The following is a 144,179-nucleotide window of genomic DNA, read 5'->3' as shown; positions in this document are numbered from 1 at the left end:
GGCAATTCCATAGTGACACGAAAATGCTCTTATCAACAGGCTAAAATCTAGACATCCACCTGTTAGAACAGCCAGAAACCTAGCAGACGCTAACATTAATCTGCTTCAGGCCTGGAAACAAGTATGAATATCCAGTGCTCCATCAGAATATCACAATCTACCATGGTTGAGAAACAAACCAGAGGGTTTTGATCTTCCACAAAAGACCTGGACATCCATCAACAGGATTCGCACTGGTCATGGCAGATATGACGACTCCCTCCACAAATGGGGAATACTTAATTCGGCAGCGTGCAGTTGTGGCGCTGTGAAGCAAACAGTTCGGCACATTGTGGAGTAGTGTTCTCTCACTGCCTACCAGGGAAACCCTAGAAACTTTTTTCTGCTCTCACTTTTGTGTGTTGACTATGTACATAATTAGAACCTGTAAACACTTCGAACTGTAAATATTATGTATTACTACTGTATTTGTATGTAATGTGATGTGTTAGCCATACGATAAATAAATAAATAAATAAATAAATAAATAAATAAATAAATAAATAAATAAATAAATAAATAAATAAATAAATAAATAAATAAATGCGGGTTGTCAAGCTGTTAGCTAGCATTTCGGATATTGTGGGTCGAACCCCAATCTCGGCAGCCCTGAATGTGGTTTTCCGTAAATCTACAATTTTCACATAAGGCAATAATAATAATAATAATAATAATAATAATAATAATAATAATAATAATAATAATAATAATAATAATAATAATTGTACCGAGAGGTACACTTCAACGCCGCGCATTTAATAAGCGCCTTAATGAATTCCTCTACCGATCAAAAAGTGAAACTAATATCACAACAAGTTGGGACTTTAATCAGAAGATGACTCCACTGAAATACCAATTAATTTTGTTATTGTGCAGTTTCCTAAACTGACTGAATTTCTCCTTGTTTTGTTTGCTATACATCAAGTTTGGTCATTTTTCTACAGATGACACTACCAAAAAACTATGAATATGCACTCTAGTGCAAGGTGAAAGAACTTATAACTTAAAGAAGTTTTGTATTACTAGGTTTTCCATAACTGAATCTATGTTCATTTATTTTTGGGTTGGCAATACTTCTTTTTTCTTTCCGCCAGTTTAGAATCTGGCCAATTAAAAATTTCCGTAATTAATTTTCTAAATATCACAGGCTTCTTGTTCGATTTTGAGTGTAACTTTTGAACTTAACCAATAAAATTAAAAGGGTGTGTCCTGATTAGTCTTGAATGATCTCGAACCTTCCCTGAGGGTACATAAACTGCGGCTTTTCATGTTTCCCTGCCAACTGATCGTCGTCTTTCTGAGTGTGTGTGTTTATGCAGGAGGCTGGCGGCCTCTTTCGTCGGCAGCGAGAACATCTACAAGGTAATGGCCACATAATTCCATCTTTCTTGCTGTATCCGCAAATTATTCCGAAGGGAAGGTTCGAATCTTTAACTATGTAACCTACTTTTCTAAAATGTAACTTTTCTTTCGGCTAATGTGAAAACATCCGAAAATCTTTAATTGTAAATTGGGGATAGAGAGTGATTTACCCTCTCGAGCTTCCCTTCATCTTGGTTTCAGGTGTCTGCGATTTTGCAACCTTTTGTAATGGATTACAGTAAATTCTATGCGAGCCACCTCAGTAGTTTGGGAATAGCCCCTGTTTCATCCGCCTAGAGCCCTGTAGGTTTATAGGTTTTCATTATCTTGGAGCGCAGTGTATGCCTCCATTCACTTTGTGTTTGGGCCAGTTATCTAACCTGTTCTTTTTCCCATGAAGGCCCAGTAGGTTGGGTATTAAATACCCCTGTAAAAGTAAGTTCAATTTGTAAATGGTGGCTTGAGAGACCAGAGATTATAAATTTGGATGTAATGTTGCCTTGAGTAGGCAGTAAGAAACCGAGAGCATGTTTGCTCGTTTTCAAAGTTTTTGTAAGTTTAATGAGTGCCTCTAGAAGGCTTGGGAATAAGTGCTCTTGAATGAGGAGATTTCTGTCCTTAACAAATTATTCCTTGTTTTTAATTTAAGTTTTTGTAAACTGGATCTAGTATCTCGAGAATTGTAAAACTAGGGGCTTGAAGCCCATAATCTGTAAAATTCACTATCTTGGATCTTCTTTGTCTGGTTTCAAGATTGCTTTTGTACCTGACATGTTATCTGTTGTTTTCTTTTTGAAGAAATAAAACCTTCAGTTCAACTTTTAGGCTAGAGGCTGGAGGTAGGGCTGGCAGAAATTGATACAGAGTGGTTAGCCTGGCCTCCTTCGTCTCCAGGAATTAAAACAGGAAGTTACTTCTGTTCTAGGCTGAGCGAATCCCAGAACCACATTCCTCTCTAGAAATGGCAGGCTCGTTTCCAAATTTCTTCATATACTTACAGGGAAACGGCAACATGCTCTCCCCAGGTGAACAAAGCGCACTTCTAACGCCTGTAGTAGATGTACGTCTCACGAGATCTATAGATATTTGATTATTTGGTACGATATACATCCGAACTTGAAACAAAAATGTCTAATTTTCTGAGCAAATTTTGTCATGACACAATATTAGCTTCTTATTATTATTATTATTATTATTATTATTATTATTATTATTATTATTATTATTATTATTGCCGGAGGTGACTTTAGAAAAGGGGGAGCCGTTATCATCCATTAATCATGCGAACTTAAATGAAGCTGAAATTAATAATAGCCCCTTGGCGCTTTACTATCTTGAATGTACAGTTTTACATACAGTTTGAAACACACGGACTTGGTTTCCCGTTTTAAAAACACAGTGACAGTTAAGACTTAAACCTCAGACATCTAGACAAGAAGTAAGCGATGACATCAGACATCCCTCTCGGATAAAAAAAAAAAACTATATTTCAGAATTAAAAGAATTTAATTTAAAATTTCATTACTGTTCAAAACGTAAGAGGGAGGGATTTACCTGTAGGTACGTCTCTACTGCCGGAATACAACAAGCAAAAATCAACGGAGAAGCAATACATCAGCAACATGCATAGACTTGTAATAGTTCATTCCTTGCCAAATCTTCCCTGAGATATGTATTTCTGTAACAGTGAAGAAAAGCTATTTTGTACGATGACTTAAACCGAGATGTTTACAAGCAGTTTTTTGTGGCAAGCTACCACGAGTAAATTTAATTCCTGGCTCGTGCCACTAAACAGAGGCGCCATCCTCGTCTAATAGATAGTGGTGCTGGCATTTTAAGTATCGCTGCCAAGGAAGTTGACAAACACTGCAATGAGAACGCTACTTTGTAGCATTGCATGAGGTCATAGAAAGCATTTACTCACTCAAGTCCGGCACCAAAGCCTCACAGTTAACGCAACAACTTCCGCAAGATTGATCTGGTGATGTTTTCCGGCACTTACTCTAATTTCGTTGTGGTGTAAAGGGCTAGAACTGGGTGTAATCAGGCCAAACATTTAACAAGGGAAGTGGGATGAAGTGTAGAGACCAAGCTCAATAGCTGCAGTCGCTTAAGTGCGGCCAGTATCCGGTATTGGGGAAATAGTGGGTTCGAACCCCACTGTCGGCAACCCTGAAGATGGTATTCCGTGGTTTCCCGTTTTCACAGAAAGCAAATGCTGGGGTTGTACTTGAATTAAAGGCACGGCCGCTACCTTTCCAATCCTAGCCCTCTCCATCCTTGCGTCACCGACGTTAAAAAAAGTAAGGATTCCCATTCTCCCCCGGCAATGAGATTCTGCGTATGTAAGTAGAGTCCTCAACCTGAAGACTGTTTGGGTCCTCAACAGAACTCCATCACACGTTAGAGGCAGCCCAACCATCAATGAAGAGGTGTACTTGAAAAGTGAAAAGTTAGGTAGCGTCCCGTTGCTTGCCTCAACGAGCCAGAAGATGCTGTTACATATCAGTCCATCACCCCACCCCAAGATAATTATACACCGACTGACCCAGCAAGTGAATCATAACAGAATCTGGCTGCGTAAAATACGGTGCCACTAGAAATGTTCATACCTTAGCCACTTTCAAATCGTTAAAGTAAAAGGTAAGACTATGAAATACTGATGACAGTAACAAAACTTATTCTAGTCCATACCAAAATGTATAGTGCTCTGCATCTCGACAGAAAGAGACTTGGACAGAACACACTATTACAAAATATAATAATAATAATAATAATAATAATAATAATAATAATAATAATAATAATAATAATAATAATAATAATAATAATAACAATAATAATAATAATAATAATAATAATAATAATAATAATAATAATAATAATGCCCTTTGCTGGCAAGATGTAGTGTTTACAGTGCACTTTGTCTTCTGGTATGGGCTAGAATAAATTTGTTACTTTCATTGACCTGTCTCAGTCTTATCCTTGGCTTTGACAATATGAAAGTGGCTGAGGTATGAGCGATGCTAGTAATGCCATTCCTTATGCAGCCAGTCCCTGCTATGAAAGGTGTGAAAATGTTGCTCATAGGGCCGGTTAGTACACGCATTTCAGTGGGCTTGGCACACTGATATGTAATAGCAACTTCTGACTCAGTGAGGAAGGCAACCGGAAACTACCTCACTCCTCATTTCCCTAGTACACCTCTTCAGTGACACCTAGGCCATCTATAACAGGTAATGGTGGACCTGATGAGGATTCAACCAGCCTTCGGGCTGAATACCCAACATACATACCATAATAATAATAATAATAATAATAATAATAATAATAATAATAATAATAATAATAATAGTGAAAATCGACAGCCTGTTTCCAGTCATTCGACCGGGTCAGGAATGGAATGAATGAAGCCCCATCTAACGGCGAGGGCAAGAATTGTGCCGGCTGCCGAAGCCTGTCGCACTCCTCCGAGGCAATGATTAATGAATGACAGTTGAAATGAAATGATATTGGAGTGTGTTGCTGGAATGAAATATGATAGGGAAAACCCGGAGAAAAACCTGTCCTGCCTCCGCTTTGTCCAGCACAAATCTCACATGAAGTGCCCAGGATTTGAACCATGGAACCCAGCGGTGAGAGGCCGACGCGCTGCCGCCTGAGCCAGGAGGCGCTAATAATAATAATAATAATAATAATAATAATAATAAAATCCAAAAAGAGTCTTGGGAAGATTTTGGTAATAACCTGGAAAGGCTAGGTCAAGCAGCAGGGAAACCTTTGTGGACAGTAATAAAGAATCTTAGAAAGGGAGGGAAATAGGAAATGAACAGTTTTTTGGGTAACTCAGGTGAACTCATAATAGATCCCAGGGAATGACTTGAGAGGTGGAGGGAATATTTTGAACATCTTCTCAACCTAAAAGGAAATCCTCCTGGTGGTGTTGTGAACAGCCAAGCTCATGGGGAGGAGGAAAATGATGTTGGTGAAATTACGCTTGAGGAAGTGGAAAGGATGGTAAACAAACTCCAATGTCATAAAGCAGCAGGAATAGATGAAATTAGACCTGAAATGGTGAAGTATAGTTGGAAGGCAGGGATAAAATGGCTTCATAGAGTAGTAAGATTAGCATGGAGTGTTGGTAAGGTACCTTCAGATTGTACAAAAGCAGTATTTACACACAGGAAGGATTGCAACAACTATCGATGTATCTCACGCAAAGTATTCACTGGCATCTTGGAAGGGAGGGTGCGATCAGTTGGATGAAAACAAGTGTGGTTTCAGACCACAGAGAGGCTGTCAGGAATAGATTTTCAGTATGTGCCAGGTAATTGAAAAATGTTACGAGAGGAATAGACAGTTGTGTTTATATTTCGTAGATCCAGAGAAATCATATGACAGGGTACCGAGGGAAAGGATGTTCACTATACTGGGGGACTATGGAATTAAGGGTAGATTATTAACATCAATCAAAAGCATTTATTTTGACAATTGGGCTGCAGTGAGAATTGATGGTAGAATGAGTTCATGGTTCAGTGTACTTACAGGGGTTAGACAAGGCTATAATCTTTCACCTTTGCTGTCCGTAGTTTACATGGATCATCTACTGAAAGGTATTAAGTGGCAGGGAGGGATTCTGTTAGGTGGAAATGTAGAAGCCGTCTAGCCTATGCTGACGACTTGGTCTTAGTGGCAGATTGCGCCGAAATCCTGCAGTGTAATATCTTGGAACTTGAAAATAGGTGCAATGAGTATGGTATGAAAATTAGCCTTTCGAAGACTAGATTGATGTCAGTAGTTAAATTCAACAGAATTGAATGTCAGATTGGTGATACAAAGCTGCATCTGGTAGATATTTTAAGTATTTAGGTTGTGTGTTCTCCCAGGATGGTAATATAGTTAGTGTGATTGAATCAAGGTGTAGTAAAGCTAATGCAGTGAGCTCGCAGTTGCGATTAACAGTGTTCTCTAAGAAGGATGTCAGCTCTCGGACGAAACGATCTTTACATCGGTCTGTTTTCAGACCAACTTTGCTCTACGGGAGCGAAAGCTGGATGGACTCAGGATATGCTATTCATAAGTTACAAGTAACGGACATGAAAGTAGCGAGAATGGTTCCTGGTACAAACAGGTGGGAACAATGACAGGAGAGTACTCGGAATGAGGAGGTAAAGGCTAAGTTAAGAATGATCTCGATGGATGAAGCTGTACGCATAAACCGGCTTCGGTGGTGGGGTCATGTGAGGCGTACGGAGGAGGATAAGTTATTTGGAAGAATAGTGGACTATGTTATGGAGGGTAAGAGAAGTAGAGGGAGGCCAAGACGACGATGGTTAGACTCAGTTTCTAACGATTTAAAGATCAGAGGTATAGAACTAAATGAGTCCAAAGCACTAGTTGTAAATGGAGGATTATGGCAACGTTTAGTAATTTTACAGAGGCTTCCAGACTGAACACTGAAAGGCATAACGGTGTATCATGATGATGTATGTAATAATAATAATAATAATAATAATAATAATAATAATAATAATAATAATAATAATAATAATCAACATCATCATGAAGGCTTTACGCCCCACTAACTCTTTTTTCAGTTTACATAGACACCAAATTGCCAGAACATTGACGCGCAGAAGTCCTTTTACTTACCAATACATCTACAGATACCAGGCTGCTGTATTTGAGACCCTTCAGATACCACCGGATTAAGGCTGGATCGAACCCACCAACTTGGACTCAGAAGGAAGCGTTTCTATCGTTTGAGCCACTTAATCCGGCAATAAGGAATAAAATGCATAAAAACCAAGCTTAAATTGCAGCAAGTGATAGCTGTTTGTATATTTTAACAAGGTGTCACATAAGGGGAGATAGTCAATAGAAGAATATTTTGAGTAAAATAGACGAGATTTCTACTAAAGTATTTTTAAATACAATTTCACTAGAATCTCAGAATACTCTATCTCAATCCAAGCCCTAAATCATTACTAAAGTTCCATGTACAACAATATTACAATATCCTAAGTTGTAAGGCAATCTGACGAGGACTAGGTTTGCTGTTTTCTTTCGTTATTTTACCCTGTCTTCGGACGATTATAAACATTAATTATTATTTTGCACTAGACTATATTTAATTTGATGTAAAAGGAAATAAATCACGTTTTAACTACGACGGGTTATTCTTTTCGCAATCTGAGATCTGCAACGTTCTTACTTTAAATCTGGAGAAGGAGGTACCACATTTTGCACTCAAAAGATTTGAGAAGTCCCGAAAGAACAGATGAAGAAATAAAGAAGGAAACTTACTCCCAGTGAGGATATTTGCACCTCCGTTGCATTTCGTATCCAGCTGCAATTCAGACGCGAAGTTTGTTAAACTTAGGGATTCAACAATTCTTTAACTCAAGTTTGATCCTCAAAGTTTTGGTAAGACTTTTTTTTTTTTTTTCCCTAACACCAGAAGTCTCTTTAAGGAATGATGACACGTCCAAGAACAAGTCTTCAACACTTCCTCCTTTGACACTTTCACATGGCAGGGTCGCGGGGGCACTCTTCTGTATGTCTCATAGCCTATATGGACTTCGCGGCCCTTCCAGAAGCCAAATGCGGAAGGGTGTGCTGTATTGAACTATCACGTTCGCAGTGTTGTGTGTAAATAATGTGGTATGCGTTAATACAAACACAAACTTCCTGTCCCTGAGCCAGAGGAATTAATCACCCCCGTCCAATTTAATGGGTTCGATCTCAGTTCAGTCTGGTAGTATTTGAAGGTGCTGAAATATGCCAGTCTAATTTCGGTATATTTACAGCCACGTAACAGAATGTCCGTGAGGCAAGATTTCAGCAACTCGACGTCTTCAAAAATCATACAAAGAAGTAGTGGAAGAATTAACCAGATGAGGATAACATCCCCAGCCCGACATACAAGACAAGAGTCTTCAACACTCTTTAAAGTAACATTTTGAGATGAAGATAGAACCCGAACTGCACGTAATTTTGTGAAGGCCTCATTGTTACATCATCACATATCAACTTCATATTTATCTGTGTTCTAGTTTTTGTCACGTCACTTCTTAATACAAAACGTAAGCACGTTCGGACTTATTCATAATAAATGAACTCTTACACATGATAGTGTTTGCATTTAAATCGCGTGAGACAAAACATAAAACTGCTGGAAATCTTGACGTTTCCCTTCTTTTACTGATTTAATAATGCCCAATCGTTGAATTCATTGTTAATAATAATAATAATAATAATAATAATAATAATAATAATAATAATAATAATAATAATAATAATAATAATCGTATGGCCTCAGCTACCGTGTGCAGACATTTCAATTTGACGCCATCTGGCTGTCTGCTCGTCAATTTCGACGTTCCGTTTTACTCTAGGCCACCACTAGATGGCAGACCGAGTAAACCGAAACTCTCTTGGGCGTCTATGGCTGAGATTTTTAATGAATTTTGTCGGGTAAACACCAAATGTGTCACCAGAGATCTTTTACATGCCGACATCGTACGACATGGAGTGTCGAATGGACTTTTTTCCGCCCTTCAAAAATCCGACTACCTCTGCCGGGTTTGAACCCGCTATCTTGGGATCCGGAGGCCGACACTCTGAAGAGAAAGTACCCAATACGTCACCAGATGACTATCACCATGTATATTTTTGGAGCAGCAGTTCATTTTGCTACTTTTGCACGGACGTCTTATGTTTCTTCGGCCTCTCACCGATGGGTTCCGTGGTTCAATTCCCAGTCACACCATGTGAGATTTGTACTGAAAAAAGCGGAGGCGGGACAGGCTTTTTCTCCGGATACTCCGGGTTTTTCCATCATCATTAATTCCACTAACACTCTCCAATATAATTTCATTTCATCTGTCAGTCATTAGTCATTGCCGCAGAGGAGTGAGACATGCTTCGACAGCCGGCACAATTCCTATCCTCGCCGCTAGATGGGGCTTCATTCATTCCATCCCTGACCCAGTCAAGTGACTGGAAACAGGCTGTGGATTTTCATTTTCTTTAACGGCAGTCCTTTTATTTACCGATAGAAGCAAAGCTATCCCCGTACAGGCAATGAACTCCTTTAGAGGAATGGAAAGTAATGGCTTCTACTATTTGTAATCTCGGCACAGAGTTGTTAGCTCTATGCGCGGCCGCCTTTCAATCATCAATCACCACTAATCTGTATTTAGGCAGTCGCCCAGGTGGCAGATTCCCTATCTGTTTTTTTCCTAGCCTTTTCTTAAATTATTGCAAAGAAATTGAAAATGTATTGGAACATCTCCGTTGATAAATTATTCCAATCACTAACTCCCCTTCCTATAAACGAATATTTACCCCAGTTTTTCCTCTTGAATTCCAACTTTATCTTCATAATGTGATATTTCCTACTTTTAAAACCACCACACAAACTTACTCATCTACTAATATCATTCTATGCCATTTCTCCACTCACAGCTCGGAACATACCTCTTAGTCGAGCAGCTCGTCTCCTTTCTCCCAAGTCTTCCTAGCCCAAACTTTGCAACATTTTTTAACGCTACTCCCATTTCCCTAGTGCCTAGGAATTAACCTGGTACTCACTTTTTTTTGTAGCCTGAGTGTACTTCAGGGCCTTGTGCCTCCCTAGAAAAGGAAGTCTCGTTTCGATATTTTTTCTACTGCCTAACAGGAAAACGAACCCATGTCCTTCATCTTTATCGCCTCGGCTATGAAGTTACCATATTCTTCCCCATCGTAGTTATAATGAACATTTTAAATAATACAGAATATTTTACTACTAACAGCCTAGAACATAACAATTATCAATCATGGTCCCAGCAGCGTAGTATTTGGATAAAGGCAATGTCAAAATACCAACTAGAAGGGTTCCGTTCAGAGTTTGCGACACTTACTGATTAATGAAGAGCACACCGTTAGTAATTAACGGGCGGGTTAAGCTCGAGACGAGGGTTTGCGCTATTAGGCTGGGCATCCTCAATTATGCAGGCCACCCCATCTCTCTTGAGATATAAGCTGTCTTGTAATGCTGCCGTTACCAGCCGCCATTGCTGAAGGCTACATCTTAAAGACGACATCAGAGCAAAAAGACCAGTGCCTCTCCAACATTTCAATCTAAAATACAGTAAGTGATGTTGTCGCCAGTGGCATGTTGAGACGGTTGGTTAGCGAGTAACGACGGTTGGTTTTGCATAATAACGGCACAAGGGACTTTGGGATTACAACGTTTGTGAGAAACTCTTAGATTGGTAAATACGACAAAAGTGCTTCTGTATTCCATATCAGTCCTAACCAAGATCAAAAAATATTCAAATTTAAGTGGAATGGAATCTTGGTATGATCGCTGTACTGTACAAGAACAGACTTACCTTATCACATGGCAAACGTAAATCCCACCTGAAAGAGTCACGTTTCAAGAAGTGTGCCTGCGACGACCAAGTATTTTTATTTTGTGTAATTAGAAGAAAGGGGAATTTTTCGTAGTGCATTTACAATTTATATAACTTTAAGAGGTTGTAATTAAAAAATTACTGACGAGTATTTCTCCGAAACGTAGAAAAAGTATTCTTATACGTATAACTAACAATATAAATAGCAATATAAAGAATACCATATTTAGAATTATTCCACTGTAGTTTCTTTAGGCGGAGCATCCTCAATTTTGCAGGCCACCCCATGTCTCTCGAGATATAAGCTGTCTATACATGAGAGGGTAGGGACTCCAGATCCGTAACAGACTATCGGTGGTCTCTAACCCGTTAGAGGAGACATTCTTCCTAGGACTATGAGTAGGTCAAGTAGGTTAGCATCCTGTTTTACAGAATTCGCAGTGCTCACAACATTTTAAGCAAGCCTGGTTTCAAACCTATGGGAGTAACGGAGCCCCATTTCCCTTTTGCAAGCGAGGGACTCCTCGTAAAGAAGAACGGAATGGAATTGGATAGGGAGTTATCAATGTTACTGGGGCTTATGGAAGAAAAAAAGGTAAAACCGGCTGAGTTAGCAAAGAGGATGCGTCTGGATGTGTTCGGAGTTAATGGTATTCGGGTAAGGGTAGATAACGAAGAAGAGATTATACGGTCTTCTTAAGAGGTATTAAAAAGTGTGTTCATCACGATTAATACTGCATGCAACATAGTTTCTCTTGGGTACGTAAATAAGCGTATGATATGGGAAGATTTAAAAGTTGGAGGACTCAGGAGACGAAAATTGTCTCAGTGTATTCACCATGTAAAGAGGCAGATGAGGATAAAGTTAATAATACAAAATTTTATTAAACACTGAGTGACATCGTAGTCAGGGTCCAAGGGACATCTGTGTCCCATTTTTTATTTATTCCACAGTTCACATATTTTAGGTGCATGAACCTACACCGCGCGTAAGTTAACAGCTTGTATTGTCCGTATCAATTGTTAACACTGTTATAAAAATGACTGAATATTTGCATGTTATTGGACTATGTGCAAGTGCTGAATTCTTGAGCAATTTTTCCATGTTGGAGTAAGTATTATATGCTAAAATAAGTAATTTTACAACTAATAGAGTTTTTAGTGCGTATTACAGTTATTTAAGAATAACCAACACGATTATTGACCCGGATCTTTACCTACTTGGAAGATAAGAAGACCCAGCCAACTTGGTTCAAGGAGGACGTGTAAAGGGAACTACAGGAGATGGAGATCACTTAGGAAGATAATACAAGAATGCAACCCACTCAGAAGGAAACTAAAAGACTACCAGGTTTTTCAAGAAAGGCCAAATTTGAAGACGGGAAAGACGTGGACAGAGGAAAGAAAAGAGAAACGCCGGCAATGAATGAAGGAGCACTGGGCAAAGATCAGAGCCCAGAGAAGACGGTTAAAATAACGTGGTTCTTAGTAGGCCACTAAGAAAATAAGAAGAAGAAGAAGAAGAAGAAGAAAGTATTCTTCCCCTATTTAGATGTTGCCATAGAGACAAAAAATACTGTACAATTTTACATATTGAGTACATTAATATTTGCATTCTGAAATCATTAAATTATTCTATACAATATGCCATAAAATGCCAAAAAATACTATTTAAAACCTGGGGAAAGTTCATACAGAGCAGCAGAAGAAGAAAAATAAGAAAATAAGAAGAATAGGAGGAATAAAAAGTACGTATTTAATTAAATTAAAAAGAATAAATTGTTATTAAATTTGTATTTATTCCTTTATAGAGCAACAATAATAAATCATTGAATTTTAGAGGCATGTCTCCGGGCCTACCTGATCCGCTAATAACTCCGGCAATGTTGCAGCTCCGAATAAATTTAAGTTCATCTTAATACTTTCCCCTCATTGAATTTAATTTCTTCACTTCTAGATTTGTATTGTTGCATATGAAGAACATTACATGTGGTTCTAAGCGAACATTGAATGAAAAGGGATATTTTTTTAAAACGTGCACGTACGCTCTTTCTCCAACAAGAATATTATAACAGTAAGTTAATTGAATAGAATGTACAAAGACATTTCACTAATGAACGAACGGTCGTGTCTCGCTCTCCTGCTGACCTCTTGTTCTATTAAAGCTTTGCTGGCCATTTCATACGGTTAATACACCCATAAGAAGTAAAGTGCCCGCTCTAATTACAGTGTTCTCGTCTGTTGCTACAGAAAGAGAAATTTGAAAAAAAAAAAAAAAAAAAGTAGAACGAAATGAAAAAGAGGCGAAATACATTTGAGGGACATTCCGTACAGAGTCTAGATGATGCTCGTTGAACCCAATTTATTATCAAAACTTCCTTCAGTCCTATGTGATCATCGCTTCATTTATGTTAAACGAACCAGTGAAATAGTTTGTCCAGACGGGGGGACACGCAACACCAGTACTTGCACGTGCATTAGCACTGATATTAAATTGTTGACATGAAAACAATTTGCTTTACGTCGCACTGAAACAGATAGGTCTTATGGCGACGATGAGATAGGAAAGGCCTGGGAGTTAGAAGGAAGCGGTCGTGGCCTTAAGTAAGATACAGCCCCAGCATTTGCCTCGTGTGAAAACCGAAAACCACGGAAAACCATCTTCAGAGCTGCCGACAGTGGGGCTAGAACCCACGATCTCCCGCATGCAAGTTGACAGCTGCGCGGCCCTAACCGCACGGCCAACTCGTCCGGTATATTAAATTGTTACTGCAATACAGCAATGAAGGAACTTTTTAACGAGGTGGCACCCAGTGACACGAAATTGCCACATAAATAATCTAAAACGCCACCACCGACCTCCGGCGGGGTCGAACCCACTATCTTCTAAACAAAAGCATGACTAATAACTAACTGCACCTCTGATTTCAACAATTGTTATTTTTCTCATGCGCTAAAGAGGAACAGTGCACGCAATTGAGATCTATAAAATGTAACGACTCTGATAAGACTACACTAAACTTTAAAATATCGCAAAACTTTAAGGTGCATGCACCCTATTGTATAAATACTTACTGTAATTACAGTTATTGGAATTCAAAAGACATAGTCATTTTCCGTCACTCATTTTTATCAATTCAGGGTTAGGTTTTTAAATTACTTACTTTGATCAGCTCAGCGTGGTTCAGGGTAGTTGTCTTACGACGTTTTCTCTATATTGTACATATACATTCAGATTTAATGACGCTTAAGGGCTCGAAATTAAAGTAATATGTTTGTAAGAAATAGACCTATATGAATCCACGTGAATGTTTGTTATCACATAAATGCTATTTAGTATGTGCAGTGCAACTTCGGGTTTTATTCATTCGTACTCCAGACCACCATTAACTTAAAAAAATGTATATACGGATATTAGCATTCAGGCTAAAACTGAAACTATTTACGCCTGCAAATATGTATGGTACAATATTACATTTCTTACATCTACTGAGAACAATGATCCTTCTGCACTAACTCCACCAAAAGCTATTCCTTCATAAGAAAAACGGAAAGTTCTTCTTGTACAGATAGTAAACAAGTAAACCTACATGACATTCAATAATAATAATAATAATAATAATAAGCATCATTAACATGAAGTAGAAGTTACAGAAATGTGTTGCTCACCACAGCTGCCGAATGAATTACTTCGCATAGGAAGATGTGGGCACTTACCTGAAAACAAAACAGAAATAAAATATAGACACAATAATTTAGAATAGCAATAAGACAGACATATTAAAGATACCTACTAAACTGTTAAACAGAGCCTGGTAGAGAAAACATGTTTCGTATTCACCAAAAAACAAACAAACATATACGAGTACGGCTCTTTGAAGAACTGAGTTTAAAACATTCTTCTTCTTCTTCTCAGGCCTTATCCGGTCTGGATGTTGGCGATCATCAAGCCTATTGTAGACTGTTCACAGAGATTAGGAACAGTTCGGCAGATGACAATTCAAACCAATGACGGAGGTTTTTCAATCAGGAGATCCGACGGCGTCGAGGACCTCTTTTCGCGAATATCTTGCCTTGCATGGAGAGTTGGAGAATTATTCTCGTTATTTGCATAACATGTCCGAAATGTTCTAGTTTCCACTTCACCACGATTTTCATTAGCTCTTTATCGTGACCGATCCTCTGCAGGACTACGATATTCTGAGCAACTTTCTACACATCCATATAGTGTAACGAATGCGTCTATTCTCCTCTCATCTGCATGCGCTTGTGCCTACACCTCGACTCTGAACAACAGAACAGGGCAGATTTAAAAATATATATATTTTTTTGCAAGTTGCTTTACGTCCCACCGACACAGATAGGAGTTATGGCGCCGGTGGAACAGGGAAGGGCTAGGAGTGGAAAGAAAGCGGCCATGGTCTTAATTAAGGTACAGCCCCAGCATTCTCCTGGTGTGAAAATGGAAAACCACAGAAAACCATCTTCAGGACTGCCGACAGTGGGGTTCGAACCGAATATCTCCCGAATACTGGATACTGGCCGCACTTAAGCGACTGCAGCTATCGAGCTTGGTAGAACAGGGTAGATGTAAGAATTGACGATGCTTTCATAAGGCGAGTATAAAATGTGGTAATGGTAAAAAAGTCCATTTTTAGGTTTTTACGGAAAAATATTGTTTAGAGTTTCCTGTTAAATTTTATGTATGTTTCATTGATTTTGTATGACTGCAAATATTATCAATTTATGTTATTGTAAAAACATTTGTCCAGATTTCGCGAACACTTGTTCAGGAAGGACAAGATATCTCGGAAACTATCTGTTCTCGAAGACGGCAATTTATGCTGATTTATAGTAAACATCCTACGGCATAAGTTGGATACATTGGTTGCTCATATCTGATGTTTATGTGGTAAGAAGCATGGTAGCACTTTGTAAGTGGCACGGCAATTTCAAGTGTTATTTCTGAGAAACTACCTTTTTCTTTTTCGAATGTTTCCCATTTTCTCAGAAACTACTAAAGGTAGAGCTCTGAAATCTTTACCTCCCATTAACATTATTATTGTTTTTATATGGATCTACAGTGGTAGAGATACCACGCATAGTTTGATCATAAATAATTTTAAAAATTAAATACATTTAAAAATTTAAGAATGTGATTAAAAAATTCATATCTTGATGTCTAATGAAGGCAGAACTAAGAGAGCAGATCAGTAAATGTATTAGATATGAGTCTATATCGTATCAACATTTCGTTTCATTACCCTGGACAGTTCCAAAGGAACCAGGATGTAAATATGTTAAATTTAACATTATAAAGATAGACAATTGATACTCCCCTTAAGAAACATGACATTTTACATCACAGTGTATGGATTTTCAATACATTGAAAGTTACAAAACTACAATATCATTTTACAACATTAAATTCAGATTTTTTATGTAATTATTTGCCTGCAGTGTTAACAAAATAGTATTTGGGGTCTCCTTCATATACACGGCTTGACGTTTCTTTGAACAATGGGCTAAATAGTTCGTCATCAGATTCACACTGCGGAAAAGGAATACTATTCCACTATCGGAAAAGAATCTTGCAACCTTCATGATTTGACTAAGAAGTTTCAACGAATATCAGAGGGATTTCCCCTACTGCTGGGTATCTCGTGGAGGTAGATGTCAATTTGAAACTCATCATACACTTCTTACACATTGCACCAGGGATCAAGAAATATGTAGATTTAACCACACTAGTCTCTGCCTCTCATTTATCACTATAATGTTTTCTTTAATTTCTGCGTCTTTTATGCTTTTTCGTCACATAATAGTTTGAAAATTCCGTCTCCTGAAATGAATGAGTATAAAATAGAGAATAAATTGCCACTCTCGGTGCTTGGAAACTACTATTTTACCACGAGACAGTTACAGTCAGATTTCAAAGTAAAATACCGTGCCTCTCATTGTGCTAGTTCAGGAAGAGCTTCCTGACACTCCCTCGATATAATTTTCGAGACGCACTCAACTGACAAGACGACGCGAGGAAGGCTTAGAAAGTCTGTCTTCCCAAGGGACTCATTATTACCGCTCAACTCGGAGGCGCGGAACTAGTGACCGGAAATGATCGCACGTGATCTTCATGCACCTATACTTAGCATCTCATCTCATGTCTCATCGGTGGCACAATGGTACCGCTATTTTCGTAATCACGCTGCTTGTCGTGAACTTCAGAATTAATGCAGGCTCAGTATCATCTCTACAAGGTATCTTAGAGAACAATTGTGTACTGACAAAATGTATGAGATCCACTGTCTACACTCACTTTGCTTTTTCTTTATTGGGAAACTAGCTGATGTACCCGTGCTTCGCTACGGAATTCTACGTTGTATACGGAATTCTAGGCTAGGTAGTGTACACGTTGTGAGCAAGATTGTATTAAATTACATAGCTCTTAACGTAATCCTAGAAACGCGACGGAGAATTTCTCATATGAATACTGTGTTAGGGAATTTTCATTGTAATGATAGGCCCGCTTGCCCACCATCAGTCACCACCAGGTTGGGGAGTTTTCATTATAATGGCAGACACTCACTCTCCACCAGCCATTTTACATCCTCAGGAAGACTGTCTTAGCGGTTTTTGCAACTGAAAAGAACATAGGTCATTGCAATGACGTCAGTACGAATGGCGCGATTAAAAACAATACTTTCATATGAAATACTCCATCAAATGAAAGACCACACATTTTCTCACTTTTAACGAACAGAACTATGCAGGAATTCCAGAACTGGAATGACCAAGTCGCAGACAGTTCTGATCCGTGAACACTCTTCGTCTTTTTTCTGCGGTGCGGGGAGGAGTGGTGGGGGGAGGCGAATAGTGGAGAGTCCCAGGGCAAAAACTATGCCTTTTTACTAATATGTTTCCGAGAAGTACCCGATGAGTCGGAAAATCTCAATTAACTACAATGGCAACGGAAAAACCTATCTGATTTGGAGGCAATTTTTTCCTCCAAGCCAGAGGAGAAAACCCCCTCTTCACTGCTAATTTGGAATTAAATGAATGAAGAATTAATAAAAGTGAAGAGGAAGAAGCTTTTCTTAAGAAACGGCTCTTTTCAGGGTTGACTTTTGAGTTATTTAATGAATTGTGGTGCTATAATTTGAAATAGGCTTAAATAGTAATTCTAGACCAGGTCATACTACTGCTATAATTTGAAATAGGCTTAAATAGTAATTCTAGACCAGGTCATAGTACTAGTACTACTACTAAGTGAGCCTCTGCCGTAAGTGTGCATACAGCTCATTCAAAACAGCGCGTCAGAGTAGGGATCGAATAACTGGAATACTACGATGAACCAGTGTGTTACGTACCTGCAATATCAGAAAATGTATGAACCAGAGGAAAATGAAAACCTATAACCTGTTTTCCAGTCATTGACCGGGTCAGGGATGTAATAAATAAAGCATATATATATATATATAGGCTGTTAGTACGATGGGGTCGCGACTCCCAGTGATACTTTAATGACTGATAGATGCTATGAAATGAGAATGGAGAGTGTTGCTGGAATGAAAGATGACAGGGAAAACCGGAGTACCCGGAGGAAAACATATCCCGCCTCCGCTTTGTCCAGCACAAACCTCACATGGAGTGACCGGGATTTGAACCACGGTTACCAGCGGTGAGAGGCCGACGCGCTGCCGTCTGAGCCACGGAGGCTACATGAACTAGAGGAATGGCATGCTAAAGAAGAAAGTTTTCCAACTCCCCAGCTATTTCCCGCCAATGTTCAGTCGGGCTGTTATACTCGGTACGCAGTAGTAATTCCATCTATCGGAGTTGAGCGGGACCATAAGAAACGAAGAATACAACAAACAATGGTCAATGTGAAGTTATTGTTGATCAGTAACAAACAAAGGTCAATGTAAAGTTATTGTTGATCAGTGTTATGCACTTTCGATATTGTAGGTCTTCTGAAATACCACTCTTATCATAGTCGGTACAGTAAAACTGAATGAAACATAAATGATCGGAAATTGTATTGTCTATAACTTTTGTTATGTACTGTAGTACTTTTCGATATTACCAATAACACAGGTACCGGTATTTAAAAATTAAATTTTAGGCACCTTCCCCTAAACTACCATTTTATCTCGGGCGAATAAAATTATTTACAGCCTAGACTGTAGTTTCTTATTCCCCGACTCTATATAGCGGTTTCATTAAATTCTGTTAACCCATTTTCTCGTGGCTAGGCGTTGATATGGACTTAGCAACAAAACTACAAATTCATTAATATCTGTGTTATCAGAGCCGGTAACATTAGTTATATAGTATTTATCGATAGGACCGCTAATAATATAAATATTCGAGAATTAAATTTAAGGCCTTCCCCTAAACTACCATTTCACTCGGCGTGAATAAAATTATTTATAGCCTAGATTGTAGCGGCTCATCTCCCGACTTTACATACCGATTTTCGTTAAATTCTCTTCAGCCGTTTTCTCGTGATGCGTGTACATACATACATACATACAGACAGACAGACAGACAGACAGACAGACAGACAGACAGACAGACAGACAGACAGACAGACAGACAGACAGACAGACAGACAGACAGACAGACAGAAATTACGGAAAAGTAAAACGTACATTTTCTTTTTACTATGGGCATGACCGATACAAAAATACCATTCTCTTCAAATTCTGAGTAATGTACAGACAAAACTCTTATTTTATATATAGACGTATCCACTTCAGATCAATTCAAGACTATACAAGGGATTTGTTTGTGCCAACATCACGGTGAAAAAGCTGAATATATTTCAACCGAACTTCGTAATTACAGTAGAGTTTACTCGTCCAGAGTAATATTTTAAGACAAACACGATTTCAAAATCACTGGAGGGACTGGGTTTTTTTACTGAAAAACTAAGCCACTTATTCTAATTTTTTCACATGCCATTTATCTTCTGTAAAATCTATAGGCTCTCTGCGAAACTCCCGTCTGTATTAAACAATATTATTTTTTCCAATATACTATTTTTACGCTTAATGGAGCAAAATAATGCTTTCTGTGACGGTGTTCTGCCGCGAATGACTGGCATTCTCGCAACTCTGCGATCTGTTACTCGGTTGTCATAGCAATTTCTCACATAGTGCCAAGATAGATACGTCATCATTCGCATAAACTCGTAGTTTTTCGTTGGGTAGTGGATGAGAGAGGAATGAGCCCGCCATTCTGCGGAAAGCTTTGTTTATATATGCGCCAGAAAAAATAACAAGAAATGTTTATCAAGAGATTCATCGATAAACCCGTTCTCTCCCTCGCTTCAGCACCTATGTAAATCAGCGGTAAAGTGTCGGCCTCCAGATCCCAAAATCGTGGATTCGAACTTCGCATAGATAGTCGGATTTTTGAAGGTCAAAAAAGAAGCTGATTTGTCGCTCCATGTCGTATGATGCCTGCATGTAAATAATCTGTGTGTACTAGACAAAATTAATTCAAAAATCAACCTTAGATTGTCCAAAAGAGTCCTGCTTTCTCTGTGATACGGAAGAGTAAAACGTAATGCCGAAATTGGTAATCAAAATGGTGTCAAATAAGAGTGTCTACAATGGGTAGCTAAAGCCATACGGTTACTGTTGTTTCAATATCTACATATCAGAATTGGCCGAACTCAGGGACGCATCCAGTTAGTCGCTGTCTTTCTCTTTCTAGGATAATTGGTTCGACCCTGGCTGAGGCTGGTGACATTTGAGTATGTTCCAATGTGTTTACTCCGTGTCGGTAAAGAACTTCAGACGGGAAAATATTCCTACACCATGGCGTCTCTAGATACAAAATACAGTAATCGAAGGGATGTTAAACTAATAACATTTTTAGGAATATAATCGGATTAGAAGAGAGGCTATGGTGATGAGATGCAAGGGTTGAGGTCACTGAGGTACTTAACCCGCTCTGGAGAAATGAAAACGAACAAAGTTTAAAGTTAAATATTAATTCAAAAATCTAACTTCGTCCTGCAATTCAAAGGCATGAGTTAAGTCCGAAATGAAACAAAAGACGTGGCTATATCATCACTTTTCTCTTCACTGAATGAATCACCACTAAATTTAATGAGGCTGCTTCTGTTTATTTCCACTTGGAGAAATTCCAATATGGTAGCACAGAGCCAACTCCCAGCAGCATACTGAAAGAAACAGCTGATTTACATTGTTCTGTAATTACGTAAGCAGCTAAATCCCTATACCTAGCTCGTAGTCTAAAACAAATCATAACATAGACCTCTCTAATGACACAATGGAACTAATTCAAATTCACGCACAGTCGAGTGTGGAAGACTGCCAGGATTTCGAGACTAAGCAGCTAGTTCTCATTCAACTTTGTTGACAACTACTGGAATAATCGTACTAATAATAATAATAATAATAATAATAATAATAATAATAATAATAATAATAATAATAATAATAATAATAACTGATGAAGCCACACCTAGCATTATTGTAGGAGTGTATGGACTGAAGAGGCTGTCGTATATCTACGGGATGATAGCATTTGAATGAACAATAAACACGTAAGCAATGGTTTTATACGTCCCTAACTATTTTTATGAACAGGGCGAGCTGGTCGTTCGGTTAGAGGCGAGCGGCTGTGAGCTTGCATCCGGGAGATAGTGGGTTCGAATCCCACTGTCGGCAGCCCTGAAGATGGTTTTCGGTGGTTTCCCCCATTTTCACACCAGGCAAATGCTGAGACTGTACCTTAATTAAGGTCACGGCCGCTTCCTTCCCACTCCTAGCCCTTTCCTATCCCATCGTCACCATAAGACCTATCTGTGTCGGTGCGACGTAAAACCACTAGCAATTTTTTATGAGGTACTTGACTCGGTGCTTGGTTCATCCGGAAGGACGTGGGTTCGAAAAATTTAAGAAACGAGATTTCCACTTTTGGAGTGGCACATGGGCCCTGGGTTTACTCACAAATGAGTACCAGGTTAATTCATCGAGACACAGGTGGTCGGGCATAGAGCTAACCATTCGATCCCAATTAATACCGAGGTTACGGACAATGGCAGCCTTCGCCTTTCACTTCTCCAAGGTACTTCATGGCCTGTACGGAGATGGCTTTGTTGTTTTTTTAAACTAATTTCGCTATTTTTGGAGACACCGGGATCATAATTTTCAAGAGACAGGAGCATTTGAGTACTTTCAAATACCACCAGATTGAGCCAAGTTCGATCGCGCCAACTTTAGCCAAGAAGCTAGTGCTCTACAGTCTGAGTTACTCAGTCTGTCGTACGTAAGTGTGTGTGTGTGTGTGTATGTGTGTGTGTGTGTGTGTGTGTATGTATGTATTGAACCCATCATTTAAACCATCCAGGTAACATTTTTCTTCCTACGACTTCGGATCTATGAGATCATCAGTCCAGGACAGACTCTCGTGAAGGAATTACTTGCTGCAGTGCTATAAGTAGTAGCCTACAGGGGATAAGCTCTCCTTTCATTCCTGTAAGGCTTCGGCAACCTAATACGTGTTCATGTAACTGACCCTCCACGGCGTCACTCACTTTTTAACCCACCAGCTGATCAACTGCGCACCTTCTTCTTACAACTCCTTTCGAAAAAAAGAAAAAAATAATAACACTCTATGAATCATTTTTCTTGATTTTAGAGTATATAATTTTTTTTAAATATAAGGAATTATTTATTGAGATAAATAGTTCGATTTTGTGCTAAAACGGTCTGCTCAGTATCCAGTATTCGGGAGATAGTGGATTCGAACCCCACGGTCGGCAGCCCTGGAGATGGTTTTCCGTGGTTTACCATTTTCACACCAGACAAATGCTGGTGCTGTACCTTAATTAAGGCCACGGACGCTTCCATCGTCCATCTCCCGAATACTGGATACTGGCCGCAATTAAGAGACTGCAGCTTTCGAGCTCGGTAAATAAATAAATAAATAAATAAATAAATAAATAAATAAATAAAAGTTAAATACAGTACATAAAAACGAATTCAGACTTGATACTGGTTAAACACTGCCATTTCTTGGAATGAGAGTTGAATTCCAACCTCAGACTGACAGCAAAAGTCACTCCAGTATAGGGTTGTGTAGCAATGTCACTGCTTTCTCACCACTGCATGTTGGATTTTAAGAATGAAGGGTCACGTTATTGTCATTCGAATTTCACGTACATCTGGAGATCCCGAAACTATGATCACGATATCAAGACACATAAAATTACAACCTTCCAACGTTTCACTCCTACCGAAGTCCGACTCGTTGGCTGAATGGTCAGCGTACAGGCCTTCGGCTCAGAGGGTCCCGGGTTCGATTCCCGGCCGGGTCGGGGATTTTAACCTTCATTGGTTAATTCCAATGGCCCGGGGGCTGGGTGTTTGTGCTGTCCCCAACACCCCTGCAACTCACACACCACACATAACACTATCCTCCACCACAATAACACGCAGTTACCTACACATGGCAGATGCCGCCCACCCTCATCGGAGGGTCTGCCTTGCAAGGGCTGCACTCGGCTAGAAATAGCCACACGAAATTATTTATTTACTCCTACCGAACGAGTTGGCCGTGCGGTTAGGGTCGCGCAGCTGTGAGCTTGCATTCGGAAGATGGTGGGTTCAAATCCCACCGTCACCAGCCCTGAAGATGGCTTTCTGTGGTTTCCCATGTTCACACTAAGCAAATGCTGGGACTGGAACTTAATTAAGGCCACGGCAGCTACTTTCCCAATCCTCCCGTCACTGAAAACCATTGATGTGTTAGTGCGACGTTTAACCACCAGCAAAGAAACACTCCAGGATGGAACTGAACCACTCGAATTTGGTTCTCTTTCCATACCATGGTACGAGTCAGTCTCACACTCGGCGAAAGATGAAATAAAGGCACAGAATAAGAAAGACAATTCTCATTGTTATTTGCTGTACGTCCCACTAACTACTTTTACTGTTTGCCAGTAAATCTACCGACACAAGGCTGGCGTATTTGAGCACCTTCAAAGACCACCGGTCTGAGCCAGGATCGAACCTGCCAAGTTGGGGTCAGAAGCCAGCGCCTCAATCGCCTGAGCCACTCAACCCGACAAGACAATTCTCAAAAAATTTCGAACGGTAGGCCATAAAGAAAACTATATCGAGAAAGAAAACAACGTTAATCAACTGTTATTTTTTTAAATTTCCAATTGACATCCGCATACAAGCATTCCTCATCAAAATTTTGAGACACTATTTTTAGAATTTTCGAACTGATTTAAATTACTTTGGTTTCGATTATCTAAGATAATTGTAGCAAGAAAAGCTGGAATAAATGGGGACATTTGAAAGTATCACATATTGATTCATTCTCATTTAATTTGCCATAGGTGTAAATGAAAGCTGATGTGTGAAGTTTTGAGGAATTTCTTGTTGGACTGATCTTCAGGGGTCTTATTACGACTTTTGGCCGCAAGTTCGACATCGATAGTCACTTTCTTGATTACCTATATCACAGCTGTATTGGTTCATGTTGCTTCACTCATATCAGATCAGATCAGCTCAGCTCACGCCATGTGTTAAACGTGTGGGGGGCCGTGAACCGCCGGGGGGCCTTGCTAATGAACCATCACGCAGACGTGACACCTGTTTTCACAATGGACCGCTCGTCACGTGCAACATAACGGCCCAGCTGGTGCGTTAATATGCTAGTGGCTATTGAAGATGGGGCACAGCACCTGCTGGCGATGACGGGGTCAACGTGACATCCCAATCCGCATCAACATCAAGGAAAGGCGGAGGAGACGAGAATTTTACAAAGTACGATTCCTTTCTTTAATACTGAAAACATTTCTGAGCAGACAAAGTAGGGGGTCCCATACCACGAAAAACGTAAAAATTAAGAAGTGTTCTCAATAGTGCCGGAAGTTGAAGGGCTAAAGGGCCCGGAAAGGTTTCAAATTGTTAGTCTTGGATAGTTCTATCAAACTAAAAAGACAAATTTAAAAAAAATCGCTTCCATCCTAAATGCAGTTTTTGAAAAACAGCCAAAATCGCTTGCTGTTTTTATTCCGATTCTTTTCTGTTCAAATCCTAGCCAAATTAACTTATTTACATAATTCTTTCTGCAATGTGTTCCTTGGTTCAATACCCTCGGGCGTATTTTGGTTTATTGAAAAATGTTCACACCTAATGTAGTTATAAGGGCTTAAGTGAAACTCTGCATTGACTCACAACAGCGCTCATAATGGTGGAAAAAGGCAAATTGTTATTCTAATCGACCGGATAACGATGATTAAGAAAAGGATTGTAATTTTCAGGAATAAATAAAGAATACATTCTGATACTTCATTTTATTTACCTAAAATTCGTAGCTCATATCCATAGGATGTTTTCTCTCTCTCTCTCTCTCTCTCTCTCTGCTATTGGCTTTACGTCGCCCCGACACAGATAGGTCTTATGGCGACGATGGGACAAGAAAGGGATAGGACTGGGAAGGAAGCGGCCGTGGCCTTAATTAAGGTACAGCCCCAGCATTTGCCTGGTGTGAAAATGGGAAAACACGGAAAACCATCTTCAGGGCTGCCGACAGTGGGGTTCAAACCCACTATCTCCCGAATACTGGATACTGGCCGCACTTAAGCGACTGCAGCTATCGAGCTCGGTAGGATGTTTTCAACATTGAGTTAGATGGGCTAGAACTGTGATTTGTTCCCCAGCAGATGATCGTCGGACGTTCTTTTTTACAAGTTGCTTTACGTTGCACCGACTCAGATAGGTCTTATGGCGACGATGGGACAGGAAAGGGCTAGGAGTGGAAAGGAAGCGGCCGCGGCCATAATTAAGGTACAGCTCCAGCATTTGCCTGGTGTGAAAATGGGAAACCACGTAAAACCATCTTCAGGGCTGTCAAAAGTGGGCTTCGAACCCGCTATCTCTCGAATGCTGGATACTGGCCGCACTTAAGCGACTGCAGCTATCGAGCTCGGTCGTCGGACGTTTAATAACAGTTCTACAACCATTTAGTTGTAATGAAACATTGATGTTTCTTCAAGAAATTATTGAATTACTTGTCCTCATTTATTGTAGCTTTTCTTCTTTTCAAGGAAGATTCAAATTTTGTAAAAGTACTGCACTTTCAATCAACTGAACTACCACCGCCGAAGTGTACGATTGAATATTTGCAAAATTCATTTAATGAGTTAATGTAATAACGGATTGTTTTTCTAATTGATTGAGGGCAATTTATGCCACTAATTCTTGTTTGGTTATGTTTATGAATTTAATTTTTAATTACCTAAAACGTAAATACCCATGTTTGGGAAAGATCCAACACTTCACAAAGAACATAAATTGTTGTATTAGCCACTCAAATAAAATCTAGATCTACATATGAGATGAGGTCCGAGAAACGGTTGCTAATTATTACCTAATATTCGTATGGCATCTGTTCCAACAATTCCCTCACAGGCTCTCTGCTTGAAAGCGCGAGGTGGCGATCATAGGCCCCCTAGCCGAGTCTTATATTGTTTCCGTTCTAGTAGTCTCATAATTTTCAACTGAACTCTCAATACAATGACAGTGATGGTATGTTCTTTGTGAGGTCTTTAATAAATTTAAGTTATTCATAACTAAGCTAGAACCTCCATTTTTCGCTATTCTTATTCGTATTCTTCTTTCTTATATAGACAGATCATAAATAAAAGCCTTTCTTATCCCGGCCGTAAAATTATGAATGAATGTGCGTCCCCTTGAAACTAAGAACAGCACAATCCTCTGGCCCATGGCTAGAGGGCACTAGAAGTGATGGAGATAATAAGTGTTGTATGAGTTAGGTTTTGTGTGAAGCTGAAGCACGCGTATCTAGTAATATACAAGGACGGCGAGAAGGTTTCTGGCCATTAATTCACCTTAGATTAGCTTCCCTATAATGAGTTTTCATTCCTCACTTATTGTGCAAAATGCCTTATTCTACATACACATCTTTAACTCCTATCCGTCTGTAAAAATCCATTTTCTACATAGAACACGGTATATAAACGTGAAAAGTGAGGCGTACATACAAAATATTCTCGTGCTAGGTTTTTGTATGATGAAAATTACTCAAAATAGATCGATATACAACAATTAGTGTCCAGTGGAAAACTGCCCTTGATTCTTTTTTCTTTACGCCGCACCGACACACATACGTCTTATGACCACGATGGGATAGGAAAGGGCTAGGATTAGGAAGGAAGCGATCGTGGCCTAAATTAAGGTACAGCCCCAGCATTTGTCTGGAGTGAAAATGGGAAACCACGGAAAACCATATACAGGGCTTCCGACTATCTCGCACTATCTCACGAATGCAAGCCCACAGCTGTGCGATCCTAACCGCACGGCCACTTGCTCGGTAGAGCAAAATATAGCTTCCAACGAAGTCCCATTCTCAGTGATGACTGTGACAATATGGAAGCTGCTGAGATATGGGTGGTGCTAGTAAAGACATTTGGAGCACGACTTGTGCTCCTGAGTGTTGTAGAAGATGTTACTCATAGGATCGGTCTTACTGCAATAGCATTTTCTGGTCCAGCGAGGGAAACAAATGGCAAACTACTTCACTCTTCATCTTGCCAAGGACGCTTCATTTTTAGCGCCGCCATCGGATTTTGATGTTCCCTTATACGCACACAACCTCTGATGGTACTGTTTGAAGTTCATACCAACCACTGGGCTGAAGAACCTAGCAGGCAGACTTTTATAGAAAACAGAAGTAGATGGGCGTTAAGCAGTTTGTGATTTTTTTTTTATTTCTAACCTTACCCAAGAGTATTCTTCCCCTTGTAGTTAGTATTCATGCTTGAGGGCTCCACTCTCGAGGAAAAGAGGGTCCTCTAAAAACAGCACGCCACAGTTGTGGTATAGCAAATGAACCTTGAACGTTTGTCAATGCAATTTGTTTTGCGGTACTTTTGGAACTTCGTTTCCCTTTTTTGTTTCTGATCCAACATTTCCTAACTCAATACTAGTTAGTACTCAAAGCGTTCCCACCCAAACTGAACAAACTACCTTAATCTCGTTTCTTCCGTAACAAGACGCCTCGGAAGAGTAGGTGTCTCCCAGCCAACCGCCTTCAAAAACCCCTCCCCTTCCCATTCCTTTTTTTAAAACAGATTCGAGTAATGGCAACCGAATAGCCATGAGGGGACACGCCAGTTGCGTAGAAACTCATTAATTTTCAGAGACGAAGGACATCACAAACTACAGGTCACAGGAAGCTTGGAACTCTGTAAAGCAACGTAATACCCACCTCAGATAGCGTCGGGTCCTGTTTCACATTTTCTCTCTCTCTCTCACTCATATGTAAAGAAAAAACTATGCGGATGTAACGAACCTATTTCTCATATCTCTGGAATTTGAAGGCCGTTAGTAGAAATCTCCACCTACTCAAATATTTGAGTAAAGAATTTGCACACTGTTCGAACATTGTGGACACGGCTTTCGGGTACCTCATGAATGCAGTGCAACATTTGAGGTACAAATGTTAGACACAAAATTATTTTTACTAAATGTTAGTAGCAAAATGTAAACTAATTAAATTGTATTTATTTATTTATTTATTTATTTATTTATTTATTTGCTTACTTTTTGTCAGGAAAAATTTGCAAGTGACACACGATAATTTACTCCTATGCGGATCAGTGCTAAAATGTCGCCTTCCAGACCTCAAGATGGCAGATCCGAATTTTTGAAGGGCGGAAAATAGTCCACTCCACGTCTTATGATTTTGGCATGTAAAAAATTATCTGACCGCACACATTTGGTGTTTACATCTGAACAAAATTTATTACAAACTTCTTGAAAGTAGTTTGGCTTTTCTAAACTGTCTAATTTCACTGGGTCAATTCCAGGTAACAGCAGGAATTTTCAAGCGAAACAAGGTAACCGAGACAAATACAGAGAGAAGGAAAGACTGACGCTACAATAGGAATCGTTCCTACAGGAATTTTCAGACAAACTTGTGAATAACATCTACTAGCACATGCAATAGTACATTCAATTTTTCATACACAAGATACTTTTTCTGCGATGATAACAGTTACTGACCTGAAATTTGGTATGCTCTTGGCTTCCTCAACTTGTTGCCGTTTCGGAAAAAGCGACGCGTTACCTACATCATCCTAATCCTCTCTCCTTTTTGCATGCGTACCTAGCAGCTAGTGCTGTAAATTCCCACTCAGGTTTGACTCCTCACCCTGCCACGAACTTAACCTTAGGATTACTGAGGTATGATCTATTTTGTGGTTATCTAAGGGAGAGGGAGAGACAAATATTGCCCTTGTTTAGTTTCGAAAATATCGAATGCATCTTTTGTTAACCCATTTATGCCCAAGAATTTTTTTTTCGAATTTTATGGTTATGACTTCTGGAATGAGTTTATTTATGTCCAAAAATGCCCTGAAAATTGTTTTAAAAATATTTGTTGTTGTTGTTTAAATATTATAGCATGGGTCGTAAACGACCCACTGGGCATGGACCCCAGGGGCATATCTCCAACATGGGCTTTGACTATTTTCATGTTTGGGTTCATCATGGTAAATTTTTAATGATAAAAGCAGAACAACTGGTGTATTTTATGACTCATTATTAGTGAAAAATGAAAATGGCATATCTACTACACAGGTAAGTATTATAAAGCACATAGAAAATGCTAATAAGTAGTCGCTCTTCACTAAATGCCGTAAGAAGGAATCCCTCCTACAAATGTAAAGAGTATCAAAATATAACATTAACATTAATAATATAAAATAGACTATCAGTCGAGTTTCCTAGTCAGTCTTACACATTCCTTTGAATACTCAGTACTGAAATGGCACAACAGGCTTTGGGATCATTATTATAAAACATTTTGTCTTGCATAAAAAAACCTGAATCAGTCAAAATTTTAAGCTACGAAGCTAAAAACACGTTCTCATATACACAGTGCACTTTACTTCTTGTGGAATTCTCCAAAACAATAATGGTGTAAGGCAACAGCACATCTTTGGTATGGTCGGACAGTTTTACTCTTGCAGACGCGACAAATTCGCCTGGGCTGATTGTCCACCAGAAGATGATTACCGTGGCTTTCCTGCATGGCTTCAGTCACTGGTGCACTCGTGTTAACATTGCGAGGAGGGGTTCCATACTTCTCTAACAAGCTGGTCACAATGAATCGTCGGAACGCCAAGGCGTCAAGCTTCATGCCGTAAGATTTCGACAAAATCCAAGCATTGCTCATCACAATGTCTAGAAGCCAGAGCACAGAATTGGCATATACCATATTTTTCCTCTTATGCTGATGCGGAAAGTAGATACATTGTCTGTTTATTCTACTCCTCCCATGTTCTTGTTGTACTTAGAAACAAAATGTGGCTGAGGTATCTTCACAGGTTTTTTTTCTGTGCAAATGAGTACCGCCCAGCTTCTTCAACAGGTTCTACGCCATGCTCGTTTGACAGGATGTTCACAACGTTGTTGTCTTTCCATGTCACAGCCACTATTTTGTCTTCGTTGTCAACTGCACTTTCAAAGTATCCCCTTTTTCATCGTTTTCTTGTCTGGCAATGGGCAGCCTCCATCCGGTTAGCCCGAACTGTGCCAGTGCATCGCATTCCTCTTTTTTAACTCCGACAACAACTTTGGGCAAGTAAAAAAATTTATCGCAGTAAAAAAGAGAAGCATACACTGGGGTAAAACTTAAATAAAACATTGCAGAATTTCAAAACAACGCTTTCCCCTAAGTCAACATCTTTAGAGCATTTTTCGTCAGCTTTTGCACCTTGATAAATAGTCTTGTGCTTCAGTCCCTAGTTGTGACCCACTCATTTTGTCTGGATTGTAGCAATCATCTTCGTCGCCCGAATAGGCTTATCATCCAGTGGAGTGATAAAAACATCCACTAATGTTCCAGGAATATCGCTGGCAGTCAATATCTCAAGCTCTGACAGAATTTCAGCAGTAGTTTAATTTTTTCACCTGAAAAAGACAAAATAAATATTTAAAAACTAATTTGCTAATTAGTTAATGAATGGACGACTTAAATGTGTTCCAAATAGTTGACATTGTTTCAAAAACACTAATTTAGAACATTTTCCGCCAATCCCTTGTGTTGTAACCATCTAAATGCAAAATGCGCTAAAGTACTATTGTTCTGTGGTTTGTGCCCAGCGGGTCGTTTGCGACCCACACTATGTTATTCGTGGTGTATTGTTAGAACGAATTGACATATTGAAATAGTAAAGGCATCTAAAGATGCGTCAGATATCCCCGAACAACATCAACACACTGAACACTACATTTTAAAGTTTTTAACCACTCTACTTACCAATAACGGCGAGAGCGCGATGCAGGTTCCACCATGACTGAACTAGCTGCCGCGCAGCATCTGCGTTGTGGCGGGAAAGCTGCTCCAACCAAGACACGGCAGTGCGGGCAATCTTACTACACACACTGAATGCGCTATCAACGCGAAACAACAAAAAATACGCTCGGCAGAATTTTTTCTTTCGGGTGGGTCGCAAACGACCCGCTGGGCATAAATGGGTTAAACTAACAAATGCATCACTAGTTATCATAACGTGATATTACATTATTGCTACCTAAAAATAACCATAGAGAAGAACTGATAAGTGAATTATAAGAAGAACATGCCAACGAATATAAAACGCTGACACTAGATAGCCTTGCAGTTTAGAAATCCCACACCAAGCGGTGTAACTTAACAGCAGGTGAAAACCGAGATGGTCGCTTCCTGCGAGTCTGATGATGATGATGATGATGATGCTTGTTGTTTAAAGGGGCCTAACATCGAGGTCATCGGCCCCTAATGGTACGAAATGAGACGAAATGGAATGATAAATTAAAAGTCCAAAACCCTCCACTGACCAAAATTCAAAACGTGAGGACGAAGAATGAATGGATGGATATGAATTTAAAACAATCAGTGGATGCCACCCGCAATGCCTTACATTCACAGGATCTAACGTAAAACAATTGTATTACTGACCAAGGGACTGCTGCTATAGCATTACGCTGAATCGATGATACTTGCAGTCTAAAGGGGGTCTAAAATTCAAGTTATCGGCCCCTCATAACGGTACTTATCGCTAGAAAAGTAGAACCATGGTATCTGTCATGTTGCGGTACTAATCAAAAGTAGCAGAGACTCGCGGTATTCCACGCATTATGGTACTACTCACAGGTTATGAAATTCGACATATAATGCAGACCTATGGTGTTTCTCACATTGCGGCGCCATTTACAGACAACGCAAACCTATGGTGTTCGTCACATAAGAGTACTAACCACAGGGACCTGCACTATCCCGTGGTGTTCCTCATATAGTGGGTACTAATCATAGGCAAGGCAGAACCATGGTAGCTATCATCCCATGGTCCTGCTCATATGGTGGTACTAATCACAGGTACTGCAAAAGCCGACCGCACGGTGCTCCTGTGTACTACTAATCACAAACACAAACCTCTTTGGTACCTAATATAGTGGTACTACACGCAAGTAAAAGCGACCCATGGTTTCCCCGCGTGGTGGTACTAATCACAAGTAGTTTAATGGTTCTAAGACAATCATCCCCTAGTCACCCCTTTTAGTCGCCTCTTACGACAGGCAGGGGATACCGTGGGTGTATTTTTCGTCTGTGTCGCCCACCCACAGGGGGTTGTGTGTTCGGTCCGCGAGAGGTATTTTATTTCCCTCAAGTCCACTGGAAAGCCGGTTAGGAACCCCCCCCCCCCATCCGCCACCTGGGACGCGCCACGTGGGAGTATCACCTCTCCCCCTGCTACGCCAGCGTAGTAGGTTCGTGGTCCTGCGAGTCTAGCTCTGCACAGAACAGAGCTTACAGGTGGTGGTGGTGGTGGTGTTGGTGATTATTTTAAGAGGAAGTACAACTGGGCAACCATCCTCTATTAAATTAATCAGGCGGAAAAATTCGAAGGGATCCGACACTTCGAAAAATGGAAGTATAGGCCAAAGAAAGACAAGGACCACAAAGGGCGTGAAAATGAAAGAATCACTATATATCCACACCTAATACCGGTATGGGTCGGAAAACAACAAGAATTGACCAAGGGATGTCGGATAGGATAGATGAAAGTGAGGAGCCTGGCACAAGTAAGTGAAAGCAATGTCAGGAATCAGCTAAGGGCCCCGTGCTCGCCAACCCATGCTCGCAAGTCGAGAGCATCTGGTGCTCCTTTTAGTCGCCTCTTACGAGAGTGTTATTCTACCGCCCCCGCCCACATGGGGAACAGTACTGACACATCATATGGTGCAAGTGAGCTATGTCAATGAATTGTAAAGTTCAAACCAGCATATTGTAATAACCACATTAACCCGATGGCTGTTTGGTTTGACACTGACCTAAAGCCAAATAAATTAATAAAAAAACTGGATCCATGACTCGCATTTCCCAATATTTAAGAATAAAACGTAGGCTCTTCACGTGTCTGATGTTTATGATATGTGTGTCAGAAAGCGAGCACACTTGGTATCATCATTCTTAAATGTATTTAGAAATGTAGGAAATTGCACATGAGCTGGAACCCCAGGGGAGGGGGGGATATTTCACTCCTCAACTCACAGCGAACATCCTACTCTTATGTATTGTCTAGAAAAGCAGCCGCAATTCCATTTTCTGCAGTTGCCCAGGGAGCCAACAACCGCAGCGACGTCTTAGAAGACCCTCTTCTCCCGCCTTCACGACGACAATACTGTACGTCGCACACCAATTAGAGGCAAAGCGAAGGGAGACAGACGTTTTGCTTGTCTCACCAAAATCAAAAGCCGGGCGGTTTGCTTGTTAGCTATTCATGATAGCTCGGTGTCGGAAAACGACCATGAAACTGGCATGAATGCATGCGGTAGTTCACAAGAACGAAGCACTTGTGGAGTGATATTAAATACAGAAAACCAACCATGTAATTAACATTCCGTATCGTAACTCTACCGGCGTGACAACCAAGAGCTCCCTTTCCAAACTACAACGCCCATGAACGCAAATTGTTCTTGTGTACAGCGTCTTCCCATCTTGTCTGCTTTCTTGATTGCAACATTATCGTGAAGCGGAAGAATATGACAGTATATTCTAAATACATCTCGTAGTTAATTGTGAACAGGAAGCCTGAACCATACCCGAACGTCTTCTTCGTAAACCCTACGGTCTCATAAAATATGAGCACGTAAAACTTCAAAAATCTTAATACAAAATCAGTGGCACCGACTTTGTGGTGGGGGAAGGCGTATTCTTCCCCCCCAAGTGATCTTAGAGGGCAGAGTGCCATTTTGCCATACTCCCCCCCCCCCCCACACCCACCTCAAAAAAATATCCTCCTAGATGTTAAGTCTCCTTCAAACGTGAAGTTTCGTAATCTTCGGAGGCTGTGTAAAAACTGGAGAAGGTGGTAGATTGTTGTATATCAAGAAATGAGATTAGAAAGTGAACATTCCTCCACAGAACTACATTCCCCAATGGAGACTGTTCAGGCGAACATCTGGTGTTGTAGATTTCCACATTTCGTATCATGAAATGCATAGTATACATTAATAGGACATTTATTAAGAAAATGATTTATGAAGCGAGTTCTAATTACTTGTGATTATTTTTGATAGCTTCGTATTTAAAATATTCCTTCAAAATATTTATTAATAAATCAAGTTTTTTTTCGTTTACTTGTGAATATTATTGAAAACTCCGTAGACTCGTTCAAAGATGTATTTGAGAAACAAGCTCTATTGTTGTTCTGTTTTTTCCCTGTTTGTTTGGGAATATTATTACTGTAACGGTTCAAATCCCGTTACAAGATGATATCTGTATTTTTATTATTGTATGATTTTATCTGTATTTTATTATTATTATTATTATTATTATTATTAATATTATTATTATTATGTCAGTATTATTATTATTTTATCTGTGATATTGTTACTATTATTGTAATTATCCGTTTTATTCAATTTTGCAATTGCCTGTTGCTTGCAAGATTGCACTTAGATGTTTGCATATATACGTATGTGTAGTATAACACTCAATACCTGTACAGTGAGAATTGTGGTATATATCAGAGATGGGATGTGACGTTGGTACCTTGTGCAAGATATGGCGATTCTGCCAAGTCATCACCGCGCCATGGCAACGTCATTGTATTTATTTAGAATATGCGCTCAGAGAGTCAGCCTCCAGGCTATTTCACCACTGGATGTAATATCTGTCGCGTAGGTGGGAGTATGTCATTGTTATTTCTGGAGATTACGTAGTTGTGTCAACCAACGTCTATATAAGGTAGCTCCATATTGTAGCGTCAGTCATTACTTATACGGTTGCAGTACAGTGAAGTAGTCTACTAGATCAAGAGGCCTTAGTTGGACAGTCAACCAGTGTGAACGAGAGATGGTGAAGACTCAGTGAGCCATTATTGGTCATTGAGAGAGTGAGACCAAATGGTTGGTCCGTCACTTAGTGGAAGACGCGGACGCAAGGCTTACCAAGGAGTCAGAGAGGGCAACCCTGGACCTGCCAAGAGGTCATACCATATTGACTTACAAAGAAGTCAGATGATATGGAGAAGAAGCAGTCTCAAGGATGTATCACCACGTTAGGCGTGACACATCTACAGTAAACACCAGAGCAATGGATTACGTCGTAATTACACTCAAAGTGTTAAAGGTACAGTCAAGTGAATCAGTGAGGGAAATATTTCGTATAAATTGTTAAATGTCCGGTCAAGAAGAATTCAAATTCATGCCTAGTTTCTTTCAGTTGCAATGTCATAATTTCATATTATCATCTGTTTTATCGCAACAAGACTCACTATTTTTTGATATATTTTTTAAAGAATATATATTGTTCTATCAAACGAATTCATAGTTTCATTTCATTGACAGTAAAATATCTTAACCTCAAAATAAATGGGGAAACCGAACGCCAATCTCCTTTTCCCAGAACTTATATGGTATGTTGTCAAAAGTAAGCTTATTACCCCACACCCTAGAGATAGTCAAGAGTCTCATTCTATTATTGCTGTACTGAGTGACAGCTGGCGCCCTTCAAATAACGTATGTGTAAGTAAGCAGGTAACAAGTAAGTGCGAGTACAAGGTTCGACGAGTGTGTATTTTATTTAATGAATGTTAATTTTCATAATTTCCATTTTAAATGCAGATATTCAGATTTTCAAGTTAAATGCAGTTTTATATATGTTTCAAAAGTTAGTCAGCGAGTTAGGAAAATGCCACATTACATAGGAATGTTTTCATTAACTTAATAGCTATCCGTCATTTCACATGCCTGTGTTCATGTTAATCATGCCCCTCACGAATAATTACCCGAAGTGTACAAAATGATTATTACTACAACGGAACATATAAATCAAATCATAGACAAAACTCGCTTATGGTTGCCATCTGCCCTCCAAAGATTCACGTCTTTTGAGATTGTGCGGTGATCTCTAAGCGTAACCACTTTTAGCTCCAAGAAATTAACTTGAAACACACCTTTTCTAAGAAAGGAAAAGAAAAGAAAAGAAAAGAAAAGAAAAGAAAAGAAAAGAAAAGAAAAGAACACTCCTATCCCTGCTTTTTGATACATGCATGATTGTCTTTATTAAAATGAGTTTACCTTTTACTATATTAAACATTACTATTAATCCTAAAAACTATTTACACCCAATTACTAATTTTTTTCTAATTATTTTACCTCGCACCTACCCAGACATGACTAATGGTCACGACGCGATGGGAAAGGACTACGACTGGGAAGAAAGCGACCGTGGTCTGTGGTTCAAAACATTTAACAGGTCACTTCATTATTTTTTTCCTACCGCTTTTCCCACACCTGTGGGGTCGCGGGTGCGAACTGTGTCGAACATGTAGATTTGGTCCTGTTTTACGGCCGAATGCCCTTCCTGACGCCAACCCTATATGGAAAGATGTAATCACTATTGCGTGTTTCTGTGGTAGTTGGTAGTATAGTGTGTTGTCTGAATACGAAGATGAAAGTGTTAGGACAAACCCAAATACCCAGTCCCCAGGTTAGAAGAATGAATCAGAGATGATTCAAATCCCCAACCCGGCAGGGAATCGAACCCGGGACCCTCTGAACCGAAGGCCTCAACGCTGACCATTCAGCCAATGAGTTGGACTAAGAAGTCATTCCATTATTGCTCCCAAATATTCCAAAATTTGAATTCTGTATAAAACATGATATTGTTTTAAAATGAACAGAGTTGAGGACTAAACAGTTCTTCCAAACAGCTACTTTTAACGATCGGAAATCTAACAACCTGATCTCGGAGCTGAACAATACTTTTCAAGCCGACAACAACATTGAGAACGACTGCACGGTGAGTTTATGGGGAAGGTGGGGAAAAGGGAAGAGTATTTTATGACTTCATCGTAAAATATATTTGGACGTGTCGGAATATTCTGATATTCGGAGAATGAAAATAAAAAGGCAACGAGTGACGTCCTGTCATTAAAAGTTTATTTTCAATTCGCAAAACAACATTCCGACACGTTGCCACACTTACACTCAACAAAAGAAATATTCTATGGGTGTGGTGTTCACACATCAGTAAAACATAACACGTCGAGTCAATACTACGTGCGAATGGGATCTGACACGCTCATGTCGGATAAGCTTTGATACGGAACGACCGTGCATATCCTGTGCCATTAAATCATCGTTAAAAGAGGGTCACTGTTCTATCAATTAGTTTGCTCTACGTCACTAGTTTCATGCATGCCACACAATGTTACACAAGAATTTTAAAAGAAAACTCGGTACAGGTCCAGAAGGATTTCTATTTCTTTTTTCTACTTCTTTAAAGACGCATTAACACGTTACAGTTTTCCGGCGACGGAAGGGTGCGAAAGGTAGCGGCCGTTGCCTTAATTAAGGCAATTGCCGGGTGTGAAAATGCAAAACCACGGAAAACCATCTTCACGGCCGTCAACGGTGGGATTCAAATACACTATCTCTCGAATGCAAGCTTACACCTTTGCGACCCTAACCGCATGACCAAATTGTTCGGTCAGAATCGCCGGTAATTTTACAACTAAAAAGGCCTAAAGAACTTCAGTACTGTTATAATATTCACAATCGGTGAGAAATCTATTTCTTTCGTGAATATGTTTCTATATAGTTTTGAGGGTCACAGAAAAAAAAGAAGAAGGAGAAGAACACGTTTACAATAATATATCACTAACAATAAATTATGAGGTTTTAAAAATACATTTTTGGGAGGTCAAACAGAATATATTATGGCTGACAATAGGGATACAATACTTACGTTGTCCAAATTCACACTATACAAGATAAACTATTTTTTCGACATAAAGGCCAAATGGAGTACACAAATCACATCCTCTATGTAGCCCTACACATATTTTAGTATTTTTGAAAGTTGTGATGTACCAGTAAAATTTGCGTTATTACTGAAATGGGAAAAATACAATGTATTATTCAATGACTTCATAAGTTCCATTCATAATGAAATCGTGCAGTACTAGTTTAGCGATCAAGACTGAACATGTATATCGAAAGTAATGTGATAATACCGTTCATATGAAGCATCGCCGCGTTTTGACCTGAGATACCTACGCACTACGTAAATTACGACAATTAAAAGCATAGAGAAGAGAAGAAGATGAATTGAAGAACGGGGAAACAAAGAATCTGAACCTCCATAACAGAACTGTTATGGACTTGTAGGCCGCCCCCTAGTGGACTTGATTGAACTCAAAATCGAAAATAAGCGATCTTTGGCGAGGGAGAAAGGCGGCAGGAAAAGCATAGATGGAGTAAGCTGCTTTTTGTTTATTTGTGTGTAACGATAATTCTGGTGCAAGTTTAAAGTGTAGTTAAGGTGGATTCAGTGTGCTGTGTACTTCACTATGTAGTAATTTGTGTACTTCACTACAAACTTTAAGAAATGACAGAGACAGCATTTCCTAAAGAGTTCATAACTGTTCCACTTTGAGAAAGCCAGGCCACTAGAGAGGACAACCACCTACTGCACACCATTAGAACTTCATTGACGGTTTCCACTAGATTACTACAATTTACTATGCATCTGTCTTCTACCTAACACAGCTTCTCATATTTTTATATGCGGCCCTTCCGACCCCTCTATAATAAGGCAAAACACCAGCCAACATTATGAAACAATAATGAAGAAAGGGACCGCTAGATTGAGAAGATATTGAGAATGCTGCTATTTCTAAAGCCTTAAATTTCACGGTGTTTTTTTCTCCTTGTCACAGGCTTTTCGCCTGCAGGTTAATTCAGGCTTGGTTTCTCTCAAAAATGTTTGCTCCCGTTCTCCTCCTGACCAATTTGATGTGATGGGTTTCCACTAGGATGATTTGACAGCAATTTCAAACTGTTTTGTCATTTTTATAAACCAATAACTTGTAAAGTATGAGGTCCACAACCTCACCATGCGCTACTATTATTCATTTCCATCTGCATCATTTGTTTTCTCATTCCCTCGTTTCTTAGGTTAACGCAGTTTTTAGTATCAATTATTATTTCAAATTAACACCTGTTTCACTGAATTTTGTTGCAATAAGTTGTTTTTTGCTCTGCATATTGATGTAAATATTGTATATTTGTGCTAATTTTGTTTCCGTCTAGGCTCTCTTTTGTTTGTTTTTTCATTTGCTCTTTCATTATGTTTTTTAGCATTTTTTCAACTTATATTATGTAAATTATTCCAACCCCCCTAATTTTTTTCACTGAAGATGGCTCAAGCGAGCCGAAACATGTCTGAATTTGTTTGCTCCGTCTAATGACGGAATATATGATGTATTGAATAGGAGGATACTCTCATTTTTCGCCATTGTAAAGTGTTCCATCTGAGCATACAAACACTCTACCAACCAATCGTAGTGGGAATCGATCTCGCAACCCCGAGTATAGAAGATGAGCACCTAAACAACTGCAATAAGCAATCAGCTTTTTAACAACGGCGATGGTCCTACAAGAAATAATGACTATGAAAGCTGGCAGCACCAAATTCTGTGCAGGGTTCCTTTCTCTCTCTCTCTCTAAACGAGAAAGAAACATTTCAAAAGTTTGAGCTCAAGGAAGATAAAATGAGGGGAACAATAGAGGGACGTATTTAACCCCACTATGCGTCGGCCTCAAGCAACCCGGCTATGTAATGAGCAAAATCGATATGTACAGGATTAAATTAAAACTCTTTTGACGCCACAGGCAGAATTCCCAGCTTCTAATTCGCGGCTCCTGCAATTTGAGAATCAGCAAGAGTTCATTCAAGTGAAAAGCAAAAGACATGTTAAGGACTGGCCGAGCTCCAAAGAGAAAGGAGGCTCCTATTACAGAGTACATGAGCTGCTGTAGCACAGAGAAGCTCCTTTCCCATGGATAATGATTAAAAAAGTGACCCCGCCTCTCTGGACTCTCATAACCATAACCTTACGTTACTTACATTATATTCTGAGTCAATTTCCACACAGAGAGACCCCGTTCAAATTGTATTTGTTATTGGACCTTTTATCTATTTTGTTAACAATGAAGCCATTCTTTTCAGTCTGTCAAACATGAATATAACGCTTAAAACATTATAAAATACCAGTAAAATGAACTATTCCGCTTATTTTTTTATTATTTTTTTTACAGCTTATAAATAACATTTCACCTCTATCACGTTTTGAGACAATCATGGAAAATATATGTCTACATTTTCTACTTGCGCCACTTTTTTTCCATACCCTAGAGGGGTCGCGGCTACGAACTGTATCGCACATGTGAATTGCCACTGCATTATGCCGAATGTCCTTCCAGAGGGAAGTGAATTTTCGTACTCTCTGTCTATCTCTCTCTCTCTGTGTGTGTGTTTGCGTGTGTTTGTTGAAATAACCACTACCATAAGCTAAAGCCCCCAACCTGACAGGAAATCGAATCCAGGACCCTCTGAACTGAAGGCCGTGACGCTGACCATTCAGCCACAAAGAGATGGACTAGAAACACACGGGTGATAAATTGGAATTAGAAGTCGGACCCCACTTAATAAAACAAAATGGAACAATTGTTCAGGGATACGTTCTAAATTGTATTTTTTTTAAATGGCGAACGCCTCTGTAGTGTAGGCCTACACAGTTCGACGTCGATTAGGGTCCTATAGTCTTTGAAAGATTAATCTAATGGGTGCATTAGAGATTCTCTTTTCACGCCAATCTCTGGCATTCCAACTTTTCTTGAAATAAACAGAACCGGGCGAGTTGGCCTTGCGGTTAGGGGCGTACGGATGTGAGCTGGCATCCGGGAGATAGTGGGTTCGAATCCTACTGTTGGGAACCCTGAACATGGCTTTCCGTGGTTTACCATTTTCACACCAGGCAAATACTGGGGCTGTACCTTAATTAAGGCCATGGCCGCTTCCTTCCAACTTCTAGGCCTTTCCTATCCCATCATCGCCATAAGACCTAGCTGGGTCGGGGGGAGGTAAAGCCACTAGCAATAAATAAATAAATAAATAAATAAATAAATAAATAAATAAATAAATAAATAAATAAATAAATAAATAAATAAATAAATAAATAAATAAATAAATAAATAGCAATTGACAGTACATAAAACAGCCTATACGGTATTATCGTCACCATCATCATAATATACAAATAGCTTGCTTATTCATTATGAGACAATATTCATTCCACCATAATACATGGAGGTAGACAACCAAACTGCACCAGTGTTGCGAGTTCTCATGGACATGAGACAGTGACATTTTTCAATCCTTTACTGGATTTCTGTGGTGTCACACTTCAACCACAGGAATTGGTAGAATGGTAAAGTTCTCGTTCTACGACTAATTTATTTGCAAAATTAGTCCCAATCATCAGCATCAGCTGTAAGCCCACGGGCTGTTGACTTATGATGTTCTGAGACCACATATTTAAAAAAGCACCCAAGAGAAAAGTTTGTAATGCAAAAGATGTCTGTTAAATTTCAGATAAGCTCATTTAATTCTTATGACGATAGTTCTTTAGATCTTTCAAATCTTAGGTGCTTAGTCTATTCTGACTTTCACTCCACCGCAATTTATTAGTATTACGTCCTTGTGATAAAATATAGAAAATTTGAAATAATAGATACCGATACACTACAGAGAGATACGAAGTAAGTAGTGGGAATACATACGATGAAATATCGCAGACTCTGTAACTTAGTTGAGGTCTAGGAAATACCTTATTGAGCCTTGGAATATACTTTGTATTTTAATTTAACACGTAACGAATTTCGTTTGTCAGTAAAGGAAGATCGTTAGATTTTAATATATATATAAGCTAGTAGAAAGTAAATAGTACAAAGTAAATTAAGATCTTTCAAATTCTTCAGTGAGCCAAAAATAATTCGCGTAATATGAAACTCTTCAACTTATGTTGTAACTTAATATTTGGTGACTTAGCTGAAGTACTATATTTAAGAGATGTAAGCTACAAATTTAAGAGATGTTAGCTACAAATAGGTGCATTTGCAGTGACGCTGAATTTACAACGAATTAATAAAATGAAATACTGAAAGGAAAATATAAGGACACGCAGTTTTCCATACACGTAGATGCCATCCACCACTTTTTAAGGGATAACCTGAATTCAATAATTATTTCAGTAATATATTATAAATGCTGTATATTCAATGTACTGTATACATTTTAGTAATATGCATAAATAATTATTACCTTTAAAGAAAACCGACTACAGTAATACACTGGATCTCATTATTTCGCCATGGAAATAGATTGTGATAGTTGATAGCTTACTATGAGCCAACACCACAGCAATGAACACTGTACGATTCATTACACTGATCAGACGAAAACACTGATAATGTATCCGCTTTATCATGTTTCCTCTCTAAGCGCCGTCCAGTTTCCGGTCTAGGTACAGTACAAATTGTACAAATCAACAACAGGCACCACAGTGCAGCAGTCGAATGACATGCTATTTGCGATTAAGGTAAAAAAGCAGTCCATTAAATTAGTAGCTTTAGAACTTATAATCTCGAATGCCACTGTTTCATCTCTCAAAAACTACTCTCTAGTGTGTCGCCAGACGTGGGAGTTAGTTTTGGGATATCTAAAGGAACATTTCCAACACAGACCTAATCTAAATCGTCGTTATGTTACGCATCTCAGTTGAAACTGGATTAAAATTCCGAATTAGGAGGTTGGTATCTGTCTTGATCACCTTTATCACGCCATGTGATATAGGACGGCATTTTTCGTACACCACCGAGCAAGTTGGTCATGTGGTTTGGGTCATTTAGCTGGGGGGCTTGCATTCGGAAGGTGGTGGTTTCGAAACCCCTGAAGCCGGTTTTCCGTTATTTACCATTTCCACACCAGGGAAACGCTGGAGTTGTACCATAAAGACCATGGCTGATTGCAATCCCAGTCCTTTCCTATCCCATCAAGGCCATAAGAAGATACCACCTCATCATTTCCCTGAAGTTGAAACGAGAAGACAAATAAAACTATTTCAAGGAGAATTGACGGTGGAACTGGAACCATCTGCCTCCAAGGTACACTTATCAGGACTTAAACTGTCAGGTTCATAGGCGCACTACTCTACTCCCAAACTTAAAGTCACGTGTTCGAATTGCGAATGTCAAGAGGCCAGTGCTAAATAGCAAGAAAAGTACCAGATATTAAACACCTTTCAAGACCCGTATTGTTTGGGAGCTCACCACGTATAAACGAAGGAAGATTGTAGTGAAGAAAGACATACACTGACGACATGACGGCGAATGTCACACGGATTGATAACCTTGAACGGCACAAAACATACAGAGAGGAAACGGCTTTTGCAACAGCCGAAGTCACATAACGTTTGAAGTTACACAAACAACTCCATGAATCGTCCAGTTACAGGCAGAATCGGACGGCGTACGCATGCCCAATAGAAGCTTTTACTCAATGTCATTAACAGGGCCCGGATTTCGATGACCTAATAAATGCCAAAAAGATGACCTAAAAATCCTTTTTAAAAGACTTAAACGAGAAAATGACCCAAAATATAAAGAAAAATGCATATTTACCCAAAATAGTAAATATAATTTAATACGTCATCAAATAATAATAATAATAATAATAATAATAATAATAATAATAATAATAGTAATAATAATAATAATAATAATAATAATAATAATAATAATAATAATAATAATAATAAATACAGAAACAACTTAGAGAATAATATTTAAGCTCTTTTATCAAGTGCAGTTCTTATTAGGATATTACGTAATTCCTGCCATCCGCTGATATTCTGGTTACCAAGTGTATGTCGCGACCCACATGTTGCTGAATGATAAAATCTTTTATTTGCTGCCCATTTCACTTGGTATATTTCACAGAAAAGTATCTGACCATCTGTATATAAAATAAAATTAAAACAATATCCTTTTGCTTCCTACGGATGTGGATTTCCAAAGACTACGGATAAGGGTTGTAGAAGCTTATTTCATTTCACAGTTTTTGAACTGCGTTCCGAACCTTTATTTGTTTTAGCATTCTCGTTTATTGAAAGCTCCGACGATGTTCAGAAACGTATGTTGATTACACAACAGAATGCGTAGAAATGACTAAATATTGATGCAGAACGAACAAAAACGACTTAAAACAAGAAATTAACGTACCGAATTGCCGAAAAAGACAAAGTAATGAGGCAAAAATGAAAGAAAAGTGACGAAAGATGACGACAAAATTACTTAATAGGTACGAATTAGGGGGGACATGATCAGTATTTATACACAGGTTAGCAACTGGTCATTAACATTTTTGACACGAATGTTTCATTGTTGACGCATCGGTCATCGTGGTCAAGAGTCACAAATCATATGTTAACAGGTGTTCTTTCGTATACATATAAGATTACATTAAATATACAGGGCCGGTGACCTAGATGTTAGGCCCCTTAAAACAACAAGCATCATCATCACTAAATGAAAAGAAAGAACTTAAAATTATATTAACTGCAATGGGAGTCATTGTAAAAATAGTCATATATGAATTCAGTAGCATAATATAAACAATCGAAAACAATATTTCAAGGTATTTACTACCAATTTTAAACCTGTATTATTACTATAACCCTATGTTGCCTGACGGTACTTTAAAGTACCATCTCATATTTCATGGTTTTGGAATTATTCAGTAAATCCTACCCTTGCATTTTCCTCATGGTACTTTCCAGTAACTAATTCTTGAAACAGAGATATTTCATTTTTGTGGTTGGTATTGATGACAAACGCTGGAGATCGTTTTATTCTTAGGAGTGAACTCATCGTGTTACCACTGTAAACAAATGACATTTTGATTGATTATTTCTTAGCTCATATTGTTACATTCGACCTGCAAGTGATATTAGTACATGTAAGTATGCTTCTGTAATGCAATAAAATACTCAAATTCATGAAATTTGCAATTGGTGTGGATATATAGCTAGTAAATGGCGAGGTACGTAGAAGTACCGTCAGGCCATATGGAGGGTCTCATGTTAGTCATATTCAAAACCGAAAGTAATGCTTTCCTTCGATGGACATCAGTGTTTTCTATGGAAAGACAGTAAAGGTGTGTGCTTAGCATCTAATTTCCATAGAACAGAAGCCACAACTGTTTCTAGGAATCCGAAGGATGGAAGTAATGTTACTGTTGATTGCCCGGTTGTTGTGCAAGACTACAATGCACACACGGGCGGAGTGGACCATGCTGACAGACTTCGAGGCGTATGTGGTTTAGACCGTCGATCCAAAAATGGTGGCATAGATTATTTTGGGGAATGATTGAGATAGCATTTTTTCAATGCCTACATCATATACTGTAATCTGCATGAAAAAGTCCCTCTAATAGCATTCCGGCGTAATGTGGCCCTTGGATGATGAACCAGAAAGAAATTCCAATTCCAGGAAAACTTTCACGTGATATGAGATCACCAAAGTCACCAGAGCAAACTTGTCTACCAAAAAGGAAGAAAACAGAATATTCTGTGCCCAGTGATGTCAGACTAAGTAATCGTGGAAATCATTTTGTTGTTTTTGTAAAAAACCGTGGTCGATGTGAGGTGTGTTCTAGAAAGAAGGTGCAGTCAAGACCGCATTCACAGTTTACTACATGTAGTGTTTTGCTTTGCTGGAATGAAAAAAAAAATGCTTTGCAGAGTATCATTATGTGTCAGCTGTATGTATGCATGTTTAGTCCTCAGCCCGAAAGCTGGTTGGATCCTCAACAGCTCCGCCATCAGCTGTCTTAGATGGCTAAGGCATCACTGAAGAGGCGTACTAGGGAAATGAGGAGTGAGGTAGTTTCCCGTTGTGTCAGCTGTATAGGATGTATAAAAGATGTTCTACATATGAACAATAATATTAGGAAACACTCTTATTACACATATTTGCTTTAAATTTTGCTTTTACATTTTTTAAATAGTTTTAGGTATGAAAAACATGTTCTACTAATATTTTGAGACAATTAATGTGATATAATTCCAAAATGTGAACATTCTTATCTACCCAAATATGAAGCCTCCTATATGCCTGACGGTACTTAAAAGTAACAGGCCCCCAAAAAATACCAAAAATTAAAATTATGATTTGAAAGTATTAGCATTTACTATTTGAACATATTCCATTAGAATAAGGTGAAAAAATCAAGTATACTTATTATTTTTCACTATTCAGGCAACAAAGGGATAATATTATAAATGATATGGTAGTGATATTATCGAAGCTGATAATGATGAGATAGATGGTATCAAAAGAAACGAAGAAGAGAACAAAAGCTATGGGAATAACAATAAGTCAACAAAGTGGGATTTTAATTTACAACAGAGGACATTTAAATGATTTGTTTACATTGTATTACTTTGGAAGAATATGTAGCTGCAAATGTAGACTGCACTTATTGCTCGCAGTGCTTTGTTCTGCCGGTGCGCAGTACCGGCACCTCTTCTCAAGTTAAAAAGTATACGATTTACTGACAGGAAAATTTATTCTAAATATTCGAGCAGATGGTACTATGTTCACGAATTTAATTTTCAGTTTTGATTCTCGCTAGTTGATACCATGCCCCCATGTTTCATAGACTTCACAGAGTGGTAACTCAGCCGGAAACAGTAAGTTTTGCTCACTTGCGAGTGTTTCCAGTGTCATAGTTCTGTTACAAACGAAACTTTTCAGGCCGAGCTGAGTGGTTCAGACGGTTGAGGCGCTGGTCTTCTGACCCCAACCTGGCAGGTTCGATCCTGGCTCAGTACGCTGGTATTTCAAGGTGCTCTCGTGTCGGTAGATTTACTGCCACGTAAAAGAACTCCTGTCGGACATAATTCCGGCACCTCGGCATCTCCGAAAATCGTAAAAGTAGTTAGTGCGACGTAAAGCAAATAACGTTATAATTAATCTTTGTCAGAACAAGCATCGTGACTTTTGGAACTTTCGGAGAAGAGAAATGATAAATGGTGCAAAGCGAGCTAATGAAAACCTAGTGGACCTAACTATAATTGAAGCAACACCAGAATGTATCATGAAACTTATCTTAGTCCCTAGTTGGCCAATTAGTGAATAATAAATAAATATGTGATAATATAAATGAACTCATTGATTTTCAACGAGTATTATGTTAGAATAGGGGCTGCCTGGCCGAGGCGGTAAAGGCGTGCTCGGTTCGCCCGGAAGGACCTGGGTTTGTATCCCCGCCAGGAAGTCGTAAAATTTAAGAAACGAGATTTCCTCTTCCGGAGGTGTACATGGCCCTGAGGTTCACTCAGCCTACACCAAAAATGAGTACCAAGTTAATTCCTGGGCGCAAAGGCTGCCGGGCGTAGAGCTAACCGCTCTACCCCATCAAGTGCCGAGGTTAAGGATAGTAGAAGCCTTTACCTTCCACCGCTCCAAGGGCCTCCATGGCCTGTACGGAGATGACTTTGCTTTACTTTGTTTTATTATGTTAGAATCGTAGACCCTTGTTTAAAAACATTGACCTCCACCGTTTTACTACTGGTAGCGCTCAGGAGTCTAAAAATTATGAAGTAAATTCTATATTATCAATATCTGGACCTTTCTCACACGCCACAGTTCATAATCAGAGAGAGGGAGAGAGGGGGGGGGGGGCTGAGGCTGACAGTTACGGAGATCGTCATTGTCATTGTTCACTGAAGGTCCATCACTTAAGGGAAAGCCCAGCATTCATTATACGCTTGTTTGAAACTCCGTGATCATCTTTTAAGTCTGTTTTTTTTTTTTAACTGACTGACAGTTTCAAGGTTTTTGTTCTATTTTGAAACTGCGAGATAGTCTGTAAGTTTGTGAAAGAATAATGCATGCATACTCCATCAAGTGTCGATAGGACGTCCCTGTTTTGGTTTTTAGTGACAGTGAAACTGAAGGGCATATATAAGGTGCAGAGAGGGCTGACATCTCATTAATATTCAGAATATCAAAAGTTTACACAGAAGAGGGGAGTCCATGAAAATTCATGTGTCACTAGGGAAACCCGAAATGAATTAAAATCCACAAATCACCCGTCAAAACAAGAGTTCATTAAAGGCATCAGTGTAAATGTTGCTAAGAAGGTATGTTTTCCAAATGGTCAGTACTTTGATTCTATACTATGGTTATCATTTTATTCGTTTTAAAATTACTCCAATACGAAATAATACCGTACTTACATTACACAGATTGCTTCCCATTCTAGCTACTGATCTGATCACGCCTGTCTCAAGCTGTATTACATGAAACCGCCCAACTCCCAGCCCTGCGCGCGCGCGCGCGCGCGCGCGCGCGTGTGTGTGTGTGTGTGTGTGTGTGTGTGTGTGTGTGTGTGTGTGTGTGTGTGTGTGTGAAAGTCACCCAGCTGAACCAACATCCGCTTTTAAACCGGGCGAAATAGCGTTCGTCCATCGGAAAAGCGGACCATACATCTACGAGAAAACACGGAAAAAGAAATAGCAGATTGGTGATTATGTAAAATAATAATAATAATAATAATAATAATAATAATAATAATAATAATAATAATAATAATAATAATAATAATAATAATAATAATAATAATAATAGTGTCGCGGGAGAGCTCATTTACGTGCCGGTAAATCTAGCGCCAGGAGGTTGGCGCAACTGAGCACCCTTAAATACCACCGGACTGAACCATTATCGAACCCGCCAACTTGGACTTAGAACGCCAGCGTTCTGCCGTCAGCCCTGTAACGTAAATTAGCGTATATTATTATTATTATTATTATTATTATTATTATTATTATTATTATTATTCATAACTCTCCTCACTTTTGGGTTAAAAAGCAAAGTCACCTCCGGACAGGCCATGAAGGCCCTTGGAGGAGTGGATGGTAAAGGCTTTCACCATTGTTAACCTCGGCACGTGATGGGGTAGAGTGGTTGGCTCTACCCCCGGCCGACTTTTCTCCCAGGAATTAACCTAGTACTCATTTTTGGGGTAGGCTGAGTGAACCTCAGGGCCATATGCACCTCACTTTTGGGTTATCTTCCTGGAAAGTACCAAACTAGAAATTCTATAATACTACCCTAATTTTTTCTAGCGGTTTAACGTGATAGTAACACTCATACTGTAGCTCTTATGCCTTAACAACGGTACAGACTGGTGTGATTTCCCATTTTCGCACCAGGCAAATGCTGAGGCTGTACCTTAATTAAGGCCACGGCCCCTTGCTATCAATTTCTAGCCCTTTCCTATCCCATTGTCGCCATAAGAGCTGTGTGTGTCGGTGCGACCAAAAGCAAACTGCACAAGAAAATAAAGTCTGATGTGAACACTGGGAACCAAGGAGAGTTCTCTTCAAAGCTGCCGACCGTGGACTTCCAAAATAATGCAAGCTTTCAATTACACGACCCGTAACGTGCATCCCACTACTTCATTATTAACCTATCTAATGAATAAATTATACATTGGATATAACTTATTCAATATATTATTTACCTGTAGAGACAGAAACACAAATAACACGAGAGACACCAGGATGGAATAGAACAGAGCTGAAGAATGGAAATAAAGAGTGTAGAGTAAACCAGAAAATGATAATGATGTGTGACGGTGTAGAGGGAGGGGGGCATAACCGGTGCACACACGATATGAAAGTACGACACTTAACACATAGCTTGGAATGAAGCATCCGGTAATGACGAACGTGCGAATATGGAAAACACCGAAACGAAACAACACTACAGAAAGAACGGGGAAGAGAACCACCTACGTAAATCCTTAATGACTGGCAATCACGTATTACTTAACTGATAGCCAGTGTAAGTAGTCCCATTCAATTCAATAATTCAATTGTATTATTAAAAGATAATAATAATTAAAAAATGAAATGGCGTATGGATTTTAGTGCCGGGATTGTCCGAGGACACGTTCGGCTCGCCAGCTGCAGGCGACCTGCACGTCGTGATAAAGATGAAATGACGATGAAGACGACATATACATACAGCCCCCGCGCCAGCGAAATTATCCAATGATGGTTAAAATGCCTGACCCTGCCAGGAATCGAACCCGGGACCCCTGTGGTCAAAGGCCAACACACTAACCATTTAGCCATGGAGCCGGACATAATAATAATAATAATAATAATAATAATAATAATAATAATAATATACGGAATTGAACCGCATAGTATTTAACGAGTTCCTTCAATGCATGGATCAAGTGCTTCCCTCTAATAGAACATTCATGTTCAGGTGGTTTCAGAGATTAAAACAACTGTAGAATTCCAAATCCGACTGCTGGCCGCTTTTCAGTATCGCCAGGTCTGTGGGTCACGGAAGAACCCAGTCTACACTACGCTTTACTCAGTGAAATGATTTATTTTAAAAAATTGGCATCCATTTTATGGAATCTATGGATTTTACGTCATGAACTCACGTCAGCACGCACACACTGGAACTGAATGGTTCATGAGAGTGTCAATCTAATAACAATTTGGAACGTCCGCAACTCTGAATGTTAATGTCCTGTCGACATAGAAGCCAACAAGCTTTACGTGCTAAGCTAGAGCCACTAAAATACAGCTACTGGCTAAAAGGACTATTCATTCAGTAACAAAAATATAAACACAAAGTCACCTTTAAACACAATCAATGTGTTTTTTCCTTTGCTTCGGTGAAATACAATAGTCTAAGAGAATGTATAGCAAGCAAGTAAATTCTCTTTTGTGCATGTGTAATAAGGATTAAACGTTATTGAATTATGGCTGCACTCATCAGTACAGAGACCATAACGACACAGGATATAGACAAGACTCCATATAGAATAGGCATACACGGCGTGGCCGATTAGGATGTCATGAAGCTTACATGAAGCAAGAACAACAGGAAAACTCGTTTTTAATGAGTAGGCCAATAGAAAGTATATACAGGAGGTACCTGTGACTATGTTACAGACTTTCAGGGCTGATAAAATGAATCAATTTATGAACTACTGAGCAAGTAGCTGCGCGGTTCGGTTCATGTAGCTATCAGCTTGCATTCGAGAAACAGTGGGTTCGAACCCCACTGTTGTCAGACCGAAAGTTGGCTTCCCATTTTCACACTAGGCCGTAAGTTAATTACTCTAAGGCCCACTCCTAGCCCCTGCCTATCTAATCTTCGCCATAAGTCCTTTCTGTGTCGGTGCGACGTAAAGCAAATTGTAAAAGGAGTTATAAACTATTTTATTAGTGGAACCCACATCCAGAAACGCTTTGTTTGGCGAATAAGAACATTTTTACATTACAGCATTCAAATATCAGGACTTAGATTGAACTATGTCTTCCGATGCGGGTTAGAACAAGGTTGTTTCTTCCATTGGCCTATCTTAGTCTTACCTATATCTTTGATTTTGACTACGGTATATGAAAGTGATTGAGATATAAGCGAAGACTGTAACGCCATAACCTTACGCCGCCGGTCCCTGTGATTCATACGAATATTTGGCTTGTACGATTACTTGGTGCGTACGCCTCCATGGACTTGGCTAATTGACTTATATCACTTTCTGGCTCTAAGAAAAAACATTGGGAGCTACTTCGCTCCTCATTTCCCTAATCTACCTCTTATGTGATATTCAGGCTTTCTGTAACAGCTGGGGATCCAATGAGCCTTCGAGGACTAAGTACACATTATTATTATTATTATTATTATTATTATTATTATTATTATTATTATTATTATTATTATTATTATTATTATTATTATTATTATTATTTACACAGAGTCACCGATACTCGAAGCCAGCCAGCACTTATATAATATTGATGTCTACAGATCTCAGTTACGGACGCGAAATCCACTTTTTAATTTCACAGCAAAATTTCAAGGCCATAAGCTAACTAGCGTAATATTACGTAAGTCATGATGACACATATCAAATTCTTGGTAAATGAACATGCAGGCGTAAATTATTATGCAAATTACTACTAAAATTAACGATGATATTGGACGTTATAGTATCTGCCCCACGCATGTCCACTGTATCGTTACTAAAACAATTCAAATATTCCAACAGCCCTCGGTCCACGCCGGGGCACAGTGAAGAGTGACAGAGGGAGTCGGGGGGATGATGAGCTATCCATATTCATGCCCCAACTAGCATCTATAACGAAGGTCGAAACGCCATAGAATCGATAGTCATAATTTAACATTCGACAGTTAAGTGCACTACAGAGGTGGATGACAACTGGTATGCAAACGTAACGAGGAAAGGTGTGGCCCGCCTACAGGTCAATTCCTATCGTCTGTTATCAATTGCTGTGACAAGCAATCAGCGCATTTCAATGTTATCATTTGGTGTGCCACAAGGATTGCCATTCAGTTCCCTCAAAATTAAAGGCTATTTTAATTTTATCTCCTACGGACGTATTTTCTCTTCCAAAATACCTTATATATCTTTTTCCTTCAAGAGAGGCTTGTTAAACGCGTCCTTGTGTTTCTCTAATACAACTAATGAATTCAAGATATTCACTAGTTCAATCTATGTTATTTTACTAGCTGAGGAATGTAGTGCCAATAACATCAAACCTCGGTATTCTAACGTGACGCTACAATATTATGTTAATGAAAAAACAGGAGTACCTTCATGACGGTATTAAAATGTTGCTTTCTCTAGACTACCCGAACATATTTATTATTATTATTATTATTATTATTATTATTATTATTATTATTATTATTATTATTTACCAAAACTTGTAGATACAATCCAGAGATGGTGAATGGAGGAACGGTATACCCCCACATACACGAAAGTGCCTCCATCCCCACTAATACTGCAGAAATTATTTTGCAGAAATACACTTGTGAGTACAGGCCTAAAAATATTTTTCGTCTTCTTCTTCTCCTCTCCTCCTCCACGGCCTATTCCTAATTATCTGCCTAGATTTAAGGCAGCATGTCCTTCCTGACGCCAACCCTATGTAAAGAAATGTATCCACAATTGCGTCTCTCTGTGGTGTTTCGTAGTATGGTGAGTTGTGAGAGGTATATATTAAGAAAAACACAAAAACGCAGTTCCCGAGACAGCGAAATGGAAGAATTAACCAGACGCGCCCAGGGCCCTCTGAATCGAAAGCCGTTGCGCTGATCATTCAGGCCAAGAACTGGACAACTGAATATCGTCGTTGCCGGGACAAAACCCCCTATGTGATCATATTTTTCGAGATATGCATTATGAAGAGCGAGAATGCCCTGACAATATTCACACAATATTGCACTTTAGATGACAGAACCTTACCGGCCAAAGTTCTAAGCTAAAATATTTCACATACGAGGTTTTACCCTAGGCAGCGACGATATACTGTATGTGTGTGTAACGTGTGGATACAAATGAGAATGATTTCTTTGGTTTGCAATGTTTTGTGACAGCCTGAAAACCACAGCGCATCTACTATATGCCATTTTATATTAGTGGGGTGGTGGTGGTGGTGTGTGTGTGTGTGTGTGTGTGTGTGTGTGTGTGTGTGTGTGTGTGTGTGTAAAGGGACACAGAGAGAAAGAGAGAGGGAGAACATTGTTTTGTATTTATTATAAACAACAATTTTCCGCTCAAGATAACGCGTCTACACTGAATACAGTAAAAATATACATACATTATCATTATAGACTGTTATGCCTTTCAGCGTTCAGTCTGCAAGCCTCTGTGAATTTACTAAACGTCGCCACAATCCTCGATTTGCAATTAGTGTTGTGTGTGGCCTCATTTAGTTCTATACCTCTTATCTTTAAATCGTTAGAAACCGAATCTAACCATCGTCGTCTTGGTCTACCTCTACTTCTCTTACCCTCCAGTAAAATTATTTTAAAACAAATTAAAAGAGGAACTAAAACTGAAGTATACGCTATACTGACATAATACACGAACATATTATGTTTAATTAAACATTAGAAATCTAAATACAAGCATAAAATGAATATGATGGTTGTAAACGAAACAGCGGCAACATTGTTATCTAGAGTTCATAGTGGCCATAGCAAAATTCCATTACACACCTTCAAATAATTACCAGCAAAGTTCTGGATCTCCTGCAAATGTGTGGAAAGCGTAGGGAGATGGTCTCGGTTGATTACAGCGATACAGCGCCCTACTGCTCGGCGCACTGATGAAATATCAGGAACCCTTATGCACAGAGGGGTTCTTTTCAACTGAGGGAACATATCAATGTAACAAGGGCACATGAAAGGAAAATATGGACGCTGTTCCAAAACTTCCCAACGCCACCTCCGCCATGTCATGTGCGATGCAGCATGACTAATGATGACACCTTCGATGTCGTATGCTCCTATCGACGGTACACTCACCCTAATGGGTTCCTTGTCGAATTTTTATTTCGACACGGCGATCCTGGGTAGTGCCATGCATTCGAGTGCCGCATTAGTTCCAGCTCTAACACCCGAGCCCATGCTTCGTCAACTGCCACAATACGCCTCGGAAATGTGTGTCATTAATTGCGGTACCAGTCGAGATGGACACCTGTTACAACATACCGGTGCCATTTTTATACACCTGTAAGGTGATGGGAAAGATACAGTTTTCCTCGAGGTGAGCATGTTCTTTAGTACGCGCCACACCGACTGATGACTAATCCGAACTTCTACGGATAATTCTCGGACAGTCCATCGGTGGTCTACAGAAATGAGGCCTCGCACTACCTTTAATTATTGGTCTTCGGCAATGGACGCCTTTTTGACACAGGCCTCCTGTACTTTGATCCACGATCTCTGCTCCACCAACACGTTCCCCACTTCAGCGACTCAAATAGACACTCCAAACGCTGCATCGACTGCTTCAGGTGTTCTGCGCAACGACTTAAGCTCTAACTGATGCCCTGTATTGCCTGCTACCAAATAAGCGGTGTTGTGACATCTTCCCGACAGTGCTACTACCGTTCGTATATTCTGAACTAATCAAAGGTACATAAAATACATATAAAATAATTTACAGATGATTCATCTGAACTATTACACTGATTACGGAGACAGAAACAGATCAACTTGTATGCAACAAAGTTAGTTAGGCCTATATGTGGGTGATGGACGAGGTGGTATTAGTCTGATTACCTCAACTAATCAAGGAAAAGATTAATAATAATTTAGTTGTCAATAACTACTTCTAAATATCTAACTGCTGCCAGTAAGTCTACCGATACTCGGCTGACGTATCTGAGCACCTTTAAATACCACCGGGATCAAACTCACTAACTTAGGGTCAGAAGGTCGATGCTCTTCTATCTGAGTCACTCAGTCCGTCTAAAAGAATATAAACTTTCAAAATTTTATTTGTCGAATTAGAGACAACTCGATGTTGTAGCGACCGTAAAAATAAAATAGCGTATGGCTTTTAGTGCCGGGAGTGTCCGAGGACATGTTCGGCTCGCCTGGTGCAGGTCCTTTGACTTGATTCCCGTAGGCGACCTGCACGTCATGATGATGATGAAATGATGATGAAGACGACACATACATCCAGCCAACGTGCCAGCCAGCCGACCCTGCCGGGAATCGAACCCGGGACCCCTGTGAGGAGCCGGACATAGCGATCGTAGAATACACAAACAATTCTTCAAATTTATTGAAAAGCAAGTAGAATACTCAGACAGGAGAGAGAGAGAATGAATGTATCGCAGGTAAATATTTATCATTTATTGGGACTAAATCCAGGAGGGTACTTGTCTTTCTTTCTTAATCCGTTTACCCACCAAGGTTGGTTTTCCCTCCGACTCAGCGAAGGATCCCATCTCTATCGCCTTAAGGACAGTGTCCTGGAGCGTTAGACTTTAGGTATGGGGATACAACCGTGGCGGAGGACCAATACCTCACCCAGGCGACCTCACCTGCTATGCTGAACAGGGGCCTTGTGGGGGGACGGGAAGATCGGAAGGGATAGACAGGAAAGAGAGAAGGAATCGGGCGTGGCCTTAAGTTGGGTGTCATCCCGCCATTTGCTTGGAGGAGAAGTGGGAGACCACGAACCACTTCGAGGATGGCCAAGGAGGGAACTGAAGCCGCCTCTACTCAACTGACCTCCCGAGGCTGAGTAGACCCCATTCTAGCCCTAGTGCCACTTTTTAAATGTTGTGCCAGAGCTGGGAATCGAACCCTGGCCTCCGGGGATGGCAGCTAATCACACATCACTACACCACAGATGCGGCACCTGGGAAGGTACTACATGACTTAATTATATGTACTGGAATGGAAACACATTGCGACAGGAAGAGAAATTGCAATCGTGGGAGTAGTAGGAACTGGAAGAAATGGACTGCACAACGTGGACTTCATAGTTCTGCCATGGTTTGTGCAGGAATACCGCACAGCTTTGAGGGCAGGTGAACTTTCGAAGTTTGTACAAGCCTGGACGCTTGTTAAGACCGCCACGTGACCGAACGTTGATGACGCGAACTGCAGCTACCCCTCGCAAATGTTAGGTCGTGGTCACTGGCCGTGGCGTGGGGTGCTACAGTCAGCTGCAAGTCCATGATATTAGAAACAAATATTTGGAAACAGAACTGTCTCAGAATGGGCGTGGACAGAGGCTGTGGAGTTAAACTGACCTATCTAGTAGCCAATTACACAGGAACAGTTTGCGCGATCCGATCTATTTTATCTCTTAGAATTGCCTTGAAGAGAGAGGTTTTATTTCCTTGAATATGCCTGTAAATATATCCACAGAAGTCTCTTGTATTTCTATCACTCGTTAATTCTGCGCTGGGACAACATCGTATCCTTGCGGACAGCACGTCAGTAGACAACCAAATGAGTTAATCTGCTAAATTCAGGACTTTTTCATCATTTCCCAGGCCTAAGTGATCTTGATACGTATATATTTCCTTTAGCCATTAATCAGAATTTTGCTGAAGACAACCGTAAACAATAACTACTTCTAAACAAGGACTTATCGCCAGTAAGTCTACCGACACGAGGCTGGCGTATTCGAGCATCTTGACGTAAAATAAAACTATAGTTTTGGAACCATATTTCGGCCGGTGAACGTTATAAATGTACTGATGTTTTCAAATCGAAATAATTTCTAGACAAAACGTGCGACGACGATGTTCTATATCTCATAGGGACCTATGAATCTACCAACAAAAGCCTGACGTCGGGCTATGCAATAGCGCCACCATTTTAGGCCACTAAATCCGCCATGCCGCGCGGCTAACAATCAGTGTAGTTTTTGGATTCCGGCGTGGTAGCATGTCATGTGAAGAGTCGTTTGATTCGTCTCAATGAGTTATATAATTAAATGACGGAATAAAATCAAACAGTGGTCGAAAAATGTTGCGTCATATGTACAATGAAGGTTGCCAAAATTATCCTAAACGCATCCAGCAAGATAGAAAATTCCAAAATCACCAATTTCAGGAACGTCTCAAAGTTAAGGTGGCCGAGTGTCGTTAGGCGAGTTCCAAGCTACTGGAGCCCCAGGCAAGCATACTGTATCTATTGTCCCAGTGTTGGAAAATGATTTGGAACTCATCATCTTGAAGATGAGTTTGTTTACAATTAGGAAATGAAATATCAACAAAAACTCTTCACATCCATACTGACCAGATACTTCAATTCGACAATACCTATCGCGCGGTATATTATAGGCCTATACTGCATTAACATCAGCGCCCTCGTCTTCGCATCACAGCCCCGTTCTAATGCGTATTTTAACCACGGTGATTTCTTTAATGCTCAGAATTACTATGTTCCGTTCAAATTGTAATATGGGAATGAGGGAACCGCCGAAGCGAGAACAAATTGTAATATGTGACTGAGGGGAAATTAGAATGAAGGAGGAGTTTAAACTGTGAAGAAAAGGATATGTGAACTTTGTCCCACAATTAGAGGTAAGAAAGTAAATCGACAATATTAAACCTGTAGAATGTCAGCTTGCGCTGAACATTCTAAAACAGTGACCGGCAGAAGCTGCAGTTTTGATGTAATAGCAGCGTAGAGCGGGCTGTGGAGTCGAGTAACGATACAGTGGAGGTCAGTGTGGTATATTATTACAAGGTGTTAGGGACCTATGCCTACCCGGTATAGGTATAACCAGTGATCACATAATAAACACTCACAACTGCTATAAAATAAACACTATATTACGAAAATACAATTTCACACATTACAGTCCGTCCGCCATACTTGTTTTTGTTTCCAAAAATCACCATGACAACAGCCAAACACTCATAGTGTAAACATGACACAAGGGGACTGAATAAGTTGTGATGTGACGGTTTATTGAAGCGTGTTTAATGAAATGAAATGACGTTTGGCTTTTAGTGCCGGGAGTGTCCGAGGACAAGTTCGGCTCGCCAGATGCAGGTCTTTTTACTTGACCCCGTAGGCGACCTGCGCTTCGTGATGAGGATGAAATGATGATGAAGACGACACATACACCCAGCCCCCACGACAGCGAAGTTAACCAATGATGGTTAAAATTCCCGACCCTGCCGGGAATCGAACCCGGGGCCCCTGTAACCAAAGGCCAGCACGCTAACCATTTAGCCATGAAGCCGGACAGTGTGTTTAATAATAATGAAGGACAAAGCGGCGTATAGTAGTGGAAGACCACTAACGCCCACGGCGTTTATATCTGTGTGGAAACATTATGGAATACAATTTCTAACCATACTACCGGGGAAGAATCAAGTGCACCAAAAGTGGTGTACAGGTGCCGTGTCACCACTGTTCATCTGAAGGTTACCAGTCCTTCACTGCCTATATAGTGCTCAGTACCCGTAAGTGCTGTGCTCGTCTGAGAAATACGTCATAGAGCAAGGAACACGTCGGTATTTGCAAGTTTGGTCAACCCCTGTCTGAGACAAGGTCAGCAAGGGTAGATTCCTTCCTGGAAGTTGTCTTGCTAATGGAAGGTTGAAGGGGGAAGAGGAAAACAGTCTTACTACTCACATTCCTTGCAAACTTATACGGTGACAAATAGTGTATTGTGAAGTTGTTATTTCAGCCAAGAGGGTGTTTACCTTTTACAACTACTGATGAAATAGCTATGCAGGTGAGTTTTAACAAAGTTTCATTCATAAATGTTAAATACTTTGCATATTCTTTAGTTTTTGATTAATCTATCTATGTCGTGTAATTTGGACTACTGAGACAATTGTAATAATAGCGATTCTTCGCTGTATCCCTGGTGATTCTAAAGTAACTTCTTCTATGATATGAGGCCGGCCCTGCGGGCTAGGGGTAGCATGTCTGCCTCTTAACCGCAGGGCCCGGGTTCGATTCCCGGCCAGGTCACGGACTTTTACCTGGATCTGAAGGCTAGGTCAAGGTCTACTCAGCCTACGTAATTACAATTGAGGAGCTATCTGATGGCATTGAATGAGACAAGCATTAGGATCCAATAATTGCAAAGAGTGGGCTCATGAAAACTGCGCCAAAATCCAGGATGAAATGTTTTATCACTGTCCTACCTGCCAAAAGTAATGACCACAATATGCATAGTGTCGTATTTTATTGCTTAGTATTTCATAATGAATAACATTAAATAACTTACATTACTTACTAATATTTTACAGTGCAAATTACACGATCATCTGGTCCAAGTTACACGCTAACAAATCTTTAATAAATATTACAGTACTTTTAAACAAGTCCTAAATATTAACATTTATATTTACCAGATCATTTGATACATTGTACTTATTATAGTGTATAACATATGAGGAATTTTCATAATGGTCAATAGAGTAATGGACGATTAAAGTTAGGTGGTCCGAATTACATGGACTTCCCCTACGGTGGTGTAAAATGCCCCATATTTGCAGTATGTAATTTCAAAGCAGATATCCTGCGCGGGTTAGTCTTATCACCTCGTTTCGACAATTCTCCTGCGACGTACATAGTCCCGAAATAGTTCCTGACTCATCTTCACCAGCACGCTATTGGATCCCTCATTACCAACAACGATCCTCGCAGTCACGTTTATTTTCAACCCTTGCAATAATTGGAAGCAGCCATTGTTTTTGCCCACCATGCCATCTGTCCTCTCTCGTCATAATTACTGGACATAATAAACGATTAGGTCCTGGGGGCTTGCTTCTGTTGATTGACTCGTGCCCGCCTTGGCCGCACCAGCTCTATTGTTCCTGCCAGCCACCGACGCCTGATCGCGCCTCAATACCGACCCGACAAAACACCACTGCTCAGTTTTTAAGCATTTCCGTGTTAAAAATAGATTTTATAGCACATCCTGCAATTCGGCAACATTCAGGACAGACAATTGAAAATAAAGTGCATTTTTAATATTTCAATTGTTGGGTTGGTTAACTTTGAATTGTACACGGTGACCCAAAAGTTCGTTGACATTTGACGAGGCAATACTTCACGGAATACTGGAGGTAGAGAGGTAATAGCTGACACACATTATTGACATGACATGGGCAGTGGCGGCTGGTGCAGAAAATCAGTTGTGTGCTGTAACCCATCCCCACTCCAAAAAATAAAAATATTTAGAAACATACCGGTATGTGGTTTTCAAGAGGCTCTCCACTGAGTTTTCCACACTGAACAAACACGCAAAAAAACAACAACACATATACATATTCCTCATAAAAGAAACTATAAAAATATATAATTAAACGCACAATAACACCTGCAATGGCAAAGTATTCACGAACTCAAAGACTTGGTGTGAGCACACAAAATCAGAACTTCCCAATGTTACGAACATCATTGAAATAAACCAGCAACGGCGTAATGCAAAATTACATGTTATGTTTTTATAGTGACATTTATAAACTACACATTTTTAATTAAAGAAAATCACAATACCATGTCCTTATTTTGACAACATAAAAAGTACAATGTTTATAGTTCATCGATTTACAAATGTGGCTATGGAATAGGCAAGTTGGTAGTATTCTATCCTCTTTGGTATTAAAAGACTTGGCGGGAACAGCTCTACAGTATTTTGTTTTCCCGTTTGCTTTGAGCGATCCCCTCTTAAATACTACCGCTGAGTCAAGAGGGTGCCTCCTGCCACCTTCTCATATCAGTCGTAATGCAACTGTGACTAGTGCTGGTGCTGCCCCTCTGTGGTCGAATGAAGAATCGCTGTGAAGTGATGCCTTGGCTGTTGTTTCCACAGCCTATCGGAGCACATTCTCTCTGTATCGGAAACGTTGAGCACGCATGCGCAAAAGGCAGAGTTGCTGGTTTCCGGCTAAAAGCTTAGAAATTCTCGCTGAGCTGTGGTCACACCGCACCCGGCGTGGAGCGCACCACTAGTTAACTGGTTGTAAGGGGAGTTGAATAATTTCCTATTCTTTGGCTGACGTATTTTTCAATGAACCGCATTTGATTGTAGATAATATTTTTAAACTAATTTATTTTTCCAATAGCCAGTGTGCTGCAGCACTTCAGCACAATAAGGTACGGCCGCCCCTGAACATGGGGTTCTATTGACACCAATGTAAGGTACACAAAATTACCAACGATACACAAGCAATAATTAGCATAACAATCGACGTTTAGCAAAGATGATGTTCTTTATATTACGTGCTCAGTATGTCGCCCGCCATTCATCAACAATACCTGTAGTCGAGGCACAATGTTGTGAACAGCACTGTACAGCATATCAGTAGGTATGGTGAGAAATTATCTACTTTCACAAAAATGTTTTAATTCCGTCCCTGAAGGGGACGGCCGGCCTCCTAGACGGCAATGCCGTCGTTCAGATCAGCGAGATTTGATACGGTGAAGGAGATGTTAGGAGAAGGTGAGAGGGTTGGCGGCCGTGACCTACACTAGGAACTGTCCTGGCATTCGTCTTAGTCTAGGAGAATGGAAAACCATTCTGGTCTGCTCGTTTGGCCGGTCGGAGGGCAGAGCTGTTGGACCACGAACCAGCCGTGGCTGCTTGTGGGCCGAGACCCATTCTGCATCCGTCGGCCGCCGTCAGATGTCGTCTTTTAGCATCCCAAATGAGGTCGGAGGATCGTGGTAGACTTGCGACTTCAGGTAATTTCACAACCAATAATCACACGGATTGAGGTCGGGGGATCGGAGACATGCCGCGATTGCAGGCGCATCTAACGCCCTCTCAAGGACGAAGTGGAAAGTTTTCATTCCCATCCCCGAAGGGGAGGGGCGGGCCACCTAGAATGTAACGCCTTCTCTCTGGCCAGGGGATTTGGCGGGTTTGGAGGATTTGTAGAAGTTGGACGAGGGGAAAACGGTGATGTATTTTGGGGTTTGTGGTGAAGGTTTTTATTGAGAATTTTTACCTGAGTTACATATTGAGTTTCATTGAGTTACATATAGGGTTTACAATACAGTTGACAAATACATATAGTGATGGTACAGTGTGCCGGTTAGACGTGATAGTTTAGTAATGGGGTACTGGGGTAGAGTTGGGATGTAAGGAAGGGGAGGGTTGTTGTAATGTTGGTGATGGATGTGGCTAGAAGACGGAGAAGGTCTAGTATTGGGAGGGGTGGTAGGAGGAGGCTGGTTTGGGGAATGGGTAGGTGTATGGCTTGCGGAGGTGTGGTGGGTGGTCCATCTGTTAGCCTGTTTGTGCACTAGTTGATAAAACCCCACGACATGTCAAGCATGCGTGGGCATCTGTACCTGACGTGTTGCTGATCAGTGCCATCTGTGGGTCATTTTGTGTACTTTAGGCTGGTGTTAATAAATACTAATTAGCAATAATTAGCATAACAATCGAGGTTTAGCAAAGACGTCCTCAGTATGTCAGCAACAATTCTGTAGTCGAGGGACAATGTTGTGAACAGCACCGTACAGCACTGCGATGCTGACAAATGGAATTGATATTACTGCCCATGAATGTAATGTCGTGCCAATCATGTGTGTCAATTATTACCTCACTACCTCCAATATTCCGCGGTGAAATATTGCCTCGTCGAATGTTAAACTTTCGGATCACCCTGTATGTCCATCCCTTCACTCAGTAAAATCCGAGCAACGTGATGCTGACAAATGGAATTAATATTACTGCCGATGAATGCACTATGCACGCAACAAATTATCCGATTAAAAAAAACCGTGGAATAGGATGTCCACGAACTCAAGGTCTACTGTTCGACGATTGGTTTCCGTGCGGCAGAACTTGGTGATTCAAAATGTGCCTTTGAATTGTATGTTCCATAATTAACACTGTGAAATAAAGTAAGCCCCGTGGAACAGGAGTAACGCCTCTGCCTCTCATCCGGAGCCCTCAAGACGATTCTCGACTCGTCGGAGTATTGTTATCGTAGCCAGGTTGTTGGAACAGGATTCAGTCAGCCTTGTGAAGTCAAATTAAAGGCGACAGTTCTGATCAAGGAAGCCTAGTACGTGTGAGTGTGTCATCATGCTGACCCCGAGCGACTTACCATCTGCAGGCAATCAGTAGTTTCGACAGACCAAGGCCATAATTACACCGTGTGCACCGAGTTTGGTTTCATAATATTAAATTATGAAAGTAACTTCAATAAAGACAAAAAGACAATTTTTATGTATTATAAATGATAAGCCTCCGTGGCTCAGGCGACAGTGCGCCGGCCTCTCACCGCTGGGTTCCGTGGTTCAAAGCCCAGTCAATCCATATGAGATTTGTGCTGGACATAGCGGAGGCGGGACAGGATTTTCTCAGGGTACTCTGGTTTTCCCTGTCATCTTTCACTCCAGCAACACTCTCTAGTATCATTTCATTCCATCTGCCGTTCATTAATCATTGCCCTAGAGGAGCGCGACAGGCTTCGGGAACAGGCACAATTCCTATCCTCGCCGCTAGATGGGGGTTTCATTCATCCCGCTATTGACCCGGTCCAATGACTGTAAACAGGCTGCGGATTTTCATTTTTCATTATAAATGATGATTGAACAGTGTCGTATTTACGCTTCGTTTTTTCTCTTTCTAAGAAAAACTTACGGGACTTTTCCCTTCTGTGCACTGTATGTGCGCTGTATATGTACAGTAGACTAAGAAAATGTTATTGATTCATTTTCTCTACAGGAAGTGCGAAGAAAACCTCTCCAGCAATGCATACTGATTTTCATGCATTGCCTTCATTTCGATTATTTACACGTATACCGGTAATTTTGATGGGGAAGGGGTGGGATTTTGTTAAATGCCCGGGACGGCAAAAATGTTAAATATGGTCCTGCCATTCAAAATTCGACAATAAAGAAATAAAAATAAATTAAAATAACTAAATACAAAATATATAAAGTTAAGAGAAAAATCGACTCAACTTGTGCCAACAAGTATAGTTTAGTTAAGCACTAATCCAACTGCTGATAATTCTACCTCACAGATGAACAATTCAAAGTAACATCACATAATGCGGTGGGCAAGGCGCCGGGCTTCCCTCGTGCACACAGGGAGAGGGAGATTCAATTCGGGGATGGACTAGCATGTTGAGACGCTTTTCATGTTTAGTTCAGGACATACAAATAAAAAGACGACAATATTGACCAACAAAGATTTTTTTGTTTACAAGTTACTTTATGTCGCACCGACACAGATAGGTCTTATGGTGACGATAGGACCGGAAATGGCTAGGGGTGGGAAGGAAGCGGCCGTGGTCTTAATTGAGGTACAGCCCAAGCATTTGCCTGGTGTGAAAATGGGAAACCGCCGACATCGGAGTTCGAACCCTCTGTCTCCCGAATACTGGATGCTGGCCGCAGCTATCGAGCTCGGTAAACAAAGAGTTAAGTCACGCGACATCGTAAAGCAAACGTCGTTGAATGTTTATAAAGTTTATTTGGTCAAGCGAGTTTTGATATCCCCGGCACCGTAATGCAATGACGACTCAAGTAGTTATATAACAACCATTGTATCAGGGAAGTAATTACACAAAACCCTGCATTATTTTCAGTCCCACATGTATGCATACCGTTGGTGAGGTGAAGAAATAATAATAATAATTATTATCGACCGAACACTCCCCATGTAGGGGTACATATACCGGGATTTGTACACAGGATCATAAAATCACTTGATTAGGAAAATTGGTGCATTCGTCTCAATAATGCTCCCGTAAAGTGAATATTAGAATATGAAAGCCATGTAACGGGTCACAGGTGTAAAAAAAACACACTTCACAAATAACTGAGGAAAATACAAACTGTTCCGTGGTACTTGCAGATCAAAAGAGAACATTCGTACTCCACCAACGGTGCTACACAAGAAGTTTCTTTTAACTGTCAAATTGAGTAGCCAAATGATGAGTTATTATCCTGGAATATTATCTTCAAACTTTTTTATTATAATATATCATACACTCATACAGCTTAACATAGTTGCGCAGTCGGCTAGTCTTCACCCCACCACGTCCAAGAAAGGGGGTACGATCTCGACTGAGGCTGGTGCAATGAGGATGTTTCAAATTACATTTTTGTGTCATTGGCTTCTAGAACGTTAAAAAACTATTAAGGAACAGAATTCTAATATCCACGGCGCCTCTTAAAATATCTACAGTAATTGAAGAGACATTCAAAATAACGTTATTATTATTATTATTATTATTATTATTATTATTATTATTATTATTATTATTATTATTATTATTATTGCATATGTGTATAAGGTACAGGTCATGACAGACAAATGACTCTGTCACTGGCTTCTCACCAAGGCGGTCGGGCTTCGATTTTTATCTATATTAGTGAATGCATTATTTTGATTTATACTAGCCGAACTATCCGTCCTTCCCACAGGGAACTTATTGTTAGCAAAATTTTGACTTCTTTTACAGATCAGGCAAAGTGAAATAGTAAAACTTCCTTTGTTCTTAGAATGTACAGAGAATACGAGGAAGAAAGGCAACTATCATCTCCCCTGCTAGCCAGCACATAATGTTGAACCACAACCCCGATAATACAGTATATACACATTCCACAGGCATAGTTAAAATGTATTACCGTGATTTTTGCGATATCAACCACATATAATCTTATCCTTTCAGCAAACATAACAGAACAAGAAAAAAAATTGCCAAGTACTCTGTTATAGTATGCGTATCACAACAGAGAAAGCCGCGGCAAGAGAAATGAATGCTACCAAGAGGCACTGAAGATAAGTACAACCCGCAACCTACCAACACCACAAAGTAGCATAAACATTTACTATCACAGCATCCGACGACCTTTTACACCGAGGAATTGGCAATTTTTCGTGTTTTAAAACCATGCACCTCATTTTCACCCCTTCTTCTTGCTTCCGAATTTGGTCAACTGTGGGTCACGTGAAAATGCTTTCTGGCCAGTCTTCTTCTTTTCTCTTCCCAGAACTTCTTCATTCGTTCACTCCCTATTTTTCCCGGCTCCTCAAACGTTACAAATTTGATCCTGTTCTTCCGCTGCTCTTAATGGAATTTGTGGTCATCTACTCGAGTTCTGAACTTCTTTCTGTGGAGGATCAATTCTGGTGTTATTTTAATTTCTTCTGCGTCCTTCTCAACCTCCTCCACCCATTTTGTTGTCCTCCAATTATATATTTAAATATCCTTTTAGTCAGGCGATTGTCATTCATTCTAACGAAGATGTCCGAAAAATTTCAGTCTTCGTTTTCGCATTGTGTCCGTGATCTTTTCGGAATACTTGTAGATATCCTCATTTCTCCTTTTCCTTCATGTACCATCCGTCGTTTTCTGAGGTCCAAGAATTTTCATCAGAATTTTCCTTTCCTTTTTCTCTATTTCTTTTAGTTCCCCTTTTTTAAATTTAAGATAAGGCATTCTGAACCGTAGAACCCCTCTGGTTTTACAACAACGTTGTAGTGTTTAATTTTGGCTTACTGGTTGAATTTTTCAAGTGTTCTTAGCTGTCATTCTTCACCTAAGAGGAACGTCAATGCCAAGTTTCATCTTCATCGGTTTGGCAGTTTCTGAGATATCATGATGTGTGAGCAAATCATATTTCGCACAGATATCTACATTATTTCGATGTGTGGGAAAATACTTTCACAAGAAATTTCAAAATGTTTTCACTGACTGTTTGGCTGTTAAATCGTTGTCTCGTCTAAAAATAACTCTTCGTGCTCAATATGTTGCGTATTCAGTTCTGAAATGAGATCTGACCTCTTGTAGTTGTCCAATTGTGAATCATGTGATACAATTATCATGTGCTTGATTGTTGTTCGCTATGTGCATGTTCTCCGGAAACGTTGTTAACATGCGCTTCGAATAAACAAAGACCACCACATAAATGGAATATGGCTGATCGTTATTTAGCTATTTTCCGATTCTGTTTTCCTGATTGGACTGTTCTGTTTAAATTCATTAATGCTGTGCGGCGATTGAAATGGAATTACTTACAATCAGATATTATTAATGTACCATACTTCCAGGATTTCGCGATTTAAAATGAAATCTGGTCGCTGCTGCTCCCGTTGACTCATTTCATATTATGAAAAATTCAACTTTATACTTTAATTATATATGAAAATTGATTTAAATTATAAAAGAATTAATTTGGAGACTAATCTCAGTTCGACAGTGGAGTAATATAAACTGTGTTGAATAGAATTGGTGTTTTTATATACTGTATTTATTAAAAACAAAACGTATTTTGATAATTCATTGCTCTGTAATTTTTTGAGCATTTTGTGTATTTTTTTCGAGGAATGGGAGCGATAGTAATTCTTTTTTTATTTTTATAACATGTTGTTTTGATACAACTGGTTATTAGCAGATAATTGAACGTAGATGAAGATTATATACAGCTTCACTGAGTTCAGTGCAGGAAATACATTTCTAAACCATTGTGTATGTAATTATGAACTTCGAGTGTCCTATACAGCACTCTATCTATATTTTACACATAAAAGTTACAATTTACCCATTGAATTTATATAATGACAGTAGATTATTATATTTAGTTTTGACAAAAATATTGTCCTAATTAGGCCTTAGGTGTAATTAACCCATTTAAACATTAAGATAAAAAGAATTCTGTGCCCATTAATTTGAAAAGTTGCGTAAAATTATGCACGCATGATTCACTGGAAACGAACGAACTTCAGTTCATGTCCCCAGAGAGCATCACGATCGTATTTAGAACGCAATAAATTTCTAATGACAATTTGCCTCACTGAATTTGTTCTCCTTTTCTTTTTGTTGCTAATTGTTGAGAACTTTGCACAGTTTATTACCTACTACTACTACTACTACTACTACTACTACTACTACTACTACTACTACTACTACTACGGCATTCATTAGAACGCAGTTATAAGAAGATCTGTCTTCGAAGTACTAAATACAATTGAGGACCCGGAACACAAAACATACATGATTATTGAAAGATTTGATTTATCTATTGGACAACAATATGAACTTACTTAATAGTCAGAAGATTACTTTTTTTTCTTTTTATGAATCGCACAAGTTAAATCTACTCAATACGCAGCTCGGAGCAACTGACTCTAATACAGAAAGTTCACGTGAAAAATATTCATTATTAAGAAGTCATTCAACGTGAAAAATTGATGTTTTGATATAACAATGTATCCGAAATCTGAATCCTAATTACTGTAAGCTATATTCATCAAGTATTATAAAAGTTCATTAGTTAATTGTAATACACATTTGTTCCACCAAAAGCATGTTTTATATAGATTCACAGGCGTATGTTAAACCCGAAAGCACACACAACCTTAATACCAATTTACGAAGTTCAGGATATTTATTTACAGATACGTATTTAAACTAAAAATTGTTCACAGACAATGGCTGAAAATATTCTGCCGAAAGTCTCTTTCAAAGCCAGATATTCTAGAAATTGAATCATCTCTAGCTGTAGGGGATCATTCGTACTTATGCTTCACTGGTCCATTCGTTGTTGTGTTCCAAAGAGGTAATATTTATTAAAAATGACTTTCGAAAAATCATTGAATATATTCTGGATTCAGCTGTAACACTCTAATTCAGTCGAGTTTTCTATCGAATTAAATTAAATTCGTTCATTTACTAAAACTTGAGTTTTGCTATGGAGAAGCTAAAAATTCGCTGAAGACGCCTCTACTCAGGTATAAAACAGGGCGAGGGTAAATATATTAACTTCTTTAACCCTGTTATAAAAAGAAAGTAAGTAAAATTTCTCACTTAATACCTTCTTTTGGCAATATCATGTGATAACAATTATGATATCACAATACTACAGTATGCAGAACTAAATGTATTCGTGTGCGTGGAAGTGCTTACGCATCTCATTTCACGGCAAGATCAAGCAAGCAGCAAATCGTAATCTATTAGCGGGAGATTAATAAGCTAACTGATTAGGGTTGAATCAATAACATTCAGTGAGTAAACAACTAACGTACCTACGAAGATTCCAACGGTCTGGGAAAGACTGACGATGGAAACAGTATGCGTCTGTTAACAAAATAAAACTGTTCAATCGACTATAATATTAACATACTTTCGCAAAATCCGATTTCTAAGACTTGCCATTATTATTATTATTATTATTATTATTATTATTATTATTATTGTTATTATTGTTACGGAGTTATCCGTGGAATGCAGAGGTGAAAGAAGGTGCGGGCTGGAATGGGTGTAACTACAAGACCGAAAAATGAATTAAAATTTCAATAAAGGTTATATTTTCAATAGACAACAAGATTTAACAAATTTTCACAAGGTGAAATAACCATAAAAAACACAGGTACAATGATAATTTTATAAGCGAAAACACAAGTTTTAGGGGATCATTACAGGATCTGGGCTACGAGCCCCAAGATCAATAATTACTGAGCTCTCCGCTCACAACCACAATTTACCAAAGGGCAAAAAACCCCAAATTACATGGAGCACTTGCTCCCACCTAGTAATGTCAAGCCTCCTAGAGGCACCTTTCAAAATACCAGAAAGAGCTGACCCGCTCTAAATCTTTAAAGCCTATTAAAGGCAATACCAGAATTTAGAGTAACTTGCCATCGAGGCACAACTTACAAGAATTAAACAGGGGTATCTCGTACCCAGCCGACAGGGCCTTAAAAGAAAATTAATAGGTTAATGAAATGGCCCAAAAATACCAAGAAGAATGGAGGCGTTGCTTGCACTCTTACATAAAACTTTATACATCCTAAGGGGCACTAGGCCGATGACACAGGGGCTATTCCCAAACTAGCGAGGTGACTCGTATGAGAACACTTTAATACATTAAGAGTAGAAAATCGGTTATGAAAACGTAGTTACCTCAACTCAAAATGAAAGGGAGCTCGAGAGGGTAAAGCACTCTCTATCCCCGATTTACAGTAGAAGTAATAAGAAACTTTTACATAAGCCGGCACTAAGTTACATTTTTCGAAAGGTATTTTACAATGAAAAAGTTTCGGACCTTCCCCGAGGGCTAGGTTGCTGAGCTAGCAAGAAATAAAGATGTTGAAAGGCCATTACCTTGTAGAAGAGCTACTGGCGGATGAAAGAGGCACTTCCCGCCTCCTGCTATACTTCCATACACTAAGCTAGATGTTGTACGAGTGGCCGAGGGACAAGAAATTCAGCAGTTTTTATACTCTCGGGGAAGATTCGAGACCTTTCATGAATAATTAAGACACACCCACATGCGTTTATTGGCTAACTAAAATTTACACATCAAAAATTGGGGAAGAAGGACACCATTGGCTGAAAATTAATGACAGAAATATTTGATTTGCTAACTTCAAAACTGGTGGAAAGAAAAGATTTATATTGCCAACCCACAAATGAAAGAACGAAATTTAGTTATAGGAAAACTTATGAGTATAAAATATCTTCAAGAAAAGTTCCGTCACTTCACACCAGGGTGCATGATCATAGTTTTTGGTAGAGACCTCTGTGAGGGAATGTCCACACTTCTTGATAATAGTAAACAAAAACAATTCGAAATTAACACAGTGACATCTTCTGATAAACGGTTGAATTAATTCAGAGTTTCAGCTGTAGAGGAGTGATTTAAGGCGGAAAATTCAAATGTGCAGCGTATAGGTGTACCAACCGGTACAATTATTATTATGCCGAGCTTAGTGGCTCAGACGGTTGACGCGCTGGCCTTCTGAGCCCAATTTGGCAGGTTCAATCCTGGCTCAGTCCGGTGGTATTTGAAGGTGCTCAGATACGTCAGCCTCGTATCGGTAGATTGACTGGCACGTAAAAGAACTCCTGCGGGACAAAATTCAGGTACCTCGGCGTCTCCGAAAACCGTAAAAAGTAGTTAATGGGACGTAAAGCAAATAACATTATTATTATTATTATTATTATTGTTGTTGTTTGAGTCATCAGTCCATAGACTGGTTTGATGCAGCTCTCCATGCCACCCTATCCTGTGCTAACCTTTTCATTTCTACGTAACTATTGCATCCTACATCTGCTCTAATCTGTTTGTCATATTCATACCTTGGTCTACCCCTACCGTTCTTGCCACCTACACTTCCTTCAAAAACCAACTGAACAAGCCCTGGGTGTCTTAAGATGTGTCCTATCATTCTATCTCTTCTTCTCGTCAAATTTAGCCAAATCGATCTCCTCTCACCAATTCGATTCAGTATCTCTTCATTCGTGATTCGATCTATCCATCTCACCTTCAGCATTCTTCTGTAACACCACATTTCAAAAGCTTCTATTCTCTTTCTTCTTCTACCGGGCGAGTTGGCCGTGCGCGTAGAGGCGCGCGGCTGTGAGCTTGCATCCGGGAGATAGTAGGTTCGAATCCCGCTATCGGCAGCCCTGAAAATGGTTTTCCGTGGTTTCCCATTTTCACACCAGGCAAATGCTGGGGCTGTACCTTAATTAAGGCCACGGCCGCTTCCTTCCAACTAGGCCTTTCCTATCCCATCGTCGCCATAAGACCTATCTGTGTCGGCGCGACGTAAAGCCCCTAGCAAAAAAAAAAAATATTCTCTTTCTTTCTGAGCTAGTTATCGTCCATGTTTCACTTCCATACAATGCCACGCTCCACACAAAAGTCTTCAAAAACATTTTTCTAATTCCGATATCAATGTTTGAAGTGAGCAAATTTCTTTTCTTAAGAAAGCTCTTCCTTGCTTGTGCTAGTCTGCATTTTATGTCCTCCTTACTTCTGCCATCGTTGGTTATTTTACTACCCAAGTAACAATATTCATCTACTTCCTTTAAGACTTCGTTTCCTAATCTAATATTTCCTACATCACCTGCCTTCGTTCGACTGCACTCCATTACTTTTGTTTTGGACTTATTTATTTTCATCTTGTACTCCTTACCTAAGACTTCATCCATACCATTCAGCAACTTCTCGAGATCTTCTGCAGTCTCAGATAAAATAACAATATCATCCGCAAATCTCAAGGTTTTGATTTCCTCTCCTTGGACTGTGATTCCCTTTCCAAATTTCTCTTTGATTTCCTTTACTGCCTGTTCTATGTAAACATTGAAAAGGAGAGGGGACAAATTGCAGCCTTGCCTCACTCCTTTCTGGATTGTTGCTTCTTTTTCAAAGCCCTCGATTTTTATCACTGCAGACTGATTTTTATACAGGCTGTAGATAATCCTTCGTTCTCGGTATCTGATCCCTATCATCTTCAGAATCATAAATAGCCTGGTCCAATCAACATTATCGAAAGCCTTTTCTAGATCTACGAATGCCATGTACGTGGGCTTATCCTTCTTGATTCGATCCTCTAAGATCAGACGTAAAGTCAGGATTGCTTCACGTGTTCCTACATTTCTTCTGAAGCCAAATTGATCTTCCCCCAACTCAGCTTCAACTTGTTTTTCCATTCTTCTGTAAATAATACGTGTTAAAATTTTGCAGGCATGAGATACTAAACTAATAGTGCGATAGTTTTCACACCTGTCAGCACCGGCTTTCTTGGGAATAGGTATAACAACATTCTGCCGAAAATCGGATGGGACTTCTCCTGTCTCATACATCTTGCACACTAAATGAAATAACCTTACCATGCTGGTTTCTCCTAAGGCAGTCAGTAATTCAGAGGGAATATCATCAATTCCAGGTGCCTTGTTCCTATTTAGGTCACTCACAGCTCTGTCAAACTCTGACCTCAAAATTGGGTCTCCCATTTCATCAGCATCAACAGCCCCTTCATGTTCCAGAACGAAATTATCTACATCGTTACCTTGATACAACTGTTGGATATGCTCCAGCCATCTTTCTGCTTTGTCTTCTTTCCCTAGAAGTGGCTTTCCATCTGAGGTCTTAATATTCATGCACCTAGATTTCCTTTCTCCAAAGGTTTCCTTGATTTTCCTGTATGCAGCATCTACCTTTCCCAGGACCATACAGCCTTCGACATCCTTGCACTTCTCCTTCAGCCATTCTTCCTTAGCTACCTTGCACTTTCTATCCACTTCATTCTTTAATCGCCTGTATTCTTTTCTGCCCTCTTCATTTCTAGCATTCTTGTATTTTCGTCGTTCATCAATCAGGTCTAGTATCTCCTGAGTTATCCACTGATTCTTAGTTGATCTTTCCTTCCTTCCTAACATTTCTTCAGCAGCCCTACTGACTTCATTTTTCATGACTCTCCACTCTTCCTCTACTGTGTTTCCTTCGGCCTTTTCATTTAGTCCTTGTGCCACATGTTCCTTGAAACAATCCATCACACTCTTTTCTTTCAACTTGTCTAAATCCCATCTTTTTGCATTCTTTCCTTTCTTCAATTTCTTCAACTTCAGATGGCATTTCATGACCAACAAGTTGTGGTCAGAGTCCACGTCTGCTCCTGGGAAAGTTTTGCAATCCAACACCTGGTTTCTGAATCTCTGCCTAATCATAATATTATTATTATTATTATTATTATTATTATTATTATTATTATTATTATTATTATTATTATTATTATTATTATTATTATTATAAGAAAAATGTTCTGAGCTCGGAATGCGCCAAGTAATTGAAAAATGTTACGAGAAGAATAGACAGCTGTATTTATGTTTTGTAAATCTAGAGAAAGCGTATGACAGGGTACCGAGAGAAAAGATGTTCGCCATACTGGGGGACTATGGAATTAAAGGTTGACTATTAAAATCAATCAAAGACATTTATGTTGACAATTGGGCTTCAGTGAGAATTGATGGTGGATTAAGGTACTTCCCGTTGTTGTTCACAGTTTCAATGGATCATCTGTTGAAAGGTATTAAAGTGGCAGGGAGGGATTCTATTAGGTGGAAATGTAATAAGCAGACTGGCCTATGCTGACAACTTGGTCTTCATGGCAGATTGTGCCGAAAGCCTGCAGTCTAATATCTTGCAACTTGAAAATAGGTGCAATGAGTATGGTATGAAAATTAGCCTTTCGAAGATTAAATTGATGTCAGCACGTATAGCATTCAACAGAATTGAATGTCAGATTGGTGATACAAAGCTGGAACTGGTAGATAATTTTAAGTGTTTAGGTTGTGTGTTCTCCCAGGATGGTAATACAGTGAGATTGAATCAAGGTGTAGTAAAGCTAATGCAGTGAGCTCGCAGTTGCGATCAACAGTGTTCTGTACGAAGGAAGTCAGGTCTCGGACGAAACGATCTTTACATCGGCCTGTTTTCAGACCAACTTTGCTCTACGGGAGCGAAAGCTGGGTAGACTCAGGATATGTTATTCATAAGTTACAAGTAACGGACATGAAAGTAGCGAGAATGATTGCTGGTACAAACAGGTGGGAACAATGGCAGGAGGGTACTCGGAATGAGGAGATAAAGGCTGAGTTAGGAATGAACCCGATGGATGAAGCTGTACGCATAAACCGGCCTCGGTGGTGGGTCATGTGAGGCGAATGAAGGAAGATAAGTTACATAGAAGAAAAATGGACTCTGTTATGGAAAGTAAGAGAAGTAGAAGGAGACCAAGGCGACGATGGTTGGACTCAGTTTCTAACGATTTAAAGATAAGAGGTAGGCCTATGTAACTAAATGAAGCCAGAGCACTAGTTGCAGATAGAGGATTGTGGCGACGTTAGGTAAATTCACCGAGGCTTGCAGACTGAACGCTGAAAGGCATAGTGGTATATAATGATTATGTGTGTATGTATGTATTTATTATTATTATTATTATTATTATTATTATTATTATTATTATTATTATTATTATTATTATTATTATAAGAACGTAGACCGACCACGCAACCCCGTGCAGTACCGTGTCACTCGACGTGTTAATATAGTGGTAATGAAAAAGAGAATCCAATCGTAGAACAAACCACTTCCATACCAAATTATATGTGCCCTAATTGTGGTATAAGGCACTTTAAAATCTACGTTGCTAATACAGCCCGTTCTCAGCCATTTGTTCACACGGAAATTATCACTCAACAATACAGAACATAACTTATGAATTTCCATCGATATTTGTCCATGAATCGAGCGATATTAGAATAATAGTGAACTGGTATCTTGGGCACAGAAATTTTCTGATCTTCTGAATAGGGATTGAGATATATATATAAATCCTTTTGGAAGATTTCTCGAAGTTTTTAGGTAATGGCACTTCAGAGTGGCATTTCAAAATACTGCCAATGCAAAATTCTGAGCTGTTTATCATTCATCCTAGTCAAGTTACTGGGCTGTTACGAACAGTCAGAAAAAAGGAAAGAAGCTCAAAGAACAGAGCCGGTAGGTAAATGATAAGTAAACGGAGGTCCAGCACAGATTTGATAGTTCTCTTGGTGTGATCGCCGGTGGCTGGAGAGTCTGATGAGAGTCGGTGTTTCTAATAATGTTCGTCTCATATTGTTGTGGTATTGAAAGCGCGATGTAAACAGTGAATTAACAAAAAATAAGAATTAACCCAACACTCATCTTGCTCATATGACACCCTGGAAACACTTATCCTCTCATTTCCCTATTTTGTATTCTATTGTAAAAACATAAAACATCACTCAAGTAGTTAGTTGGCGCTGGAAGGAAATACCGAGAACAAGTTAAACAGAGTTGCTTATTATTACGATTCGGATGTTAAGAAGGAAAAATCATATTTCATTCCTGAGGTCATTTTAGCTGAAAACTGAAATATAACTGTGAATGATGGGCCCGTGGCCTCGTTAAAAAATTTTATGTTGCTTATAAATGCATATTTCAGCCATTTTATTGCTTTGGTCATTTTTGCTAATTTTAATGATATCCCTAGTAAGCTCACATTTGGTTATATTTTCAGCATTATGTTTAAGTTGAGGCGCCGTTTTTAACAAGGTACATGTTATCTGCGTCGATTTTCGAAGACAGGATTTTGAATTACTGTAGTAAATGTATTTTTCCAGAAAGAAACTGAGATAGGTAGCAGGTTCAGAAGTCAAGATTCCGAGAAAGATATACTGTATGAACGTACGGCGACAGATACCAAAAAGCATGTTAATACTTAATTTTTAGGAAAACAGATGAGAACTGACTTCGTCTAAGGGCTATGATACTGAATGTATAAAGTTTTACCTACTCTAGCTCTCTCAGTCTGCATGACTAAATGTGTGTGCTTTAACATCGCTAACTTTTTGGACACGTTTACCGTTAGTAATACTCTAAATACTTGCTACCTGTCCCTAAAGTACTTCAGTCATATTTTACCTTTTTAGGGCATATTTTGCACTTCTTTAGGTCATAAACTTCCGAACCTCATTATTGTACACAGGTGTTATCGGATGTAGGATGCATAGTTTATATCGATATTAAACGATCAGTGAACAAACGAGGAGTGAAGGACAGCATCACACCATCTTGATGAATTATACGTAAAATCCCTAAAAAGTCATTTTCATTAGTGATAATATATTTCTTTCCTTCTTTGCTTCTGTCTTCCTTTCTTTATATGATTACCCTCCAGAGTTGGTTCCTCCCTCCGACTCAGTGAGGAATCCCGACTCTACCGCCTCAGGGGCAGTGTCTTGGAGCGTGAGACTTGGGGTCGGACGATACATCTGGAGAGGAAGACCAGTACCTCGCCCAGGCGGCCTCACCTGCTATGCTGAACAGGGGCCTTGCGGAGGGATTGGAAGGTTGGAAGGGATGGATTAGGAAGAGGGAAGGAAGCGGTCGTGGCCTTAAGTTAGGTACCATCCCAGCATTTGCCTGAAGGAGAAGTGAGAAACCACGGAAAACCACTCCAAGGATGACTGAGAAGGGAATTGAATCCCCCTCTCCAGCCCTCGAACCACTTTTCGAATTTCGTGGCAGAGACGAACCCGGGCCTCCGGAAGCTAATCACGCTACCTACTACACCACAGAGGCGGACTAGTGATTTGTTTTTACGTCCCACTAACTACTTTCTTACGATTTTCGTAGACGCGGAGGTGCTGGAATTTAGTCCCGCAGTTCTTTTACGTGTCGGTAAATCTACCGATATGAGGCTTGCATATCTGACCGCTTTCAAATACCACCAGACTGAGCCAGGATCAGAAGGTCAGCGCCTCAACCGTCTGAGCCACTCAGCTCGGCTTCGTTAGTGACTAGAGAGCTTAAATGGAGATGGATGTGCCAACAAGCGGACCCTGAAATCCCGCGTGGCAAACATCATAAAAGTGAATCCTTAAACCAGTCTAATTTCTTTTCTGGAAAGAACCAATCACATACTCTTTGGTTTCAGCAACAATGGTTTTGTTTTCGCGGGAAAATCTATCCAACAATGGTCTTGTATCTACAAAATACCAATCAATGTACGATAAGCACAATGTACAGCTGTACCACACATAACATGAAATATTTAACAGAATCCAGCATGAGAACTGTTTGTCATACATCACATCAATAGTACGTGACAGGTGTTTTATCACTGCAGCGTCAGCAGAGACCAGCACACATAGAGGGAAAGAAGTGAAAAGCTTTATTAGCAAATCTGTGTGTATGTGTTTACATCACCTGCGTTCCACTCAGCTCAGTGTTTCAATAATTCACACTATACCTCTATGTGCACTTCCTACCTTTAGGAGACGTCCAGCTTCAAAAAAGAAACTGAAGTTCATGTAAATTCACCTAAGAGGATGTATTGTAAATACCGTATATTTTCTTGTCACAACGACCGAGCAGGATAGAGCTGTGCGTTTATTCTCTAGCTTCTGAGACCTTATAATCACGGGACAATGACTTTTCTTGAAGTAGTATTCTGTGACTTGAAATTTCTTGAACCGCACGAAAATGCTGAAATATTGGGTTTCTTAATCGGTTACAATTACGCAATTCCCAAAGCTAAAACAAATGTTAACACGTTCGGGATATCATGTACCACTGGTGGCATATAGCTCCCTCCGAGGACCAGTGGTAAAGTTCGACCTCCGAACTCCAATATCGCGGGTTCAAACCTGGCAGCGGAAATCGGGTAAGGACGGGCAGTCCATTCCAAACTTCATGTCGTATGACGTCGGCATGTACAGTACACTTCCTTGATACAGTTGGTGTTTATCCGTCAAAATTAGTTAAAACTCAGCCAAAGATCGCTCAGCAGAGATCCACTTTGCTATGCTATTTGGTAGAGAAAAGCTTAATATCGAAACTAACGCGCGGATAGCCTAAATGGCATCAAACTAAAATACCTGCATATGGTAGCTGAGACCGAACGATTATTATTATTATTATTATTATTATTATTATTATTATTATTATTATTATTATTATTATTATTATTATTATTATTATTATTATTATTATTATTACTACTATTGATACGACGTTTCCATGGTTTACAGAGGTGTAAGAAGCGGCTGGGGTGAATGGGTGGACAAGGAATTAACTAGAGCATAACTTAAAATAAATTTTGAAATTTTAATTCTCTCCTTTTCAAAAAATGTAAGTTTGATAAATAGAAAATCTGAAAGAACAATAACAATTTGAACTCGGTCAGCTCCAACAAAAATGATTGAAAGTCCAAAAACTCAGGTACAAAGCTTCAGAGAATTACAAATGCTAATTTATACAGAAAAGAGCTGAATTGCTCTTGGCAGGTACCAAATTTACGAGAGCATTATTTACACCTATCCTTCACACAACAGGGGAGTGTGCGTTTCAACTACATCATTGTCCAGCCTCTCAGATGCATCAGTTTCTAAGTGCGCACTTCCAACCTATCGGTTGCTCTTAATTAAAGAATTTACCCAAGGTAGCCTCAAGGTGGGTTCGTCTATTGCTCAACAGTTTATAACTTTCTGTCCCTCAAGGGAACTTCACACTAGACTCATTTCTACACACCACCATCCATTTACAGGGGCAACAGGGCCCATACTAAATGGTCTCAATGTAAAAAAGAAAAGGTTGGTTGTAATCGGCCATCAACAAAATTCAAAGGAGGTGGAACACTTGCACTCCTAGAAAAATTTAAAACCCTCAGTGAGCTTATGGCTCAATGATTACAGAGGCTAAGCCTATTCTACAGAGTTGTGATTAAATGAGCAACATTAAATACCAAAATAGGGTTAAGAATTTTAAAGGTATAGAAACTTTGGTCACCCCACACCAAGTTGAATGGGAATCAACAGAGGGTAATCACTCTTTGTTCCCTTTCATAAAATATTTCCCAGTAGGAAATAGAACAGAGTCATCAGACTGGACGAAAATTCTACATTTAAACCATCAGATTTAGTCACTTACATAACATATAAGAGGCTGAAATCTTCCCCTTAAGCTATCTGCAGGAGCTATTAATACTTACAAAAATTCTGCCATTAACTTGCTTTCTGGGCCTTCCGAACGCCGTCCGCGGCTTCCGCCTCCGTTAGAACTCGCCACACTCAATAAACTAGAGCAAGAAGACAATACGGCCCTAAAACGCCCAGCATTTATAGCATTTTTGAGGGGAAGATTCCAGAACTCTTTACTGATAAGCTGGATCCCTGCAAACACCCCCGATTATAATTGACTAGAGAAAATATTTACAAAATTCTGATAGGTTGATTGATATTGGAGAAGGAACCAGCGGAAGTGATGACATCTTTGATACATGAACAAAACAATCTTCAAAAGCTAGGTTTAGCCAATGGTAAAAATCAATTTTCCCTTAAGAATTAATTAACGTCGATCTAACCAGAGGGGGTACTTACACCAATGGTAGAGACATCTAACAGTTGAAAAGCAAACAGTCTTGTACTACATCAGTTCAAAGTATATTACCTAGATGACCTTATAGAAGTGGCGCAGTTTAACTGACCGGAGAGGGTGAACCCCCGGTACAATTATTTATAATACCTCTAGTTCTGTCTGGTCAGGTTCGTCCTGCTACAGTAATAGAATAGAATGTGCAGCCAACGTCTCATCGCTGAGTGTTGAGCACCCTGAAGGAGCAAAGTGCTCAGCCCTCGGTACGCTATGGAGAAAGTGGAGGAAACATTGCAAGAAGGCAGACCCCACATAACTGGGAAAATGCGAAGAAGATGTTGATTAATAATTCTAGTGGTACACATACATGTCTATACTCACTCCTACCTCCATGTCTCAGCAAATAATTTAGAGGACCGGGCGAGTTGGCCGTGCGCGTAGAGGCGCGCGGCTGTGAGCTTGCATCCGGGAGATAGTAGGTTCGAATCCCACTATCGGCAGCCCTGAAGATGGTTTTCCGTGGTTTCCCATTTTCACACCAGGCAAATGCTGGGGCTGTACCTTAATTAAGGCCACGGCCACTTCCTTCCAACTCCTAGGCCTTTCCTATCCCATCGTCGCCATAAGATCTATCTGTGTCGGTACGACGTAAAGCCCCTAGCAAAAAAAAAATAATAATTTAGAGGGGAATACAGTTATTTTTATCCGTCTCCATGAGGCATAATCGGTGTATGGCGTGACTATGGATTGCGCCTGGCAGCAATAATACGGTATGTACAATGATGGGGCTTTTATTTCTTACGAGTTGCTTTTACGTCGCAACACAGATAGATATTGTGGTGACAGCGGGATAGGAAAGCGCTAGGAGTGGAAAGGAAGCGGCCGTGGCCTTAATTAAGGTACAACCCCTACATTTGCCTGGTGTGAAAATGAGAAACCACCGAAAACCGTCTTCAGGGCAGTTGACAGTGGGATTCGAATCCACTATTTCTCGAATGTAGACTAACAGCTACGTAACCCAAACCGTACAGCCACTCGCTCGGTACAGGAAGTTGCAACCGAAACCATCAGTAATGGCGGGATCTCTGCAGGCTTACCAACAGTGTCAATAAATTGATTGTACGTTGAGTCCTCGGCTCGAAAGCTGATTGGAACCTCAACAGATCCACCAACAACTGACGTAAGTAGCCTAGGTGTCACTGAAGAGTACTAGGGAAATGGGGATTGAGGTAGTTTCCCGTTACTTCTTTTACGGAATCAGAAGCTTGCCAAGCCCACTTAAATGTGTAAACCAACCGACGCTATAAGCAGCACTTCAACGTAGTTCATTATAGGGACTGGCTGTATAAGGAATGACATCGCTCATACCTTAGCCCCTTTCATATATCAAAGTCAAGAATGAGACTGAGACAGGCAGAAGAATGAAAGTAGTAAACTTGATCTAGCCCAAGAGTTTCAAAAAGGCGGCCCGCGAAACCATATTTTGAGGCCCGCGAGGGCTTTAAAAAATATTTTTAGAAATGTGACGAAAATTTACAAAAAATATCGCATAGCTCCCTCAAAAATGTAGCCTATAATTTGTATATCCTTCATAGACCCAAGTCGTAACTAATTCACTCCTAATATTATTTCCATCGAACAAGGGGGCCGCGTGATTTGGGTCACGTCTCTATGGGCTTGCATTCGGCAGATAGTGGGTTTGAACCACACTGCAGACAGTCGTAAAATTGATTTTCCGCAGTTTCCCATTTTCACGCCAGGCAAATACTGCGGTTGTACCTTAAGTAATGCCTCCGGTTACTTCTTTTCCACTCATATTCCTTTCCTATCTCATCGTCGCCATACGACCTATCTGTGTCGGTGCGACGTAGACCTAAAGCAAATTGTTAAAAATATCATTTCCTGTTTTTAAGTATTCGCTTGGTCTGAATAGATTATTATTGATTAAAAAAATTGTAAACCAGATTCAGCCGAAAATGAGCACTTACAAATACCAGCGTTAGGTATTAACCATTATAAAAATGGCTATGGGATCCATACCAAATCCTAAAATAGTGTTTAAAGCAATTAAAATTATTAAATCTTCATTTCATTTGAACTATGCATATTATTTCATATTGGTACCACTGTTCTATTTGCGGAATTTTACGAAAATTGGCCTGTTATTGAAGTGTGGCGCACGATCATGACTAGGGCCCGGTATTAATGCAGTACTAGGTTAGAATGCTAACTTACTGAAGCGAGTAATAAGTAGCGTCTACCCGCACGATGGCAGTGCTATGAGGCTTACATAAACATCAGGGGCTCAGCCCATTAGAACCCCCTATGTGTAATTGTGTTAGTAGGAAATGTCGACTAGCCCGCTCTAACGTAATGTAGTTGGACTAACATAAATTTTAGGAGTTCTAATGGCCTGAAGCCCTAATGTTTATGCAATCCTCATAGCACTACCGTTGTGCGGGTAGACTCTACTTATTACTCGCTTCAGTAAGTTTGCATTCTGACCTATTACTGCATAAACATCCGAGCCCTAATCATGACTAAGGTTTCCAATGTGGCCCTCGAGCCCTAATTGGAAACCCTTGATGTAGCCCAAACCAGGAGAGAAAGAGCAGTCTGCACTCTGTATCTTACCAGAGATGTGTCTGTACCAGATGAAGTAATACTTTTAAAGAGAACTGAACTATCATGCGAGGTAGCCTGGAAGACAAAGGCAAATTGTGCGTGTACCACTGGCGGTACATAACCGACTTTTCTGTGGCCGTCGTTTTCTACCGGTAGTGCCCGAAAATGTTGGCAGCGAATGCCAGTGCTTTTAAACGGATGTGACTTTCTTATATCTACTACAACAATGCGGTAAGTGGAGAAAATAGGATATAGAATAGAATATGATAGGATAGCGATACTATAAGAATGAGAAAAAGTAATAGTGTGTTGAATTCCATCGCGGACGTGTTAAACACCATCTTTTCAATATAATTCTGAAAACATGAACAAGACAATTATCGTACAACACAGAATCGATGTAAAATATGGAAGATGGGCAGAAATATCGATTCTTCAGCATATTGTCAAGTGTTATCACCCCTGAACATCTAATAGCCGAGAAATAGGAAAAAAACCTAACAAGAGTGGGCTCTCGCTCTCGGGGTTCATATTCGTTAAAAATTTAAATTCCATCTTCACAGTTTGAAATTGTGTACCAACACCCCAGCGCTTGCTGGAACTTCTTCACCACTCTTTTCGTGTACCACTGGTGGAACACGACGCTCACAGGAAAGTCGGGCATGTATCACCTGCGTTACGACATCTGCCTCTATTTGATGTCCGCCTCCGTAGCGTAACGGTTAGTGTTATTAGCTGCCGTCCTCGGGGGCCCGGGTTCGATTCCCGGTACTGCCAGAAATTTAAAAATGGCAGGAGGGCTGGTATGTGGTTGAAATGGTACGTGCAGCTCACCTCCAATGGGGGTGTGCCTGAAAAGAGCTGCACCACCTCGGGATGAGGACACGAGTTTACTTTTACTGTCTTCAACGCTACATCGAAGGATATTTCATTTCTCTTTAGGCACTATGGACACTCTGATCAATACGTGTGTGAAAATGCTACGTGGCATATTGTGCCATTGCGTTCGTGAATTGCAATTGTTTTGAGACATGATTTGATATGCATTAAGATTTTAAGTACGGTATATGATTCTGGATTTTCTCTGGTATGAACATGGGAAAATCAACTCTCAGTGTATGCCTACATGAGAAAATCAACTCTCAGGATATCTTATGACAGCGCCGATATTATGATTCACTATAACAGTTAGGTAATATTGGCACCTGAAATACAAAATGCAGTAGACGGCCGGATTCTACTGTGGATATTGAAAGCTCTCGCGCAGAACTCGGGAACATTTTCATAGAAAATTTAAGGAATACGGGTAGAGAAAGTTCTGTTTCCAGTTATATACAAATTCTGTTTAAGTTGAGAGGGAGTCTTCCCCCAGGCACAAAGTTGTGAAACTTTGTATGGCAGACATCAGTTGAAGAAGGAAGGAATATTTCAGTGCATTCTTAAATCTTTTGGTCTCTGAGGACTGTAACTTTAACTGACAGAAATACCTTCCTAATTAGTCTTCAACGTACAGATAAGACACAGATTACTTTACTTGTCTCAATAATGTTCCTGGTGTGCAACGAGAGGGTGAAAACTTCTCAGACTGACAGACGTTTTTATCTTTCTATTTTTACCCTTAGTCTTAATTTTCAGTTAACAAACCAAGAAGATAATGACGCAGATAGTGAAAAAGAAGAGACAGGAGATAAGAAGAGAGGGTGATGGACAGGGAACCCTCAAGTAATTGCTGAGTTCCGTAGAACACGATTAGGGCGATGGTGGGGGTTTTCAAACGTGCGTGGGTGACAAGACGTCAGACAAAGCCGGGTTTCTCTTCTCTCATCAAACACAAAGCGCTCATTCGGCCATCAAAACTAGTGACGAAAGACAAAGTCCTACTCATCCATTTCTCCTCACTCCATCATCATGTCCTTTTTTTACATCTTTCTTTACATCTTCTTTCTCCCTTTAACTATCTTGTCTGCTGATACCCACGAATTAAGAAATAATAGCCAAGCTTTTCTCCTAATCTAAGACATTTAAAATTTCCTTTGATGAGAGCAGACATATAAATGGAAACTTTCTTTAATTATTAGACCGGTAATACAAGAGCAAGAGAGAGAGAATATTATTGAATTTGTTGTTATTTTATTACTACTTCTCCAGCAGAGAGATAAAAACACTGCGGTATATCCTTGAAGAGTGAAAATGTGCATTAACTCTGGAATAAACTTCAAGAAATCCATTCCCTCTCCACATAAATGGGGAGGACCGAAGATACATTAGGAATTTTCTGTTTTAATGTACTTTGATTGCATTTTGAATCAATGTAATTTTCATTAATCATTCGTGTATCTGAACATGCCTTTACTTCGTAACAAACAACAAAATTAATTCAAAAGTAAGGTAAATTATAAGGCATGTGATTAGAGGACGGATACACTCGATAAACTTGTACAGAGTGGCATAATCAAAAGAACAATGTCTCCCAGTCTCACAGGGGTATAATTTCGCATCATTTTTTACTGCTCAGAGACTGACTTTCAGCACAGGGAAACAAAATACTGCGTGTAAATAGATTGATGTTCGAATCAGTGCGATTCTGTGCAAAAGGCTTGGATATACAATTTGTTTTACGTCGCACAGACAATGATAGGTCTTACGGGGACGATGGGATAGGAAAGACCTAGGAGTGGGAAGGAAGAGGCCGTGGCCTTAATTAAAGTAGAGCCCCAGCATTTTCCTGGTGTGAAAATCGGAAACCACGGAAAACCATCTTAATTTCCAAGTATCATGATTTTTTATATGCCGATAGTAAAGATATAGTCAGTGCGCATTGTTGTTTTCTTGGCATATTAAATAATAATAATAATAATAATAATAATAATGGCGTGACGCAGATTTTCGAGATGACAACCATGGGCGACCTGCGTATGTGAGAATGAAATAGGTATAATGTTGACGATGGCAATAACACCCAGTCCCGAACCAGGGAAAATAACAAATGAGGGCTACAATCCCCAATCCGGCCGGGAATAGAAGCGCGGATCCCCTGGACCGAAGCAAGCATACTAATCAATTAACTTTGGAGCCGACTAAATGTAAATTGATGCCCCCCGTCCAGATATGGTGCAGTTCGTTTTACGCACAGCCCCTATGGAGGTCAGATGCATGAACCTTTTTTAATCACACACCAGTCCTCGTACCAATGTTAGATTTCTGTTCGCCGGGCTGAGTGGCTCTGACGGCTGAGGCGGTGGTTTTCTGACCCCAACTTGGCAGATTCGATCCTGGCTCAGTCCGGTGGTATTTGAACGTGCTCAAATACGTCAGCCTCGTGTCGGTAGATTTACTGGCACGTAAAAGAACTCCTGCGGGACAAAATTCCGGTACCTCGGCGTCTCCGAAAACCGTAAACGTTGTTAGTGGGACGTAAAGCAAATAACATTATTAAATTTCTGTTCAATTTCTGGTAGTATTTACGACAAATTCAATCTTGTATACTTTTTTTTTCCTACCGTAAGAGTTAGAATAATTGGCATATTTAAGAATTTAAAATTTAGGAATCAAGTCCGAAAATCAACACTGACTGACTGACTGACTGACTGACTGACTGACTGACTGACTGACTCTTGATAAATGACATGTGCTCTGACTTTCTGCTCTCACTCATCGATGTTGGATGGCATTACTAATGCAGTCATAAAACCTAACAACAACGGGTATGATGATGATGATGATGATGATGATTGTTGTTTAAAAGGGGCCTAACATTTAGGTCATTGATCCCAAACAAGGGGCATGACGACTAGTTAACTCATACGTTGAAATTTACAGTATAACTCGTTATCAATATTCAAACAGTAGGCCTATTGAACATTGTAACTAGGGAAAACTGTAGTGTTGAAATAAATAAATAAATAAATAAATAAATAAATAAATAAATAAATAAATAAATAAATAAATAAATAAATAAATAAATAAATAAATAAATAAATAAATAAATAAATAAATAAATAAATAAATAAATAAATAAATAAATAAATAAATAAATAAATAAATAAGATCGGTCTCTCTTCTCTTTATAAATATATTAGCTCGTAAAAATCTTCAGAAAATCGGGACTCGAATCGTGTACACCGAACATAGCGGGGTTCGAGTAACAAGCAGCGTTTTCGTTCCACCTCGCTCGCTTTATTGTCGACGAGAAACGAGATACAAAAAACAAAAACAAAACATAGCAGCGGAACTCAATGAAATAACTCCTGTTTGTTCAAATCTTTGAAACTGGTGTCCTTCCCTGTGTGAGTATGTAGCTAACAATGCCTTCCTCTTTCTTCGCAAATATTGGCGCAAGGCAAAGAAATCTCCTAACTTCAACCTCGGACTCAATATTTCTGAAAACGAAGCAGTGATACTTCTTATTTGTCTTCATCAAAAAAACGCATGGAAAATATTCTTATATATTTTCAAGTTGACACATTTCACCATCATTCAAGTAAAACTTATTTTAAATTATTTGTGGTAAAATATGTAACTTTTTCAAATAATGCTACTAATAATAATACTATATCAATAATTTATAACTTCCATTTCCGTGTTGACGTCTGACTTATATGACAGGAATCAGTCGAGGATACTTTCAAATTATAGCAGCCACTACAAGCAACGAAGGCTGTCCCCCCAACTCCTCGGCAAACTTGTACATAATTCATAAATAAGTAACAGCTGGGTACATCCCAATTCTACAACCTCCGAATGCCTTAACATCGGCACTAGCGAGCTCGATAGCTGCAGTCGCTTAAGTGCGGCCAGTATCCAATATTCGGGAGATAGGTGGTTCGAAACCCACTGTCGGCAGGTCTGAAGATGGTTTTCCGTGGTTTCCCATTTTCACACCAGGCAAATGCTGGGGCTGTACCTTAAGGCCACGGCCGCTTCATTTCCAGTCCTAGCCCTTTCCTATCCCATCGTCGCTATAAGACCTATCTGTGTCGGTGCGACGTAAAGCTAATAGCAAAAAAGAAAAAAACCATCGGCACCCTTATAACATTTTCACCACATTTAAAGTATCAACTCTGACACACATTTTACACCTATTTGACGGTTTGACTTCGAATAAATGAACCGAATCAAGCGTTCACATTGTTAACATACATTTTTATATCTATGGTTACATCCACAACATCAGAGGAACTTTATAAGATCCTCAACCACAAAGTTTTACATAATATTTTAAAACTTTGCTTATTTTTTTTTTTTTTGCTAGGGGCTTTACGTCGCACCGACACAGATAGGTCTTATGGCGACGACGGGATAGGAAAGGCCTAGGAGTTGGAAGGAAGCGGTCGTGGCCTTAATTAAGGTACAGCCCCAGCATTTGCCTGGTGTGAAAATGGGAAACCACGGAAAACCATCTTCAGGGCTGCCGATAGTGGGATTTGAACCTACAAAATTTTGCTTAAAATTGTGACAGACTCTAAGGGAGACATTTAAAATTCAGCGTGTTTTGCGACGTACAACTCATGTTAACTACTTTAAGCGTATTTTTAAGGCATATTCTCTGCCAAATGTGTGTTAGTCCTGATACCTTTTCTTATTTATGTATTTGTTTGAAATGATAATGACTCCAAGAGAACAAAACTAGTCTTCATTTGTTAATGGTACATTATGCAAAAAGCCTATAATGGCAATAATTAAGACACGAGCCTGCGAGTTTTATAATTTCCATACGAGTGTCTTAATTACCAATATAGGCGAGTTGCGTACGACTGTTTATGTTCGACGATAATCATAACTCTATTTTTAAATATTTATAAATTTCTGTCGAGATGTCGCTTGACAGTTGAGCTTACTGAACAGAGCGCTTGCGCTTGGTTATTGATATCCCGTGAGTGGATCAGAGACCTTGACAATGTAATACGTTTTCAAAGCTTTGATAGAAGATTATCATATCCTAGCTTTATTTCAAATACAAATTGTTTATTGTACAGTTGGTGAAGTGAATTTGCGGGAATGTGCCGTGTGGTTGTGGAATATTGGAAGCAGAAGGTGCATTGATGTTATTATGTGTGTCCGACATGTTTGGTTTTGGAAACATGTGCGTAGCCAGTGCGCTGAGCGCAGGTGCGATGCTATCAATCAATCAATCAATCAATCAATCAATCAATCAATCAATCAATCAATCAATCAATCAATCAATCAATCAATCAATCAATCAATCAATCAATCAATCAATCAATACTGATCTGCATTTAGGGCAGTCGCCCAGGCGGCAGATTCCCTATCTGTTGCTTTCCTAGCCTTTTCCTAAATGATTTCAAAGAAATTGGAAATTTAATGAACATCTCCCTTGGTAAGTTATTCCAATCCCTATCCTTACCTAAATGGTCAAACAGTTGTATCATAATGAAAATCTGAACTCTGATTGGCGGAGAACCTGTATCATAATGAAACTTGAACTATAATGTGTCCCATTAACATTCAGTTTTCTGGCATACACTATTTATATTCGGCATCGTCGAGCATAAAGGTATAAATGGTACACATTATCTAAAGTGTTGAATGGTGGAATATCCCTCGACTGATTCCTATCATACAATGATACTATAATATGAAGAGTTTTTGAATAATAAAAATGCTGAAGTCTATGTAGGTTGTGTGTTCTCCCAGGATGGTAATATAGTAAGTGAGATTGAATCAAAATGTAGTAAAGCTAATGCAGTGAGCTCGCAGTTGCGGTCAACAGTATTCTGTAAGAAGGAAGTCAGCTCCCAGACGAAACTATCTTTACATCGGTCCGTTTTCAGGATATCTTATTCATAAGTTAGAAGTAACGGACATGAAAGTAGCGAGATAATTATTGCTGGTATAAACAGGTGGGAACAATGGCAGGAGGGCACTCGGAATGAGGAGATAAAGGCTAAGTTAGGAATGAACTCGTTAGATGAAGCCGCACTATAAACCGGCTTCGGTGGTGGGGTAAGGTGTGGCGAATGGATGAAGATAGGTTACCTAGGAGAATAATGGACTCTGTTATGGAGGGTAGGAGAAGTAGAGGGAGACCAACGAGCACAGAATAACATAGAGATGGCAATGCCTACCGCAATGCATTGGCTCGCTGAAGCCGAGTTTTGCGCGCATCGCCATGTTGGCATTACCAGCCGTGCTAGTTAATTCCTATCCGAGTCTGTCATGTTAAAAGATTTCTGTAACATTACTTCATTGTTTAACGTATCTAACGCAGTAGAAAAGTACCTTAGTCGTAATGATAAGCACGGGACAGCCCAGAACACTGTTTTAATCGCAGTACCGGTAGTTTAAAAGTCGGAAATACGAGCTCAAATAGCCTGTTATTATATCAGATTATATTTAGCTCAAACGAATTGCCGATATGCAAGGTGCAGCTCAGAATATTGGAAAATTTTCATAAAGACCTATTTTAGAGAAAGAATAAGACAGGTTATGGACCATGAATATTTATATAGATACCATATACAGTACAAATCCACTCAAAATTTCATATACAATAAAAATATACACAGTCTTTAGGCTTATAAATAAAATAATACACGGTCAATAATAAAGATATCCTGGAAGACCAGTAAGTATGAGGTAAATAGGCCTAATTATTATAGAATTGTTGAGCCAAGTAAATCATATTAAAAAATAGAGAAATATTTTTACATTAGTACACTTGATGAAATTAATTCATCTCAAGGATTATTTTGTAATGTATACATACATACATACATACATACATACATAATCATTATAGACTTATGCCTTTCAGCACAGCCCATTCCCTCAGCCTTACGACACACAAAGAAGTACGATCAAAATCACGTTCAGTAAAGTGAGCTGAACATATAGTGCTGAAAGGTGTGGGGGACCAATTTTCCCTTCGTATAACTCTTATTCATTTCTTCCGTCGTTCATTATCTTTAGGAAAACTGTAAATGATAAAGGGGCTTCTTAACCTATACTGCATGTGCAAGTGGAAAACAATTCGGCACTGAATATTCGCAAAAACATATTGCTTACCTGTGAAAAGTTATCCCTGGTATTTTATTTGAAGCTCTGTTTGCACATCCATACGCTACACATGTCGGCATTTTAAAATCATAACACAAGTTCCTTTATTTACTTCACACGTGGCGCACTGTTCACTTACTTACACTAACTGGTCTCCAATGTTTTGGTACAAACAACATGGCGACCGCTTGTGTCCACTGACTTCAACTCAGACGACACATTGCCATCTCTATGTTATTCTGTGCTCGGTGAGGGAGACCAAGACGACGATGGTTAGACTCAGTTTCTAACGATTTAAAGAGGTATACTGTAGAAGTAAATGAGGCCACAGCACTAGTTGCAAATAGAGGATTGTGGCGACGTTTAGTGAATTCACCGAGGCTTGCGGACTGAACGCTGAAAGGCATAACGGTCTACAATAATAATAATAATAATAATAATAATAATAATAATAATAATAATAATAATAATAATAATAATAATAATAATAATATTTTTTCTTTCTTTCTTTCCTTCTTTCTTTCTTTCTTTCTTTCTTTCTTTCTTTCTTAATCCGTTTACCGTCCAGGGTGGATTTTCCCTCGGGCTCAGTAAGTGATCTCATCCCTACCGCCTCAAGGGCAGTATGCTGGGGCGTGAGACTTTGGGTCAGGGGATACAACTGGAAAGGAGGACCAGTACCTCGCCCAGGCGGCCTCACCTGCTATGATGAACAGGGGCCTTGTTGGAGGATGTGAAGACTGGAAGGGATAGAGAAGGAAGAGGGAAAGAAGCGGCGGCCGTGGCCTTAAGTTAGGTACCAGCCCGGCATTTGCCTGGAGAAGTGGGAAACCACGGAAAACCATTTCGAGGATGGCTAAGGTGGGAATCTAACCCCCTCTACTCAGTTGACCTCCTGAGAATGAGTGGATCCCGTTCCAGCCTTAGCACCCGGGTCTCCGGAAATGGCAACTAATCACACTAACCACTACACCACAGAGGCGGATAATAATAATAATAATAATAATAATAATAATAATAATAATAATAATGACGTGCGCTTGACGTCCCTTCAACTACACCAGACTACTTCATTTCTTTATTTTTTTTTTTGCTAGTGGTTTTTTTTTTGCTAGGGGCTTTACGTCGCACCGACACAGATAGGTCTTATGGCGACGATGGGATAGGAAAGGCTTAGGAGTTGGAAGGAAGCGGCCGTGGCCTTAATTAAGGTACAGCCCCAGCATTTGCCTGGTGTGAAAATGGGAAACCACGGAAAACCATTTTCAGGGCTGCCGATAGTGGGATTCGAACCTACTATCTCCCGGATGCAAGCTCACAGCCGCGCGCCTCTACGCGCACGGCCAACTCGCCCGGTGCTGCTAGTGGTTTAACATCGCACTAACTCAGATAGGTTTTTGAGCGACCACTGAAGGAAGTAGACCTAAGCTAAGTCTTTTCCTTTGCTGGAGCTTTTAACACCGCACTAACATATAGATTTTCGACTACAATGGGATACCTAAACGCTAAAACTGGGAAGGAAGTGGCCGTGACCTTAATAAAGGCACAATGAGAAACCACGGAAAATCATCATGACTGCCAATGGTGGAGTTCAAACCTACGGCCTTCCGAATGCAAGGTTATAGTTATATGCCATGTTCCGAGAAGTCAACTCGCGCTGTCAAGATCAATTTTGTCCCGAAAATGGATTCTTTACCATGTCACTACATCTACTGAAACCGATCTCTGGCATTTAAAAACTCACTGTGCGAGGATTCGTTTCTCTATTGAAATACATCACCTACAAAACCGAAGAGGTGAAAATGTAACCAAAGACATCGTCTCGAGAACTGGTACCAAGCAGTTGAGAAACATTCCCTGAGAACACAGCAGAGACTCATCTTTCATCACCTCACGTAACCAACGTTCGTACTTAATCTTCAGACGTTTTTTTCCATTACTTGGCCGGGAGAAAATCCTTTTAATAAAGTTTAAATCTCTGCGCTACGATACTAAGAAGTTGTCTCCTCGCAGAACCAGCTAGGAGGTAATTAGTAATTCTAGCGGAGCCAGGACGCCTTAAACGACATGTGCGCACTCTATGACCCTGCCAAATGAAGACAACTGTGTACTCACCGTTTAATGCAATGAAGACAGCCATCACTTTATCATTACCCACCTGCAGTTCATTTGGTTTAATTTCACACGAAATAAAATAAGAGTTTTATTTTCCAAAGCTTGTTTATACTCCGTTGCAACAATTAACGGTCTGTTGAGCTGCCACAGTGCCATAACGTCGTCCCGCATGAGTTCTTTAATATGCTGTAAGCCAATGACTTAATTTAAGTCTCTTAAATGTCATCGGATTCTGTGAGGATGAACATATAATAGGACATGATAGTCGAGTGCAACAGACACTACCTTATCACCAAGGCGGATGCAGTTTGAATCTCATCCAAATCCCCCCTGTGGGTGGGGGCGGTAGAATAACACCCACGGTATCCCCTGCCTGTCGTAAGAGGCGACTAAAAGGGGCCCCAGGGGCTCTGAACTTTGGAGCGTGGGTTGGCGACCACGGGGCCCTCAGCTGAGTCCTGGCATTGCTTCCACTTACTTGTGCCAGGCTCCTCACTTTCATCTATCTTATCCGACCTCCCTTGGTCAACTCTTGTTCTTTTACGACCCCGACGCTATTAGGTTTGCGAGGGCTAGGGAGTCTTTCATTTTCACGCCCTTCGTGGCCCTTGCCTTCCTTTGGCCGATATCTTCATTTTTCGAAGTGTCGGACCCCTTCCATTCTTCCCTCTGATTAGTGTTATAGAGAGGATGGTTGCCCAGTTGTACTTCCTCTTAAAACAATAATCACCACCACCACCACCACCACCATCTCAGCCAAATCGTGTGGGACTTTCTGAAGCCGGAAAAGGTCGAGTCCTTCGGAGAATAATGGAGAAGAGAGGGAATGGCGAAGACCGGTGTATGCTTCGTAAATCTAATGTCGTCAGGATCGGAAAAGAACGAGACTTGACCAAGAGAAGATGGTTGAGACACATAAGAGAGAGGAGTTGACACGAGTAGGTGGAGGCGATGTTAAACACAGATATCGGTCCCTTGGTCGCCAGTTCATGCCCTCGAGATTTTCTGGACGACATCCCAACCAGTATATGTGGGATTTTTAAATGATATAACTTTCACAACGCGGGCGCACTGTATAACACTACCAAATAAAGATGTGTGTCAAAAGTCATCATCGCTTACTGCAGTGAAGACAGTACTTCAAATGACTAAATCTCTCACATGTTGCTTGGGACTTCCCCTAGAAGCTCTTAAATGACAAGTCGCATCATTGTAATCCTGAGGTCCCGTGGTTACGCTCAAGACATCGACACACACATAAATCTATAAACCAACCTACTCTGAGCCAATACCGTACGTCCAGTAGATTTCTAATGAATTTGTATTAATTCAATTCTGGGCAAGCGTACTTTTACTGGAACTCTTCGGGGGCGAAGAGATTGTGATTGCAAGAGCTAAGAGATGTAGATGTCAATGGAGGAAGATGAGGACACTAGTGTGCCGAAGTATCCGAACTGTTAGCAGCGTGTACAGATACAGTACTGCACACTTGCTTACCGATAGTCAACATCTGCCAATGGCTTTTGCAAATGTACATTCTTCTAATCTCACGAGGTAGCATAACGAAATCTAACTACTACCTGAAAAAAACTTAAGAAGTAGGCTAAAATTGATTTATTATAATAAGAAATTAATTACGTCCCATAGGTGTAAAGCACCGAATAATAAAAGAAAGTTTGTTGTGTTAATAAAACAGCTGACATAACTATGACACAAATAAAAAATATGAAGACCTCAGAAATTATTGTATTGATATTTAGTTAAGTTAAACGCTAATTGCTATTCCTGAATAGAAAGCAATAACAAAAACAATGTAAAGAGAAAAATCTGAAAATTGTTATCGGATTTCAAGTAACACCTCTGGTCGATTTACTTGATCCGTGAAGATTCAGTTTCCGTAACCGGACTCCGATTTTTTTAAAAATTAAGGTTATCCACAGACCACAAAATACCACGTAGGATATCATCAGCCACCGAATGGACCCTTAATCGAACCGAAACAACCTCACGTTATATTTGAACCGATTAATTATATACAAAACACATATAAATCACACATTAACTTGCTCCTTGGCAAGGAATGGCGCTCCAAAATTCAATGCCATCAAATCCCTAATACCTCTATAAAAATACATGATCGAACCATGTTGTATCACAAGCAGACACCCAGAAATAAAAGGGTTTTTTTTTTGTTATTTGCTTTACGTTGTACCGACAGATAGGTTTTACGGCGACGATGGGATAGGAAAGGCCTATGAGTGGGAAGGAAGCGGCCGTGGCCTTAATTAAGGTACAGCACCAGCATTTGCCTCGTGTGAAAATGGTAAACCATGGAAAACCATACTCAGAGCTGCCGACAGTGGGGTCCGAACCCACTATCTCCCGGATGCAAGCTCACAGCTGCGCGACCCTAACCGCACGGCCAACTCGCCCGGTCAGAAATAAAGTTACTTAATTAATTAATTGACTGAACTTATGTAGAATATTGTTCCACTGAACTGCAATACGGTATTTATAAAGTGTAATTAAGAACTAGTTTACATTTAAGTTAACACACAAATAACTTTCAGGTTATATTACACTAATTTAGATTGAATAAACCAATAAACACAGGTTTCTGAAAATTAATCTTATAGCTTCACTGAATAATAATTAATTTAATCCGACAGCCTATGAACGGTACCAACGAACTGAATTGAAAATAATAACGTCAATGGACGCTGTTGCAATAATCATCACCAAGCTATCAGTAGCAACTAAAGTGAAATTATTAATCAAATGGTCATCAGAATGTAAAAAAACATACTCATTACAATAATCATGACCACTACTGTGGAGAGGAACACGGATAAGTAGCTCTCATATAAATAACGATTTGTTATTAATTTCAGTAATCACAACCATCATCTTGACCATTGAAGAAATATGGTATCATAAACCGAAATAAAATGTTATCACAAACACTTAACTTTAGTGATCAACACCAACACATTTAAAAGGCAAAGGACTGTATGAATATCACCATGCCGAGATATGCCGTTAATTTATCGTTTCATCGCCAAACGTGGGCAAATGTAATATTCACACGAATATGAGTTTCCACTGTACGAATCCAAGTTTTAATTTACAGCTGGATAATTGTCGCATTTTAGAAATTAGCCACGAGTATGCTCGAATCCATCCGAAATTCTCCCCTAGGATCTTATAAATCTGGATTCCTTACCTGCCCAAAGATATTGCAATTCAAATTCGACGCTCTTGTCTCGTGGGTACGAAACATGAAGAAGACACAGAGTGCTCATCAAGTAATGGTGCAAAAATGGATGCTCCTTTCACAACAATGTATTTGACTAGTAAATGTAGGCGTTCCTTTTAAAGACTGTGACTGATGGGTTCAGTACTTCAAGTACTCTGGCATACAAAGGTAGAGTACTGTTCAGTAGGAGATCAGAAACAGCACAGGGAGGAATGCAATAAACCCTTGGGGCACTCAACTTAGGAGCATAGAGTGGCGACTATGGGCCCCTATCTGAGTCCTGCCTTACTCCCACTTACACTACGCTCCTAAAATTCACCTTTCATATCTGATCTCCCTCAGACAGCTCGAGTTCTCCCGGCCCCACAAGCATGAAGGTTGTGCAGGTTCCTTCTATTGCCGAAGGATTTTAAGAGATGCTGAGGTATTGGAATTTTGACTGATAGGTGTTCATTAATGTGCTAGGGCTGTAACATTTAAGCTCCCAATGCTTCCGAAGCAAGGTCAACCGTTGCTGATTATTATAGCCTTGTTTGGTCAGTTCAAGAGTAATTTTAAAGGCAAGAATAAGGCAGAGCCTGTTCTCGGATTCAGACCTTTCGTAGTAGCAAGAAAATTGCATTAAAAAAGAAGCATAGGAAAGTTCTTAATGTTGCTGGTTTTAGGATCTCACAACAATTTCTAGGAGGCAGTAAACATTAGTAGATAAAGGCGTATCCTTCAATGTACGTAAAATGCGCTCTTTGTTTTCGTCCTTTGTAAACTGAAATATTTCTAAAAAAGTGCCTGACTTTTTGAACATGCTTTTATTTGGGCTAGGCAACCTAACTGAGCTAGCTTCTACTGTGATTGAAACAGTGAAGAAGCTACTTTAGAGCTTTTAAGATTCCAACGAACGTTTATTTGCTCCCTGTTCAAGATTCAACTACGTCTTTGAGAATCTTGAAGAGTCAGGAAGCATCACTAGAGAAGAAACGACACGTAATGAGATTGACGTTTCGAGCCAAGATGTTGGAAGAAGAGAGGGAGTTAAAATATTTCAGTTCCTACCCTTGACAAGAAATCGGGTTATTACAAAAGCTTTAACGCTTCCCAACGCCCAAGAAATGAGATACTGAGATAGATGTATATCATAGGTATATCTAGGAGATAGTCGTTTCTTACATGAACTACTAGATTTCTCCTAATGAGCTCCTTTTATTTCGAAACTATGGAAAGTTTTCAGTACATTTATCTTATCTATGCGAGTTGAGAGATATTATTTTATAAATATTGTACTAGATTATTAGTTCATTTTCATGTAATTATTTTATTTATTTATTAATGTCTTTCTGTACATGGCTGGGCTCAGGCTATGAAGCCTGCTATTATGCCAAACCATGTAATTATGCACCAGCATAAATATAATATACTGAACATTAAAACTACTTAAAATTAAAAATAAGTTTATTATAATTTGAAGTTAACGTAAAATGTAATTTAACTGAAATTTAAAGCATCACAAAAATAATCTTAACATTTAAAAATGAATTTATAGTATTTACTATTATTAAAACTATATCTCGAAAAACATAAACTATAATATTTCTAACCTTACATTTACATTTTATTCATTTAACTTAATAATCTTCTAAGAGTAAATTAATTTGAATGTAGGTAAAATTTCTAGCTTTAGGTTGCTTATGTCTCTAATTTCAGCCGGGAGAGAATTCCAGGAACGTATTGTCTCTGGCACAAATGACTTGTTACACGTACTACTGTGATGATTAGGGATGAACAGCAGCGATCGTACTGATGGCCCTGAGGGTGTTCTACCTGAAGGAGAGAGGTAGTTGAAATCTATTCTCAGATAATGTGGTTTACCTTTTCGCAGTATTTTGTGCAAAAGAGAAACAGTATGGTACTTACGTCTATCACATAATCTTAACCAGGACAGCTGATGGAGGAATGTATGCGTTATATATATTTAAAATGGAAATGCTAAAACTGGTAGGATGCACTGGCATAGTCAACCGGAATTACAGCAACTTCAGTCTTCGTCAAGCAAGAAGTTCAACAGATAGTCAAATGAACCGCAGGTCTCCTCATAAATCCGCGGATATCCGCATCCGTGCAGTGCTCTAATGATAGGATATTCGGTTTCAAGTTGCACTGTTTTATAAGTAATCTCAAGAGTGCCACAATGCCAGCCTACGCTTCGCTAGGCGTAGATGGCTGCTATACAGGGTGGTCGCAAACAATGTGAACCGTGTATATGAGCGCTAGAGTGTTGGTCATGCTGATAAATAACTTGAAATAAATAATTTGATATCTTGTACCGTTGTAATTTTATCAGCTACTGGAGTTAGCCAATAGGATCACTTCACGGGTGAATTTATATGGGCTTTACCAGGCGGTGTCGCAAAATTTGTACATGGCTTAAGACGGGTATAAGAGTAACAGTCTAAGGATGAAACAGCCAGGGGAGGGGTTTGAATACAGACCTCCGAGCTGACAGGATCACGCCAAAGTAAGTACGCTGCGGTGACACTGGCTTAAACCGACGGTGTGTGTGTTTGATGATGATTTCTGGGTAAGATTCTCAAGCCGTCCTTAAGTCAAGTACAGGTTTAGCAACACCGCTCCGCAAAGCCCATTTGAATTCGCCCGCGAAACGATCTGATTGGTTAACTCGAACAGCTGATAAAATTACAATGGTGCGAGATATCGCATTATTTCTTTCAAATTATTTGCCAGCATGACCAACCCTCTAACGCACATATTTCACGTTGTTCACGATCACCATATATACGTATAACATGACACGCCACTTCCGTTCCGTTCAAAGTTGCTGTTCTTGAAACTTGCAAACAGCACTCCCGATCGCGACTCCAGTGCCATTATTATTTGCTTCTGGTGTGGAGTGCAACTTGTTTGCAGCACAGCCTTCTCACACCTCATTATCATATGTGTGTGCATAAGCCATTTGAAAATTCAAGATCTCAGCATTTACATGTTTCACATTTCAGAGGTACAAAGTGCTTGGCATGTTATGACTACAAACATTACTGTCGCACCCCCCTAATTTCAGAAGTCTTCTTTCACGAGGTGCGGGTGATTGCGAAATGCCGCACTTCACACCTGTTACTTGGGTTTGGAAGTTTATGACCTAAGGAAGTACAAAATATGCACTAAAACTAGTTAAATATGACCTAAAAAGGTAAAATATGACTTAAGTATTTTGGGGATAGTTAGCAAGTATTAAGGGTATTACTAACATTAAACGTGTCAAAAAGTGCTAAGCGATAATACAGAAAAAGACAAAAAGACAAAGTCACCTCCGTACAGGCCATGAAGGCCCTTGGAGGAGTGGAAGGTAAAGGCTTCCACCATTGTTAACCGCGGCACGTGATGGGGTAGAGTGGTTAGCTCTACGCCCGGCCACCTTTGCCCCCAGGAATTAACATGGTACTCAGTTTTGGCGTAGGCTGAGTGAACCTCAGGGCCATATGCACCTCCGGAAGTGGAAATCTCGTTTCTTAAATTAAACGACTTCCTGACGGGGATTCGAACCCACGTCTTTCCGGGCGAACCGAGCACGCCTTTACCGCCTCTGCCAGGCAGCCCCTCGATAATACAGCACATACATGTAAACTGAGAGAGCTGCAGTAGGTAAATTAAAACTTTATACTCATTCACTCAGTATCATAGCCCTGAAGCGGAGTTATCATTCTGTTTCCCTAGGGCCGATGACTTCGATGTTAGGCCCCTTTAAACAACAAGCATCATCATCATCTGTTTCCCTAAAACAAAACAAAAATGAAGTATTGGCATGCTTTTTTGGTATCTGTTGGCGTACGTTCGTACAGCATCTCTTTCTCGGAATCATATCTTCTAAACCTCCTACCACTCACTTTCGGGAAAATAAAAAATGCATCTATTACAGTATTTTGAAGTCCCGTGGTCGAAAAACGGCGCAGATATGTACGCCCCAATTTGAACAAAAATTCTCAAAATGTAACCAAATATGATTTTATATCAACAAAATGAGCACAATATGACCAAAGCAATAAACATGGCCGAAATATGCATTTATATGCAACATAAAATTGCTTTAATTAAACGGAGTCAGGAAACCATCATTCACAGTAGTTTCTCATATTTCGGATAAAATGACATCTGGAATGAAATATGACTTTTCCTTAAAATCCGAACCTTAATCATATCTGTTGTCGTCAGGAGGTCTGAACAGTTCCTTGTAAAAGGGGCAGAGTGATTAGCTCTATGCCCGGCCGGCCACCTTTGTCGCAAGGAATTAACTTGGTACTTCCTTTTAATGCAGGCTATGCGAACCTCAGGACCATGTGCCAATCCAGAAATGGAAAACTCTTTTCTAAATTTTTCGACTTACTGAGTGGGAATCGAGCCCAAGACCAAGTCCATCCAGATCATCCGAACACGCCTGCACCACATTGGTTAGGCACCTCTTAAGCTAGTTCTTTACTTCATTTAATGAATTTTATTTATTTATTTATTTATTTATTTATTTATTTATTTATTTATTTATTTATTTATTTATTTATTTATTTATTTATTTATTCTTCTCGCCTTATTCTCATAACGTCATAACTATTCTATTGGTCGGTACCTGATGTGGATTTGGCTCACTTTTAAGTCCGGTTGCTCTTCCTGGCGCCAGCCGTAAGTGGTAGAATGTATATACTATCGCGTGTTTCTGTGGTGGATTGTAGTGTGGTGAGTTGTAAGTAGATGAAGAGATGAATCTTAAGACGAACACAAACAACCAATCCCAAAGCCAGAAGAGTTAGCCATACCCAGTTAAAATCCGCGACCCGGCCGGGAATCGAATGCGGGGCCCTCTCAACCGAAGACCAGTACACCCATTCAGTTAAGGAATCGGGTTATTTATTTATTTATTTATTTATTTATTTATTTATTTATTTATTTATTTATTTATTTATTTATTTATTTATTTGAATAAAAAAGCCTGGACATATCCGTAACATCCCAACCTTGGTTATCACAATTAACTTCATACTCCAGTTGTGTGAAGAACAGGCTAAGTTCAGCAGATCCGACCTCCTTTGTTCCCCTTTAGTTCACAGAATTGACACTCAAGTTCTCTAGTAGAGGACAGTAGTTACCTGGATTTCTCTATCACTGGTCAGGGATTCTGGTCGAAGGAAACGTCGCTATAAATAGTTATTGATCTACAATCGTGAGTAATGAATTCTGCCCTAATGGCTGCAGAGGTAAGAAATGAATCCAGCTGACTAACCCACACCATTTAGCCGGACAGTATTTACGAGCCAGGTAATAGGATAGCTAGACGCACCTGGGTCTCCAATAGGCAATAAATAGTTCCATGGTGGGGTCCGTTAACAAGCACGAGTATACACACATCAACTGCAATGGCACTGTACTGAAATGGAAATGGCGTATGCCTTTTAGTGCCGGGAGTGTCCGAGGACAAGTTCGGCTCGACAGATGCAGGTCTTTTCACTTGACGCCCATATGCGACCTGCGCGTCGTGATGAGGATGAAATGATTATGAAGACGACACATACACCCAGCACTCGTGCCAGCGAATTTAACCAATTAAGGTTAAAATTCACGACCCTGCCGGGAATCGAACCCGAGACCCCTGTGATCAAAGGCCAGAACGCTAACCATTTAGCCATGGAGTCGGACAATATTGTACTGTACGTCGAGGTCACACGACAACCCTTCACTTTCTGTTTTCTACATTTCAACATCTTGACAGCTCAACTTTTAAAAATCAAAACATTCAATATTCAATTCAAAATTTTCCAATAAAAGTCAAATGTAGTTCTTCTTCTTCTTCTTCTTCTTCATCATCTTAAGCTTCTACTACACTCTTTTATTTCTATTGGCTTTACGTCACACCGACACAGATAGGTCTTATGGCGACGGTGGGATAAGAAAGGCCTAGGAGTAGGAAGGAAGTGGCCGTGGCCTTCATTAAGGTACAGCCCCAGCATTTGCCTGGTGTGAAAATGGGAGGGCTGCCGACAGTGGGATTCGAACCCACTATCTCCCGGATGCAAGCTCACAGTCGCGCGCCTCTAACCGCACGGCCAACTCGCCCGGTCTATTACACTCTGATGTGGTCGCCGGTGCTAACTGTGTCGCATATGACGACTTACCCTTGTATTACGGCCGGATGCCCTTCCTACTGCGTGTTACTGTGGAGGTAGGTACTGCAGTGTGTGTTGAGTGTATGAAGTGGATTGTGTCGGGATATGCACAAAAATCCAGTTCTATCGCAAGGGAAATTAACCTGGGAGAATTAATTAGCCAAGAAGCTATCATTCCTTGTTAACAATCAATTAAATTTAGCAGCAACTCGCAATAAATTACAAGACAAAATCAGAAACCGCAATCAGTCGTACTCTTCTCCACCAACCTCATGCTTATAGTAAAAGCAAAGCAAAGAGCAAAGTCATCTCCGTACAGGCCATGAAGGCCCTTGGAGGGGTGGAAGGTAAAGGCTTCCACTATCCGTAACATTGGCACTTGATGGGGTTGAGTGGTTAGCTCTACGACCGGCCGCCTTTGCCGCCAGGAATTAACCTGGTGCTCATTTTTGGTGTAGGCTAAGTGAACCTCAGGGCCATGTGCACCTCCGGAAGTGGAAATCTCGTTTCATAAATTTTTCGACTTCCTGACGGGGATTCGAACCCACGTCCTTCCAGGCGAACCTAGCACGCCTTTACCGCCTTGGCCAGGCAGCCCCTCATGCTTATAGTAACACATTCAAATTGGGAGAGTAAATTTCGAAACGTAACCACGGCGATAAATCCAGGGAGACTGATGATGGAACTGTCCAGAGTAGCCGTGTAAAATGGGTTGGAACCTTGCCAAATAATAATAATAATAATCCTTCAAAGACCTAGGAAACTGGTTCAACAACCGCAATAACTTGAAAATTGAGATTAACCAACGTATTGTCAAGATATCTAAGATGTACTGTACTATGGCCTCAAAGAAATCACGAGCACTGTCTATATCGAGCGAGCTGGCCACGTGGTTTCGGTCACGTAGCTGTGGTACTGCATTTGGGTGATGGAGGGTTCGAAACCCCCCTGTCGTCAGCCCTGAACATGGTTTTCCATGGTTTCCTATTTTCACACCAAGAAAATTCAGACCAAGGTCGCTTCCTTCACGGACCTAGCCCTGTCCTCTTCCATCGTCGCCATACAACCTGACCGTGTCAGTGTGATGTAAAACAAACTAGGCCCAAAATATCCCAGTACCAGTTTTGCTCTACAGGACAGGATCACTGAGCACAACAAAAAGTGATGGAAGAAAATTTGCTAGTATTTGAGCGAAAAATCATGAGAAATATCTTCGGACAAGAGCAGGATAAAAAATGGCTGGAGGCATAGGAAGAACCAGGAGCAGTACCGGCTTACGCACCAGCCCAACGTGGCGCAAAACAATTAAGGCAAGGAGACTAAGATAGGCAAGACACGTAGCGCGCATGCTCTAGAGAAGCTGCATGAAGGCAGTTACGGTGGAAAAACTCAACGAAACATGACCAAGAGGCAGACCTAAGAATCAATCAATCAATCAATCAATCAATCAATCAATCAATCAATCAATCAATCAATCAATCAATCAATCAATCAATCAATCAATACTGCTCTGCATTTAGGGCAGTCGCCCAGGTGCCAGATACCCTATCTGTTGTTTTCTTAGCCTTTTCTTAAATGATCGCAAAGAAGTTGGAAATTTACTGAACATCTCGCTTGGAATGTTATTCCAATCCCTAACTCCCCTACCTATAAACGAATATTTGCCCCAAATTTTCCTCTTGAATTCCAGCTTTATCTTCATATTGTGACCCTTCCTACTTTTAAAGACACCACTCAAACAATTTCGTCTACTGATGTCATTCCACGCCATCTCTCCACTGACAGCTCGAAACATACCACTTAGTCGAGAAGCTCGTCTCCTTTATCCCAAGTCTTCCCAGCTCAAACTTTGCAACATTTTTGGATTTTTTCCAGTTCTTGAATCAAGTAATCCTGCGAGGGTCCCATACACTGGAACCATACTCTAGTTGGGGTCTTACCAGAGACTTATATGCCCTCGCCTTTACATACTTACTACAACCCCTAAATACCCTCATAACCATGTGCAGAGATCTGTACCCTTTATTAACAGTCATATTTATGTGATCACCCCAATGAAGATCTTTCGTTATATTAACACCTAGGTAGATACAATGATCCCCAAAAGGAACTTTCACCCCATCACCGCAGTAATTAAAACTGAGAGGACTTCTCCTATTTGTGAAACTCACAACCTGACTTTTAACCCCGTTTATCATCATACCATTGCCTATTGTCCATCTCACAACATTATCGAGGTCATTTTGCAGTTGCTCACAATATTGTAACTTATTTATTACTCTGTACAGAATAACATCATCTGCAAACAGCCTAAGAAATGATGAGAGGATGGAGTAAGAATATATCTACAACAGCTCAGAGTCCAACGACAACTGGATACAAAATGCACTAAACCAAAATTGTCTAGAGGCAAAATGTAAGGACGGCGCATGACTTCCAAGGTCCTTCATCGCCGGAAATTGGAATTTGGGACCACAACGATAACAGCATTTTATAAAAACTATAAAATGGTTGACCATGGTGAACAGAGGTAATGAAGGTAGGTTTTGAGCTAGGTTACTTGAACTATACGATTAGAATTTTTCGAAACACTACTAAATCTCTTACTCTAATATAGAAAGTAAGATACCAAATATTAATATTACCAAATCAAAGATCTGTATAAGGACGATTAAGTTAAGGAGACAGCTTTCAATAAAATTAATTTGAAAGCTGTGAACTGAAGGCAAAGGGAGTCATATACGTACAGGCTCGTGAAGAAGTAGGAAATAAATAAACGTTTGAACAATCTGTCTGGCCCAATTCCCAGTTCTCCTCTTAATCCACTCTTTGTAACCTCTGTTGCAGATCGACGGAAAGGTGCCCTTTGACTTCCAGAAGAGGAATCGAACCCATGGCCTGAAGGGTGATTTAAGTACAGCTTCATTATCTCAGCGAGAGAGACGTCTATGACGCTTGACAAATTTTCCACACGCACAGAAAGAAAGAAGATTGGCTGAAATTTTCTTTCCCCAGGAATTCTACGAACACTTCATAATCAATTTACATGAGGCCTACGATATATACTTCGGAAAAAAATTCTTCTATATATGTGCACAACTTTGTTTCGTATGAGTAAAAAACAGAATCTGTGTTTTTGCTCAATGACACTTTCAGAAAGCTGCACTTGTCGCACGTAGCATCTCATATTACAGTCCGTCAGGTGAATATTCAAGTTCATGATTATTTCTCTTTTCTCACAGCTCATAATGCTATCTTGTGACGTAAAAGAGGAACTCAGAAGTAGCAGCAGCAGAATAAACTATTTTCTCTTTGAATGAGAGAGTAAGGAAGGAAGGAAGTGTAACCGGATGTGATGTTCCAATCTTAGAGACTTCCTGCTTGTCTTCTAGACTAATGAAGTTCGGAGATGAACCTCACCTCGTTGCAATCCAGTTTCAGTTCTGTTCCAAGGTGGGGTTTTGCTACGGAAATGTTACAAGTTATATTGAAATGCCCAAACTTTGTAAAGCGGAAGAAAGTGTATGAAGTGAAGCAACACGTCACGGAGTTTCGTTTAAGAAACTTCTATACAGATATACAGAGAACATTATTAATGTTCTTTAAGTGTTTTTTCTTTGTTTACCACGAAAAAATATAAAACGTTAGAAAAATGGAATATTCAACTACTGTAGCGATTCAGAGCAAAGGAAACTGAGGAATGCTGTATTATTTCTTAATAGCAGTGATCAAAGGTGGAACTAGAGAATGATGATTATGAGAAGCCTAAAATCTATATCATCGTCTCCTGATAGTACAAGATGAAATAATATATTTCAATTTACCTTAAAATGCTCATTGGATGTGATTCACAATCCCTTCTTTTTCGTGAATTAAATAAACCTTGAATTAAAATGTAATAAAATTCAATGAAATGAAGTGGCGTATGGCTTTTAGTGCCGGGAGTGTCCGAGGACAAGTTCGGCTCGCCAGATGCAGGTCTTTTGATTTGACTCCCGTAGGAGACCTGCGCGTCTTGATGAGGATGAAATGAGGATGAAGACGAGACATACACCCAGCCCCCGTGCAAGCGAAATTAACCAATTAAGGTTAAAATTCACGACCCTGCCGGGAATCGAACCCGGGAGCCTTGTGACCAAAGGCCAGCACGCTAACCATTTAGCCATGGAGCCGGACATAAAATTCAATAAAACATTGATTTAAAAATAAACTAATATACATTATGACAAGTTAAAGAATAAAACTAGTACAGAAAACACAGATAAAGACTAAAAGCATAATTTGGGTTTAAAAAAATCTTACCAGAAATAAAATTAATTTACAGCAACAGAAAAATTAAATATTACTGTTACAAACGATATAACAGACCACTTTCACCCCATAAAACGCATGGCAAGGTCTACTGACTGCTCATCGTCCCCTAGAATGGGGGATGAGGTGCTTAAGAGTTTTGGGATACGGCGAAGATCAAACAGCTTCCCGCACTCCATAAAGACGTGTAGTCTACTACGGTCAGATGAGCACTGCAAGTACACATCGGAGGTATTCTCTCTTCGGTAAGTAGGAGTGCGTTGCTATACCATGGTCGATCCGATCCGAAGATGACGCGATATTTCTGCTTCTCTCCGAGAGACTCAAAGGGAAGTGAATGTAGAAAAATGAATTAGGATACATCACTTTTCCCCATAACTGCAGTGTAGTTTCCCCCAGTAGTGCAGTCTACTACTTCAGTAAATCGAACCGGGCTGCGTGGCTCAGTCGGTTAAGGCGCTGGCCTTCTGACCCCAACTTGGCAGGCTCGATCCTGGCTCAGTCCCGGTGGTATTTGAAGGTGCCTCAAATACGTCAGCCTCGTGTCGGTAGATTTACTGGCACGTACAAGAACACCTGCGGGACTAAATTCCGGCACCTCGGCATCTCCGAAAACTGTAAAAGTAAGTAGTGGGACGCAAAGCCAATAACATTATTATTATTATTATTATTATATCGTTTATAATGGAAGCTAAAATATTACGTAGCATGAAATGTTGGTCATCTATATACAAATGTGCACGTTATTAATGTAATATTTTATTAGTCCAAAGAGGAAACTTACGGACTCGTGTTCATAGTCACTCATCTCATGTCGTGGACAGTCTGGAAAGCGCGCAGCGGAGTTCTTAACGTCTTAACTGATAATCCTACCAAGTCCCATTGCAATCGATGTCTTCTATACATCAAGTTCTATTTAAAATTGCAGCAATAAATTAAGAAAGCAATTTATATTTTACAACAGAATGAATATTAACCACCTTAAGGAAGATGCTAAGTCTATCAAAATATACAATGTCCCGTCTAGTGGATGAGATGACAAGAGAGACCTTTCTTATTGAGGTTCTTCGATGCCCCATGCTGCTATAATCCACCCCAGCCTATAACAAGCTACTTGAGGAGCAATAGCGGTATTCTACGCCAGAGAGGCCATGACTTCTCGCAGATGGGCGGGAACAAACTATGAACTGCGACACCTGGTGACCCGAATGGCAGTGCACTGTTTTCACCACCGATTAAGCAGATGGAAAACCTAACATGCACCTGATGAAGACTAAGTATGTGACCGTTGCAATCAACATTGTGAGAGATATCATGTTCTTAAGTGCCCCAAAAGAGGGACCTCCGCAACGAAATTCTGCCTGGAGAAGTATTTTTAGCCCAACATACATTTTAAGTCAAAGGAATATCTCTCATTGATTACTGTAAAATTAAAATAATGTTAATTATGTGTTGATTATTTACAAGAGCCTAATAGAACTTTATATGGCTGCATTAAAGTTATTATCATTAAGTTCATGATATCCTAAAAGATTACCCTACCAAATTTAATTGGAATCCATACGGTACCCTTGTCAATAGACAAGGATCATACACCCTCCCGCTTATGGCGCAGGAGCCCAGAAGGACCATGGCCTACCAAGCGACCTCTGCTCAGCCCGAAGGCCTGCAGATTACGAGGTGTCGTGTGGTCAGCACGGATCCACTCGGCCGTTATTCTTGGCTTTCTAGACCGGGGCCGATATCTAACTGTCAGATAGCTCCTCAATTGTAATCACGTAGGCTGAGTGGACCTCATACCAGCCCTCAGATGCAGGTAAAAATACCTGACCTGGCCGGGAATCGAATCCTGGGCCTCCGGGTAAGAGACAGGCACGCTAACCCTACACCGCGGGGCCGATAAAGATCATACACATCGAAGTAAATTTCGAGTGCAATAAAATGAAATACTTATATCTTCAATATGAAAGCGTTAACAAATTCGTTGGCCTCTCCAAAGAAGACTTCACTTGATAGTCAAATCACACGGCGAGAAGACAAGGTATTTAGGGAAGGCCTCTAACATTCATCACGAGAAGTGAGCCAGGTGAGTTGACGTCACACAAAATGAGGATATTTGATACAAGATGTCACCTGAAGAAGATGGATGATGTCGTCAAACAGCCCTGTCCTACCGGCACACATTACATAGCTGGCAACTTCCTTCCTGTGACAAGACCCTGGAGATTAGCAACGAGGAATGCTACGAGAATATTAAGCGGAAGAAACGAAGAACTGCCACACTCCTGACCTGCTTGTGTCAATATACTTACTTGCTCTTCCGTCAGCTTTCCCTTCCTCTAAGAAAATTACAATCTGACCTTATGTGTCAAGGAGTAAAATGAATTAATGAGCCATTGTCGAGTAGAGACACCTCCCCCCCCCCCAATCCCCGCGGCATGCCGATATATACAGAACACAATAACATCCAGCAGTGTTACCTCGATATCCCGAATCACCTCGGGAGTTAAATTTTATTTCAAGTTATAGAAATTTCGAGATATAAGGTAATTCCGGTAGAGTTGCCGCACTTTTTATCTTTTGTTATATCTCGGTAGAATTACCTTAAAAATTGTTGCAAATTGATAGAGTATAAATTGAAGATATGTACATTTGATCGTGAGGAAAGCAACGGGAAAATACCTCACTCCTCATTTCCCTAGTACGCCTCTTCAGTGATGCCTAGGCCATCTATGACAGCTCATGGCGGAACTGTTGAGGATCCAACCAGCCTTCGGGCTGATGACTAAACATACATACATTTGATCGAAGCTGATAAAAACATTGATAATTGAAATTAAGTGGGAGAAAGGAGACAGTAAAATAATTGTTGCAACAGCAGCGTCTCTCCCCGGTACCCGGTATAGATGCCGACTTTGCTCGGGAGAGATGCCGCAAATAAAATAATTAATAACAAAATCAAATGTAAGCTAATTTCTTCAACGTTAATATAAGTGAACATCAGAACATACTACAAGACAATGATATCTATATAATTTAATCCTTCAATGGTAAAAGAATCTAACTCATTATTTACAACATTAAATGAATTGCATGTGCAATGCATTCTTCCTTGTGTTATATAAAGAAAACACCAAAATCAAATTCCGTCCCGACACGGTGATTTGAAAACATGCCTGAGACAGGATTCTTGAATAAAATACTGATGTTTATCCTCTTACAAGTTCATATAGATTGTTTCTTACGACTTTGTTCTCTAGCAACTTTGCTGCCACATCTGTCGTTATATGTAGAGGAAGATTTGTGTAGCCACTAGTTGCAACTCAAACACTGGATCCAGTCATCCTTTTTAGAAAATGAATTTGACTTCGGTGAATATTGAAGTACGTAGCTATGTGAGTGGACATTTTTATTTATGAAAATAATAAAATAATGTTACTAATGAAAGCAATAAACATAAATTATGTATTTTAAGAATCGTGAGACGACAAAATATTCGAATAAAATACCGATATTTTATCGCTTTTAGAATCTGATAGCAATGAGACATCTCAGCCGGATTGTTCTGCGGCAACTCTCCCAACTATCAGGTAGAGACGCCGCACCCTCCTGTTGTCGTACCTCACGGACTACAGTTAAGCTTCTGATTTCTACTGTACTAAAACAACTGATTTAAGCATTTGAAACCAACTTAATATACAATAAATGAACACGAGTAAAAACTTTGTCTGGAGGAAACATGTACTCGCCTCAAGACATCGGCTGTTAGTGGCGTAATATACGAGCAATTTTCATCACACCCGCAGACAGTAGTCCTGCCTTAGAGACTGAAAAACCATACACACTGCCATCTAGCTGTAACGATGGGAACCCTTGGCTACAGTGTATGCGGCATCTGTACCGGATTTACCTTAGTGAATATCATTTTTGAGCATGTATGGCACATAATTGAATAATTATTTATCTACGGATTTATTCTGAATACGTTATTTTTAACAGTAATTAAACATATAAAAACAAACTATTTTACGGCATCACTTTAATTATAACACTTAATTATAGTAACTTTTTAGAAGACATGATACAGTACATACAGTAGAAACACCTTTGAAAAAACAAAATTCCGTTAGTCTCTTCTGTTTGTTACGGTAACCCTTCCTCCATTCACGTTGAAACTTCTCATCAATACCACGCAGCCGAGATTCGTAAATGGGGTTTGTCATTCGCGACTTCGGTGGTTGCTTTCGTACGTGACTGGTTATTAATTCACACCCAAGAAACAGCGAGGTTTCGCCGATTTTCCGATCACTCGAAGTTTTAGTTTTTCGGTTCCCGTCATATTAGCTTCCAGCATCACTGTAACCCTTCCTGTACTTGTTAACTGTTCCTCACAAACCACAAATGCCGCATCGCGCAGTTAATATTGCACAAAATTCGAGTTACGTATTATTTTTTGCTTCAAGGGGGTAAATCGAGAAATTCGTGTTTCAGAATTTCGAGTAATAGACAAATAAATACACGTGGAGAATAGGACAAACGTCAGGGAAATTTAAAGTTACTTCGAGATACCGAATATTCGAGGTTCGAGATATCGAGATTCGACTGTACTTATATGATCTGACTTATTTGAGCACTTTCAAATACCAGCACACTACTCGGCTTAGCGTATCGTCCTACAAATCCGATATCTTTGGTCAACACATCTTCCTTTCCAACCGCGACTGTATCAAGTTTCACACCCTTCGTAGCCCTTTACTTTTTTTTTGCGATACCTTAATTTCTCATAGGGCCGCATATCCTCCCTCGGATTATAGTGTTAAAAAGAGTTAGTTGCCTAATTGTGCTTCCTCTCAAAACAATAATCACTGCCATCATAACTTGGTGCGATGCGTCAGGTGCTCCATCTGTATTGTAATCTGTATAAGGTAGGTTACGTGAGTAAGAGTATTATCTGAATATAATTATGTCTGTAATGAAGGGAAATTTTAAGGAAAATACTACCCAATATGACGACCACGCTTTTCTAAGGCTGAAGCTATGTTCCGCATCCACAATATGAACTCCCTTACATCCTCAGATGTACAAACGAGGACTACCATAATGCAATGCCTTGTTGGTCACGAAATTCCCAGTTCAAAGCCAGTTCCAAGAAGTGAATACCGTTTCCTGACCCTGTGAACGGACATGTAAATGACCTGTGTTTTACGTCAGCACAATGTACTGTAGGACACATGACAGCCATACAAATTGCTACGAAGTTCAGCACATGCCTGAGAAACACTGGCTAAATGCTTGTTTTCGTAACCATACATCATATGCAGAGAAACGCAAACAAAGAAGATAATACACTGAATTTCCATGAATACATCAACGTCACTTGAACTTTATACTGTGAAGTGTACAAACCAACTTTTTACAATTTGCTTTACGTCGCACCGACACAGATAGGTCTTATGACGACGATGGGATAGGAAAGGCCTAGGAAATTGAAGGAAGCGGCCGTGGCCTTAAAGGTACAGCCCCAGCGTTTGCCTGGTGTGGAAATGGGAAACAACGGAAAACCATCTCTAGGGTTGCAGACAGTGGGGTTCGAACCCACTTTCTCCTGGATGCAAGCTTACAGCTGCGCGCCCCTAACCGCACGGCTAACTCGGCCGGTAGTGTACAAATCACAGAAATATTTAGTACATGGCTAAAATGACACGACAGAACCTGGAATCAAAACAGGATCCTCCTCCCAGCCGAGGAATCGCACTAACAATTGAGCGTCTATGATATGCCATATGATGGTTCCTCAAATATCATTACAAGTCATGATCACCACCATCACAACCTCCTCCCCCACCGACGATTATACTTATGCACGTGTTTTATTATAGATCTTAAGGATTGCAGGTAGAGTGTTATTACAATAGTGCTTTAGCTGCTTGCTTTCCAGCCAGGTGGTCTAGGTTCGAATCCCGGGAATCCTAGGGTGGAATTTGCACCTGGAAAGTTACGTGGCATCAGAAAGGACACTTGATCTTAAAACACAGCTACAACTTAAACCGGGTTGCAGAGATTCCAAGGATCCCAGAAACCAGTGAGATAAACTGAATAAAGTTTTATTATAGACCATTATCTTCCAATTAAATCTAAACCAAAGAACAGTACTTCTTCACTGAAATCTTTCAACAGCTTCAGCGTTAGTACCCAAGAAATTTCTATAAACGTTGGTACCTTAACCAATAAATTCTCTGCCATTGACAAACTGGGAGTTTGAATAAACTTGCAGAGAAAATCCGATAAAAGCGTCTTTCTGAAAGTAAAATGTTTACTTTATGGGAAAAGAGAAATTCAAGGTGCCAATTAAGTATGTCAGGAAACTTGGACTTGGAGGATTTTTTTTTTAGTTTAACGTCGCTCTAACACTTCCAAGTTTTCGTCGACGACGGGATAGGAGATCGCTTGGACTAGGGATGACCATGTCCCAGAGTGACTAGTGACTAGCTGACTACGTAACCACACACTTGAGAGCTTTGGGCATGAATGCTTAAAACTCGCGTTCTGTAATCACCAGTATAAGTGGGAAGAAAAAGGCGTAAAACACGAACATATTTTCTTAATATAGAGAAGGCATTCACAATGTCAATATTCGAAGTTAACGCGTTATTTTGAATTTTACTCATATATTTCTGAAGCATCTTCTGATTGAAGAGATCCGTTTGCCTAAGAAGTTTCAATGTTTATTTATTTATTTATTTATTTATTTATTTATTTATTTATTTATTTATTTATTTATTTAGTATACAGGAGATCACATAAGCAAGTATTTGCATTGACTACTAAGGATTGGAATGCAATTACGAACTTGATTGCTATAAACGTGTAGCTCTGGACATCACATCCGCCTATTTAGCCAACTGTCTAGTTGATTTCACCAGTAAATGTAGCTTTGGGACACAGTCTTAATTAAGATACATCCACATCCCCAACATTTGTGTGGCGTAAAAATGAGAAACTGCAGAAAACAATATTAAGGGCTAACAACGGTACGTTTTGAAGGAGTAAAGGCGCAGGCAATATACAGGATATATTCGCTGTAAATGTTATCGCACTAACCTTATTATTAAATCATACTGTGCCAGGATGAGCGCCCCAGGAATAGAACTTTCTTTCTTTCTTAATCCGTATACCCTCCAGGGTTGGTTCCTCCCTCGGACTCAGCGAGGGAACCCACCTCTACCACCACAAGGACAGTGTCCTGGATACACCTGAGGAGGAGGACCAGTACCTCGCCCACGACGCCTCACCTGCTATGCTGAACAAGGATGGTAAGATTTTAAAGGATAGACAAGGAAGAGGGAAGTAAGAGGAAGAAGTTAGGTACCATCCCCGTATTTGCCCGGAAAAGAGGTGGGAAACCACGGAAAACCACTTCGAGGATGACTGAGGTGGAAATCGAATCCCCCTCTATTCAACTGACCTTCCGAGTCTGAGTGGACCCCGTTCCAGCTTTAGTACCACTTTTCAAATTTCGTGGCAGAAGCGGGATTCAAACCCGGCCCTCCGGAGGTGGCACCTAATCACACTAACCACTACACTACAGAGGCGGACAGGACCAGAACTGCTGGCAGCAATTCTTTTACGTGCTCGTCAAATCTACCAACACGAGGCTGGCCTATCTGACAACTTCTAAGTACTTCTGAACTGAGTCAGGATTGAACCCACCACACTGGGGTAAGAGCCAGCGGTCTACCGTCTAAACCACTCATCAGGGCAACATTAAAATACATTCATGCATAAAGTTGTATTACTGTTATAGGTGCTCGCGGTTTAAATTCCCCACAACACAAATTAATTCCGAGAAGGCGTCAGCAGGAGACGAATTACATAATAATTACTGCAGTGATTTTGTTGAATTAAGGCAGGCAAGCAGGCAGCCGTCTGACGCAAATTGCTCATTACTTGATTGGGAGATTAAAGTGGAGGTAAGGGAAAGTGGAAGGTCAATGAAGATACAGCAAATTATGGGAAAAGGTGTAGAGTGGCTGTTCTGTGGACTAAAGTAGCTGAAGTGCAGCGTGGTCAACAGTGACTATCTTGAGAACGTCAAAGAGGTTGCAGGCTTTTAGTGCCGGGAGTGTCCGAGGACATGTTCGGCACGTCAGGTGCAGGTCTTTCGATTTGACTCCCTTAGGCGACCTGCGCGTCGTGATGAGGATGAAGTGATGATGAAAACGACACATACACCCAGCCGCCGTGCCAGAGAAATTAACCAATGATGGTTAAAATTCTCGACCCTGCCGGGAATCGAACCCGGGACCCCTGTGACCAAAGGCCAGCACGCTAACCATTTAGCCATGGAGCCGGACAAGAGGTTGAAGTACAGCATCATCTAAAGAGTACATAACATAAATAGCTCTGGATCGCTGAAGGGTCTGCTCAGTCGTAAACTGGCAAATGCTTGTCGTGTTCAGGCTCGATAGAAAGATAAACAAATTATTTTAAGGTATATTTCGCTACGTAGTTCATAATAAGAAGAGGAATAACCACAATAAAATGGGTCAAGGAAGTAAGGAAGGACCTCAAAAGCCTGGGACTGAATCGGGAGGACATCTCTAACCGATCAAAATACATATCAGTGATCAACAACTTCAAGCGCTTCCACGATGAGCAAAAGCAGAACAGCGAAGACAGGCGGCCAGAGAAATAACGTAACGCTTTTGGGTTGCAAGAAAGGCTTCAGAAATAGCTTATGGTTACTTGACGTGGTCTCTAGTGGCCCTAAACGAGAAAATAATAATAATAATAATAATAATAATAATAATAATAATAATATCTAAATTTAATTGCTAAATATATTTAACATATTATGCGTAAAACTTTGGACGAACGGGGCGAGTCGGTAAACTATTACCTAAACTCGGATCCGGTTAGAGGTAGGTTCTGACTTCTAATGGAAAGGGAAAACCTAACCAATATTCTCCACATAGTCTCGGTTTTAAAATTATTTTCAGAGTAACAAATTCTCCATCTTTGAATTTTCAGATTTTAATGTCCGTATCTTATGAAGAGATGAGACTGCTCTCTTTCGATTAAAAGACACCACCTTCAGACAGTGTTTGAGTAGAGGCCAAGGTTTTATCAAAATAACCATATAAAATAACCATATAATGGTTAGACTATAAATATCCTATATCAATTTTTATATATATATATATATATACAGTCGCTCAAAAAAGGAATGAGTGCATGCTACTGTATCAGTTAATGGCAGGTAAACTTTTCTCATGAACAACTGAGCCTACAGATAAAATGTTTGATGCGGTTATTCAAAAGGTCGTGAGCTCGTTGGTGTGGTATCACGCTTAAAATATTGTACATACAAAACATTCACGTAACCGGCACTGAATTAAATGACAAATTGGACTGAAAATTATGCCACCTATACTCGTGCTATTTACTAACTAACTACCAAGCGGAGAAGCGAGGATTATGAGTGGGGGTTATATTGTCATTCCTGATAAATTATTTTTAACACGATCAATCCAGCTCATAAAGTTGTAAAAGTTATTCCAAATTCAACTCTGGACATCTTTTTGAAGAATTAACTCTGACATGAAATTAAAAAACAGGTGGAATTTGGTGATGGGGCAGTAATGGTTGTCTTACGGATGAAACAATCGGATTGTCGGCCCTGCAGGTTTTAAGGAAGGAAAAAAAGAAATTAATTCAAAATTCACCGGGCAAGTTGGCTGTGCGGTTAGGGGCGCGCAGCTGTGAACTTGCACCCGGGAGATAGTGGGTTCGAACCCCATTGTTGGCAGCCCTGAAAATGGTTCCCATGGTTTCCCATTTTCACACCAAGAAAAACATTAAGACCACGGCCGCTTCCTTCCCACTCCTAGCCCTTTCATATTCCACCGTCACCGTAAGAATTAACTTTGTCGGTGCGATCTAAAGAATCGGAAATGAAATCAAAATTCAGAGAAAAGATGTCGTTCACGTGTTTGAACCCAGCCGTGGTAGTCGATACATGAAGACCAGGGAAAATATCTTAGCACTCTATTGGCACCTCTAGTGCCGAACTCAGTCTCACCCGACAACATTAGCTCAGCGACAAGAATTGATCTGATGAGGTCCATGCCCACTGCTAGACAATAGGAGTACCGAAATTGTTAGGTAGCTCGTCTATATGGCACCATTTCAGGTCTGTAAACCCACTGCCTCAGGCTATACGAATGTACGTGCCGAGCTGACTGGTCCGGACGATAGAGCGCTGATTTTCCGAGCCCAAGTTGGCGCGGTCTCGTCATATTTGAAGGCGCTCAAATACGCCAGCCTGAAGTCGGAAAATTTACTGGGACGTAAAATAATTCCTATGGGACAAATTTCCCGGTACCTCGAAATCTCAGAAAACTTAAAACCAAATAACATCAAACTTTCGTTTACGTAATCTAGGTAATTCAAGGAATAAATTATACAAGTGACAAGAGCTCCTGGTAAAAATGTTCAACAAGCGAGGCAAATGAGCGGATTGGAGTTCATATCAGCAACCCTCTCTTGAGTGAATGAGTTTTGAGTTTCTGCAGTGATAATACAACACCGACAGTATTCAAAATAGTGCGTCAGGTGTCATGAAACAAGCTCGAGATCAGAAGAATTACTGTGGACGAAACGCCTCTAATATTCCAACATTCATCGCCGAATAACGGCGATATTTGGGACAAATGCTACGTCACGTCCAAAAAGTAGTGACGCGAAGCCAGCACTTTGAATACAGATTTGTCTGATGCTGGAAAGCCATGAATGTCGATCACAGAACACTCAACTAGGCAAATTTCCATCTTGTCCGAAGTTGAAAAAACATATCAACGGAAAAACTATGTCAGCAAGTAAGAGGTGAGTACTGCGGTTTAATAGTGGTTGGTGACCAAGAAGCACGTTACTGTCCTCAGGGAATCGAACGCTTAGTCTCATGCTAAGCCAAGTATAAGCAGAAATTGGATGATCATATGTTAAATTAGTCAGGGTGTCTGGCTCCTTCAGTATTATGCTGCATAGCTCAATAAGAATTTCCTGACTTACAACAATCGATATAACCATTCTTGAATCGTCTTCGTCTTGTTTTTATATATTGGGGTAATATTAAACGAAAGAAATATTAACGTTTTAAAGAGAGTAGCCTAGAAATTACAGCAAAAATCCGCTCTTGGCTCATTTTCTACGAGGTCAGATTTATCTTACGGATGAACGTATTTGTCTTGAGCTGGCACGATCATAGGTGACCCAGAACCCGATTCGAGCCCATGATTAGTTTATTTTGAGATAAAGTACAGGAATTCCAAAAAAATAAGCAACAAATTAAAATCTTGAATAATAATAATAATAATAATAATAATAATAATAATAATAATAATAATAATAACACTAGAGGAAAGGAAGTTCTTCGGGAGGATATTGGGACCCAAGAAAGTGTCAGAAGGTTTTGCGTTCCATCTAAGGTTCAACAAGGAGTTGTATAAAAATAAAGTGTGGAAAAGGAGGACGACCTTTTATGCGCATTTAAAGAGAATGAACCCAGAAAATTAACATATAAGACGCATGCACTTCAGGAGAAATGGGAAACCCGTCCCCTGGATGTCAGCAGCAAGTATGTCTAAGATCGAGGGAACCCTGGTAGCGTGTGTACTCGTAGCCCATAGCTGTAACAGGCTATATCACTTTAATTAATAACTAATCTGACGACTTTCGGAAAGGCCGAAGTACCACAATTTTGACTGGAGGAATTATTTTACGTGCTGGCAAATCTACCAGCACGAGGTTGACATATTTTAGCAACTGCACATAAAACCGAACTGAGCAAGGTTTCAAGAAGGGTAGCCACTCAGCCCAGCTACAGATTGATAGTAACTCCTCCATACAAAAGTCCGCTCGCCTTTTATGTCAAAAAGTGTACCCGTATAGCTAGATGTGATTATAAAAAATTCCTTTTCTTTCGTGAGGACTTCAAGCCACGCTGGGGTAGATCTGGGACTATAAAGCACGGCTACGCTTACCAACATACGAACATACTGCGAGTTGATTTGAGTTCTGCAAAGCACGAATAGTTTGCTGCGACTGAATTGCAATATAATGTAACATGTAAAGACCCAACTAATATGGTATATCACTCTAATTTGGAAGAAACGCATTTAAAGAAGAAAATCTCCCCGATGAAAGGAAACCAAACAACATGAAGTGAGATGTGTTCTAAAGAATAATGAAACTTGTTCTCGTATGTGTGTAGTGCAGCCCCTCTTTCACTTTTGTCTTAAACATGGCTTGCGGACGAAAAAGACAACAAACAATATCGGTTGGATTGAACTTTACTTTTTTTTCCTTTTTCTTGTTTTTACCCTGCTACTCTTTCCTCTTCTCTGCAGATAAACGTTAACTGCGACAATCAATACATTGGAAAGCCCGTTTTGTGGAAGCGAACTCGTAGGTACATAAAGTTCCTTTCATCGCGTTCCACTACTCTCTTTAATTATTACCAATAGACGCTTCACCAAACGAGAAACAATGTGTTACGCACCTCAATAGGTGAGGGAGAGTCTTTGTGGAGAGACGGAAAGGCTGCCATGAAAGGAGCTGAGGTTAAGATAAGGAGCTACTGTACCTTCCCAGCAATGGAACTTCCCTCGGACTGTAAATGGCTCTCCGCGCATGATTTATTGTGGCGTGGAGTAAAACTTGGGTTTTCAGTATAGTAGAGCCCGATGTCTAACGCACAGCTTCATAGCCAAGCGTCCTAAACTATGTAGCCTACTAGGAGACAGATAGGAACCAAAAGTAAATTATCTGATACCTAGGATTTTCGACGACCACCTTGTGATTGATTTATGACCTTCGAACTCACAGTAGATTTTAACTCTGATGGTATCTTACTTCAATCAAAGGAATTATTTTTTCCAGTTTTGGGCTATAATGCCCATAATTTTGAAGTAAGACATGAGACATTTAAATCATTTATAGGTATAGGCATAATCTAATTTTCTCAATTTATAATAATAATAATAATAATAATAATAATAATAATAATAATAATAATAATAATAAGAAGAAGAAGAAGAAGAAGAAGAGGAAGAATAATAATATATATATTTATTTTACCCCCTGTTATGAATTGAATGCACCATTCTTTATACATTTGTTTAATTTTCATTTTTGCAAGCCCTTTAAGGTCGCACTAAACTATTGTATTTCGGTATTCGACAGCGCAGGGATACGAACTGATCAGGACTGGCAAACAATGGGAAATTATCTTCAGGTGTGCTGACGGGGGGGTTCGAACCCAGCATCTTACATCTACGTGACCTGCACACACACACACACACACACACACACACACACACACACACACACACACACACACACACACACACACACACACACACACACACACACACACACACACACACACACACACACACACACACACACACACACACACACACACACACACACACACACACACACACACACACACACACACACACACACACACACACACACACACACACACACACACACACACACACACACACTATATACAACTCAACCTTTAATGTTCTTTACGGATATCAATTTTTGATCACTACGAGATCCGAATAATTTTCTCAGCAAATTTGCTTTCCTCCTTCATCTAATCATCAGTCAGGTACATACAGTATTTTTCTTCAAAAACTAGCAAAGAGACTTTGAATTCCTGGCACCTAATTAGACCTTTAGAAAATGAAATAAATTGATGAGAAAACAACCTAATCGTTAGTGGAAACTGTGATACAGTATTTAACATTTTACACCGTATTACCAAAATGATGCACAAAAAAGTCATATTCAGAATAAACGAATAAATATAAATGTTTGTGAACGTCCTGAACAAGTTTGTTTGCTGGTCTCCCTGTTATTGGCGAGGCTAAGGTGAAGTTTCTGGCAGTTGTTAAAAGACTGGACATTTATTCTAACACCACGTGAATTTTCCGGTCCCACAGTTTTCGACTGTGGTGCGCAGTTTGATAGGCTCTTGTCTCTGAGATCATTCAGCATTACAGTAGTTCCTCATCTAACACAGGCCTGTAGCATTTACACGTCCTTTTGTTGGTCTGTCACAACGAGAGGCCAACAGCTGCGTCACACAGTCCGTGAATTACTTTTGGTAAACAAAGATAACTATAAGCAATTAAAATCCGCAGTTCGGCCGGGAAGCAAACCTTGGGCCCCCGTATCGAAGGGCAGTACGGCTCAAGCCTGGGAGTCGGTACATACTGACAGGTAATGACGACAAAATCTGAAGTTGTACTTCTTGATAAAATTTGGTAAACCTACGTTAACTGACTGATGAGGTCATCGGCCCAAATTTTTTAACTTTTTAAAATTACTGTACCTCAAAAATAGTTAATACAAATTCTGCATCGGATTAATAAATTTCGCTCTAAATGTGGATACGCAGTGATTACTAGTATTAGTTAAATGTTATTATAAATTCAACTGGTATATTAATATTGTATTGATTTTGAATATGTATAAATATTTTAATTTGTATTCATTCCCATGCAGACGCTAACTTGCATTAGCGTTATATCGAGAGGCTTTTCCTAATCAGTGTCGCGTAATTTATCAACGTTTCTCTTCCTTTAATTGTCTTTCCCTTTCCAACAAAATGTGCGAGATCAGATTCCTCTCGCGGAAGGTATAGACACTTAACTTCCAATGAATTTGCACACTCCTAATAATAATGTGGGTCGGTTGCTAATTCAAGATGGATAAAACGGTTTTGGATCACTTCTGTCACGGGACAGAGCTTATGAAACTTCCATGGAAATCTCAGTCTCATTTATACCTGAGACACTATGAAAGCTACAGAGGTATGGTTGATGCTGAGTAACTACACTCGGAACACGACTAACGCGCCTAGATGTTATGAAAGATGCTACTTATAGAGCCGGCCATGCTGTATTATTTCTGGCCCAGCACAATATTTTCTTAAACTCAAATTTGTTGATTTAGGGTGATGCTGATTAGTAATGATGAAGTGCAATATTTGGAAATATTCCACACGTGTCCCTTCGAGGGAATACTTAACACAATTCTGATTTAATCTTTTACTAATCGGAACATTATTCAGTATTGTTTTGGAGTTGTGTCGTGCGAAAGAGACAAATGACAGGAAATCCTAAAGTTTCTTGACGACCTTATTCCTCTCCCTCAGAATAATTTCCAGTTTAGAACAGACACTGTCGATCGTGGTATACTTCTTAGGTCTTCGTGATACGTAAAAGCTTCCCTGCAGTTTCTCATTGTAACAATGGATAAATTTTAAAGGACTATCACATCCAATAAATAAGACTTCTACTTGTCTCCCTTCAAAGGTAAGGTAAGGGTTATTCTGCCCGGAGGCAGGTCCGAACCTCCGCAGAGGTGTTCCTGAGCCGGAGTTTACGTGCGGTAGGGTGGCCAGTTCCTTTCCGCTCCTCCATTCCCTTACCCCCCACCAACAGCGCGTGGCAACCCATCCCACTCCTGACCTCGCCCAATGTTGCTTAACTTCGGAGATCTCACGGGATCCGGTGTTTCAACACGGCTACGGCCGTTGGCTCCCTTCAAAGACAGTCCTCAAAACAAACATACCTTTTTTAAAGTTGTCGTTTTAGTGTTGATATGCATTTAAGCTAGGGGCAAACCCTCTCCGAAATGAAAGTTAACTTGACAAATTTAAACAGCATATAGGCCTACGGGTTTTCAAATAGTCTACAATACATTAGTAATACTATAAAAACAAGCATTTGCAAAATAAATAAGTGAATGCAACCTATAAGTCTGCGCCATATTTCAATATTTCTCTATGGATATAGGTACCAAATTTTCTGAAAACATAAATGTATTTTTTTTCTTTTTTTTTTTTTTGCTATTTGCTTTACGTCGCACCGACACAGATAGGTCTTATGGCGACGATGGGATAGGAAAAGCCTAGGAGTGGGAAGGAAGCGGCCATGGCCTTCATTAAGGTACAGCCCCAGCATTTGCCTCGTGTAAAAATGGAAAACCACGGAAAACCATCTTCAGGGCTGCCGATAGTGGGATTCGAACTCACTATTTCCCGGATGCAAGCTCACAGCCGCGCGCCCCTAACCGCACGACCAACTAGCCCGGTAGAATTATGTTCATGTTGTCGAACTGACCCTACCTTGACAGGTTCGATTCTGGCTCAGTCCGGTGGTATTTGAAGGTGCTCAAATATATCAGCCTCGTGTCGGTAGATTTACTGGTACGTAAAAGAACACATGCGGGTCTAAATTCCGACACCTCGGCGTTTCCGAAAATCCGTAATAAAGACAATAACATGATTATTGCTATTATTATTAACATACTGTTACCTCCATTTTTAAACAAATGACAGAAATCTTTGTATCGCACTACACGAACGCGTTAAAGCGTGTTCTGCCCACCAGACCGCTATGAATTTACCTTTCTACTTCACCCGTGGAGTTGTAAAGGCTAAACTATAAAAGCTATATTAAAACAATAGTATATACTGACCAACGGGCTGCTTCCAAAGCACGATCCTGAATGGATTATGCTTGTTGTCTAAAGGGGGCCCAAAATCCAGGTCAACGGTCCCTCATAATGGTACTTATCGCTAGGAAAGTCAGAACATAGCATTTCTCATGCAGCGGTACTAATCACGAGTAACGTAGACTTACGGTGTTTCACACATTGTGGTACTACTCACAGGTAATGTAATATGCACAGGTAACGCATAACTATGGTGTTTCTCACATTGCGGCGCCACACATAGGCAACTAAAACTCATGGTGTTCCTCACATAGGTGTACTAATCACAGGGACTCGTACTATCCCGTGGTGTTCCTCACACAGTGGGTACCAATCACAGGCAACGAAGACACACGGTGTCGCTCATATAGTGGTACTAAAAAAAAATGAAATGGCGTATGGCTTTTAGTGCCGAGAATGTCCAAGGACATGTTCGGCTCGCCAGGTGCAGGTCTTTCGATGTGGCTCCTGTAGGCGACCTGCGCGTAGTGATGAGGATGAAATGATGAGGAAGACGACACATACACCCAGCCCTCGTGCCAGAGAAATTACGAACCAATGATAGTTAAAATTCCCGACCCGGTCGGGAATCGAACCCGGGACCCTCTGGACCAAAGGCCAGCACGCTAACCATTTAGCCATGGAGCCGGACAAAATGGAAATGAGTAATCGAAAGAAGTATAATGGGGTTTTAAAAAGAATTCAAGCTGGTGATCAGTCTCTCGAGATTAGGACAATACTCACCGCAACACGATCTGCAAACTGCGACCTGAACTGGTCATCCAAGAATACTCAAATATGTCTTACCTGAAAAGAAAATAGGATATTCATTAATGAAAGAACATTACCGTTCATTTACAACATAGTAAACAGCTTGCTTTACGTCGCACCGATACAGACAGGTCCTATGGGGTCGATGGGATAGGGAAGGGATAGGAGCGGGAAGGAAGCGACCGTCGACTTCATTAAGGTACAGACCCAGCATTTGATTGGTGTAAAAATGGGGAAAACACGAAAAACCATCTTCAGGGCTGCCGACAGTGGGATTCGAACCCACTATCTCCCGAATGCAAGTTGATAGCTACGTGACTCAAACCACGCAGCCACTCGCTCGGTTTCTGAGAAGTTCACTGCACAGTAAATAAATAAATAAATAAATACATACATAAATAATAATAATAATAATAATAATAATAATAATAATAATAATAATAATAATAATAATACTTTAAAATTTCTTCGACTGCAATAGATGTTAAGAGATGGTGGTGAGACGGAGTTATATTGCAGCTGGAATTATTTCTTTAACGTGTCGAAAGCCAACGAAAAGAAGTTGTCACTCTCATACTTAAACTCCCTCAAATGCAACTAGTCTCAAGTGGGATAGAACCTGCCATCTTGAGAACAGAAGGATTACAACTAACCGACTGTTCCACTGAGGTCGGCTATACACCGTAAGCTTCGCTAGACGCAACAGGACCAATTCTGATAAAAAGTAAATTATCGAGATAGTGTAGCTCTTTTCAGACACACCCTCAATGGAGGTGAGTTGCATGCATGTTTTAACCACATACCAGCCCTCCTACAATTCTTAAATCTCTCGCAGTATCGGGAATCAAGCCCAGGCCTCCGCGGATGACAACTAACAGCTAATCGTTACACTACGGAGGTGGACATGAATTGTAATGGCTGAGGATTACGAATGACACTGCATAGAAACTACACAGCTCATTAATACCCGCCTACTTCTACAACAGCATGAATAACACCAGAGAAAATAGTATTTACCAAACTAAAACCCACCAGGACCTAAAGAGAGAAGGAATATCGATTATGAATGAATTAACCTGCTGCTCTTGTTTCAAGGATAACATAGGCCTAGGTTATTTCGGTAAATATGTATGAGCTTCTTCAGATATACAGAGGATTATGGGATGAATACCTGGATTTATGACTGTATCAAAATACATCATCAAAGCATATAGTTTTACATGTACGTGGAAGTCCCTGATTTGATTTCTAGTATCGTCCAAGTCTATAATCCACGTGTAAGCCCTTTGTTTAATGGCCAGCTTCATTACGTATGCATTGTTCGATTTAACTGCTTATTGTTCCACCGATCCCCATCCCTCTCTCCCACTCTCTCGCAGGTAAGAGGACCAATAAAAGAGAACCAATCATTATTCTACTTCAAATTCAGACTAATAACATACTTAACTGGAATTAACGCAACAGACTATACATATCACACCGTATGACAAGTTCGTAATACAACGAATAATGCGTTGTATATCCTTAACTGGAGAACACAAATTTGTCCCTGATATAGTGACACTACTACTACTACTACTACTACTAGTAGTAGTAGTAATGGAATGTCGGGCTCTGATTACCATGATCTATTCGGAACCCCAAATCTTATGTCGGAATGAAAATGATTTCTAGTGACATTTATTGGTGTTTACTAGACAAAATTAATGAAAACTCAGCCACAGATCGCCCAACAGAGGTAATTTTCTCTGCCTCCTACAAGAGTAAAAAGGAAAGTTGAAATTGACAAGGAGGCAGCCTAAATGGAGTCAAGTCAAAATACCAGCACGCGGAAGCTGAGGTTATACGACTACGATTATTATTATCATTATTATTATTATTATTATTATTATTATTATTATTATTATTGTTATTTTTATTTTTTGTTGTTAGTTGTTTTACGTCACACCGACACAGGTAGGTCTTACGGCGACCATGGGACAGGAAAGGGCTAGGAGTGGGAAGGAAGCGGCCGTGGCCTTAATTAAGTTACAGCCCCAGCATTTGCCTGGTGTGAAAATGGGAAACCACGGAAAACCATTTTCAGGGCTGCCGACAGTGGGGTTCGAACCTACTATCTCCCGAATACTGGATACTGGCCGCACTTAAGCGACTGCAGTTATCGAGCTCGGTATTATTATTATTATTATTATTATTATTATTATTATTATTATTATTATTATTATTATTATTATTATTTATAGTAGTATATCTATCTGGTGTAAATACAGAGATAACATTAGGTTTTCCGTGGTTTCCTACTTTCACACTCCGCTAATGTTGGGGCAGTAACTCACCAAACGACACGGTCGTTTCCTTCCCAGTCCTATTCTATCTTCTGGCCGCTATACGATCTGATTGAGTCGGTGCGGTGTAAAACAAATAGTAAGAAGAAGAAGATAGTAGGCAGCCTACCTACTAATTTCGACATATCGATCGTGCTGCTGCCCAGTAACGACAGTGGAATTCTACTGGTAGATTCCCGTGACTGAGATTAATTGAATTTTTAATTTAACAAGAGTGGCATGGAGTACCAGATATTTAATCGCTCTTCATTACTGGACGACCACAGCCGGTATCCGACTCGGGATGAGGAGTCAGATACTCGTACACTAACCATCGAACCACGGAGGCAGCTATGATGATGATGGGCATTTTTCTATTTGTTTTACCATGCACTGACACAGACAGATATTATGACGATGAGATAGGCATGGCTGGGACGGGAAGGAAGTGGCCGTGGCCTCACCACCACCCATACTCCAGCAGCTTTCATATTGTCACAGACATGGATGAGATTGGGACTTCGGTGGAAGATACACTTTGCCTAGCCTGTGCAAGAGACAAATGCAAAAGTACTGCATCCATCAAGAAATGGCAGTAAGCAGTTAAGTAAGGTGCACCCCAGCATTTACCTGGTGTGAAAATGGGAAACCACGGAAAATCATATTCAGGGCTTCCGACAGTGCGGTTTGAAATCACTATCTCCCGAATGCAAGCTTAAGGCTACGTGATAGAAACAGCGTAGCTAACACGCTCTGTGATGATGATGATGATGATGATATAGATTGAAAGAAATGATGGTGATAACTGCACATTATAGTTGATTACCAACATGGGTCTATGAATTTGAATTTGAGATAAGTGAACAGAGAAGAAAAGCAGAAACAGAATCCTTCCTAATAAAACGTTTTTCTTTGCGAAAATCAAATGATTATTATGTTTCTTCGTCATGGCCATCCATCAACTGTTTCTAATTTCAGATGACATAGTCTGCACAGTTGCTAGGTAACACGTTTGTCACACATTTTGTGAGAGTAATTTCGTAACGCAAATTTTCAAATGACCCCTAACTGTAAGACATTTACGTCAACAAGGGCACAGCTCGGACTAGCAACACACTTCACTCAAGAGTTATGAACACTTGAACATAAGCGTAACATAACCTCTATAAGCACGCACTCTGAGCATATTGTATTCTACCTCAAAACATTAACACCTCTTGACGGGACAATCTGTTCATGGATAAACATAAGGCAGCCAAGTGGACAGTGAAAAATTCGACTCCAGCAGCAAATTCGGGGAGGGCGAAGAAGTGACTTCTACGAATATCCTCAAGGATTACCAGCCATTTATTAAAAGGTGAAACAGTTCCAAATGAACTGGTTTTTCTAAACCCATTCATTAATAATAATAATAATAATAATAAGAAGAAGAAGAAGAAGAAGAAGAAATAATTAATATACGAGTTTCATTAAGAAATAACATTATTTATGATAGTAAGATTTACAGTATTTTTGTGTCTTAACATCATTATAGCCTCGTAGTTACAGTATTATTCTAAAAGTAGTTTTGTGTTCAAGGGATAAAGAGCAATAGCTGAAGGACCCAGCTCCCATGAACATCAAAAAGAATTCCACTATAATTTATAATTGTGTTCCTGAACATATCATGTATAATGAATTAAGAAGGATTTTCTTGAATTTTACGCTTAGTATGAGGAGGATATCTTCAATTGATTCTTCCTCTGTAATATGTCCCTTATTCTTTCCCCACCGCTTTATTCGCGTCTTGATAGGGTCGCGAGTTCGATTTATGTCATGCATGCGGACACGTCCCGACCGAGAATCGAAGGCCGCTCCGATGAACATTTATCTGAGGAGACAGGCTCCTTTGTGGTATATTTACGGAATAAAAACTCTTCTGTGAGGTTTGGACTGTCAACTTCACTCTAAACTCCTGTTCGGTAGCAATAGGAATACATCACATTGAAGAAGAAAGTTACTCACACCACGTCCATATTCTCTTGACAGTTTCATAAACCACACTCAGAGATGTTAACATAATTTCTCCGCGAACGTTTCTTCACTCTGTAGCCGTAAAAATAAATCAACTCGCCCCTTCTTCCAGTGTTTTGAGTGAGGACCTGGAGTTTGTTTTCTTCCCCTTGTGTATACGCTCATCCTAGCTTGACACAGAACGTGGAAACAAATCGACCACTTTCCAGCGACACAATTTTCTTTCTGTAAGGTATATGCGTGTATGTAAATATGTATGTTCCATCGTAACACTGTCCCATCTCGTCCCGCCATTACACCAAGAGCATTATTTGTCTGCCAGGCGAGAGAAGGGATAAGTTATGAGGACAGAAGGCTGATCGAGGTAAAACTCCGAAAAGTTACAGCCTAACGTTCCTACATCTGAATATTCTATGCAAAGTAAAGTTGAAAATTAATCAGGTTAGAGAAAAGCAAGCCTGTAGTCTAACGTGATTATGATATGGCCATCACTTCCACAGGATTTCCAGTTTTACTTGGAAAGCTAACCACAGTTTGGTGATTTTCGTTTCCAGAATCCCACAAGCAATGGTTGCCATTTTAACCGCGGCCACCTTGGTAAGACGCCTGCAACAGCATCACTCGGCTACCACGCTCCCATCTTATGTAAAACATTCGTATCAATTGAATTTTGATCGTGGAAAGAAATCACGTTTTATAATAATAATGTTATTGGTTTTACGACCCAGTAACTACTTTTTCGGTTTTCGGAGACGCCGAGGTGCCCGAATTTAGTCCCGCAGGAGTTATTTTGCGTGCCATTACATCTACTGACACGAGGTTGACGTATTTGAGCACCTTCAAATACCACCGTATTGAGCCAGGATCGAACCTCCCAAGTTGGGGTGAGAAGGCCAGCGCATCAACCTTCTAAGCCACTCAGCCTGGCAATCACATGTTAGAATTCTTTTGAGTTCACAGTGACATATCGACCAGGATTTTATTCTCTCATAGATATAATATATTAATGTTATTGGCTTTACGTCCCACGGACTACTTTTCAGGTTTCCGGATACGCTGATATACCGGAATTTTGTTCCACAGTAATTCCTTAATGTTTGGTAAATCTACTGGCACGAGGCATCTTCAGATACAACCAGTCTGAGTCAACTTGTGCTCAGAAGGTCATCGCTCTACTGTCTGAGCTACTCAGAACAGTAAACTCTCCCTGCTGAGGAAGCCATCAGTTCTTATATTTCAAAATTACTTTTTTCTTTTTTGCAAGTTGGCGTACGTCGCACCGACAGTGATAGGTCTTATGGCGACGATGGGACAGGAAAATGCTAGGGAGTGGGAAGGTAGCGGCCGTGGCCTTATTTAAGGTAGGCTACAGCCCCAGCATTTGCCTGATGTGAAAAAATGGGGAACCATGGAAAAAAATATTCAGGGCTGCCGGCAATGGGACTCGAACCCATTATATTCTGAATACTGCATATTAGTTCAAATTTTCAGCCGTAGATACGTGGTATTCGTTTCTCTTCAACATGTGATAAAAATATCCCATTATTATTATTATTATTATTATTATTATTATTATTATTATTATTATTCGCGCAGCTATGAGCTTGCATTCGGCAATAGTGGATTCGATCCCCACTGTCGGCAGCCATGGAGATGGTTTTCCGTGCCTTAATTATGGCCACGGCCGCTTCCTTCCCACTCCTAGACCTTTCTTATCCCATCGTCCCCTTACGACCTGTGTGTGTCCATGCGACGTAAAGCAAATTGCAAATACAGTGAAACCTCGGAATGCGAGTAACTTGGTCTACGAGTGTTTTGCAAGACGAGCATACATTTTAAATAAATCGTAACTTGATAAGCGAGTGAGGTTCCTCAAAACGAGCTTCACGTGTGCCTACGCTTTCGCCTCCCCTGTTCGTTTGTTGAATGGATGAACGAGGTCTTTGGTCCTGTAGTGAAGAAATACCTTTTAGAACATAATCTTCCGCTCAGTCTTTCTGGTTATGGCCAATGCTTCTGCTCATCCTCCAGGCCTCGAGGACGAATTACTGGAAGAATTCAAGTTCGTTAAGGTTAAGTTCCTTCCTCCTAACACTACTCAACTACTCCAGCCTATGGATCAGCAAGTCATTTCGAACTTCAACAAGCTATACACCAAAGCACTATTTCAGCGATGCTTCGAAGTGACTGAAGGGACAAACCTTACCCTCCGAGAGTTTGGGAGAAATCATTTTCCCATCGTGAACTGCCTGAAAATCATCGATAAAGACTGGGATGGAGTCACCAAGAGAACTCTAACTTCCACTTGGGGAAAGCTGTGGGCTGACTGTGTTCTTGGACGTGACTTTGAGGGGATTGTTGGTGAGAATGAGCCGCCGATTGTCGATGAAATTGTGTCCTCAGGGCACCAACGAACTGATGGACCTGCATCGCGAACATCAGGAGGAGGTTATAGAGATCTCGTCCGGGGAAGAGGAGGAGGAAAAGTCAATGGGATCTCTCACTTCAACTGAGATTCGGGAGAAGTGCAAAATGTTGGAAACTGTGCAAAATTTTGTAGAAAAACACCACCCGAGTAAGGCTGTAGCAGTGCGAGCGATGAATCAGTTTAATGACAATGCAATGTCACATTTTCGTGAAATCCTCAAAAGAGGGCAAAGAAACAGGCATTGGACAGGTTCCTCGTTTAAGTTGCACGAAAAGGAAACAATTCCAGGGAGCCAACAGATAGCAGTGATTCCGTTAGTGAAATTCGTGCTACACATAACACTTCTCATGTCACCTCTCGTCTCCCCCACACCAACAATGATTCTATTGTAAGGAAAAGTGCACTTTAATTTGTTTTCGTTATATTTTGTTTTAGAAATGGTATGCGAATATTTTTGTGTTGTGGACGAATCATCCGCGTTTCAATTGTTTCTTATGGGAAAACTTGCTTTGATATACGAGCGCTTTGGATTACAAGTATGTAGCCGGAACGAATTATGCTCTCAGTCCAAGGTTCCACTGTATATTATTATTATTTCGTTACCGATATTTTGTTTCTTGCCTGAACGATCAGCCGAGCTGCCTCTGGTTTAGAGGGTCCCTGGTTCAAATCCGAACTGGGCTGGGGACTTCAGCCGTAACTGGTTAATTCCTATTTCTGAAAAGTGGTGCCTCTTCTTATACATAGAACACACTACACCACCAACCAACACATAGACACGCAATAGCGAACACTTCACTTACCTCCTCATAGTGTTGGTGGCAGACAAGGGCATCCGGCCGTAAAATAGAGCCATGCACAAAAGTGCACACGCGCGACCTCACCAGGATGTGGGAAAGCTGACAGAGAAAGTACGACTATGACATCTTTATACAACAACAACAACATCATCATTATCTAAAGGCTTTGCCTTGTCGCTGCAACCATTGATCTCTTCTCTCTGCGATCCTTTTCATCTCTCCACAACCTTGGCATCCCATCATCTCAACTACCTCTTCAATGATCTTCTTCCGTGGTTTCCCTCTGCCTTTCTTTCCCATCACCTTGCCTTCGAACAAGTTCTTTATGAAATCATTATGCCGGAGAATGTCACCAAAAACTGACGCTTTTCTCCGTTTTATCGTTGTTGTTACATGTGTCTGGGTGTTTATTTCTGTACGCACTGCTTCATTAGTTTTCTTCTCAATCCAGTTAGTTCTTGTCATCTTCCTCCATAGCCACATTTCCACTGCCTCTAGTCGTTTCACGTCCTCCTTCAAGAGAGTCCATCCTTCACAGCCATATAGCAGCACACTCCAAATGAATGTTTTGATAAACAATTTATTTTGTTCATACAACGTATCAGATATATTCCTGAGTATATAGAATAGGGCATTTCTGTTTTAAAATATGGAAAGAGATCGTGGAAACAAATGTAAGGGAGAGGCAAATTTCTCTGAGAGCCGCGCGAATTACATCATCACAAGTGTACAGTACTCGCGGCAAGGATAAGTCTCTCTTTTACGCTTTGTTATGCTCAAGATCCCGCTACCAGGCTAATGAAGTCTCCTCTTAATGACCATGAACTACGTGACTCTGCGCCCAGTTGCTACAGAGAGAAAATTGGATTATCTGCTCCACGTAGGTGGATGGGTGTCAAACTGGGAAGCAGTGAGCTGAATAGGTATACGATTTATTTCACTCAGCATTGCGTTCTACACTGCTCGCGGCTACATATTTACGGCCTGCGGAAAATAAAAGGTCTCAACTGAGGTAGGGACTGGACTAGGCCAGTAAATTGGCAAGAAGAAGAAGAAGTAGAAGAAGAAGGCTGAGGGAGTTGGTCATGCGGTTAGGGTCGCGTAGCTGTGAGTTTGCATTCAGGAGATTGTAAATTCGAATCCTTTCGTTGGCGGCTGTGAAGACGGTATCCATGGTTTTCCATTTTCACAACAGGCAAATGTACTTTAATTAAGGCCACGCCCGCTACTTTCCCAATCCTAACCCTTTCCCATCCTTACTTCGCCGGAAAACTTACTAGGAGAAAAAAGACGACGGTATCTCCAACTTGACGAATGCTCTTCATGCGTGAGAGGGCTTGTGTGCCCAAGTGATCCTGATAGTTATCCCCACAGATGCAAAAGCTCATAGCAGGACCAGCCAAGCCGAGGATGGGCCAGACCAGGAGACTCCTGACGCCTTGCAGGTTTGACAGGGTGCTGCCAAAGGCTGCGAGAGAACCCACCAAGAAAATCCACAGCTGCGTGAGAGAAGACGAAAGTCCAAACGCGTCTGTGTCCATAGGTGTCGGAGCCTTGTCTGTAGAGCTTATCCAGCACACCTCTTTTACTTTAATATAGAAGACGAAGAAAATAATCAAACAATTTATGGTGGTAGGATACTGCGGACTATTTATGCCCAGCGTAACGCCGAAGCAAGTGGCGATATCCCCACTCTGTGGAACCACAAGAAATAGACACGAACTGGAGCCGAAAGTGAGAACTTCATCACCAACCATGACAAATCCAGATGCTGAAGATGTTGCTAAGGATACTCCTCAACCCAATCTTGCACGCTGTAGTAGGGCACGGCAGAAGTGGGCAAGCCAAATGAACACATACGTCCATCATACCTACTTACAATTATCGAGAATGGAGACTAAAATAGTAGCAAACAGATACATCACTTTGTAACACAGAGATTCCCAGAACTTGCTACCACAAGTGTACAGAACATTGTTGACCAATGAATACCGCTGTTTTTTGTTTTTTGTTTTACAATTTGCGTTACGTCGCACCGACACAGATAGGTCTTACGGCGCGATAGGAGAGGAAAGGACTAGGAGTGGGGAGTGGGAAGGAAGCAGCCGTGGCCGTAATTAAGGTATAACCCCAACATTTGCCTGGTGTTAACATGGGGAAACGACAGAAAACCATCTTCAAGGATTCCGGTGGGGTTCGAACCTACTATCTCCAGAATGCAAGCTCACAGCTGCGCAACCCTAGCCGTGGTTTCCCATAGTAACGGTGACTTTACGACGTTTAGGCACTACTCTTATGCATATGCATTCAAAAATCAGTCCACAAATGTAAACGTAAAATACATTACGAATGTAAGTGTATGAGTACTTTAAACTTTAACTTCTATCACAAACAGACTTAATACAAACAAAGTACGCCTTGCACGAAATGAGGCGCGGAGATCCCCATTTGTTAAGAGGAACACTTGCAACTATATGCACATAGCCGTGCGCTCAACACTGATGCATGCTGCTCTGCATAACTTGGGTCCGCCTCCTTCTGCGGCCGTAGCAGCAAGAAAAAATGCAGTCTACCTTAAACGCGGCATTAATGTAGCATTGATTATTAGGTTCACGATCTGAAAAAGTGTCCCGCCTATAGCAAACGGGAAGAGCCAGTAGCAAGTTTCCAATCAGCCTCCGGATCAAATAAGAAAAGGAAAATAAACAGCAGAATGCCTCATTCCTTTTAGTGCAGAAGCAAAAAGGAAATACGTAGCGTGTTTCTACCCATACGCTGGGAGGCGGTACCACTTATCCCATCACCTAGGTAGCAGACAGTGTAAATCGTCTGGGGGTGACAGCACACATCACAGCCTGACTGAGTAACTTCCGTCTATATGTGTCTTTTAAAATGACCTGTAATTCTTTACCACTTCCTTCATGGGATGGAAGTTAATATGACGTTCGCCAAGGTTAAGTGCTCCCAGCCGTTGTCAGGACATCCTCCATCTGCGGGAGAAGATTAAATAAACTGCACGTTACCACCAGGGGACAGAATGTTTATTCAAATGTGAACACGCACTACATATGTCGTTATGGTAGCAAGGGTTATGTTATGTACCACCTGGTGACAGGAGGGCTGAGGGGAGGGGGCGGGAACTCTTTTTTTTATTAACGACCCTTAGGAGAGCTCTTGGTGAGAGACTTCGCCACACCAAGGCTCTTCAACAACTGAAGAGTTCATTATGCGGAACACCAGCAGATTAGGGAAGGATTTACAATAAGAAAGCAAAATGTGTGTGCTCGTGTGTTTGCATCATTAGTTAATTGCAGGAGAAGGCAAGGTGGGTGCATTAATTGAAGTGGGGCGTAATTATAAACACGTGTAGGGAAGTGAAACTCTGGAGAAGTTACAACTGTTCTATTAGGGCTCTCTTCATCAGAGGATCTAACGCACCATCGAGCAGCTATCGACTTATTCCTTCTCGATCACACACAAACATATACCTAATAAGGAATGAGCTAAGTCTGAGTTTGCTAGCTTTGTCAAGCGAGTTCATAAAAGAAGTCCTTAAGGATTAGAGAAATGTGGCAAATTTAATAGTTTTTAACAGATAATTATTTTGCTCTCCCTAATGGAACGCAACATTCTACTTCAACGAAGCACAAGATTTTTTTCGTCGCAGTAATATTGCTAAAAGTAGCAAGATCCAGCGACCGCGGCGCTAAATTGATAATCTTACTTTCTGCTTAACTGTACCTGGCTATCAGGTAATTAATGTAAAACTGGCTACTAAAAAGCAATTCTGACAGACCTAAGTAAGTAGCCGGGCTGAGTGTCTCGAACGGTAGAGCACTGGCTTTCTTGCGATTTTGATCTCGGCTCGGTCCGGTGGTATCTGAAAGAGCTGAAATGCATCAGCATCGAGCCGGTAAATTTACTGGTAAGTAAAAGTGTTTCTGCGTGTTGAGCACACTACAAATTAGTACGGGGAAACTCTAGTTTGACGAGCACTGCCATATTGGCAGCAGGCCACTTAGGACTTAACTGATGACAATATACCGGTTAACGGAGTAGGCAATAATTGTAGTTACGTGTCTACTGATCAGTTGTCCTACAAACACGGTACTAAATAAATACCAGACAAGGTGGACAGTAAGACCGAACAAGTGACGAAGTAATTGATACAGGAGCTCGACAAGATTGTTGACAGGTTTGTGAGGTGTCCGATTAGATACACGGTGAACACAGGAAACCACATCAGCAAGTGAACGCTGCTATAGAATTACGGTACTTCTCTACAATAGCGTACCAAGTGCCTGGCTTCTTGGATGAATGATCAGCGTCGAGTCCATGCGTTGAAAGAATCTCGACCGGGCGAGTTGGCTGTGCGGTTAGGGTCGTGCAGCTGTGAGCTTGCATCCGGGAGACAGCGGGTTCGAACCCCACTGCCGGCATCCCTGAAGATGGTTTTCCGTGTTTTCCCATTTTCACACCAGGCAAATGCTGGGGCTGTACCTTAATTCAGGCCACGGCCGCTTCCTTCCCACTCCTAGGCCGTTCCTGTCCCATCATCGCCATAAGACCTATCTATGTCGGTGCGACGTAAAGCAAATAGAAAAAAAAACGGGTTCGATCTCTAGTCGAGTAGCGGATTTAAGTCGCGTTTAACTCAGGGCCTGGCTGTTTGTGTTTGACTCAATACACACCACTTCTAATACACTCAGCATACCACAGAATAAACCATAACAGAAACACGCAATAACGAATACATCCATCCTCATAGGGCTGGCGTAAGGAAGGTCATCCGGCCGTGAAACAGGGCCAAGTCTACAAGTGCGAAACATCTCTCTCTTTCTCTCTCAGAATCGCACCAGGGTGTGGAAAGAGAATAGCACATTAAGTAGACGGAAAGTTGATGATAGCTATTATTAGCAAGTTGAAAACGGAAACTATCTTATTCTTTGGCACTATAATATGTTTCTAAGACGCCGATCCTACGCGGAGGGATGTATTTTCTACTGCGTGTCTAAGTGTCGTAGTGTGAAATGATGTGTATATACGAGGAGATATGTATTGAAACGAACACAAACAGCGAATCCCACAGTCACGGGAATTAACCAGTGCTAAAAGCACGAACATTTGAACTCGGGACCCTATGAACCGAAGGCAGTTACTCTTACTATTCAGCAAAGGAGCCAGACCATAAACAGACTATCGAGCTGGAAGTAGGTACAGTGATTTACAAAATAACAGTGTAGATGCCTTGTGTACTGACATACTGATGACGACGGTGATGGTGGTCAAGATGATAATGATGATGAATGTCATCTTAAAGGGCTAAGCAACAATATCGTATTGCGATGTGGACAGAAACAAATGACCAACGAGGCTGCTTTCAAAGCCGAGGAAGTTTATTCAACCGAGAAGTTATGAAATATTCATAAACAGACACGTAATCACATGCAAATATTCCAAAATTATACAGTGTCTTTCCTCTATAATCCCTTTTTCTTTTAACAACTTTGTTAATCTTTATAGAGCGACCTAACACCATAATTGGCCGCCAGCGTTTAATACATCATCATCTACTAAAGGCAATGCCTTGTCGCCGAAACGACGGAGTTCCTGATGTGTGACATCCTTGGTCGCCCCTGGGTATCTTTCCCAGTACTTTACCTTCAATAATGGTTTGGAGAAGAGAGTCGTGTCTCAGTACGTGTCAAAGGAAGTTTGTTTTCCTCTTCTTTATCGTATTTAATAAACATCGATCCTCCTTCACGTTCTTTAAAACAAGGTCATTTCTTATCCAACCAACTTGTTTTTGTAATTATTCTCCAAAACCACATTTCTTCAGCCTCAAGTTTTGTTTCTTCCTGTTTCCCTAATGTCCAGGTTTCGCATCCATACAGTAGCACACTCCAAACAAAGGTCTTGCGAAATAATTTTCTGCTCTCCAAACTAAGATGATTGTTTAGCAACAAGTTTTCGTTATTTCGGAAGGCTTGTTTTGCTACCACTATTATTTTCGATTTTCGAAAGGGACTTATCAGAGGTAATTACACTACCCAAATAGGAGAATTCTGTGACTTGTTCTATCGGCGTGTTACTTAATTTTAACTTTGTTCTACCTGTAAGCTTCCTTTTGTCTACTATCATAATATATTTATTTTATTTTAAATTTCTCCAAGGATTTGTTGAGTGTTCTTAGCATCTTACTTATCCCTTTTTCAGAATTAGTTAAGATAGCAAAATCATTTGCAAAGCGGATATTTTGCACCTGAATACCATTAAAATTCACCCCTTTCGTATGCCCTTTCATTTCTCTAACTATGAACAGGTCAAAGAGATATGGCGACAGTGGGCAGCCTTGTCGTACTGCTCTCATACCTTTTGCTTCTCTTGTGGTACCATTAATATTAACTTCCGTGGTTTCAGCTTTACATAATTCCGAATAAGGCGCCCGTCTTTCTAGTCAAGTCTCATAATCCCCATTACTTGAAAAAGCAATTTCCAATCAACATTATCGAAGATTTTCCCAAGTCAATAAATGTTTAACACAGAACAGATAATTAAAGGTACACGTTAATAATAGACAATCGAACAACTTAGAGACAGAGCGAGTAAGCTATGCAGTACGGGTCGTACAGCTGTAACCTTATGCTCGGGAGTTCGAACTCCATTGTTAGGATGGATTTCTGTGGTTGCCATCTTTAAACCCGGTGAACGCCGGGGCTGTAGAACTAGCTTGCCAGCTTCGTACCCTAGGCCCCAGGTTCGATTCGTGTTCAATCCAGGGATTTTAATTCTGAACTGAAGGATGGTACAGGGTTCACTTACAAGGAGACCTCAAACGTTCAAGTCAATGATTTTCATTGATTTTATTGATACGTCGTGTGTTAATAGCAGATTAGACATATAACGAAATGTTGAAGTAATAAAGAGCACCTCTTCACCAATCGCAAGAAAATAGCAATTAAAATTGTTGAAGTAAATTATATGTGGCAATATTGTGTTCTTTTTATTATCCCACAACCAGCTCGTCGCTGGTAAACTAGTCGTAGCGTAGCGTTCTTAACCACGGGTCTGGTGTTTAGCTGCATTGGGATCGAGTCCACGTCGTGGAAGACATTTTTGGTTACAATTCCTTCATTTCCTTGCACTTGAATTAACATGTTCGCAATTCTTCATACAATAACATACTACAATACCTAATAGGAAGGAGCAGGGGCACTCTCAGACCTTCAGCCCTTGGATTATGCCTTTCAGCTGCTGATTATGCAGCACTAGTTTGATTTTCTTCTTCACATTCCAAAGAGGTGGATATAGATCTCCACGAGACTCTCCATGAGCTCTGCGACTGCGGTATATTAACTTATTTGGTGGACTGCCTCTTGATAAATGACTCATGTTCAAAAGAATACCTTATGGCTGCAAATATTAATACTGTATAATAAAACATAATTAATGCTATTGCTTTTTCGTCCTATTAACTATTTTTACGGTTTTCAGAGACGCCGAGGATCCGGAATTTTGACTCGCAGACATTCTTTAACGTGCCAGTAAATCTACCGACACGAGGCTGATGTATTCAAATAGCACCGGACTGAGCCAGGATCGGATCTGCCAAGTTGGGCTCAGAAGGCCAGCGCTCCACCGTCCGAGCTACTCAGGCCGGCGCTTCAAATACTAAAGCAATAACTGTTACTACCCACTGGCAACATGTTCTTTGATTCGGACACGGAAATGCCTATCTAAAGAATCGAAAAAAAGCTTCTGTGTTAGTGTGACATTAAATAGATAGAAAGAAAACCAGCTGAGGATTATTCAGATACGAGTACACTGTGATATAGTAGAGGCCTGGTATTTCAACTCCCGGCTGTTCAAGGTTCCGTATAGTTCGAGCTAGTCTTACGAAAACTAAATACACTAAAACTCTGTTTATATCTTTATCACAAATATTTTTTTCGTTTACCTTTTATAGTTCGTACATAAATAACTTGTTTACAACAGACTTGAGGCTAACTGTTGAGGAGTAAGCGGGCTGTTCCTTTGTTCGCCCCTTCACTAATTGGGACTGGGTGTCCGTCAGATTTATGACACGATGGTCAGAAAAATAACCCCCACCCAGCGACAGCTGTCACTAAAAATGAATCAGGATGGCTTGCCGTTATTGCGAACAGTAGTGTGCGCACCTGTATGCAACTCTTAATCTTAACCGATCCATCAATCGTTGAAATGATGAATGAACCCGCTTAAGACGATGGCGGGAAAGAAGTGCCTCAATAGAGAGTACCAGTGATAACCCACACCGAGAATTTGGCTGTGCTAGACACGGTATTGCGGTACATCCAGCATCACGTGGAAGCTACGCCGAATGATGCTATGCTTCTTTGATAATGACTCGACACTGCTACTCAAAAACAAGGCTCTGATTTAAGACAAGACTCCTGGACAGGTAATTTAAAATTTAACCTTGCTTTGCTGGCACTATTGAGCTCTGTCCACAGTGCACTGTACATTTACTTACAATTTCGTCTGATATTTGCCGTCGTAGGCTGTAACTTTCTGTATGGAATATATTAGAGTGAATATGATCGTACATCTTCTTGTATTCCGCGCTATGCATCAGCAGTTCAATGAATTGTACGAATGTATGAGCAAACAAACATGAACGATATACAAAATAAAATCCCAGTAAATATCAGCACAGCAGAGAACAATTCCATACATAACGTTTACGGACCGTGTAACTGTATTAGACAATATATTAATACGTACAAAGGGAACCTTTGTGTGCCTGTGTTAATAGCAATTTCAATTGAAGTTGCAGTGATTTGATTAGAGTGGTGGTGATGTTCCGGCAGCCTCACAACTGAGTTATAATCATTGTGCACTCGGCGTAGGTGGCTAACTTCCCAGGTCAGCTAGGGCTTTCGTCGTAACCTGAGTGAGATTCAATCATCAGCTTTGATACAAATCATATAAGGAAATACAGAAATAAAAAAAGTAAAAGTAATCACTAGTAATGGCAGATATCAGTGGCGGCTGCTGGTATCTGAAGCTGGGTGTTGAACCAAAATTTCAGTGTCACATTTTTATACCTTACAGAAATACCAAGAAACTCTATTATCGTTAAGTGATGAACTACATTCCTACTAAAACTGTAACATATCTGGCAATTACAACTCAGGAAATAAGAGGCTAATTATACTCAGTAACTAAAGTTACTCTTAATAAGAAGATTATTGGCTTTACTTCCCAGTAACGACTTTTTACGGTTTTCAGAGACGCCGAGGTGCCTCACTTCTTTTACATGCCAGTAAATCTACTGACCCGAGGCTGACATTGAACCTTCAAATACCACCGGACTGAGCCAGGATCGAACCTGCCACGTTGGGGTCAGAAGACCAGCGCCTCAACCGTGTGAGCCACTCACCCTGGCACAGTTACTTTAGCCTCACTTGAACTGAAAATTTGCCGTCCTATTTTTCATTGAAGCAAGATGTTGGTAATATTGTGCGTGGTCTGGTATGGCGTGGAAAAAAAATACTCAGCAAGTTGGCTGTGCGGTTGGAGTCGCGTAGCTGTGAGCTTGCATTCGAACACCACTGCCGCAAGCCCTAAAAGGGGGTTCTCCGTCGTTTCCCATTATCACATCAGGCAAATGCTATGGCTGTGCCTTAATTAAAGCCACGGTCGCTTCCTTCCAACTCCTAGCCCTTTCCTATCCAATCGTTACCGTAAGATTTATCTGCGTCGGTGCAACGTAAAAGAAATTTGTACATTTAAAAAATGTTGCGAGAGGAGAGAAAGTAGGAATGGAGTAATCTCCGCAGAGTGGCGCCATCTAACGGGGACAATTGGAACTGTTTCTCGGTAGGGGATTTGCTAGTCTCGTGCAACTCCCTGAGACCGGTACTGGCGAGCGTGCTACCTGATGCTATGCAGGCTTAGGCTCGTCCCTGCTGAGGTGCATTGCGCCGCGCTGTCCGCTAGGGAGTTGCCGTAGGGAAGCAAACCCCCGAGTTTGATTCGAAGCTAGCAGCGTTTGTTGGCCCGTTACGAAGCATTAGTACAGCCAACGACCGAAGATGGTTGATTTTAACATATTTTCGAATACTGTAACGGTTCAAATCCCGTTACAAGATGATATCTGTATTTTTATTATTGTATGATTTTATCTGTATTATTATTATTATTATTATTATTATTATTATTATTATTATTATTATGTCAGTATTATTATTATGTTATCTGTGATATTGTACTATTATTGTAATTATCCGTTTTATTCAATTTTGCAATTGCCTGTTGCTTGCAAGATTGCACTTAGATGTATACACATATATACGTATGTGTAGTATAACACTCAATACCTGTACAGTGAGAATTGTAGTATATATCAGAGATGGGATGTGACGTTGGGGCATTGTGCAATATTAGTGGCGATTCTGCCAAGTCATCGCCGAGCCATGGCTACGTCATTGTATTTATTTAGAATATGCGCGCACGGTGTCATCGCCGCGGGGCTATTTCACCACTGGATGTAATATCTGTCGCGTAGGTGGGAGTATGTCATTGTTATTTCTGGAGATTACGTAGCTGTGTCAACCAACGTTTATATAAGGTGGGTGTACATTGTAGCGTCAGTCATTACTTATACGGATGCAGTACAGTGAAGTAGTCTACTAGATCAAGAGGCCTTAGTTGGCCAGTGAACGAGAGATGGTGAAGACTCAGTGAGCCATTATTGGTCATTGAGAGAGTGAGACCAAATGGTTGGTCCGTCACTTAGTGGAAGACGCGGACGCAAGGCTTACCAAGGAGTCAGAGAGGGCAACCCTGGACCTGCCAAGAGGTCATACCATATTGACTTACAAAGAAGTCAGATAATATGGAGAAGAAGCAGTCGCAAGGATGTATCACCACGTTAGGCGTGACACATCTACAGTAAACACCAGAGCAATGGATTACGTCGTAATTACACTAAAAGTGTTGAAGGTACAGTCAAGTGAATCAGTGAGGGAAATATTTCGTATAAATTGTTAAATGTCCGGTCAAGAAGAATTCAAATTCATGCCTAGTTTCTGTCAGTTGCAATGTCATAATTTCATATTCTCATCTGTTTTATCGCAACAAGACTCACTATTTTTTGATATATTATTTAAAGAATATATATTGTTCTATCAAACGAATTCAGAGTTTCATTTCATTGACAGTAAAATATCTTAACCTCAAAATTAATGGGGAAACCGAACGCCAATCTCCTTTTCTCAGAACTTATATGGTATGTTGTCAAAAGTAAGCTTATTACCCCACACCTTAGAGATGGTCAAGAGTCTCATTCTATTATTGCTGTACTGAGTGACAGCTGGCGCCCTTCAAATAACGTATGTGTAAGTAAGCAGGTAACAAGTAAGTGTGAGTACAAGGTCAGACGAGTGTGTATTTTATTTAATGAATGTTAATTTTCAGATTTTCCATCTTAAATGCAGATATTCAGATTTTTCAAGTTAAATGCAGTTTTATATGTTTGTAAATTCAGTCAGACAGTCAGGAAGTTCTCATTTTGGCCCCGCAACGTGGTGCACGAAGAAATTCAGAATTTGGTCTGAATGACAGCATATCATAGGTTCATTTGGGAAGAGTATGCGCATTTAAGCCAACGGAATTTATTACCGGTAAATGTCAAGAGTGTAATTTTGTGATATATATTTGTATTTTGGGGATATGTCAAGGGATTTGAAGAGGGAGATTAATTTAAGATCGCGTACTATCACTAGTGAACCAAAGATGGACACGGAAGACAGTAACAAGTCATGTGAGGACGAGGTCATTGCTTCTGCGGACATCCAAGGTGAAATTCAGAGTAGGGAACAGGTGAATACGATGGAAAATTCTGAGGAAATTCAGGAAAGTGCAGAAATTGAGAAGCACACTGAAACTCAAAAGGAAATCGCGGGGGGAATGAACCAAGATTTTTTTAATTTGTTCATGGCCGAAATGACCGGGCTCAAGAAACATATGGAACATATGGAGGAAAAGATTGATATTTATTGTGGAAATAGGAGTAAACAGATGAAAGAAATGATTATTAGTAGTATCGAAAATAGGAATAGGCAGATGGAAGAATTAATTGGCAGTTATAAAGAAAATTTTAATGTGACCAGTGAGAAAATAGATGGGTTAAGTGAATCAGTAAATAGTAAAATAGATTCTAAGATATTAGAGATAAATAATCAAACATCTAAGTCAACATGTAAGTTAGAAAGTAAGTCAAATGAAGAATGTGTTGAAATTGAAGGTGAAATGGAGTCGAGTCGGAGCGATGTTCATTCTCAAATTGAGCATGTCAAAGGAACTTGTACAGAGAACATCAAGGAGTTAAGTAATAAGATTTATAGTAATCGGGAAGAAATTCATGAGGTGGTCGAGAAGAGATTGGACAGGATTTGCAATGCAGTTGGGGAAGAGATGGGGGAACAGATTAGTAGAAATGAACAAATTGAAAG

This window comes from Anabrus simplex, chromosome 1 (assembly GCF_040414725.1).
Source record: "Anabrus simplex isolate iqAnaSimp1 chromosome 1, ASM4041472v1, whole genome shotgun sequence".
NCBI lineage: Eukaryota > Metazoa > Arthropoda > Insecta > Orthoptera > Tettigoniidae > Anabrus > Anabrus simplex.
This window is presented reverse-complemented; position numbering follows the sequence as displayed.